Raw genomic sequence first — 144179 nt, 5'->3', positions numbered from 1 at the left:
CGGATACCGCTGTGTATAAAACACCTCTCTATAGACGTGCACCGTCCGCAGGTAATTTGAGAGAGAGAGGCTGATATAAATTGTCGGCTTGCTGCAGCCGCACGGATACCGATGTGGATAAAACACCTCTCTATAGACGTGCACCATCCGCAGGTAATTGGAGAGAGAGAGGCTGATATAAATTGTCGGCTTGCTGCAGCCGCACGGATACCGCTGTGGATAAAACACCTCTCTATAGACGTGCACTGTCCGCAGGTAATTGGAGAGAGAGAGGCTGATATAAATTGTCGGCTTGCTGCAGCCGCACGGATACAGCTGTGGATAAAACACCTCTCTATAGACGTGCACCGTCCGCAGGTAATTGGAGAGATAGGGCTGATATAAATTGTCGGCTTGCTGCAGCCACACGGATACCGCTGTGGATAAAACACCTCTCTGTAGACGTGCACCGTCCGCAGGTAATTGGAGAGAGAGAGAGGCTGATATAAATTGTCGGCTTGCTGCAGCTGCACGGATACCGCTGTGGATAAAACACCTCTCTATAGACGTGCACTGTCCGCAGGTAATTGGAGGGAGAGAGTCTGATATAAATTGTCGGCTTGCTGCAGCCGCACGGATACCGCTGTGGATAAAACACCTCTCTATAGACGTGCACTGTCCACAGGTAATTAGAGAGAGAGAGGCTGATATAAATTGTCGGCTTGCTGCAGCCGCACGAATCCCGCTGTGGATAAAACACCTCTCTATAGACGTGCACCGTCCGCAGGTAATTTGAGAGAGAGAGGCTGATATAAATTGTCGGCTTGCTGCAGCCGCACGGATACCGCTGTGGATAAAACACCTCTCTATAAACGTGCACCATCCGCAGGTAATTGGAGAGAGAGAGGCTGATATAAATTGTCGGCTTGCTGCAGCCGCACAGATACCGCTGTGGATAAAACACCTCTCTATAGACGTGCACCGTCCGCAGGTAATTGGAGAGAGAGAGAGGCTGATATAAATTGTCGGCTTGCTGCAGCTGCACGGATACCGCTGTGGATAAAACACCTCTCTATAGACGTGCACTGTCCGCAGGTAATTGGAGGGAGAGAGTCTGATATAAATTGTCGGCTTGCTGCAGCCGCACGGATACCGCTGTGGATAAAACACCTCTCTATAGACGTGCACTGTCCACAGGTAATTAGAGAGAGAGAGGCTGATATAAATTGTCGGCTTGCTGCAGCCGCACGGATACCGCTGTGGATAAAACACCTCTCTATAGACGTGCACTGTCCGCAGGTAATTGGAGAGAGAGAGGCTGATATAAATTGTCGGCTTGCTGCAGCCGCACGGATACCGCTGTGGATAAAACACCTCTCTATAGACGTGCACTGTCCACAGGTAATTGGAGAGAGAGAGGCTGATATAAATTGTCGGCTTGCTGCAGCCGCACGGATACCGCTGTGTATAAAACACCTCTCTATAGACGTGCACCGTCCGCAGGTAATTGGAGAGAGAGAGGCTGATATAAATTGTCGGCTTGCTGCAGCCGCACGGATACCGCTGTGGATAAAACACCTCTCTATAGACGTGCACTGTCCGCAGGTTATTGGAGAGAGAGAGGCTGATATAAATTGTCGGCTTGCTGCAGCCGCACGGATACAGCTGTGGATAAAACACCTCTCTATAGACGTGCACCGTCCGCAGGTAATTGGAGAGATAGGGCTGATATAAATTGTCGGCTTGCTGCAGCCACACGGATACCGCTGTGGATAAAACACCTCTCTGTAGACGTGCACCGTCCGCAGGTAATTGGAGAGAGAGAGAGGCTGATATAAATTGTGGGCTTGCTGCAGCTGCACGGATACCGCTGTGGATAAAACACCTCTCTATAGACGTGCACTGTCCGCAGGTAATTGGAGGGAGAGAGTCTGATATAAATTGTCGGCTTGCTGCAGCCGCACGGATACCGCTGTGGATAAAACACCTCTCTGTAGACGTGCACCGTCCGCAGGTAATTGGAGAGAGAGAGAGGCTGATATAAATTGTCGGCTTGCTGCAGCTGCACGGATACCGCTGTGGATAAAACACCTCTCTATAGACGTGCACTGTCCGCAGGTAATTGGAGGGAGAGAGGCTGATATAAATTGTCGGCTTGCTGCAGCCGCACGGATACCGCTGTGGATAAAACACCTCTCTATAGATGTGCACTGTCCACAGGTAATTAGAGAGAGAGAGGCTGATATAAATTGTCGGCTTGCTGCAGCCGCACGGATACCGCTGTGGATAAAACACCTCTCTATAGACGTGCACTGTCCGCAGGTAATTGGAGAGAGAGAGGCTGATATAAATTGTCGGCTTGCTGCAGCCGCACGGATACCGCTGTGGATAAAACACCTCTCTATAGACGTGCACTGTCCACAGGTAATTGGAGAGAGAGAGGCTGATATAAATTGTCGGCTTGCTGCAGCCGCACGGATACCGCTGTGGATAAAACACCTCTCTATAGACATGCACTGTCCGCAGGTAATTGGAGAGAGAGAGGCTGATATAATTTGGCGGCTTGCTGCAGCTGCACGGATACCGCTGTGGATAAAACACCTCTCTATAGACGTGCACCGTCCGCAGGTAATTGTATAGAGAGAGGCTGATATAAATTGTCGGCTTGCTGCAGCCGCACGGATACCACTGTGGATAAAACACCTCTCTATAGACGTGCCCTGTCCGCAGGTAATTGGAGAGAGAGAGGCTGATATAAATTGTTGGCTTGCTGCAGCCGCACGGATACCGCTGTGGATAAAACACCTCTCTATAGACGTGCACCGTCCGCAGGTAATTGGAGAGAGAGAGGCTAATATAAATTGTCGGCTTGCTGCAGCCGCACGGATACCGCTGTGTATAAAACACCTCTCTATAGACGTGCACCGTCCGCAGGTAATTGGAGAGAGAGAGGCTGATATAAATTGTCGGCTTGCTGCAGCCGCACGGATACCGCTGTGGATAAAACACCTCTCTATAGACGTGCAATGTCCACAGGTAATTGGAGAGAGAGAGTATGATATAAATTGTCGGCTTGCTGCAGCCGCACGGATACCGCTGTGGATAAAACACCTCTCTATAGACGTGCACTGTCCGCAGGTAATTTGAGAGAGAGAGGCTGATATAAATTGTCGGCTTGATGCAGCCGCACGGATACCGCTGTGGATAAAACACCTCTCTATAGACGTGCTCCGTCCGCAGGTAATTGGAGAGAGAGAGGCTGATATAAATTGTCGGCTTGCTGCAGCCGCACGGATACCGCTGTGGATAAAACACCTCTCTATAGACGTGCACCGTCCGCAGGTAATTGGAGGGAGAGAGGCTGATATGAATTGTCGGCTTGCTGCAGCCGCACGGATACCGCTGTGGATAAAACACCTCTCTATAGACGTGCACTGTCCACAGGTAATTGGAGAGAGAGAGGCTGATATAAACTGTCGGCTTGCTGCAGCCGCACGGATACCACTGTGGATAAAACACCTCTCTATAGACGTGCACCGTCTGCAGGTAATTGGAGGGAGAGAGGCTGATATGAATTGTCGGCTTGCTGCAGCCGCACGGATACCGCTGTGGATAAAACACTTCTCTATGGACGTGCACTGTCCACAGGTAATTGGAGAGAGAGAGGCTGATATAAATTGTCGGCTTGCTGCAGCCGCACGGATACCACTGTGGATAAAACACCTCTCTATAGACGTGCACCGTCCGCAGGTAATTGGAGGGAGAGAGGCTGATATAAATTGTCGGCTTGCTGCAGCCGCACGGATACCGCTGTGGATAAAACACCTCTCTATAGACGTGCACTGTCCGCAGGTAATTGGAGGGAGAGAGGCTGATATAAATTGTCGGCTTGCTGCAGCCGCACGGATACCGCTGTGGATAAAACTCCTCTCTATAGACGTGCACCGTCCGCAGGTAATTGGAGGGAGAGAGGCTGATATAATTTGTGGGCATGCTGCAGCCGCACGGATACCGCTGTGGATAAAACACCTCTCTATAGAAGTGCACCGTCCGCAGGTAATTGGAGAGAGAGAGGCTGATATAAATTGTCGGCTTGCTGCAGCCGCACGGATACCGCTGTGGATAAAACACCTCTCTATAGACGTGCACCGTCCGCAGGTAATTGGAGAGAGAGAGGCTAATATAAATTGTCAGCTTGCTGCAGCCGCACGGATACCGCTGTGGATAAAACACCTCTCTATAGACGTGCACCGTCCGCAGGTAATTGGAGGGAGAGAGGCTGATATGAATTGTCGGCTTGCTGCAGCCGCACGGATACCGCTGTGGATAAAACACCTCTCTATGGACGTGTGCCGTCCGCAGGTAATTGGAGGGAGAGAGGCTGATATAAATTGTCGGCTTGCTGCAGCCGCACGGATACCGCTGTGGATAAAACTCCTCTCTATAGACGTGCACCGTCCGCAGGTAATTGGAGGGAGAGAGGCTGATATAATTTGTGGGCATGCTGCAGCCGCACGGATACCGCTGTGGATAAAACACCTCTCTATAGAAGTGCACCGTCCGCAGGTAATTGGAGAGAGAGAGGCTGATATAAATTGTCGGCTTGCTGCAGCCGCACGGATACCGCTGTGGATAAAACACCTCTCTATAGACGTGCACTGTCCGCAGGTAATTGGAGAGAGAGAGGCTGATATAAATTGTCGGCTTGCTGCAGCCGCACGGATACCGCTGTGGATAAAACACCTCTCTATAGACGTGCACCGTCCGCAGGTAATTGGAGAGAGAGAGGCTAATATAAATTGTCAGCTTGCTGCAGCCGCACGGATACCGCTGTGGATAAAACACCTCTCTATAGACGTGCATCGTCCGCAGGTAATTGGAGGGAGAGAGGCTGATATGAATTGTCGGCTTGCTGCAGCCGCACGGATACCGCTGTGGATAAAACACCTCTCTATGGACGTGTGCCGTCCGCAGGTAATTGGAGGGAGAGAGGCTGATATAAATTGTCGGCTTGCTGCAGCCGCACGGATACCGCTGTGGATAAAACACCTCTCTATAGACGTGCACCGTCCGCAGGTAATTGGAGGGAGAGAGGCTGATATAAATTGTCGGCTTGCTGCAGCCGCACGGATACCGCTGTGGATAAAACACCTCTCTATAGACGTGCACTGTCCGCAGGTAATTGGAGGGAGAGAGGCTGATATAAATTGTCGGCTTGCTGCAGCCGCACGGATACCGCTGTGGATAAAACACCTCTCTATAGACGTGCACCGTACGCAGGTAATTGGAGGGAGAGAGGCTGATATAAATTGTGGGCTTGTTGCAGCCGCACGGATACCGCTGTGTATAAAACACCTCTCTATAGACGTGCACTGTCCGCAGGTAATTGGAGAGAGAGGCTGATATAAATTGTCGGCTTGCTGCAGCCGCACGGATACCGCTGTGGATAAAACACCTCTCTATAGACGTGCACCGTCCGCAGGTAATTGGAGAGAGAGAGGCTGATATAAATTGTCGGCTTGCTGCAGCTGCACAGATACCGCTGTGGATAAAACATCTCTTTATGGACGTGTGCTGTCCGTTGCTAGATCAGAAGGAGAGAGGTAATTGTAGATGCTGCCAAAATCGTGTAATCAGTCCAGTGGATAAGGGGAGGAGCCCTTTTTTTATTTTTCATACTGTGACCAATCATTTCAGTCTCATTTAACAGTTTATATGTTTATTTGTTTGCTTTAAAGTGCATTTATGTGAATTTTCTATACTATTATATTGTGACTTTCTAGTGGAAATAGGGACAGCATATAGTGTTATATATATATATATATATATATATATATATACATTTTGAATTGCCTTTTGACTCCTTTGATAGTAAAATCTTTTTCAGGGATTTCAATATTTATAGTGTTAAGAGCACTTCTATTATTCCCCTTTCTATTATTATACAGGGACAGCAGCTTGTGGTGTCCTGGTATTATTATTATTATTATTATACATTGGGAGTGGTGGTGATGTCACAGTGATTTCACTTATATCTATAATAGTAATACAGGGACATGACTGGGAGAAGTGAGGGGGATGTGGGAGCATCATAGTGACATCACTTAGATCTATAATAATAATAATAATAATAATTCAGGGACATGACTGGGGAGGTGAGGGGATCTGGGAGCATCACAGTAACATCACTTATATCTATAGTAATAATACAGGGACATGACTGGGGAGGTAAGGAGGTCTGGGAGAGTCACAGTGACATCACACATATATAGTAATAATACAGGGACATGACTGGGGAGGTGAGGGTATCTGGGAGCGTTACAGTGAGATCACTTATATCTCTAGTAATAAAACAGGGACATGACTGGGGAGGTGAGGGAATCTGGAAGTGTCACAGTGACATAATTTATATCTATAATAATTGATAATGTCGATTATCTTACAGGAAAGAAAGCTATACCTTATACACACTTAGAATACACTTTACCATGGAGCCGCTGCGGCCGCTAAACTTAGTACACACGCTACGTACTTTAGACACTGTTTACGTACGGATTCCCGTATCACTGTGCGGACTTAGCGTACAAACGCCACGCTGGGGGGTACAAAGTACACACAGCGCGCGCACACCCAGAGATACACTTTAAACCTTCACAGTAATGCAATGCAATGATAAAACACTTTAAACCTTAGCAGGGCAATGAAGACACGACACCAATCGTGATTTAACCGCTGGGTTCCGACACCACAGTGGATTATTGCTGAAAGGGGGTTACAATACAAATAATACAATATAACAGAGTAAATGGCTACATTCAATGGTACATACTTGAGTAGATTCGCTTGCGCTTCCAGGCCCGGTCCTCGGTCATCAAATAGATAACTTTGTGAGTCTTGTGATTTACCAGGCCAGAAACAGGCTCTCTTTATACAATTCTTCCAAAAGCAATACAATAGATACTGTAATCCCTTTGTCCATTGGACACAGGAATGCACATTTACAGTACAGGAGAGGTCATAGGTCAGTTTGAATAGGTGGGCGATGTCTTTCCCAACTGCTCTTGTGGGTGGTCTCCTCTGGATTCCCGCCGCATACATAATGTACAGTAATTACAGTTTATATCTATATTCTGCTTCTGCATATAACTATCCGCAGGAACATGCGATCTTCCTCAAACCAACACCGGAATGTTACCCTTAAAATACCCTACAGCTGGATACCAAACACCACCTTATGACCTTGTTCTGTCCCCTCCTATTCTGTAAAGGTGAATCCCTTTGTTCTGAAACCATTTAAACTGTTGTCAATTTCATATGTGGTGCAGGGAGACTGTGTGTACTTTGTGCACTATTTGGATTAAATATGTAATGTGTAGTTCACAAACTCTACCGTAAATACCCATACCACGCGCTGATGTGCACGACCGCGGGAGCGACCATACGCAAATTGCGAATATGTGCACGCACAGCAGAACAAGTACACGCGCGGAGGCCATCTGTGTTGTTTGTACCTGATGTGTGTACTGCAATATTTTTCGACTTTGACATAATACTACAGGGACATGACTTGGGAGGTGAGGGGATCTGGGAATCTCACAGTAACTCACTTATATCTATACTAATAATACAGGGACATGACTGGGAAGGTGAGGGGATCTGGGAGTGTCACAGTTACATTACATATCTCTAGTAATAATACAGGGACATGACTGGGAAGGTGAGGGGATTGTTAGGCGCCGAGGGTCCGCCCGTCAGTGCGGCCCGGCGCCTAGCAACTAGGGAAGCCGCAGGCAGACAGCCGCCGGCTCCCTAGCAACGCTAGACGCCGGGCGCACGGAGCCGCTCAGACCATAGCAACGGGGACGCCACTGTCGGACCGCGTTCCCCGTTGCTGGGTCTAATCAATCAGTTCTAATTGTTCCTGGCCGTGCAGCATGCAGCTGCACGGCATGATAATCATTACCCTGTCTGGATCCTGATTGGGGGGTTTTCAAATAAAGCACTCTCTGGACGTCTCACAGACGCCGGTGTTAGCTTCCTGTTTGCTGTGTCTGTTACAGAGAGTCTCCAGTCCTGCTCTACCCGGTTGTTCCTGTCCTCAGTGATCCAGTACTCGGAATTTGTCATCTATTCCTGGAGTCCGACCGAGCACCTTTAACATCCTGTGGTGTTCGTGAGTCGCGGCGTAGCCGTGTGTTGCGGCTTGACCGCTTACTATTTATTATTTTGTTTATTGTGTTTCTGGAGCTTTTGCGGAGGATTCCGCTCCCACAAATCCACTCTGGTATCCAGCGGTGCTGGATAGGAGTTACGGATCAGTGGATCTTTGGTTGTCCTTTTCCCTGGCGGTTTGTCCGCACATACTTTTGGTTAAAGTTAGATAGCTTGTAACCCCTGGCCTGGTTGCTTAGTCAGAGGGCCCCTTGTTATCACCCTGTCTCGGATTTCCCTTTGTCTCCCATTAAGACCTGAGGGGGCATCGGGGTTGGGCAGACATAATCCGCCCTTCGAACGCGGCTGCCATGGGCTCAAGCAACTATAGTCTTGCAGGGGATTTCTGATAACACGGGCGAGACAACGGAGTTAGGGCGCCAGGGGTTACTAGGCTTTCCTGCTCCCGTACCAGCATATCTTTCCTGTACTCAGACCTCTGCCATAAAGATCTCCTCTGGTCTGGAGTACGGGAATCATAACATTAACACCGGCCAAAACTAAAATTGAAATTAACAGGAGTTAATTTTTTCCCTTATTCAGTTGGGAGTTTTGTCAGCCTCATGAATCCCACCGGTGTTGGGCCAAATCCTGGCCAGCTTTTAGTTAGCCAGATTCAAGAGCTTACTCAGATGGTTCAGGATCTGTCTCTTCGGGTGAGGTCACAGGAAGATCTGTTACGGACTTCCCCGAGGGTCATTTCTGAACCAAAAATGCATTTGCCTGACCGTTTTTCTGGGGATAGAAAGCAGTTTTTTAATTTTAAAGAGTTTTGTAAACTGTATTTTCGTTTAAGACCAGTTTCCTCAGGCACGGAATCTCAGCGGGTAGGAATTATTATTTCTTTGCTACAGGGGGATCCTCAGACCTGGGCTTTTGGTTTAAAGACAGACGATCCGGCCTTATTGTCTGTAGACGCCTTTCTAGGGTCTTTAGGGCTATTGTATGACGACCCTGATAGAGAGGCATCCGCTGAGAGTCAGTTGCGTGCTCTCAGACAGGGTAGGAACCCCGCTGAGATTTATTGTACAGAGTTTCGCCGTTGGTCGAACGACTGTGGATGGAATGACCCAGCCTTGCGCAGTCAGTTTCGCCTCGGCTTATCCGAGTCTATTAAAGACAGTCTCCTTCAGTATCCCGCTCCTGAGACTCTCGATAAACTCATGGAGCTCTCTATTAAGATTGATCGTCGTCTCAGAGAGCGGAAGGCTGAAAAAGGAGCATCTGTCGGGTCTACTCCTTGTGTTTTTTCCATTCCTGTGGACATAGAGGAGCCCATGCAGATAGGCCTCTCCAAACTGTCTCCTGAAGAAAGATCTAGAAGGCAAAATTCTGGTCTTTGTTTATACTGTGGGGGTAAGGGACATTTTGCCCGTAGTTGTCCGAACAAGTCGGGAAACGCCTCGACCAAGTGAGTTGTGAGGGGGTTCACTTTGGTCTACAGCTTATCTCCTCAAGTAATTCTTTGTTGGTTCCAGCTAAAGTTTCCTTTGGCAGCCTCTGTTCCTCGGTCTCGGCTTTTGTGGACAGTGGAGCTGCAGGGAACTTTATGGATTTAACATGGGCCAAGGCCTTAGGTATTCCTCAGTTAGCCTTGGGTAGGTGTATCACCATGCATGGTTTAGATGGGAGTCCCTTGTCCAATGGGGTTATTTCTCTCTGTACACCTTCTGTTCTACTTTCGGTAGGAGCTCTGCATTCTGAAAGGATTGAGTTTTTCCTTACCCATTGCCCAGCAGTTCCTGTGGTTCTGGGTCACCCTTGGCTGGCCTTTCATAATCCCATCATTGATTGGCAGTTGGGGGAGATCTTACAATGGGGTACCATCTGTAATAAGGAATGTATTACGCTTCCCATCAGAGTAGCTGCTGTCATTCCCGCACCCATTCCTGTGGAATACCAGGATTTTGTTGATGTATTTTCTAAGGGCAATGCGGATATTCTCCCTCCTCATAGGCCTTATGATTGTGCTATAGAGTTAATTCCTGGTGCCACTTTGCCTAAGGGAAGGTTGTATGCATTGTCCGGACCTGAAACTGTGGCCATGAATGAGTATGTAAGGGAAAGCCTAGGGAAAGGATTTATCAGGCCGTCTAAATCCCCTTTAAGTGCTGGCTTCTTCTTCGTGGAGAAGAAGGATGGATCACTCAGACCTTGCATTGACTATAGAGCCTTGAATAAAATCTCAGTAAAGAATACTTACCCTTTGCCGCTGATTTCTGTCCTCTTTGATCAGCTACGTTCGGCTGTGATTTTTTCTAAGATTGACTTAAGAGGAGCATATAACCTCATCAGAATCAAGTCAGGGGATGAGTGGAAAACGGCATTCAGTACTCAGTCAGGCCACTATGAGTATCTGGTTATGCCATTCGGCCTGTCCAACGCTCCGGCAGTTTTCCAGGATCTCATTAACGATGTGCTCCGTGAATTTCTTGGAAGATTTGTTGTAGTCTACTTAGACGATATTTTGATATATTCTGACTCTATAGAACAACATGTTACCCAGGTGCGTCAGGTTCTGAAAAAATTACGTGAAAATCACCTATATGCCAAGCTGGAGAAGTGTGAGTTTCATGTCACGGAGGTATCCTTTTTAGGGTACGTTATTTCCCCTCGGGGATTCTGTATGGAACCAAAGAAGCTCCAAGCCATCCTTAGTTGGGCGCAACCCACCAATTTAAAAGCAATTCAGCGCTTTTTAGGGTTTGCGAATTACTATAGAAGATTTATTCACTCCTTCTCTGACCTTGTTGCTCCCATTGTGGCACTGACTAAAAAGGGAGCAGATCCTACCAACTGGTCACGTGAAGCGGAGTTATCTTTTCAGGCCTTGAAACAAGCCTTTGTCTCAGCCCCTGTCCTCAGACATCCCAACCCAGAATTGCCTTTCATTGTTGAGGTCGATGCCTCGGAGGTTGGAGTAGGGGCTATCCTATCTCAGAAGGATCCGGATTCCCTAGAATTACATCCTTGTGCCTTTATGTCCAGGAAATTTTCTTCTGCCGAATCCAACTATGATGTTGGTAACCGGGAATTACTGGCTATTAAATGGGCTTTTGAGGAGTGGAGGCATTGGCTTGAAGGAGCCACTCATACCATTTCAGTTTTGACTGATCACAAAAATCTTCAATACATTGAATCAGCTAAACGGCTGAATGCCCGGCAAGCTCGTTGGGCTTTATTTTTTACTCATTTCAAGTTCATTATCACCTTCAGGCCAGGTTCCAAGAATACCAAGGCAGATGCCCTGTCACGCAGTTTTCTTCCAGTTCAAGACAACAGTCCTGTTACTCCTATACTTCCGTCTTCAGTCATTCGGGCGGGCCTCACACAAGATTTATTTACCCAGTTGAAGCAGCTCCAACATCAAGCTCCTGGGAATACTCCTGCTGGTCGTCTTTATGTCCCCGAGTTTTTGAGAGCAACGGTTTTGACGGAGTTTCACGACAGCAAACTTGCCGGGCATCCGGGGATCGCTAAAACTTTTGAATTAGTTTCCCGCTCGGTATGGTGGCCTGGTCTTTCCAAAGACATTAAGGAGTTTGTTTTGTTTTGTCAGGTCTGTGCACAGCATAAGGTTCCCCGTTCCTTGCCTTTCGGTCAACTTATGCCCTTGAATGTTCCTCTAAGGCCATGGTCTCATATTTCCATGGATTTTGTGGTGGACCTCCCTCTGTCAGCCGGATGCCGAGTCATTTGGGTGGTAGTGGACCGTTTTAGCAAGATGGCCCATTTCATTGCTCTTCCCCGATTGCCATCTGCCCAGGGATTGGCAGTCTTGTTCCTCCGCCATGTTTTCAGACTCCATGGGTTACCCACTGATATTGTTTCTGATCGGGGTCCACAATTCATTGCACAATTTTGGAAGTCTTTTTGTGCCTCTTTAAAGATGAAATTATCTTTAACGTCTGGCTACCATCCCCAATCCAACGGGCAGACTGAGCGAGTCAATCAATCATTAAAACAATATTTGCGTTTGTACTCGGCCAAACTCCAAAATGACTGGTCAGAGTTTCTTCCGTTAGCAGAGTTTGCTTACAAAAATGCCTGTCATTCCTCCACCAATGTAACACCATTTTTTTCAGTTTTTGGTTTTCACCCCAGAGCTAATTCCTTTTTTTAACATTCCTCTGTTTCCTCACTAACCTTGACCTCTCATCTCAAACTCATTTGGAGAAAAGTGCACCTGGCTCTCAGAAAAGCGGCATTTCGGGAGAAAAAATTTTCTGACAGGCTCCGGCGGCCGTGCACTTTTAAAGTAGGAGATAGGGTATGGTTGTCGACTCGCAACATTAAACTTCGACAAACCTCAGCCAGATTGGGTCCTAAATTTATTGGACCATTTCATATTATCAAAAAGGTCAATCCAGTGGCTTTCCGATTACGGTTACCAAAAACTTTACGGATCGGAAATACCTTCCATTGCTCCTTGTTAAAACCATATGTTTCGTCCTGTAGATTTCCTCGCAAGATCTCTCAGGGGAAATCACCAATAGATGTACAGGGTCAGCAGGAGTTCTTAGTTGAGAAGGTTCTTGATTCCAAGTTGTCCCGGGGTCGGCTTTATTTTTTGGTGCATTGGAGAGGTTATGGTCCAGAAGAAAGGTCTTGGGTCCTGGATGAGGATCTCCATGCCCCAAGGCTCAAAAGGGAATTTTTTAGAAAGTTTCCTCAGAAACCTGGCCTTAGGGGTTCCTTGACCCCTCCTCAAGGGGGGGGTACTGTTAGGCGCCGAGGGTCCGCCCGTCAGTGCGGCCCGGCGCCTAGCAACTAGGGAAGCCGCAGGCAGACAGCCGCCGGCTCCCTAGCAACGCTAGACGCCGGGCGCACGGAGCCGCTCAGACCATAGCAACGGGGACGCCACTGTCGGACCGCGTTCCCCGTTGCTGGGTCTAATCAATCAGTTCTAATTGTTCCTGGCCGTGCAGCATGCAGCTGCACGGCATGATAATCATTACCCTGTCTGGATCCTGATTGGGGGGTTTTCAAATAAAGCACTCTCTGGACGTCTCACAGACGCCGGTGTTAGCTTCCTGTTTGCTGTGTCTGTTACAGAGAGTCTCCAGTCCTGCTCTACCCGGTTGTTCCTGTCCTCAGTGATCCAGTACTCGGAATTTGTCATCTATTCCTGGAGTCCGACCGAGCACCTTTAACATCCTGTGGTGTTCGTGAGTCGCGGCGTAGCCGTGTGTTGCGGCTTGACCGCTTACTATTTATTATTTTGTTTATTGTGTTTCTGGAGCTTTTGCGGAGGATTCCGCTCCCACAAATCCACTCTGGTATCCAGCGGTGCTGGATAGGAGTTACGGATCAGTGGATCTTTGGTTGTCCTTTTCCCTGGCGGTTTGTCCGCACATACTTTTGGTTAAAGTTAGATAGCTTGTAACCCCTGGCCTGGTTGCTTAGTCAGAGGGCCCCTTGTTATCACCCTGTCTCGGATTTCCCTTTGTCTCCCATTAAGACCTGAGGGGGCATCGGGGTTGGGCAGACATAATCCGCCCTTCGAACGCGGCTGCCATGGGCTCAAGCAACCATAGTCTTGCAGGGGATTTCTGATAACACGGGCGAGACAACGGAGTTAGGGCGCCAGGGGTTACTAGGCTTTCCTGCTCCCGTACCAGCATATCTTTCCTGTACTCAGACCTCTGCCATAAAGATCTCCTCTGGTCTGGAGTACGGGAATCATAACAGGGATCTGGGAATCTCACAGTAACTCACTTATATCTATACTAATAATACAGGGACATGACTGGGGAGTTGAGGGGATCGGGGAGTGTCACACTTACATAACTTATCTGTAGTAATAATACAGGGATAGTGTTCACTCTAGAAATAATGTTAGGCAGGGCCCTGGACTGCGGTGGCATATGTGTGCGCGCACGGCAATGCCATACACGCATCTGAAAAGGGTTTGTGGACATGTAAAATGGGGTTGGTGGCCATAAAACATAATTTAAGCGGGCGGTGCGGCCCACAGACGTTACTGCAGGGGGCGTGGGCGGCCGGCGGCTTCACTGTTGGAGACGTGCCCAGCACTTATGATGTGCTGGGCTTTCCATAAGCTCTCTCTCTCCTAGCATGAATGGATGCCGTCCGCACGCGCACGTGCAAGACATCTTTACACGCTGAGAGGGCAGGAATCGGACGGCAGTTTTAGCAGGGTGCCGCAGAAAGGGCAGGGTGAATTTTGCCCTTAAAAAATAGGGCAAGGTGCGGCGCCCTGCTAAAACAGCCTAGCTTGTACACTAAGGGGCATGACTGGGGAGGTGAGGGGATCTCGGAGTATTACAGTGGCATTACATATCTAAAGTAATGATACAGGGACATGACGGGAGCTGAGGAGATCTGTGAATGTCACAGTAACATCATTTATATCTCTAGTAATAATACATGGATTTGACTGGGGAGTTTAGGGGATCTAGGAGCATCATAGTGACATCACTTATATCTATAATTATTATAATAATTCAGGGACATGACTGGGGGGTGAGGGATCTGGGAACATGACAGTGACATCACTTATATCTAGTAATAATACAGGGACACGACTGGGGAGGTGAAGGCATCTGGTAGCATCACTTATATCTATAGTAATAATTCAGGGACATGACTGGGGAGGTGAGGGGATCTGGGAATGTGACAGTGACATCAGTTATAGCTATAGTAATAATACTGGGACATGACTGGGCAGATAAGGGCATCTGGGAATGTGACAGTGACATCACTTATATCTATAGTAATAATACAGGGACATGACTGGGAAGGTTAGGACATCTGGGAATGTCACAGTGACATCACTTATATCTATAGTAATAATACAGGGACATGACTGGGGGGTGAGGGGGATGTTGGAACGTCACATTTACATCACGTATAACTACAGTAATAATACAGGGACATGACTGGAGAAGTGAGGGGATCTGGGACCTTCACAGTGACATCACTTATATCTGTAGTGATAATACAGGGACATGAATAGGGAGGTGAAGGGGTCTGGGAGCTTCACAGTGACATCACTTATATCTATAGTGATAACACAGGGACATGAATAGGGAGATGAGGTGATCTGGAAACATCACTTATATCTATAGTAATATTACAAGGTTATGACTGGGGAGGTGAGTGAATGTTGGAATGTCACAGTGACATCACTTATATTTATAATAATAATACATGGACATGACTGGGGAGGTGAGGGGATCTGGGAGCGTCACAGTGACATCACTTACATCTATAGTAATAATACAGTGACATGACTGGGGGGTGAGGGGGATCTAGGAGTGTCACATTTACATCACTTGTAACTATAGTGATAATACAGGGACATGACTGGGGAGGTGAGGGGATCTGGGAGCTTCACAGTGACATCACTTATATCTATAGTAACAATACAGGGACATGATTGTGGAGTTGAGGGAATATGAGAACATGACAGTGACGTCACTTATATCTATAGTAATTATACAGGGACATGACTTGGGAGGTGAGAGGAACTGGGAACGTCACAGTGACATCACTTATATCTATAATAATAATACAGGGACATGACTGGGGAGGTATTGGGATCTGGAAACGTCACAGTGACCTCACTTATATCTATAGTATTAATTTAATACATGGACATGACTAGGGAGGTGAGTGGATCTAGAAGTGTCACAGTTACATTACATATCTCTAGTAATAATACAGGGACATGACTGGGGAGGTGAGGGGATCTGAGAGCATCACAGGGACATGACTGGGGGGTGAGGGGGATGTTGGAACGTCACATTTACATCACGTATAACTACAGTAATAATACAGGGACATGACTGGAGAAGTGAGGGGATCTGGGAGTGTCACAGTGACATCACTTATATCTGTAGTGATAATACAGGGACATGAATAGGGAGGTGAGGGGGTCTGGGAGCTTCACAGTGACATCACATATCTATAGTAATAATACACGGACATGACTGAGGAGGTGAGGGGATGTTGGAATGTCACAGTGACATCACTTATATCTACTAATAATACAGGGACGTGACTGGAGAGTAGAAGGGATCTAGGAGTGTCATAGTAACATCACTAATATCTTTATTAATAATTATAATAATAATACAGTGACATGAATGGGGGGTGAGGGGGTCTGGGAGTGTTACAGTGACATCACTAATATCTATAATAATTATTTAGGGACATGACTGGGGAGGTGAGGGGTTCTAGGAGCATCGCTGTGACATCACTTATATCTATAGTAATAATACAGGGACATGACTGGGGAGGTGAGGGGTTCTGGGAGTGTCACAGTGACATCACTTATATCTATAATACAGGGACAGGACTGGGGAGGTGAGGGGATTTGTGGGTGTCTCAGTGACGTCATTTATATCTATAGTAATAATACAGGGACATGACTGGGGAAGTGAGGGGACCTGGTAGTGTCACAGTGACATCACTTATATCTATAATAATAATTCAGGGACATAACTGGGGAGGTGAGGGGATCTAGGAGCATCACTGTGACATCACTTATCTCTATAGTAATAATACAGGGACATGATTGGGGAGGTGAGGGGATCTGGGAGTATTTACAGTGATATTGATGTCCCCATTTAGCAGGATTACACCATAGTGAAGAAGACATCTGGTGAGCATGAGACCCCCAGCAGCCATCCTCGTGTTGCAGGTGGACTAAGCAGGACCTAGAGTCCCATCACAGTGCCTCCACCTCACTCACTGATACATAAGAGACACAATGACCAGAAGATCCTGGAACTCACCAACAAAATTTTTCAGCTGCTGACTGGAGAGGTGACTGCTGGGAATGGGGCATTATACAGTAACACCGGGGGTAGTGTCTGGGTGATGACTGGAGAGGTAACTGCTGGGAATGGGACATTATACAGAAACATCAGGAGATGTGTCTGGGTGATGACTGTATCACTGTGGGTGTCAGGTTCCTATAAGGTGTCAGGATGTCACTGTCTATGTCTCCATGCAGGAGGGGGAGTATATAGAGGAACACAGGGGTCTGTACAAGGACGTGATGATGGAGAATCACCGGCCCCTCACATCACTGGGAAAGAGGAGACTGTCATGTATTGTACAGGGGAGAGCAGGTATGGGGGCCCCTATATACACACATCATCTGATAATCACATATATACACTGTACTCAGTCACTGTGTGTCTCCTACAGATGGGTCCAGTAACAGAGATACCCCAGAGAGATGTTCCCGTCCTCTGTATTCCCAGGACTGTACAGAGGAGAATCACAGGATCCCACAGGAGGATCAGGTAGGTAGGATTTAGGGTCTCGCCAATATACCAAAGTGACTGTCACTATATGATCTGTAGAGAAGCTGTGTGTCTTATACACTGATATTATACTGTTTCACCTCAGTTTAATCTGACTGTATGCAAATGTAATCATAGTGTACGTTTTTTTTTTTTATTAGGTAGAACGTCTGTCTGATTTTAAAACAGAATATATAGAGGGAGAAGAAGAGACGTATGTGACTGATATAAGGGCAGAAGATATAGAGGGAGAAGAAAAGACATATGTGACTGATATGAAGGCAGAAGATATAGAGGGAGAAGAAAAGACGTATGTGACTGATATAAGGGCAGAAGATACAGAGGGAGAAGAAGTGACGTATGTGACTGATATAAAGATAGAAGGAGAAGAAGAGACGTATGTGACTAATATAAATGCAGAAGATATAGAGGGAGAAGAAGAGACGTATGTGACTGATATAAAGGCAGAAGATATAGAGGGAGAAGAAGAGACGTATGTGACTGATATAAAGGCAGAAGATATAGAGGGAGAAGAAGAGACGTATGTGACTGACATAAAGGCAGAAGATATAGAGGGAGAAGAAGATATGTATGTGGCTGATATAAAGGCAGAAGATATAGAGGGAGAAGAAGAGACGTATGTGACTGATATAAAGGCAGAAGATATAGAGGGAGAAGAAGAGACGTATGTGGCTGATATAAAGGCAGAAGATATATTGGGAGAAGAAGAGACGTATGTGACTAATATAAAAGCAAAAGATACAGAGAGAGAAGAAGAGACATATGTGACTGATATAAAGGCAGAAGATACAGAGGCAGAAGAAGAGACGTATGTGATTGAAATGAAGGCAGAAGATATAGAGGGAGAAGAAGAGATGTATGTGAGGGGTGATCAGCAGTGTAAGGAGGAGGAGATCCCTACAGATATCAGCACATGTGAGTAATAAACACTTATTATAGAAAAAAGTCACATATTCTCCTTTCTCAGTCACTACAGCAATCTCTTATCCTACACCCTGCTCTGTCAGTACAGACTAATGAGGAATATATATTTTGCCAGTGGGGGAGTCAGGAGCCATCAGCCCCTATTATACTCATGCTCTCCCCCTCACATCATGTCACTTTGTGTTACCAGCCCAGAGATCTGACCAGTCATCTCCCCACACTCTCTGGTGTATCTCATACATCAGGAGCCATAAGCCCCTATTATACTCCTGCTCCCCCCCACCCCTCACATCATGTCACTGTGTGTTACCAGCCCAGAGATCTGACCAGTCTCCTCCTCACACTCTCTGGTGTATTTCATGCATCAGGATCCATCAGCCCCTATTATACTCCTGCTCTCCCCCTCACATCATGTCCCTGTGTGTTACCAGCCCACAGATCTGACCAGTCTCCTCCTCACACTCTCTGGTGTATCTCATACATCAGGAGCCATCAGCCCCTATTATACTCCTTTTCTCTTCCTCACATCATGTCACTGTGTGTTACCAGCCCAGAGATCTGACCAGTCTCCTCCCCACACTCTCTGGTGTATCTCATACATCAGGAGCCATCAGCCCCTATTACACTCCTGCTCTCCCCCTCACATCATGTCACTGTGTTGCCATACGATAGTATAAGGTATATAATTATGGGAAGAGAAGCGTCACATAAATGTCCTGTAAATCAGAGCAGTAGGGACAGTAGAGCAATGTTTCCATTAGTAGTTAATGGAGAAGCGTCTCCGAGTATTCTCAGACAGCGGGTGTGCCAGGAAAGCAATGAGATGGTGGCAGAGGTGGGAAAGCTGATATATTGTGTAGGGAGAGTCACCTCACGTGTTCCATGTAGCAGGCTAGGAGTATACAGTGGCCGAATAGCTGAGACTGAGGCAAGATGTTCCAAGGGACTGGTTCCTATATCAGGAAGTCTTCCAGCTACTGATAGAAAGATTTGGGCTTCTTCAAGTAGATATTATGGCAGCAGCTCATGTCACCTGTAGTAATCCCACATGATCTCTCAGTGTTATACTCCAGTCCAATCATCCTAGTTTTAATAAAATAAATAAACATAAAATCAATGCGTACATGTAATAATGTCACTTATAGAATTATATATTATACACCCTGGGTCTTGTCTACTCATTTTATAGTAATTTGCTATTTTTAATTATAATCTTTACAAGATTAAAATTGTTACAGGAAAATTTATATTTCCATAATGTATTTTATTTCCAGCAGATGGACACACAAGCAGGAATATCTCAGAAGGACATCTAATGTTATCCCCGGATTGTGACATTAAAGATAATGACAGTAGACAGGATTCTCCAGGAGATAACCCCATTACCCCAATTATACATCCAGCTCTATCAGCTGATCCCTCTGATCCTGGGAAATATTCTCCTGATCACTCTGATATTGGTGCATCTGTTACAGCTCTGACAGTAGATATAGAGTTTCCCTTTTCTATAGATGCCAAATGTTTTACAAAGAACACAAAGCGTATTACCCATCAACCAGCTAAGGCAGGTGAGAGGCAATTTCCGTGTTCTGAGTGTGGGAAATGTTTTAAATACAAATCAGCTTTCGTTACACATCAGAAAACTCACACAGGTGAGAAACCATTTCCATGCTCTGAGTGTGGGAAATGTTTTACATACAAATCAGCTTTTGTTACACATCAGAGATATCACACAGGTGATAGGCCATTTCCGTGTTCTGACTGTGGAAAATGTTTTATACAAAAATCACGTCTTGTTATACATGAGAGAAGTCACACTGGTGAAAAACCATTTACATGTTCTGAGTGTGGAAAATATTTTATTAAAAAATCAACTCTTGTTATACATGAGAGAAGTCACACTGGTGAGAAACCATTTCCATGTTCTGAGTGTGAGAAATGTTTTATATATAAGTCACAACTTGTTAGACATGAGAGAAGTCATACAGGTGAGAAACCATTTCCATGTTCTGAGTGTGGAAAATGTTTTATTAAAAAATCAACTCTTGTTATACATGAGAGAAGTCACACAGGTGAGAAACCATTTCCATGTTCTGAGTGTGGGAAATGTTTTATAGATAAATCACAACTTGTTACACATCAGGGGAGAATTCACATAGGTGAAAAACCATTTCCATGTTCTGAGTGCGGGAAATGTTTTACACAGAAATCAGATCTTGTTAAACATCAGAGAATTCACACAGGTGAAAAACCATTTCCATGTTCTGAGTGTGGGAAATGTTTTATACAGAAATCAGATCTTGTTAGACATGAGAGAAATCACACAGGTGAGAAACCATTTCCATGTTCTGAGTGTGGGAAATGTTTTGTACAGAAATCAGATCTTGTTACACATGAGAGACGTCACACAGGTGAGAAGCCATTTCCATGTTCTGAGTGTGGGAAATGTTTTGCACACAAATCACATCTCGTTAGACATGAGAAAAGTCACACATATTCTGAGTTTGAGAAGTAAATCAGCTCTTTTTCACACAATAGACATCACACAGGTGAGAAACCTTTATTATCTCATCATCACCATGCAATGTTCCTCAAGGTCCTGTCCTATCTCCTATGCTTTTTGCAATATACCTGCTGCTACTGAGTGAAACAATCAGACGTCATGCCCTGGTCTACCACTGCTATGCCGATGACCTCTCTTTTTCTCTGTGTACTCGGAACCCAATACCAATCCTAAGTGGCTGTCTAGCTGAGCTCCAGGTGTGGGTGATACCAGTTGGCTGTGACTCAGTTGTGGTGAAACGTCCTTATGATAGATACTATAACAAAAAAACAGAGAAGAATAACTTGCGCCCCAGTGGCCGCTTTGTACTAAACTCCCAAAGAGCACCACTCCTTGTTTAACATATATATACAAAAGAAAAAGTGGAGTAGTCCACAAGCGCTACTGTATCTAAGGGAGGTCTCTAATTGAGTCCTGCCCAGATGTTCTTTCTGTCTGATAACAGATTTGTTGTCCCTCGGTCCTTGTAAAATCTTTTTCCTTCCCCTCTTAGGTTCGCACCTTTGGACTGACCTCCATTCAGTGCGGGATGTACACATAAAGGTTTCTTTTATGCTTATTCTCCACAGCTTCTCAACCTCACATCAAACGGACATCATCCCGTCCCTTGCAGGGGACACTCACCTCTATTCAGTTCCCTATGTTCCTTAAAAGGTTTCTTTAGTCGTGGCACCGTCCTCCTTCTCTCGGAAGTCCGGATATTGTTCACCACATCAATTGATAAGACAGGAAACCAAAAAGGAACCGGATAGTAACTCTCTTTCCAAAAAAGGATATATTTATTCCAGTATAAAACAAATGATGAATTAAAACATCCAAAAAATAAAACAAAACAATAAAACAACAATGGAGATCCCACTGGTCCTGTGTTTGTTCTGCCTTATACCCTCAGGAACCAATTGTAAAAAATTCCTTAAAACGATGGACCTTACTAATGGGTAAAAGCTTGAATAAGAACTTACAGGCAGGGATCCCCAGAATAAACCAACGCGTTTCGGATGTGCTATCCTGGTACACACCTCCGCTCTGCCTCATAATGAGTGACACTTTATATATGGGCAGGTGTGCCAGTGTCACCCCACGTCTGTAGCTCACAGGCTGTCACATAAGCCCCTATATCTGTTGTAGATGCAGTAATCAGCCTTGGGCACAATTTTATATATATATACACACACATTCATGGGTTCAGCACTCCCAAAGCCTGGTAGATGGCTGCGTTGACTCTGGACTTAATAAAGCACAGTGGACCAACACCAGCTGATGACATGGTTCCCTAAATCAACACAGACTGCGGAAACTTCACACTGGACTTCAAGCATCTTGGACTGTGTGCCTCTCCATTCTTCCTCCGTACTCTGGGACCTTGGTTTTCAAATGAGATGCAAAATTTGCTCTAATCAGAAAAGGACTTTGGACCACTGAGCAACAGACCAGTTCTTTTTTTCTTTAGCCCAGGTAAGACGCTTCTTACTAGGCCATTTTAGAGCACATCATACATCCTTCAGCAGACAAGCTTTATGGAGATGCGGAATTCATTTTCCAGCAGGACTTGGCACCTGCCCACACTGCCAAAAGTACCAAAACCTGGTTCAATGACTTGGTTTTCTGTGCTGGATTGGCCAGCAAACTCACATGACCTGAACCCCATAGAGAATCTATGGGGCATTGCCAAGAGAAAGGTGAGACATGAGATTGAACAATGCAGAAGAGCTGAAGGCCATAACACCTCAGCAGTGCCACAGGCTGATAGAATCCATGCCATGCCGCATTGAGGCAGTAATTCATGCAAAAGGGCCCAAACCAAGTACTGAGTACATATGTATGATTATACTTTTCAGAGGGCCGACATTTCTGTATTTAAAATACCTTTTTTTTCTTGATTTTATGTGATCTAATTTTCTGAGATTTGGGATCTGGGGTTTTCTTAAACTGTAAGCCAAAATCATCAATATTATAACAAATAAAGGCTTGAAATATCTCACTGCATGTAATGAGTCTAGATAATATATTAGTTTCACCTTTTAAGTTGAATTACTGAAATAAATGAACTTTTGCACAATATTCTAATTTTCTGAGTTTCACCTGTACAGTTCATTATTACGACTTTCTGCTGCTGATTCCTCTCCCAATGCAGCCAAGCATCTGACTAGCCTTCCTCATTGCTGTGTTAAGTCACCTGACATAGTGACTCCTAGATCCCTTTCCTCCTCAGTAGTTTCCAGTATAGTGCCATTAATACTGTACTGTTTTTAGCCTTTGGATTTTTGAGACCCAAGTGCATAATTTTGCATTTTTTGGCATTAAACTGTAATTGCCAAACTCTTGACCATTCCTCTAATCTTCCTAGATCCTCAATCATTTGTTTTACCCCTCCTGGTGTGTCTACCCTGTTCCATACCTTTGTGTCATCTACAAAAAGGCATACTATCCATTTAATGCCATTCGCAATGTCACAAATAAAGATATTAAAAAGTACTGGTACAAGTACAGATCCCTGGGGTACTCCACTGGTAACATTTCCATCCTGTGAATGCACTCCATTTACTACAACTCTCTGTTTTCTATCATGTAACCAAGATCTTATCCATTCAACAATCTTAGTATCCAATCCCAAGCTTTTGAGTTTATTTAGCAGTCTGCGATGTGGAACAGTGTCAAAAGTCTTGCTAAAGTCTAGATAAGCTATATCCACGGCTCCATCTTAAGCCATCACTTTAGTCACACAGTCAATAAGGTTTGTTTGACATGATCTCCCCCCAGTGAATCCATGCTGTTTGGGATCTGTAAATTGCTGGATTTGAGATAATCTACAACTCTAAGAGTATTTCCCTACTACTGATGTAAGACTCACTGGTCTGTAGTTGTTTGCCTCTTCCTTGCTTCCACTTTTGTGCAGTGGGACTACGTTCGCTCTTTTCCAGTCCTCTGGAATTACGTCTGTATCTAATTACTGGTTGAATAATTCTGTTAATGGTGCTACCAGCACCTCTTTAAGCTCTTTTAGTATCCTTGGATGTATCCCATCTGGCCCCAGAGATTTATCCACTTTCAGCTTTAAGAGTTCTGTTAGGACCTTCTCCTTTGTAAATGTACTTGTTTAATTTTCCTGAATATCTCTGCAACTTAACTGTGGCCCCTTCCCCTCTCAGTAGTGAACACTGAGCAAAAATAATTAAGATGATCTGCTATTACATTGTCTCCCTCAACAAGACTCCCAGTCTCTGTCTTTTAGTTTTATTATTCTGCCTTTTATTTTTCTCCTTTCGATTATATACCTAAAAAAAAGTTTTGCCTCCTTCACCCACTTACTGGGCCATTTTCTCCTCAGCTTGTGCCTTTGCACATCTGATTACCTTCAGAGACAGGAGACTAACAAGATATTTCTCATGTAGGTTCCACCGTGGTATCCACAGGATATACCTTTGGATATTAGGTTGCGGCTGCGGAAATGCCCGAACGATCTAATCTTTTCAGACTCCTTTCACTGTGTGTCTGAATATGTCAAAGTCCTATAGAAAGCAATGCAGTAATATGTTTTCCTACATACCTGAAAGGAGGATTTTGGTACTTACCTGATAAATCCTTTTCTTCGAATCCACAGGGTGCACTGGAGTACTGTTGGGGATATGGATGGGGCATTAGCAGGGATAGGCACATTTAAATATATTTAAATATTTAAATTAGTGACCCTCCATACTCCCAAGATACCACAGTGAGGGTTTTTTTTTTACTGAGCCGAATAGGAGCGATAGAGAGGATGAACAATGGAGAATTACATATAACATAACGGACAACTAGAAACTTGACACAACAATAGATAACAATCACCTTAACATTTGAACAAGTCGGTGAGAATGTGTTACCATAAGATTTACTGAACTTACCACAAGACATGTGAAACTGCTTTGGAAGAGTATCCAGTGCCCCCTGTGGATTAAAAGAAAAAGATTTATCTGGTAAGTACCAAAATCCTCTTTTCTTTTTCATCCATTGGAGTACTCTTGGGATGTACCAAAGTTTCCCCCTTGAGCGGGAGAGTTGGTAGGCACCGTAACACTAGGTGGTCAAAGCTAGAAGCTGATGCCGCAAACGCGTCAAACTTGTAAAAGCGCACAAACGTGTGCACTAATGACCATGTAGCTGCATGGCAAAGTTTCATCATAGAAGCCCCACAACATGCTGCCCGTGACGTTCCCACAGAACGTGTGGAATGTGCTGAAACAGATGTAGTCGGTGTTAGACTAGCATGAAAGTACACCTGACGAATGGTAAGCTTAATCCATCTAGCCAAGGTCTTGTTTGGAAGCTGGCCATCCTATCTTGACTACATCATAGAGAACAAACAATGTATCCATTTTATGTACAGTTGATGTTCGGGCTACATAAACGCTGAGTCGATGTACCACATCCAAATTAGCTGGAGTTCCTGAATCTTCTGAACTACAATTGGTTGATTGATGTGAAAAGAAGAAACTACTTTTGGTATAAAAGTGGGATTCGTCCAAAGTTCCGCTCTGTCATCATGAAATACCAGATACAGTGGCTTGCATAACAAGGCACCCAATTCTGAAACACGCCTTGTCGAAGCTAAGGCTCGGAAAAACACTGTTTTCCTGTTTTAGAAACTTAACATCCAATTGTTGGAAGGGTTCAAAAATTGAAGACTGCAAAAAATCCAAAACTAGATTCAAGTCCCATGGAGCTGTAGGTGGAGGTTGAACTCTAAGGACACCTTGTAGGAAATTGTGAACTGTTGACAAAAGAGCCAAATGCCTTTGAAAGAAAATTAACAAGGCAGAGACCTGTACTTTTAGTGTAGCTAAACGTAGTCATCCATCTAACCCCGCCTGTAAAAATAACAAAAGACTGGATAACTTGAAAGAAGATGTTGGAAACTTCTGAGCTTCACACCAACCAATATAAGCTCATCTAATCCTGTGATAATCAGCTGCTGTAACTGGTTTTGTAGCACATAACGTGGTTGGTATAACAGAGTCTGGAATGCCATCTCATCTTAAGAGAGCCATTTCAACAGCCAACCCATGAAACGCAGACGCGTTAAATCGGGGTAAAGGAATGGACCCTGTTGTAGTATGGACGTAGCGGAAGCGGCCATGGATCATCTGCGAGTAGACCATGGAGATCAGAGAACTATGCTCACCAAGGCCAATGAGGCGCCACTACTATGACGGTCATGGATTCTCTCTTGATCCGCTTTAGCAACCGAGGAGGCAGCGGAAATGGTGGAAACAGATACACGAGGTTGTATTGTGAGAGCATCCACTGCCACTGCTTTTGGATCTCTTGTTCTGGACACAAACTGGGGTATTTGATGATTTTGGCAAGATGCCATTAGATCCATTTATGGGTTACCCCACCGTTGGGCCAACATCTGGAACACCTCTGGATGTAAAACCCATTCTCCTTGATGAAAATACTGATGGCTGAGATAATCTGCTTCCCAGTTGTCCGCTCCTGGAATTAACACTGCCGACAATATCACTTGGTGATGCTCGGCCCAATTCAGGATTCGAGCAACTTCGACTTTGAGTCCCTCCTTGTTTGTTGATATATGCGACTTCAGTCACGTTGTCTGACTGAACCTGAACAGTCTCAGACTGGAGCAAGCAAACTGCCTCTCGCAGCACATTGTAAATTGCCCTGAGTTCCAGGACATTTGTTGACAGTAATCTTTCTCGGTCTGACCAGATACCCTGAAATTGATGATGTAGGACCACTTCTCCCCAACCTCTGAGACTTGCGTCCATCGTTAGAATTATCCAATTCCGAACCGTTTTCCCACAGTGAGATGCTGTACTTGGAGCCACCAGAGTAGTGATACTCTTGCCCTTGGAGACAACCGAAACATCTGATGAATTTGGAGATGAGAGCCTGACCACCATGCTAGAAGATCTAGCTGAAAAGGATGTGAGTAAAATCTTCCGAACTGGAGTGCTTCAAAAGACGCCACCATCTTTCGTAACAGTCGAATGCACAAGTGCACAGAGACTATCCGTGGTTTGAGCACTAACTGTACTAGATGACAAATACTTTGTGCTTTCTATTCTGGTAGGTAAATTCATTGATCCACCGTATCCAAAATCATTCCTAGAAATTGAACTCTTTGACATGGAACCAGGTGTGATTTCTAGAAGTTGACAATCCAATCGTGCTGAACTAGTACCTTGGGGGTCATTCCGAGTTGTTCGCTCGTTATTTTTTTTCACTACGGAGCGATTAGTCGCAAACTGCGCATGCGCAATGAACGCAGTGCGACTGCGCCAAGTAAATTTGCACAATAGTTTAGTATTTTACTCACGGCCTAACAAGGTTTTTTCATCGTTCTGCTGATCGTAGTGTGATTGACAGGAAGTGGGTGTTCTGGGCGGAAACTGATCGTTTTCTGGGAGTGTACGGAAAAACGCAGGCGTGTCAGGGAAAAACGCGGGAGTGTCTGGAGAAACGGGGGAGTGCCTGGGCGAACGCTGGGTGTGTTTGTGACGTCAAACCAGGAACGAAAAGGACTCAACTGATCGCAGTGTAGGAGTAAGTCTGGAGCTACTCTGAAACTGCTAAGAAATTTCTATTCGCAATTCTGCTAATCTTTCGTTCGCAATTCTGCAAAGCTAAGATTCACTCCCAGAGGGCGGCGGCTTAGTGTGTGCAATGCTGCTAAAAGCAGCTAGCGAGCGAACAACTCGGAATGAGGGCCCTTGTACGTTAGTAAGGCATTTTGAAGGCGTATGTGTTGAGACAGAGCCTTGATGAGAAGGTCTTCTAAGTACGGCACTATTATCACTCCCAGGGATCTGAGATGAGGTATCATCACAGACATCACCTTTGTGAATACCCGATGCACTGATGAGAGGCCAAACGGTAGTGCCTGAAATTGCTAATGGTTTTGTTGTACTGCAAACCTTAAGTACACCTGATGCGGTGGCCAAATTGGAATGTGTAAGTACGCATCCTTGAGATCCAGCGTAATCATTAATTCCTGTGGTTCTAAACCTGCAATCACCGACCGTAGGGATTCCATCTTGAATCTGTAGTAGGTCATGTACTGATTTAGCCCCTTCAGGTTCAATATCGGTCTGACCAAGCTGTCCAGCTTTGGTACTACAAGAAGATTGGAATAATCTTGACCTTGTTGATGAACTGGAACCTGAATCAAAACTGCTGAATCTACAAGAGACAGAATCGCAGTCTGCAGAACCGCCTTTTTGTCTCCTGACAGGGAGGCCTGTCTTAAGAAACCGCATTGGTGGTAGACAATCAAACTCTATTTTGTAACCTTTGAACACTTAATTGTGGATCCACCCATCTGTGGATGTCTGAATCCATGCCAAGTGAAACATCTGAAGGTGTGCTCCCACAACTGACGATCTGAGATGGGCAGGAAGCCTGTCATGCCACCGGTTTGTCCTGATTTGTGTCCCGATGACGGTTAGGGGTTTGTTGAAAACCACGTCCTCTACCATGTCTACGCTGTATGGTTGTTCCTCTTGCACGGCCTCAAAAAGACTGAGGTCTAAAAGATTTGAATGCTGGTCCAGCGTATTTCCGTTTAGGAACTGGTACAGGCAATGGCAGGAAAACAGACTCCTACAGTAGCCTGAGAAATCCTTTTGTTCAATTCAGGACCAAATAACATATTGCCAGTGTAAGGCAGTGCTTCTATTCCTTGTTTTTACTTTTCCTCCGCTTGCCAAGAATGTAGCCAAAGCGCCCGTCGGGCCGCAACTAGTGAAGTTGAAAGCCAAGAACTAATCTGGCTGACGTCCATAGAAGACATACCTAAATACTCAGCAGATTCACAGATTTGATCAGCAAGAAGTATAAGCTGGTCTAAGGTAAGATCCTATTGTAGGCACAACTTGAGCTGTGTTGTCCATGCAACTACAGCCTTGTTACCCAAACTCCAACTAAAGCATGTCTAAGCAACACCCCTGCTGTATACATTGACTTTAGCATAGCTTCTAGCTTACGCTCTGATGGGTCTTTAAGCGTTATTGCAGCGGGAACTGGAATGGTTAACTTCTTTGAAAGTTTTAAAACTGAGGAATCCACTGTTGGTGGATTTTCCCATTTAGTTGTCAGACTCTGGGAATGGGTAGTTAGACAGAAACCGCCTAGGCATAGAAAACCATTTATCTGGATTTTTCCATGCTTCCATTAACTGCTTGTAAGAGAATCTGAATAAGGAAAACACCAGTTATCCTCTGGTTTTCAGCAAATAAAATGTCTTTATTTGAAAGAGGTTCCTCAGTCTCAGTAAAATTTAGAACCTGGCATACCGCCCTGATGATATTATCAATGGCTGGGTTATCAATAAAATTATATATATATACATTGATACTTAAGACCAATGATAAGGAGTGCTTTGTAAGTTGGAAACAATTGAATTAATTAATTAGCAGTTATTATCACATTTCCTTAAAAAGATCTCTGATTAAAAACATATTATGGACAAATACCAATAAGACCAACCATGTGTAGCGCAAAAGATTTCCAATTGATTTCGGATTATCTGGTGAAAGTGAATTATTGCAGTTTTGTACATTATCAGTGTGCACAAAGTCACGGTGCTTCAGATATATTTGAGCAACAAATGTATTTGAGCTCTTATGGCTCACACGGTTAAGTTATGGACTCCAATGCATAGGGTCACGAGATCGAGCCTCCCGCTCACCAGCTTTTTTAGTAAACAGTTTACATTTTTCCATTTGTTATATGGCTAAGTCTATGCAGGTATTAAACTACCAAGATACTCTGGCAACTTTGTAAAAAAAACTTTAATTAGAGCAGAGCTGATTATATTGATAAAAATACTAGATTAATACCTTGTTTTTACAAAACAGACATAGATACGTAGCTATCTGGGTTCAGACTGATATTTAATAAGTTACTTTTCAACTCAGTCTTCAGACTTCAGATATCATAACAGAACAGCCCAGTAGATCTATACTGAAATACTAAGCACTACAGTCTAAATGTGGAACATTAATTTACATATTAATTATATAGATCTGGTGGAGAATGACAGAAGATAAAACAATATCAGGACAGCATACCCAGGAGTCCATAAACAGGTTACCTGTGCCGTTGTTCTGCAACAGCTCCACACTATATAGAGAAGGAAGGTTCATATCTGAGAGACCTTGTAATTATGTTACACTATTACACACAAGAGAAATCTCAAACTGACATATTCTAACAGAACTTGTTAGGCAAAGTAACCAGGGCCACGATCTTTTCTATTTATAGTGCAGTAAATCAACCATAACAGTGTATTATATAACAGGACTAACGTTTCCACATCTATATTCATTAAGAGACAGGAGAACCATTTAACACGCAGTCATAGGGACTTCTTTAGACAGTATATATTAGTTATTAACACAGGGACATTATTAGTAAAGAAACATTTTTAATGAAAATAGATAAGATCTCGGGCGTTCTCAAAGGGGACGGATTACAAGGCAAGCAAGAAAAAGAACAAGCGAAGCAAAGAAAAGGAGGACGCATACTGGTATCTGTCAATTTTTTTTTAGATGTTATTCATTTCAATATTTTTGTTTAATCCCATTGGGTATAGAGTATTTAATGAACAGATCCAGTATGCCTCCCTTTTGCATAACGATTGTATCTATCTCCTCCCCTAAAAGTTTTTTCAATATGTTCTATCCCTTGAACAGATAGAACATTAATATCTCCACCATGACTCTGAACAACATGTCTAGGGACACTGAGATATTATTTTTTTGAGGATAAGTCGTCTATGTTCCAAAAATCTTGTGTTCAAAGATCGAATGGTTCTACCTACATACTGAACACCACATATACAAGTTATCAGATATACAACAAAGGTAGTGTGACAAGTTATAGAACTGATGATGTTAAATTTCATGTTTGTTATATCTTTGTGGGCAGTAAATTCGTAACGTCCATGTTTCATGAATCTACATGTAATGCATTTCATTTTGAAGCATTTAGAGCAACTTCCCTTTAATAGACACGATTTTCTTATCTTACAGGTACCTAGCTTATTCTCAGTTATAGGTTCAAAATTACTTGGTGAGAGATAACTTTTTAGATTATTAGCTTTCTTGAAGACCAATTCAGGTTTGTCCTCCAAGCTTCCTGCTAACACCCTGTCCATTTTAAGGATAGGAAAAATTTTTGTAAGAATATTTTTTCTTTTATTTGAGGAATTATTATACCGGGATATAAAGACGGGTTCATTCTGTTCAATCAAAGTACATGAGTTATTTTCTGATTTTTCTAAAGACAGGAGGCTCTGTCATTCTTTTTTGGACACCTCTATAAAAGAACTGGCAAGTAAGTGACTTGGATAGCCCTGATCAAATAAAGATTGTGTTAATTCCTCGCTTTGAAGGACAAAGTCATCATTAGCAGAACAATTTCTTTTAATCCTAAGGTATTGACTCTTAGGAATATTTGTGAGACAGGGTTTATAATGGCATCTCGTATAGTTTAAAAAGATATTACAGTTTACTTTTTTTCGATAAGTCTTGGTCTGTATCGGTTGGTTGATTTCCCCGGCATGTAGCGCAATATCCAAAAAAGTTAAATCTGTCCTATGAATAGTGCTTGTGAAGGTGAGACCAAATGTATTAGTATTGAGAAAATCAATAAACAGTGAAACTGATAGTGTATCCCCTTTCCAAACAATAAACAAATTGTCTATATATCTACCATATAGCACCAAGTTTGCCCCAAAAGGTCCTCCCCAGATGTATTTGTCTTTGAGGTGACCCAAATATAAATTAGTTAAACTTGAGGCGAACCTGGTGCCCATTGCTGTACCATGTATCTGTAAAAATATTCTCCATTGAATGTGAAATAATTACATGACAAAATAAAGTGAATAGATTCTATAATAAATTGACTGCTTTTTTGACATTGTTGGGTCTTTATTTAGATACTGCTCTATTACCTTTAATCCATTTTCGTTTGGTATATTTGTATATAGGGATTCTGCATCACATGTAACTAGCAGATAATCCTCTTGCCACTTTAAATCTTTAAATGTAAAAAGTGAGTGGTGTCTTTAATATAGGATTTAAGAATGTTTACGTGTGGCTGCAAAAAAAAATCCACATATGCTATGGAAGTGAGTGAACCCACACCTGAAATAATAGGATGCCCAGGAGGTGACAACAGTGGCTCATTCATTTTTGGAAGGGGGGGGGGGGGGGGTGTGGGTGTGTGTGTGTGTGTGTGTGTGTGTGTGTGTGTGTGTGTGTGTGTGTGTGTGTGTGTGTGTTTTTTACTTGTTGGGGAATTAGGGTTGTTGTATTTAAAAATAACTTACCTGACCCTCGTCGGGAAATGTCCATGTATGAAGGTATGGGAGATGCCTGCTGCAGTCCCTTCTACTTACATTTGGGAGGTCCGGTTGTTTTGGTTGAATTACTAGCAAAAATTAAATGATTGGCTCCATAACGTCTCGCTGACACTCTGATTTTTACAAAAATATGTTACATTTGCATTAACAGCCATTAATTAAACAAGAAAAAAAAATTCAAAAGACTTAAAAAAAAAAATAGAAGGAAATCGCCAATTCTGGTCTGGACTCATTGACTCTATCAGGAGAACAAGAGCCTTTTTAGCAAGGACTATGCCAGCAGTAACCAGTAGAGGAATCAGGCGTATCCCACAGAATATCAGCGCTGCCACCATACATTGGGGAGAGAAGATAAAGGGCCTAATTCAGACCTGTTGGGTGCTGTCCGAATTTGCACAGCAGCCGATCAGGTTAGAACTGTGCATTCGGCGGAGCCGCAGTGCACCGGCGCATGGAAGACAGCCGATGGCTATCGCAGCGCTGCAAACGCCTCTGCCTGATTGACAGGACAAGCGTTTGCTGGGTGGGATTGGCAAACTGGTGGCATTTGGCCGCTGTTTCAGGGGCACAGTCCGGGCAATGCAGGTGTGCCTAGACCGTACGTGGGCTGCGCTGGCTGGGAGCTACTCCTGAAGTACAAATGCATCGCCGCTGTGCAATGCTTTTGTACTTTTGCAGTAGGGGGTCGGGCCAGACATGCGGGGTGGACTAGATCTGTGCTGAGCATCCCCCCCACATGTCAGTGTGCCTGATCGTAGCCCTGTGCTGAGCACCCCCCCGCATGTCAGTGTGCCTGATCGTAGCCCTGTGCTGAGCATCCCCCCCACATATCAGTGTGCCTGATCGTAGCCCTGTGCTGAGCATCCCCCCCACATGTCAGTGTGCCTGATTGTAGTCCTGTGCTGAGCATCCCCCCGCATGTCAGTGTGCCTGATCGTAGCCCTGTGCTGAGCATCCCCCCCGCATGTCAGTGTGCCTGATCGTAGTCCTGTGCTGAGCATCCCCCCGCATGTCAGTGTGCCTGATCGTAGTCCTGTGCTGAGCATCCCCCTGCATGTCAGTGTGCCTGATCGTAGCCCTGTGCTGAGCATCCCCCCCACATGTCAGTGTGCCTGATTTATAGAATTATGCAGGGCTACGGTCAGTTCTGAATTAGGCCCAAAGTGCAGATTTCTGAACAATGCTTTTAGAAGGAACACAAGAAGTGCATAGATCACAGTGATCAGAAGTCCTGGACACTGAGGTCAAGAAACCAACGCTGGGGTACTAATAACCCCAATACAGATCACTTGGAGCAAGAGACTAGGTTAAGGGCAATAACAATTTCTCATACGTCCGTAGAGGATGCTGGGGTCCACTTTAGTACCATGGGGTATAGACGGTTCTGCAGGAGACATGGGCACTTTAAGACTTTTCAAGGGTGTGAACTAGCTCCTCCCTCTATGCCCCTCCTACAGGCCTCAGTTTTAGAAATGTGCCCAGGCAGACTGGATGTACTCCAGGGGAGCTCTACTGAGTTGTTAGGTTTTTTATTTTCAGGGAGACCTGCTGGCAACAGTCTCCCTACTTTGTGGGACTTAGGGGGGAGAAGTAGGAACCAACTTCTGTGAGTTCATGGCTCTGCTTCTGGCTGACAGGACACCATTAGCTCCTGAGGGCACTGAACGCTGGGCACTCCCGGATGCTCACTCCCACAGCCTGCTGTCAGAGCCAGAAGTCAGAAGACAGGTGAGTGTAAAGAAGAAAGAAGACTTCTTCTCCAGCGAAGGCTGATAGAGGTATCGCGCAGCGGGCGGGAATGCTGCGCGCCATCCTCCCACTATACACAGGCACTGCAGGGCACAGGGGGGAGGGACCCCTGGGCAGTATAGAACCTCACAAAAAACTGTCACAGAGGGGACATATAGTGCCAGGGCACTGTCCTACCCAGGCCAGTATAAATATTGGTAAATTTAGAGCAGGACAGAAGCGCTTCATTGCGGGGGCGGGGCTTCTTCCTCACTCAGCCAGCACAATACTCTGCGCCATTTCTCTTCATCCAGAGCTGCAGAGGAGTCGCTGGTCCTTCCTTCACTACTGACACAAGTATGAGGGTGCAAAAAGGTGTGGGGGCGCAGTGAATTTTGGTGCTTTATTGATCAATATAAAAGTGGTGCAGGTCTGTCAGCATTTATTGTTTCACAGGCTTTGTATTATTGGCATGGGGTTGTGAGCTGGCGATTCCTCTCTGTGTCCCTCTGACATATTTTACTGTGGGTCTGTCCCCTATAAGCCCCGGAGTGTCTGTGGGTGTTTGGTACACGTGTGTCGATATGTCTCAGGCAGATTGTTCTTCCCCAGAGGACGCTTTATTAGGGACGCAGAATTGCGATGTGGTGGCCCTGTCGGCACCGCCTATACCTGACTGGGTGAAAGATTTGCGTGATAGTGTGACTCAGATCAGGAAAAGGTTGGATAAGTCTGAGTCACAGACACAGACATGGAGAAAATCAGTGGAGGATGTGATGTTACAGGGCTCCTCAGGGTCGCATAATTTTGCCCAGCTAATACACACTGATACCGACATGGACTTCCTGTGTCGACCATAGTGATTCCAGAATAGATCCAAAATTGTCAAAGAGCATTCAGTACATGATTGTGGCTATTAAGGTTGTCCTAAACGTCACGGAGACCCCTTCTGTACCTGACAAAAAGGTGTGTCTCTATAAAGAAAGGAAAGCTGAGGTAACTTTTCCTCCTTCTCATGAACTGAACAATCTCTTTGAGAAAGTCTGGGAAAACCCTGAAAAAAAAAAAGTCAAATTCCCAGACGAATACCAGTTGCTTATCCCTTTCCAACAGAGGACAGGAAAAGGTGGGAGTCACCTCCCGTTCTGGACAGGGCCCTGTCACGATTAACAAAAAAGGTAGCTCTCCCAGCACTGGGCACGGCGGCCCTTAAGGAGCCGGCGGATCGTAAGCAGGAAACTACATTAAAATCTATTTATGTGACCAATGGTACGCTGCTCAGGCCTGCCATTGCCTGTGCGTGGGTGAGTAGTGCTATTGAAAAGTGGTCGGATAACTTGTCATCTGATATAGACACACTAGATAAAGATGAGATTCTCCTAACATTGGGTCATATCAAGGACGCTGCAGCATACATATGTGAGGCCGCAAGGGATATTGGGCTCTTGGGATCAAGGGCCGCTACCATGGCGATCTCGGCTAGGAGGGCTTTGTGGATTCACCAAGGGAATGCTGATGCAGACTCCAAAAAGAATATGGAGTCTCTCCCCTATAAAGGAGAATCCTTGTTTGGTGACGGCCTAGATGATTTGGTTTTCGGCTACCGCAGGTAGGTCAACCTTCTTGCCTTATGTTCCTGCGCAACAAAAGAAGACACATCACTATCAGATGCAGTCCTTTCGGCCCAATAGATACAGAAGAGGGCGAGGCTCCTCCTTCCTTGCTAATGGAGGAAGGGGAAGTGGAAAAAGATCCACGGCCTCATCGGGATCACAGGAGCAGAAATCATCCCCTGCTTCTGACAAATCCACCGCATGACGCTGGGGCTCCCTTGCGGGAGTCCGCACCGGTGGGGGCATGTCTAACACTTTTCAGTCAGTACTGGGTTCATTCGAGCCTGGACCCATGGGTTTTACAAATAGTATCCCAAGGGTTCAAACTGGAGTTTCATGACGTTCCCCCTCGCCGATTTTTCAAAACGGCCTTGCCAGTTTTTCTCCCGGACAGGGATGTTGAAAGCGCAGCAATACAAAAGTTGTGTCAGGATCAGGTCATTATCCTGGTTCCCCTGTCACAACAGGGAGAAGGCTTTTATTCAAGTCTCTTCGTAGTCCCGAAGCCGGACGGCACGGTCAGACCAATCCTAAACCTGAAATCTCTCAATTTCTACCTGAAGAAATTCAAATTCAAGATGGAATCTCTCAGGGCAGTGACCTCTAGTCTGGAGGAAGGAGATTTCATGGTTTCAGTAGACATAAAGGATGCCTACTTACATGTTCCCATTTATCCTCCGCATCAGGCTTACCTGAGGTTTGCAATTCAGGATTGTCATTACCAATTTCAGACGTTGCCGTTTGGTCTGTCCACGGCCATGAGGATTTTCACCAAGGTGATGGCGGAGATGATGGTTCCCCAGAAAGGAGTCACTGTTATCCCGTACTTGGACGATCTCCTGATAAAGGCGAGATCCAAGGACAGGTTGGTGCAGAACATTGCACTCTCCCTGACAGTTCTTCAACAACATGGTTGGGTCCTGAACTTCCCAAAGACACAGTTGGTTCCAACGACAAGATTGTCATTTCTGGGAATGATACTGGACACAGAACTACAGAACGTTTTTCTTCCAGTGGAAAAGGCTCTGGAGATCCAGAGGCTGGTCAAACAAATTTTGAAACCAGCAAGAATATCAATCCATCAATGCATTCGGTTGCTGGGGAAGATGGTAGCAGCCTACGAGGCCATCCAGTTTGGCAGGTTTCATGCCAGAGTATTCCAGTGAGACTTGTTGGACAAGTGGTCCGGATCCCACCTACACATGCACCGGAGGATAATCCTGTCATCCAAAGCCAGAATTTCACTCCTATGGTGGCTGCACAGCTTTGACCTACTAGGGGGATGCAGGTTCGGGATTCAGGAATGGGTCCTAGTATCCACGGATGCAAGCCTCCGAGACTGGGGAGCAGTCACACAGGGGGAAAACTTCCAAGGAAGATGGTCAAGTCAGGAGACTTGTCTCCACATAAACGTTCTGGAGTTAAGGGTCATTTACAACGGCTTTCTACAAGCGGAACATCTTCAAGAGCTGACCGTACAGATCCAGTCTGACAATGTAACAGCAGTAGCGTACATAAACCGTCAGGGCGGAACGAAAAGCAGAGCGGCGATGGCAGAAGCCACAAAGATTCTCCGCTGGGCGTAAAGACATACAAGCGCTCTGTCAGCAATTTTCATTCCAGGAGTGGACAACTGGGAAGCAAACTTCCTCAGCAGACACAATCTCCATCCAGGAGAGTGGGGCCTCCACTAAGAAGTCTTCGCAGAGGTGACAAGTCATTGGGGAGTTCCTCAAGCAGACATGATGGCATCTCGTCTCAACAAGAAGCTTCAGAGATATTGTTCCTGGTCGAGAGACCCTCAAACAATAGTAGTGGATGCACTGGTGTCACAGTGGGTGTTTCAGTCGGTGTATGTATTCCCTCCACTTCCTCTCATTCCAAAAGGTTTAAAAATCATAAGAAGAACAAGAGTTCAAGCGATCCTCATTGTCCCAGACTGGCCATGGAGGGCTTGGTATCCAGATCTTCGGGAATTACTCATAGGAGATCCCTGGCCTCTTCCTCTGTGTGAGGACCTGTTACAGCTGTGGCCGTGTGTGTATCAAGACTTACCACAGCTACGTTTGACGGCATGGCTGTTGAGCACCAGATCCTAGCCCGAAAGGGTATTCCCAGTGAAGTCATTCCCACACTTATTCAGGCCAGGAAAGTAGTTACGTCTAAACATTACCACCATATTTGGAGAAAATATGTGTCTTGGTGTGAATCCAAGAAGGCTCCTACGGAAGAGATTCAGCTAGGACGTTTTCTCCATTTTCTACAAGCTGGTGTGGATGCGGGCCTCAAATTCGGCTCAATTAAGGTACCGATTTCAGCCTTATCGGTTTTCTTTCAGAAACAATTGGCCTCCCTTCTAGAAGTTCAGACATTCGTGAAACAGAAGGTAGAGTTGAAATTCCTCACTTGGAAAGTGGTCATTTTAGTGGCCTTGGCATCCGCAATGCGGGTGTCTGAGTTAGCGACCTTGTCTCACAAGATCCCTTATTTGATCTTCCATGAAGATAGAGCAGAATTGAGCACGCGTCAACAATTTCTGCCGAAGGTGGTTTCTTCTTTCCATATAAACCAGCCTTCGCTGAGTCAAAGTCTCTGGATGTGGTCAGAGCTTTGAAGATTTATGTCGCCAGAACGGCTCAGATTAGGAAAACAGAGGCTCTGTTTGTCCTATATGATCCCAACAAGATTGGGTGTACTGCTTCCAAGCAGACCATTGCACGCTGGATCTGTGGTACGATTCAGCATGCTCATTCCACGGCGGGATTGCCGTTACCGAAATCGGTAAATGCCCATTCTACTAGAAAGGTGAGCTCGTCCTGGGCGGCTGCCCGGGGGGTCTTGGCATTGCAACTTTGCCGAGCAGCTACTTGGTCAGGGTCAAACACTTTTGCTAAGTTTTACAAGTTTGACACCTTGGCCGATGATGACCTCAAGTTTGGTCAATCAGTGCTGCAGAGTCGTCCGCACTTTCCCACCCGGTCTGGAGCTTTGGTATAACCCCATGGTACTAAAGCATCCTCTAGGACGTATGAGAAAATAGAATTTTAATACTCACCAGTACAGTGGCGTAACTAGAAATTTATCTCCCCCAAGCCACCGCAATGCCCGTTATATATTATGCCACACTGCAATGACCCTGAGACATTATACCACATACCACAATGCACGTGATATAGTATACCACACACCGTAATGCCTGACACATTATGACACACACCACAATGTCTGTGATACATTATGCTACACACTGCAATGACCCTGAGACATTATACCACATATCACAATGCCCACGATATAGTATACCATACACCGTAATGCCTGTGACACATTATGGCACACACCGCAATGTCCGTGATACATTATGCCACACACCGTAATGCCCATTACACATTAAGTCCTACAGTAAGGCTTCTAATTACTTTTCAATTACCTGCTCGTTGTCAGGGGTTTCATGCACTGGGTGTCATGCTCGTTGCCAGGGGTTTCATGCTCTTGGTTCCATGCACGGTGCCAGGGGTTTTCATGCTCAGGGTGTCATGCTCGTTGCCAGGGGTTTCATGCACTGGGTGTCATGCTCGTTGCCAGGTGTTTCATGCACTGGGTGTCATGCTCGTTGCCAGGTGTTTCATGCACTAGGTGTCATGCTCGTTGCTAGGAGGTAGTCCTTGTAGCTAGGGCTGTGCTCCCAGTGCCACATATGTCCCCAGTGCCAGATATTCCCCCACGGTGCCAGGTACTCGCATGCCCCCAGTGCCAAATATAGCGCCCCCCCCATGTGCCAGGTACACATATACCCCCCCAGTGCCACATATGCCCCCAGTGCCAGATATTCCCCCACAGTGCCACATATGCCCCCAGTGCCAGATATTCCCCCCCAGTGCCATATATGCCCCCAGTGCCACATATGCCCCAGTGCCAGATATTCCCCCCCCAGTGCCAGATATGCCCCCTCAGTGCGTGCCCCCCCTGCTTCCTCCGCGGCCGCCGCTCCCCTGCTGTAAGGAGGGACATGGAGGGCACAGCGCGCGCCTCTCCTGTGTCCCTCCTGGTTCTCCGGCGGCCGCGGGTCTAATAAAGGAAGTGCTCACGAATGGCACTTCCTTTATTAGACCCACGGCCGCCGGAGACCCAGGAGGGACACAGGAGAGGCGCGCACTGTGCCCTCCGTGTCCCTCCTAACAGCAGCGGAGGGAAGGAGACCGCAGACTGACATGCGGACGCTCATCCGCATGTCAGTCTGCACTAAATCAGTGGCGCCCCCACGAGGGCTGTGGGGGCAGTAGTTACGCCACTGCCCATGATATAGTATACCACACACCGTAATGCCTGACACATTATGACACATACCACAATGTCCGTGATACATTATGCCACACACTGCAATGACCCTGAGACATTATACCACATATCACAATGCCCGCGATATAGTATACCATACACCGTAATGCCTGTGACACATTATGACACACACCGCAATGTCCGTGATACATTATGCCACACACCGTAATGCCCATTACACATTAAGTCCTATAGTAAGGCTTCTAATTACTTTTCAATTACCTGCTCGTTGTCAGGGGTTTCATGCACTGGGTGTCATGCTCGTTGCCAGGGGTTTCATGCTCTTGGTTCCATGCACGGTGCCAGGGGTTTTCATGCTCAGGGTGTCATGCTCGTTCCCAGGGGTTTCATGCACTGGGTGTCATGCTCGTTGCCAGGTGTTTCATGCACTGGGTGTCATGCTCGTTGCTAGGAGGTAGTCCTTGTTGCTAGGGCTGTGCTCCCAGTGCCACATATGTCCCCAGTGCCAGATATTCCCCCACGGTGCCAGGTACTCACATGCCCCCAGTGCCAAATATAGCGCCCCCCCATGTGCCAGGTACACATATACCCCCCCAGTGCCACATATGCCCCCAGTGCCAGATATTCCCCCACAGTGCCACATATGCCCCCAGTGCCAGATATTCCCCCACAGTGCCACATATGCCCCCAGTGCCAGATATTCCCCCCAGTGCCATATATGCCCCCAGTGCCAGATATTCCCCCCCAGTGCCACATATGCCCCAGTGCCAGATATTCCCCCCAGTGCCGTATATGCCCCCAGTGCCAGATATTCCCCCCCCCCCAGTACCGTATATGTCCCCAGTGCCAGATATTCCCCCCCATGCCAAATATGCCCCCAGTGCCAGATATTCCCCCCCAGTGCGATATGCCCCCTCAGTGCCTGCCCCCCCCTGCTTCCTCCGCCGCCGCTCCCCGCTCTCCTGCTGTAAAGAGGGACACGGAGGGCACAGCGCACGCCTCTTCTGTGTCCCTCCTGGGTCTCCGGCGGCCGCGGGTCTAATAAAGGAAGTGCTCACGAACGGCACTTCCAGCGGAGGGAAGGAGACCGCAGACTGACATGCGGACGCTCGTCCGCATGTCAGTCTGCACTAAATCAGTGGCGCCCCCGCAGCCCCCCGCGCCCAAGCCACCGCGAGGGCTGCGGGGGCAGTAGTTACGCCACTGCACCAGTAAATCCTTTTCACTTAGTCCGTAGAGGATGCTTGGTGCCCGTCCCAGTGCATACTGTACCTACAGTTATTAGTTTGTGGTTACACACATGTTGTGCTACGTTTATTGTCAGCATGTTGCTGCAATTGTTCATGCCCGTTGGCTTGTGTTCTGTTGAATGCCATGTTCTGCGGCATGCTTGAGGTGCGAGCTGGTATGACTCTCACCTTAATTTAACAGTAAATCCTTTCCTCTAAATGTCTGTCTCCCTGGGCACAGTTCCTATAACTAAGGTCTGGAGGAGGGGCATAGAGGGAGGAGCCAGTTCACACCCTTTGAAAAGTCTTAAAGTGCCCATGTCTCCTGCGAATCCATCTATACCCCATGGTACTAAAGTGGACACCAGCATCCTCTACGGACTAAGAAAAGGATTTACCGGTAGGTATTAAAATCCTATTTTTTCTTGTACAATTAATGGTTGTTAATGCACATGTCATTTTGTGTAACATATTTTTGTAAAAATCAGAGGGTCAGCGAGACGTTATGGAGCCAATGTATCATTTACTATTTGCTGCTAATTTCCCCAAAACAACCGGACTTCCCAAATGTAAGTAGAAGGGACTGCAGCAGGTATCTCCCATACCTTCATACATGGACATTTCCAGGCGAGGGTCAGGTAAGTTTTTTTTTTTAAATATACAACCCTAATTCACCTACAAGTTGTCAAAGTAAAATTGCATATTTCAATATTTAGAATACACTATGGAATTTACCAATGGATGCGTCTACGATGCCTGCATCAAATACGCATGCTAATGGCTAATACGGTAGGGGGCGCGAATAACCGTAACAGCAAGTTACTGTGCGCATTACGGTAGAAGATGCATTTGTTAATAAATATACTGTAACAAAATAGCAAATATTTCTTACATACACTCAAATGTATTACAGCCAGAAATACAAATTCCTGTAGTGTGTAACATACAGTATCAGATTGCTCTGTCCAAACAGCCATTGTTTCCATGGAAGATAGACCTTGGACTGAGTGAATGTGTAAATACCGTTGTTTGCCCCAATTGCTAACAATAACAATTGCGTCTTGGTCCCGTGTTGCTCTAACAAACAAGAAGCCAGATACGATACAATAGCTAAAGATATGCAGATTCTTGATTGTGTGCTTAACACACATTCATGCACACCAGAATCCTGTGTATTTATATTCAATAAAATACAGACCAGATATTTATACTTGTATTAAGAGTGATATGTCATATGTATTATGTATTCTGGCTTTATGGTTTACACAGCACTGACCTGTCCCCTACACAATGAGTTATACATTGCCTTTACACAACTGGTTAACTGTGTGTGTGTGTGTGTGTGTGTGTGTGTGTGTGTGTGTGTGTGTGTGTGTGTGTGTGTGTGTGTGTATATATATATATATATATAGGTATTGTTCCATTAAATATTAAGGACACCGTGTAAGGACATCGTGTATGGGATGAAATTGTTCAGGGTCACATAAGTAATAATTCGGTGGTTGTGAGGATATTGTCACATATTACGGCAACAAGTTATTAGCGATACCGGATTCATGTATATTACTGTATGATACTGTGGTCGGTGTGAACTGGTCTTTAGGTGGGAGCCCAGAAGTAACCTGTAATCACATCACAAGATTAGGTGTCGCTCAGTGTTCCAGCTGACCAATGACACATGGTGTACTGAATATGTCCCGCCCCTGGACCAATGGAAGATCTTACATTCCCCATTGTACTGTTATTGGAACATTGTATAAAAGGACGCACCTGGGCCAGGTTTCAGTCACCTTTCTCAGAGGTCATCTTGTAAGACGACTGAGGCCTGGAATCCGGTGGCGCAGCGTATGTATGAAGGTAACTGTTACTATTGTATTGGTATAGTTGTATTGCTAATTGTACTCGCATTTATTTCCCGTCTGTTGTATATTATTGCATGTATTACTGTATCTTTGAATTGTATTGTGTTGCTACAGTGTAGCATTGTTATCCCTTTGTGTCCGCTAGGGACTAATATATATGGTTATTGGGTTGGACCTCTAATCCTAATTTACCCCTCTGTCTCCACTAAATTATTTTGTTAATCTGGCGAAGCGTCAGGGACACTTCCGACACTATACTAAGGTCTAAGTGTGTGTTATATTGCTGTAGCCATATATATTCACCAAGGTGTTACAAGAGCATCACACCGCTCAAAAGGTACGCTAAGTGGTGCTACACATAGCGTAACATTGAGGAAACTGCGCAACTGACTTATTGTCCATCGGTTTACTTTAAAAACAGTTTATCACAAAGTAAAAGAAAAAAACAGAACAGTTGAATAGACATAATTTATTTAAAACCAACAAATGATAAAATTAATTACACAGAGACCACCCCTTCCCCCCATAATATCATCCCACTATTCAAATGAGCTGTCAAAATCGGACACAGCCAAAATTACACCGGAAATCTTTTGTTTTTAAACAACTTTTTTTCATATCTTTAATACACATATTTTTGTCTATATTTTAAACTTAAAAAATACTTTACCCTACACAACAGCCTATGGGGGTCATTCAGACTCTTCCGCAATAGCGTCTCCGAGCAGTTTACCCGGTGCTGGCAAAATACACATGCACAGCGGCCACACAGACACACATTGTGGTTGCATCCCTGAGGGGTGAACGCGGGCGGGCCGGGACCATTTCCCTGGGGTGGTGGGGGTGGGGGGATTGGGCTGTGTGATGTCACATCTGCGATCATCTCTGATTAACCCCCTATAAGCTTCCAGAGTGCACCTCATATCTCATCTTTTCCAAGTTACTACAAATTATATGAGATCGGTGGCAGCACTACTTTACTACATAAAGGGTGACATAGCAAATAACAGTAACACATACAAGGAATTAATTAGAAATAAGCATAATAATCATTAGGTCTAATTATCAACTGATTCTGTGTGGGACCCATACACCTCTTTACTGTCTCCAGCAGCCCCTGGTACTGCACTGTGACCACCCGCCCCATCTCCCCCCACTATTGCCATCCACCCCGTGTCTACCCCACTACTGCCACCTGCCCTGTCTCCCCGCTCTGACACCTCAGCCCTACTTGCAGATGTTTACTCACATAGACATTGCCTCCAGCAGCTCCCACTACTGCCACCCACCCTGTCTCCCTCCTAAGCCCTGCTTGGGGACGTTTACCCACATAGACATTGCCTCCAGCAGCTCCTACTACTGCCCCCCGCCCTGTCTCCCTCCTCAGCCCTGCTTGGGGACAATATTACCCACTTAGACACTGCTTCCAGCAGCCCCCCGCTACTGCACTACTGCCACCCACCCTGTCTCCCCGACATCTAAACACTGCTTGTGAATTTATGGTACTGCTAACAGTCCATCAACAGATGGAAGAAACCCAGGCAGTACGGAGGCAGCAGCTGCTTCTGGTATTATGGTCATGCAAGGCTGGGACTCAGTAAGATTACTTAATAGAGGGTTTAAATTCAGTAAGGATAGCAGATGCTGCTAATTAGCAATCCTTTTCCTAGCATGCTAGGGGCCGCCCATCGCAAGGCCACCCAGCATGCTGACCACTGCCTCCCCCCTTGATGAAGCAGAAATTGCGATTGCCTCACAATTTCTGCTTTATCGTAGAAATTAGTGAAGCCTCCTGCTGCCGCTGCTTGCGCAGGAGGCCCGCTGCATTCTTCTTGATCACGGCGGCTGCATGTGATGTCACACAGCCGTGATCATGCCCGTTTGTCCACCTCTGCCCTCCGTTCGCGCCACACTGCCCCCGCACCGATCCGTCTCCTCCCTGAAAATGGAACATTGCCCGCCCACCCCCATGACTGCCTCTGACTGACAGGCAATCACATTTTCTGCGTCCCCTCTGCAGAAAATGCAGATGCATGCACGGGATGGGCGCAGTGGATGCGCCCGCAACTTTTTCTCAATAATTCCGTTTGGATCACACATTGCGATCAAACCTGAATTAGGCCCTGAGTCACCATCTTACAGGCAGCCAGTGAAGGGAGCATAGAATGGGTGTTATGTGGCAGGAACGGGCTGGTTAGGTAACAGCCTGGCTGCTGCATTCTCCACAAGCTACAAGCTCTGTCATTCTTTTGCTGGGAGACCTAGGTAGAGGACATTGCAGTAGTCTGCGTGATGATACAAGTACATGTATGACTGTAGGTAGATCTTCTGAGGGAAATAAGTGCTGGAGTCTGGCTATGTTCCTCAGATGAGGATCTGATTGTGGCTGATACCTGATGTCTAAGTGTCACTTAACCATCCAGGACACCAAGATTCTGCAAAGGATCAGCATTTTGTAACTCTAAACCCCCAAGTGTAAGTCTGGTTGGTTTGCAAAGCTGAGCTGTAGCCCTGCCCTTTGTTGGTGAGCTTCTACCATAAGGACATGTTTCACCAGGACTGAGTCACAGCCAACTGGCATCACCCACACCTGGAGCTCAGCTAGACAACCATTTAGGATTGGTACTGGGTTCTCAGTATCTGGAGCAAAAGACAGATCATCTGCATAGCAGTGGTAGATGAAGGCATGACATCTGATTATTTCACCATGCAGTAGCATGTATATTGCAAAAAGCATAGAAGATAGGATAAGAACCTTGAAGAACAACGCATGGCAATGATGAGTATACTCCAGAAGATTAAAATGGCTTCTCACCTGTGTGTCTTCTCTGGTGTGTAACAAATTGTGATTTGTGTGTAAAACATTTCCCACACTCAGAACATGGAAATGGCTTCTCACCTGTGTGACTTCTGTGATGTATAACAAGAGCTGAGTTGTGTGCAAAACATTTCCCACACTCAGAACATGGAAATGGCTTCTCACCTGTGTGACTTCTATGATGTACAACAAGAGCTGATTTGTCTGCAAAACCTTTCCCACACTCAGAGCATGGAAATGGATTCTCACCTGTGTGACTTCTCTGGTGTGTAACAAATTGTGATTTGTGTGTAAAACATTTCCCACACTCAGAACATGGAAATGGCTTCTCACCTGTGTGACTTCTGTGATGTATAACAAGAGCTGATTTGTGTGCAAAACATTTCCCACACTCAGAACATGGAAATGGCTTCTCACCTGTGTGATTTCTATGATGTACAACAAGAGCTGATTTGTGTGCAAAACCTTTCCCACACTCAGAGCATGGAAATTGATTCTCACCTGTGTGACTTTGCTGATGTGTAACAAGATGTGATTTCTGTCTAAAACATTTCCCACACTCAGAGCAAGAAAATGGCTTCTCACCTGTGTGACTTCTGTGATGTATAACAAGAGCTGATTTGAGTGAAAAACATTTCCCACACTCAGAGCAAGAAAATGGCTTCTCACCTGTGTGACTTTTCTCATGTATAAAAAGATCTTTTTTGTGTGAAAAACATTTCCCACACTCAGGACATGGAAATGGCTTCTCACCTGTGTGACTTCTCTGATGTGTAACAAGTTCTGATTTCTTAGTATAACTTTTCGTGCACTCAGAGCAAGAAAAAGGCTTCTCACCTGTGTGATTTCTCTGATGAATAACAAGATCTGATTTGTGTGCAAAACATTTTCCACACTCAGAACATGGAAATGGCCTCGCACCTGTGTGACTTCGCTGATGTCTAACAATATCTGATTTCCGGCCAAAACATTTCCCACACTCAGAGCAAGAAAATGGCTTCTCACCTGTGTGACTTCTGTGATGTATAACAAGTTGTGATTTCCGGGCAAAACATTTCCCACACTCAGAGCAAGGAATTGGCTTCTCACCTGTGTGACTTCTGTTATGACTAACAAGATCTGATTTTTGTGCAAAACATTTACCACACTCAGAACATGGAAATGGTGATGTACCTGTGTGACTTCTCTTATGTGCATCAAGAGTTGATTTGTATGTAAAACAGTTCCCACACTCAGAACAGGAATATGGTTTCTCACCTGTATGTATTCTCTTATGTATTACAAGTTGTGATTTATATGTAAAACATTTCCCACACTCAGAACATGGAAATGTATTTTCACCTGTGTGACTTCGCAGATGTGTAACAAGTTGTGATTTCCAGGTAAAACATTTCCCGCACTCAGAACATGAAAATGGCTTCTCACCTGTGTGCCTTCTCTGATGTGTAACAAGACCTGATTTGTATGTAAAACATTTTCCATACTCAGAACATGGAAATTGCTTCTCACCTGCCTTAGCAGGCTGATGGGTAATAAGCTTTGTATTCTCTGTAACACATTTGGCATCTATAGAACAGGGAAACACTGTATCTACTGTCAGAGCTGTAACAGATGCACCAATATCAGAGTGATCAGGAGAACATTTCCCAGGATCAGAGGGATCAGCTGATAGAGCTGGATGTATAATTGGGGTAATGGGGTTAGCTCCTGGAGAATCCTGTCTACTGTCATCTTTTATGTCACAATCCGGGGATAACATTAGATGTCCTTCTGAGATATTCCTGTTTGTGTGTCCATCTGCTGGAAATAAAATACATTATGGAAATGTGAAATTTTCTGTAACAATATTAATCTTGTAAACAATAGGAGAAGACGACTTTAGGAGAAGACGACTTTCTGGGACACTTAATAGTAAATGTGTGTATTAAAACATAACTTTTAATGAAGGCTTTATAATAATGTCTCCTAATATTACTCCTGGAAGCATTGGTAAGGTAGCATTCCTTTATGTGTGTGCTCATACGCTGCTAAGCCTGTACATGTGTTACTCACCCTTATATAAGGTATATTGCTACAGCAGAGTAGGTGTGGAACAAGGTATTTTACATGCAATACACCATATAATACCCTGTAATCATCATCATCTACTAGGTTATAATCCACTGTTACACCCCCATCTTCAGTGTCTTACCTCTGTTCTCTCACTAGTAATAAGGATGATGTGTGTACAGTAAGTATGATACAGAGAATTACATATCAGGATCTATACAGCTGCCACCATACTTCTGCTTCTCATACGTGTGCTACTGGCAGCAGTGAACATCTGAGTGAGAGTGCAGGGAAGACAGCAGAGTCTGATGAGAAAGAGATTGGATCTGCCTTTGGAGGGATGTACCACACTTGTTAGTATATAAAATAATAAATAAGAGGGGCCTGAATCCATCCAGACGTGCTTTCTGGAGTTCTCCTCACTAAGTGGCTTATCTACCCTCCTTGATAGCTCTCAGCCGCCGGCTGGGACCAAGACCCAATCTATTAAGCCCCCCACTCCTCCTGCCCTAAAGCCGCTCACTCCACTCAGTCCGGGCACCGTTCACTGCTGCAGCCTAGTGACACAGCTGAAGCCATGGGCTGTATTCTGGGGCTAAGTGCGCCCAGTCTTTCCTGCACGCTCCGCGCTTTTGCCTCAGTTGGGAGAACTGGCTCTTCCGCTACTGCAGGGGGCAGAATGGGCTGCGCACAGTCACCGAGCCCATTGGAAAGTGATGTGATGATCAAGCACTCTTGCTCCATTGCCCTTTCTCCACTAGCCGACCTGCTTAGGTATCCGTGTCGCCCCCCCCAGGGACGTTGGACCTTCGGCCCTGCTAGGTATGAAACATGGCTGCTGCTAGTAGAGAGGGTGGGGCTTGTGGGTCTCACCGGTTCTGTACAAAGGTCCACTGGTAGGCCGCCCTCTTCGATGCCAACGCCCTGAGCACTCTCTACCTCCGCCAAGCTCACGAGTGCCGCCCTCATGATGCTTCTGGACGTGTTGAAAAATAAGAATTTACTTACCGATAATTCTATTTCTCGTAGTCCGTAGTGGATGCTGGGACTCCGTAAGGACCATGGGGAATAGCGGCTCCGCAGGAGACAGGGCACAAAAAGTAAAAGCTTTAGGACTAGCTGGTGTGCACTGGCTCCCCCCCCCCTATGACCCGCCTCCAAGACTCAGTTAGGATACTGTGCCCGGACGAGCGTACACAATAAGGAAGGATTTTGAATCCCGGGTAAGACTCATACCAGCCACACCAATCACACTGTATAACTTGTGATCTAAACCCAGTTAACAGCATGATAACAGAGGAGCCTCTGAAAAGATGGCTCACAACAATAATAACCCGATTTTTGTAACAATAACTATGTACAAGTATCGCAGACAATCCGCACTTGGGATGGGCGCCCAGCATCCACTACGGATTACGAGAAATAGAATTATCGGTAAGTAAATTCTTATTTTCTCTGACGTCCTAAGTGGATGCTGGGGACTCCGTCAGGACCATGGGGATTATACCAAAGCTCTCAAACGGGCGGGAGAGTGCGCATGACTCTGCAGCACCGAATGAGAGAACTCCAGGTCCTCCTCAGCCAGGGTATCAAATTTGTAGAATTTTGCAAACGTGTTTGCCCCTGACCAAGTAGCAGCTCGGCAAAGTTGTAAAGCCGAGACCCCTCGGGCAGCCGCCCAAGATGAGCCCACCTTCCTTGTGGACTGGGCATTTACAGATTTTGGCTGTGGCAGGCCTGCCACAGAATGTGCAAGCTGAATTGTACTACAAATCCAACGAGCAATCGTCTGCTTAGAAGCAGGAGCACCCAGCTTGTTGGGTGCATACAGGATAAACAGCGAGTCAGTTTTCCTGACTCCAGCCGTCCTGGAAACATATATTTTCAGGGCCCTGACAACATCTAGCAACTTGGAGTCCTCCAAGTCCCTAGTAGCCGCAGGTACCACAATAGGTTGGTTCAGGTGAAACACTGACACCACCTTAGGAAGAAACTGGGGACGAGTCCGCAGTTCTGCCCTGTCCGAATGGAAAATCAGATATGGGCTTTTGTGAGACAAAGCCGCCAATTCTGACACTCGCCTGGCCGAGGCCAGGGCCAACAGCATGGTCACTTTCCATGTGAGATATTTTAAATCCACAGATTTGAGCGGTTCAAACCAATGTGATTTGAGGAATCCCAGCACTACGTTGAGATCCCACGGTGCCACTGGAGGCACAAAAGGGGGTTGTATATGCAGTACTCCCTTGACAAACGTCTGGACTTCAGGAACTGAAGCCAATTCTTTCTGGAAGAAAATCGACAGGGCCGAAATTTGAACCTTAATGGACCCCAATTTGAGGCCCATAGACACTCCTGTTTGCAGGAAATGCAGGAATCGACCGAGTTGAAATTCCTCCGTGGGGGCCTTCCTGGCCTCACACCACGCAACATATTTTCGCCAAATGCGGTGATAATGTTGTGCGGTCACCTCCTTCCTGGCTTTGACCAGGTAGGGATGACCTCTTCCGGAATGCCTTTTTCCTTTAGGATCCGGCATTCAACCGCCATGCCGTCAAACGCAGCCGCGGTAAGTCTTGGAACAGACAGGGTCCTTGCTGAAGCAAGTCCCTTCTTAGCGGCAGAGGCCATGGGTCCTCTGTGAGCATCTCTTGAAGTTCCGGGTACCAAGTTCTTCTTGGCCAATCCGGAGCCACGAGTATAGTTCTTACTCCTCTCCGTCTTATAATTCTCAGTACCTTGGGTATGAGAGGCAGAGGAGGGAACACATACACTGACTGGTACACCCACGGTGTTACCAGAGCGTCCACAGCTATTGCCTGAGGGTCCCTTGACCTGGCGCAATACCTGTCCAGTTTTTTGTTAAGGCGGGACGCCATCATGTCCACCTTTGGTTTTTCCCAACGGTTCACAATCATGTGGAAGACTTCCGGATGAAGTCCCCACTCTCCCGGGTGGAGGTCGTGCCTGCTGAGGAAGTCTGCTTCCCAGTTGTCCACTCCCGGAATGAACACTGCTGACAGTGCTATCACATGATTTTCCGCCCAGCGAAGAATCCTTGCAGCTTCTGCCATTGCCCTCCTGCTTCTTGTGCCGCCCTGTCTGTTTACGTGGGCGACTGCCGTGATGTTGTCCAACTGGATCAGCACCGGTTGACCTTGAAGCAGAGGTCTTGCTAGGCTTAGAGCATTGTAAATTGCCCTTAGCTCCAGTATATTTATGTGAAGTGAAGTCTCCAGACTCGACCACACTCCCTGGAAATTTCTCCCCTGTGTGACTGCTCCCCAGCCCCTCAGGCTGGCATCCGTGGTCACCAGGACCCAGTCCTGAATGCCGAATCTGCGGCCCTCTAGTAGATGAGCACTCTGCAGCCACCACAGAAGAGACACCCTTGTCCTTGGAGACAGGGTTATCCGCTGATGCATCTGAAGATGCGATCCGGACCATTTGTCCAGCAGATCCCACTGAAAGGTTCTTGCGTGAAATCTGCCGAATGGAATCGCGTCGTAAGAAGCCACCTTTTCTCCCAGGACCCTTGTGCAATGATGCACTGACTCTTTTCCTGGTTTTAGGAGGTTCCTGACTAGCTCGGATAACTCCCTGGCTTTCTCCTCCGGGAGAAACACCTTTTTCTGGACTGTGTCCAGAATCATCCCTAGGAACAGCAGACGTGTCGTCGGGATCAGCTGCGATTTGGAATATTTAGAATCCACCCGTGCTGTTGTAGCAGTACCCGAGATAGTGCTACTCCGACCTCCAACTGTTCCCTGGACTTCGCCCTTATTAGGAGATCGTCCAAGTAAGGGATAATTAAGACGCCTTTTCTTCGAAGAAGAATCATCATTTCGGCCATTACCTTGGTAAAGACCAGGGGTGCCGTGGACAATCCAAACGGCATCGTCTGAAACTGATAGTGACAGTTCTGTACCACAAACCTGAGGTACCCTTGGTGAGAAGGGCAAATTGGGACATGGAGGTAAGCATCCTTGATGTCCAGGGACACCATATAGTCCCCCTCTTCCAGGTTCGCTATCACTGCTCTGAGTGACTCCATCTTGAATTTGAACCTTTGTATGTAAGTGTTCAAAGATTTCAGATTTAGAATAGGTCTCACCGAGCCGTCTGGCTTCAGTACCACAAATAGTGTGGAATAATACCCCTTCCCTTGTTGTAGGAGGGGTACTTTGATTATCACCTGCTGGGAATACAGCTTGTGAATTGCTTCCAATACTGCCTCCCTGTCGGAGGGAGATGTTGGTAAAGCAGACTTCAGGAACCTACGAGGGGGAGACGTCTCGAATTCCAATCTGTACCCCTGGGATACTACCTGTAGGATCCAGGGATCCACTTGCGAGTGAGCCCACTGCGTGCTGAAACTCTTGAGACGACCCCCCACCGCACCTGAGTCCGCTTGTAAGGCCCCAGCGTCATGCTGAGGACTTGGCAGAAGCGGTGGAGGGCTTCTGTTCCTGGGAAGGGGCTGCCTGCTGCAGTCTTTTTCCCTTTCCTCTACCCCGGGGCAGATATGACTGGCCTTTTGCCCACTTGCCCTTATCGGGAGGAAAGGACTGAGGCTGAAAAGACGGTGTCTCTTTCTGCTGAGAGGTGACTTGGGGTAAAAAGGTGGATTTTCCAGCTGTTGCCGTGGCCACCAGGTCCGATAGACCGACCCCAAATAACTCCTCCCCTTTATACGGCAATACTTCCATGTGCCGTTTGGAATCCGCATCACCTGACCACTGTCGTGTCCATAAACACCTTCTGGCAGAAATGGACATCGCACTTACTCTTGATGCCAGAGTGCAAATATCCCTCTGTGCATCTCGCATATATAGAAATGCATCCTTTAAATGCTCTATAGTCAATAAAATACTGTCCCTGTCAAGGGTATCAATATTTTCAGTCAGGGACTCCGACCAAGCCACCCCAGCGCTGCACATCCAGGCTGAGGCAATCGCTGGTCGCAGTATAACACCAGTATGTGTGTATATACTTTTTAGGATATTTTCCAGCTTCCTATTAGCTGGCTCCTTGAGGGCGGCCGTATCTGGAGACGGTAACGCCACTTGTTTTGATAAGCGTGTGAGTGCCTTATCCACCCTAGGGGGTGTTTCCCAACGCGCCCTAACTTCTGTCACACACTTCATTTAATTCATCTGATTCAGGAAAAACTATGGGTAGTTTTTTCACACCCCACATAATACCCTTTTTTGTGGTACTTGTAGTATCAGAAATATGCAAAGCCTCCTTCATTGCCGTGATCATGTAACGTGTGGCCCTACTGGAAAATACGTTTGTTTCTTCACCGTCGACACTGGAGTCAGTGTCCGTGTCTGTGTCGACCGACTGAGGTAATGGGCGCTTTAGAGCCCCTGACGGTGTTTGAGACGCCTGGACAGGCACTAACTGATTTGCCGGCTGTCTCATGTCGTCAACAGTTTTTTGTAAAGTGCTGACACTATCACGTAATTCCTTAAATAAGACCATCCAGTCAGGTGTCGACTCCCTAGGGGGTGACATCACTAGTACAGGCAATTGCTCCGCCTCCACACCATTTTCCTCCTCATACATGTCGACACACGCGTACCAACACACAGCACACACACAGGGAATGCTCTGATAGAGGACAGGACCCCACTAGCCCTTTGGGGAGACAGAGGGAGAGTTTGCCAGCACACACCAGAGCGCTATATATGTATAGGGACAACCTTATAAGTAAGTGTTTCTCCCTTATAGCTGCTATATATGTTTATATGTCAAATTAGTGCCCCCCCCCTCTCTTTTTTACCCTGTTTCTGTAGTGCAGGACTGCAGGGGAGAGTCAGGGAGACGTCCTTCCAGCGGAGCTGTGAGGGAAAATGGCGCTTGTGTGCTGAGGAGATAGGCTCCGCCCCCTTCACGGCGGCCTTTCTCCCGCTTTTTATGAGGTAAAATGGCAGGGGTTAAATACATCCATATAGCCCAGGAGCTATATGTGATGTATTTTTGGCCATAAATAGTGTTTTCATTGCGTCTCAGGGCGCCCCCCCCCAGCGCCCTGCACCCTCAGTGACCGGAGTGTGAAGTGTGCTGAGAGCAATGGCGCACAGCTGCAGTGCTGTGCGCTACCTTTCTTGAAGACAAGATGCCTTCTGCCGCCGATTTCTGGACCTCTTCACTCTTCTGGCTCTGTAAGGGGGCCGGCGGCGCGGCTCCGGGACCCATCCATGGCTGGGCCTGTGATCGTCCCTCTGGAGCTAATGTCCAGTAGCTAAGAAGCCCAATCCACTCTGCATGCAGGTGAGTTCGCTTCTTCTCCCCTTAGTCCCACGATGCAGTGAGCCTGTTGCCAGCAGGACTCACTCAAAATAAAAAAACCTAAGTCTAACTTTTATTCTAAGCAGCTGAGAGCCACCTAGATTGCACCCTTCTCGGCCGGGCACAAAAACCTAACTGAGGCTTGGAGGAGGGTCATAGGGGGAGGAGCCAGTGCACACCACCTAGTCCTAAAGCTTTTACTTTTGTGCCCTGTCTCCTGCGGAGCCGCTAATCCCCATGGTCCTGACGGAGTCCCCAGCATCCACTTAGGACGTCAGAGAAATAGGTATCGAACCAATTATTTAATTAATCAATTATGACGCCGATAAGCTTCGGCTTTAAATGAGACCTCAGCCCCCTTGACGTTACGGATGTGATCAAGCTTTTTTGTGAAACGTACGTCATCCACTGAACAGCGGGACACAGACGTACACTTAACAAGGCGGTACGGGAATCACCCGACCCGGCGTCCTTCTCCCCGTCGAGCTCCAAAGAGAGACGTTACCCTTAGCGGTAACAGGACACTGGGAATTTCCACCCTTGATGAATATTACACATGGGCGCACATGACACACCAGACAGGGAAAATCATGATTTGATGTCCAGCTCTTGCAACGTTTATAGAACAGCGGGACACTGATACACAATCACCTGAACCGACGTCCATCTCTCATTGAGACTGCTGAGCGGAGAGATCCTATTTTGCAGTGGCATTAGAAGTGGTGAACGTGACAAGGGTGTTTACTATACTCCGGGCAAACGCTGATCAGATACTCAGGGCTGCCCTCTCATCCATTGCATGGTATCTTGGCCCCCCTGCAATGCTCCCAAGTAACAGGGGTGGGGGACACTAAGCGTGGACAGTAGAAGCAGCCCGCACTGTTCTTTCCCTTCAGCCCCAGGTGGACGGCTCTTCCCCACTCTCATTGTTCCCATTCACTGCCCAAAACGGCACATGGGACAAAAGCAGAAAGGGAATCTGTTTCCACACACCTGGGACTCTTTTTTCATCTTTGGTGTCTGTACCCTGGTAATGAAATGATAATAATATACTTACCGCAAATTATTACTTATGGATTTATTTGGAAACATTAGGTAAATAACTTCAAGGTATAGTGTTTCTAATTAATATATTTATCTCCCATGAGTGTAATTATTATGAGCACTTATAAATTGATAGTAAACCCATGTGCCGACAATTAGCTTCAATTATGACCCAGAGAAAGATCTCAATGAATTACAACATTGTTTAAATCTCTTATACTTAGCAGATATTTTTTCAGTCTTTAAATGAATTTGAATAATGGTGCAAACTACCTTTTTTCCTTTCTTCCTGAAGAGAAAGGATTAACAATTAATTATTAGAACAGGATATAATATGAATGTTTAATTCTCACTTGTGCCATAGTTCTTTTCTGTTCTTTCTCCAGACAAGTATACTTGAGACAGTGCAACTATTACCTGGTCTCCAGTACGATTTGTTTCATTTACTATACACTGTTGCAGAATGGTGAATGAATAAATTGTATCAAATTACATTAACACTATTACCCCAGTCCTGAACAGTAGACTGATGTAAAGAGTGCACATATGTTACAAAAACACTCATGTAAATCATCGTGCTTTCTCTATTTGTTACTTGGATTTTCTTTGATTGGTATTTGCACAAGTAATATTTTTCTTGGGTAACCGTTACGGGCTAATTGGATAGGGATATACATTCATTTTTCCCTCTATTGAAGGGCGCGCTATTTACAGTCTCTCAAGAGAGCTCAGCAGTAGCTAAACTAGCACTGACTAATTTTTATTAATATTTCATAATGCTTACTTAATCACATTTTTTTTCTCTCTTGTTCTGTCTGAACAATTAATTTATTGATAATTGGTATCAGTTTAATGATCTAATTCCATAGGCAGATAATATGAATCTTACACTGACATAGAAAAAGAAAATAAATTAAAAAACTTCCTTTTTGCACCTTTCAGGCCATCAGATAGGATAGAACTCCTGCTCGAGATGCCAATCATTTTTTAGATATGGAAATAAAAGTCTGAAATATTTTAATATACAATAATCATTTCAAAAGAGTGCGCCACACACTAAGCCTCTTTTAGTGGTAGGTCCACTAGTGACCCACACTAACAAACTCCCCCCCAAAAAATACCCTTGGGATACTACCTGAAGGATCCAGGGATCTACCTGTGAGCGAGCGCACTGTGTGCTGAAATTCTTGAGACGGGCCCCCACCGTACCCGAGTCCGCCTGTAGAGCCCCAGCGTCATGCTGAGGACTTGGCGGAAGCGGGGGAGGACTTTTGTTCCTGGGAACTGGCTGTTTGCTGCAGCTTTTTTCCTCTCCCTATGCCACGTGGCAGAAAAGAGGAGCCTTTCGCCCGCTTGCCCTTATGGGGCCGAAAGGACTGCGTATGATAATATGGTGTCTTCTTTTGCTGAGAGGTAACCTGGGGTAAAAACGTTGATTTCCCAGCAGTTGCCGTGGAAACCAGGTCCAAAAGACCTACCCCAAATAACTCCTCCCCTTTATAAGGCAATACTTCCATATGCCTTTTAGAATCGGCATCACCTGACCACTGCCGAGTCCATAACCCTCTCCTGGCGGAAATGGACAGCGCACTTACTCTTGATGCCAGCCGGCAAATATCCCTCTGTGCATCACGGATCACGCATGTATAAAAAAGCATCTTTTAAATGCTCTAAAGTCAGTAATATACTGTCCCTATCCAGGGTATCAATATTTTCTGTCAGGGAGTCTGTATAACACCAGTGTGTGTGTATATACATTTTAGGATATTCTCCTGCTTTCTGTCAGCAGGTTCCTTAAGGGCGGCCGTATCAGGAGACGGTAACGCCACCTGTTTGGACAAGCGTGTGAGTGCCTTATCCACCCTAGGGGGTGTTTTCCAACGAGCCCTATCCTCTGGCGGGAAAGGGTACGCTGCCAATAATCTCTTAGGAATTATCAATTTCTTATCAGGAGAAACCCACGCTTCATCACACACTTCATTTAATTCCTCAGATGCAGGAAAAACTACGGGTAGTTTTTTCTCACCAAACATAATACCCTTTTTAGTGGTACTTGTATTATCAGAAATATGTAAAACATTTTTCATTGCCTCAATCATGTAACGTGTGGCCCTACTGGAAGTTACATTTGTCTCCTCGTCGTCGACACTGGAGTCAGTATCCGTGTCAACGTCTGTATCTGCCATCTGAGGTAACGGGCGTTTTAGAGCCCCTGATGGCCCTTGAGACGCCTGGACAGGCACAAGCTGAGAAGCCGGCTGTCCTATGTCGTCAAACTTCTTATGTAAAGAGTTGACACTTTCACGTAATTCCTTCCATAAGCTCATCCACTCAGGTGTCGACCTCGTAGGGGGTGACATCACAACTACAGGCAATTGCTCCGCCTCCACATCTCTTTCCTCTTCATACATGTCGACACAGCCGTACCGACACACAGCACACACACCGGGAATGCTCTGATAGAGGACAGGACCCCACCTAGCCCTTTGGGGAGACAGAGGGAGAGTATGCCAGCACACACCAGAGCGCTATATACCACAGGGATATCACTATATAAAGTGTTTTCCCCTATAGCTGCTGATATGAGTACTGCGCCTAAATAGTGCACCCCCCTCTCTTTTTTACCCTTTTCTGTAGTGCAGGACTGCAGGGGAGAGTCAGGGAGACGTCCTTCCAGCAGAGCTGTGAGGGAAAATGGCGCCAGTGTGCTGAAGGAGATAGCTCCGCCCCCTTTTCGGCTGACTTTTCTCCCACTTTTATGGAAAATCTGTCAGGGGTTAATATACACCCATATAGCCCTGGGGGCTATATATGATGTATTTTTGCCAGCCAAGGTGTTAATATTGCTGCTCAGGGCGCCCCCCCCCCTCCCCCAGCGCCCTGCACCCATCAGTGACCGCAGTGTGAGGTGTGCATGAGGAGCAATGGCGCACAGCTGCAGTGCTGTGTGCTACCTTGATGAAGACTGATGTCTTCTGCCGCCGATTTTCTGGACCTCTTCTTGCTTCTGGCTCTGTAAGGGGGCCGGCGGCGCGGCTCTGGGACCGGACTCCGAGGCTGGGCCTGTGTTCGATCCCTCTGGAGCTAATGGTGTCCAGTAGCCTAAGAAGCCCAAGCTGGCTGCAAGCAGGTGAGTTCGCTTCTTCTCCCCTAAGTCCCTCGTAGCAGTGAGCCTGTTGCCAGCAGGTCTCACTGAAAATAAAAAACCTAAATCTAACTTTCTTTCTAAGACGCTCAGGAGAGCCCCCTAGATTGCACCCAGCTCGGCCGGGCACAAAAATCTAACTGAGGCTTGGAGGAGGGTCATAGGGGGAGGAGCCAGTGCACACCAGGTAGTCCTAAAGCTTTCTATTTGTGCCCAGTCTCCTGCGGAGCCGCTATTCCCCATGGTCCTTACGGAGTCCCCAGCATCCACTAGGACGTCAGAGAAATTAGATTTACCTGCCGTAGCAGTGGAGACCAGGTCCGAGAGACCTTCCCCAAACAATTCCTCACCCCTGTAAGGTATAACCTCCATATGCCTTTTTGAGTGGGCATCACCTGTCCATTGCCGAGTCTAAAGGACTCGTCTAGCAGAGATCGACATAGCGTTGATTCTAGTACCCAATAGACCAATGTCTCTTTGAGCATCTTTCATATATAAGACAGCATCTTTTATATGTCCTAGGGTCAATAGAATGGTATCCTTATCCAGGGTATCAATATCCGCTGATAAGGTATCTGTCCACGCTGCTACAGCGCTACACACCCAAGCCGACGCAATAGTCGGTCTGAGTAAGGTACCCGAATGTGTATAAATGGACTTCAGGGTAACCTCCTGCTTGCGATCCGCAGGATCCCTGAGGGTAGCCGTATCTTGGGAAGGCAGCGATACCTTTTTGGACAAGCGTGTCAAAGCGTTATCCACCCTAGGGGATGATTCCCACCGTATCCTGTCCGTTGGCGTGAAAGGATACGCCATAAGAATCCTTTTGGGAATCTGCAGTTCCTTATCTGAAGATTCCCAAGCTTTTTCACATAACTCGTTCAGCTCATGTGATGGGGGAAATGTTACCTCAGGTTTCTTTCCTTTATACATGTGTACCCACGTGTCAGGGACAGGGGGTTCCTCTGTGATATGCAAAACATCTTTTATTGCAATAATCATATATCGAATACTTTTAGCCACCTTTGGCTGTAATTTTGCATCATCATATTCGACACTGGAGTCAGACTCCGTGTCGGTATCCGTGTCAACTATTTGGGATAGTGGGTGCTTTTGGGACCCCGAAGGTCCCTGCGACATAGGTACAGGCATGGGTTGACTCCCTGACTGTTCCCTAGCTTCAGCTTTATCCAATCTTTTGTGCAATAAATTTACATTGGCCATTAAAACATTCCACATATCCATCCAGTCAGGTGTCGGCGCCGTCGGCAGCGACACCACATTCATTTGCTCTTCCTCCTCCCTCAAAAAGTCTTCTACCTCAGACATGTCGACACACGTACCGACACACCACACACTCAGGGAACCCTCTTATCTGAGGACAGTTCCCCCACAAGGCCCTTAGGAGAGACAGAGAGAGAGTATGCCAGCATACACCCAGCGCTGTAATAACCCAGGACAAAAACACAATATGTATGTTTACCCAGATAGCGCTTTTATACTCAATGCGCCAATTATGTGCACCCCCCTCTACTTTAAAACCCTCTTGTCACCGTGATCTAAGCAGGGGAGAGTCTGGGGAGCTTCCTCTCAGTGGTGCTGTGGAGAAAAAACTGGCGCTGGTGAGTGCTGAGGGAGAAGCTCCGCCCCCTCGGCGGCGGGCTTCTGTCCCACTCTAAATTACAAAACTTTGGCGGGGGTTCGTAGGTATATACAGTGGCCAGCTGTATATACCCATCTTTTGCCAGGAGAGGTTAATTTGCTGCCCTGGGCGCCCCCCCCCCCCCCCCCTGCGCCCTGCACCCTTACAGTGACAAAGTATGTGAGGTGAATGGGAGCAATGGCGCACAGCTACACTGCTGTGCGTTACCTCAGTGAAGAACAGTGAAGTCTTCTGCTGCCTCTGATGTCTTCTAACTTCTCATACTCACGTGGCTTCTACCTTCAGGCTCTGTGAGGAGGACGGCGGCGCGGCTCCGGGACGGACGGTGAGGAAGACCTGCGTACCGATCCCTCTGGAGCTAATGGTGTCCAGTAGCCTAAGAAGCAGAGCCTTTCAAGTCACAGAAGTAGGGCTGCTTCTCTCCCCTGAGTCCCTCGATGCAGGGAGTCTGTTGCCAGCAGGATCCCTGAAAATAAAAAACCTAACAAAATACTTTCTGTCAGAAAACTCAGGAGAGCTCTCTGAAAAGCACCCAGTCTCCTCTGGGCACAGTAATCAACTGAGGTCTGGAGGAGGGGCATAGAGGGAGGAGCCAGTGCACACCCAAATCCTAAAGTCTATCTTAAAGTGCCCATGTCTCCTGCGGAGCCTGTCTATCCCCATGGTCCTTACGGAGTCCCCAGCATCCTCTAGGATGTAAGAGAAATTATCAATGGAAATCAAATTTATTAACCCATGGAGGTCTGGATCTGGAGTCACACAAAATTAAAGTGGAAAAACACACTACAGGCTGATCCAACTTTGATGTAATGTCCTTAAAACAAGTCAAAATGAGGCTCAGTAGTGTGTGTGGCCTCCACGTGCCTGTATGACCTCCCTACAACGCCTGGGCATGCTCCTGATGAGGTGGCAGATGGTCTCCTGAGGGATCTCCTCCCAGACCTGGACTAAAGCATCCGCCACTCCTGGACAGTCTGTGGTGCATCGTGGTGTCCCAGATGTGTTCAATTGGATTCAGGTCTGGGGAATGGGCGGGCCAGTCCATAGCATCAATGCCTTTGTCTTGCAAGAACTGCTAACACACTCCAGCCACATGAGGTCTAGCATTGCCTTGCATTAGGAGGAACCCAGGGCCAACCGCACCAGCATATGGTCTCACAAGGGGTCTGAGGATCTCATCTTGGTACCGAATGGCAGTCAGGCTACCTCTGGTGAGCACATGGAGGGCTGTGCGGCCCTCCAAAGAAATGCCACCCCACACCACCCACTGCCAAACCAGTCATGCTGGAGGATGCTGCAGGCAGCAGAACGTTCTCCTTGGTGTCTCCAGACTCTGTCACATGTGCTCAGTGAAAACCTGCTTTCATCTGTGAAGAGCACAGGGCCCAGTGGCAAATTTGCCAATCTTGGTGTTCTCTGGCAAATGCCAAACGTCCTGCACGGTGTTGGGCTGTAACCACAAGACCCACCTGTGGACGTCGGGCCCTCATACCACCCTCATGGAATCTGTTTCTAATTGTTTGAGTAGACACATGCACATTTGTGGCTTGCTGGAGGTCATTTTGCAGGGCTCTGGCAGTGCTCCTCCTGTTCCTCCTTGCACAAAGGCGGAGGTAGCGGTCCTGCTGCTGGGTTGTTGCCCTCCTACGGCCTCCTCCACGTCTCCTGATGTACTGGCCTGTCTCCTGGAAGCGCCTCCATGCTCTGGACACTACGCTGACAGACACAGCAAACCTTCTTGCCTCAGCTCACATTGATGTGCCATCCTGGATGAGCTGCACCAGCTGAGCCACTTGTGTGGGTTGTAGGGAGGTCATACAGGCACGTGGAGGCCACACACACGACTGAGACTCATTTTGACTTGTTTTAAGGACATTACATCAAAGTTGGATCAGCCTGTAGTGTGGTTTTCCACTTTAATTTTGAGTGTGACTCCAAATCCAGACCTTCATGGGTTAATAAATATGATTTCCATTGATAATTTTTGTGTGATTTTGTTGTCAACACATTCAACTATGTAAAGAACAAAGTATTTAATAAGAATATTTCATTCGTTCAGATCTAGGATGTGTTATTTGAGCAGTGTATATGGTTATTGGGTTGCACCTTTAATCCAAACAAGTTATTTTGTTAATCTGGCGAAGCGTCAGGGACGCTTCCGACACTATACTAAGGTTTAAGTGTGTATTGCTGTAGCCATATATATTCACCAAGGTGTTACGAGAGCATCACAACGCTCAAAAGGTACGCTAAGTGGCGCTACACGTAGCGTAACATTGAGGAAACTGCGCAACTGACTTATTGTCCATCGGTTTACTTTAAAAACAGTTTATCACAAAGTAAAAACAACAGAACATTTGAACAGACAATTTATTTAAAGCCAACAAATTATAAAACTATTTAATTACACAGAGACCCCTCCTTCCCCCCGTAATATCATCCCACTATTCAAATGAGCTGTCAAAATCAGACATAGCCAAAATTGCACCGGAAATCTTTTGCTTTTAAACGACTTTATTTCACATCTTTAATACACATATTTTTGTCTATATTTTAAACTTAAAAAATACTTTACTCTGCACAACAGCCTATGGGGGTCATTCAGACCCATCCGCAATAGTGGCCCGCAGCAGTTTACCCGGTGGTGGCAAAATGCACATGCACAGCGGCCGTGCACACACACATTGTGGTCGCATCCCTGAGGGGTGAACGCGGGTGGGCCGGGACCATTTTCCAGGAGGGGGGGGGGGCTGCGTGATGTCACATCTGCGTTCATCTCTGATTAACCCCCTATAAGCTTCCACAGTGCACCTCATATCTCATCTTTTCCAAGTTACTACAAATGATATGAGATCGGTAGCAGCACTACTTTCAGGATTATTACACAGAACACACATAAAGGCTGACACAGCAAATAACAGTAACACATATAAGGGATTAATTAGAAATAAGGAAGCATAATCATTAAGTCTAATTATCAACTGGTTCTGTGCGGGACCCATACACCTCTTTACTGCCTCCACCAGCCCCTGGTATTGCACTGTGGCCATCAGCCCTGTCTCCTCCACAGTACTGCCACCACCTTGTCTCCCCCCACTACTGCCACTCGCCCTGTCTCCTTCCACTACTGCCACCGCCCTGTCTCCCCCCCACTACTGCCAACCACCATCTCTCCCCACTACTGCCCTGCCTTATCTCCCCCCAATAGCCCTTCGCCCCTACTGCCACCGCCGTCACCCCCAACTTCATCTGCTGTCTCCCCCCACTATTGCCACCGCCCTGTCTCCCCCAATACTGCCACGTCTCGCCCCTACTTTACTGCCTCCAGCATCCCCTGGTACTGCACTGTGACCACACACCCTGTCTCCACCCGCCCTGTCTCCCCACCACTACTGCCACCGCCTCCCCCCACTACTGCTACTCACCTTGTTTAGCCACCTACTGCCACCGTCCTGTCTCCCCCCACTACTGTTACCCATCTTGTTTAACCACATACTGCCACCGCCATCTCCCCCCACTACTGCCATCCACCCCGTGTCTCCCCCACTACTGCCACTTGCACTGTCTCCCCGCTCTGACACCTCAGCACTGCTTGGGGACGTTTACCCACATAGACACTGCCTCCAGCAGCTCCCACTACTACCCCCTGCCCTGTCTCCCTCCTCAGCGCTGCTTGGGGACAATATTACCACTTAGACACTGCCTCCAGCAGCCCCCGCTACTGCACTACTGCCACCCACCCTGTCTCCCCGACATCTAAGCACTGCTTGGGAATTTATGGTACTGCTAACAGTCCTTCATCAACAGATGGAAGAAACAAGGGCAGTACGGAGGCAGAAGCTGCTTCTGGTACCATGGTCATGCAAGGCTGGGAGAGTCCGTAAGATTATTTAATAGCGGGCCTAATTCAGTAAGGATTGCAGATGCTGCTAATCAGCAGAATTAGCAATCCTTTACCTAGCGCGCTGGGGGCCGCCCATCACAGGGCAAGGCCACCTAGCATGCTGACCGCCGCCTCACACCTGATGAAGCAGAAAATGCGATTGCCTCACAATTTCTACTTCATCGTAGAAGTTAGTGAAGCCTCCTGCTGCCGCATCATAGCTGCACCTTCAGGAGGCCTGCCGCATTCTTCTCAATCATGGTGGCTGCATGTGATGTCACACAGCCACCGTGATCATGCCTGTTTGTCTGCCTCTGCCCTTCGTTCGCGCCACACGGATCAGTCTCCTTCCTGGAAATGGAGCATTGCCCGCCCACCCATGACTGCGTCTGCCTGACAGGCAATCGCATTTTCTGCGGCCCCTCGACAGAAAATGCAGGTGCATGCGCAGGATGAGCCCGCAACTTTTTCCTCAATAATTCCATTTGGATCGCACACTGCAATCCAACCTGAATTAGGCACAGAGTCACCATCTTACAGGCAGCCGGTGAAGGGAGCAGAGAATGGGTGTTATGTGGGAGGAACGGGCTGGTTAGGTAACAGCCTGGCTGCTGCATTCTGTACAAGCTACAAGCGGTGCAATTCTTTTGCTGGGCTGGGAGACCCAGGTAGAGGACATTGCAGTAGTCTATGTGTGACTGTAGGTAGATCTTCTGAGGGAAATAAGTGCTGGAGTCTGGCTATGTTCCTCAGATGAGGATCTGATTGTGGCTGATAACTGATGTCTAAGTGTCACTCCGCCTTCCAGGACACCAATATTCCGCACATGATCAGCATTTTGTAACTCTGAACACATAAGCATAAGTCTGGTTGGTAACAAAGCTGAGCTGTAGCCCTGCCCTTTGTTGGTGAGCTTCTATCAGAAGGACATGTTTCACCAGAACTGAATCACAGCCAACTGGCATCACCCACACCTGGAGCTCAGCTACACAACCATTTAGGATTGGTACTGGGTTACCCGGAGCAAGAGACAGGTCATCTGCATAGCAGTGGTAGATGAGGACATGGCATCTGATTATTTCACCCTGCGGTAGCATGTATATTGCAAAAAGCATAGGAGATAGGATAAGAACCTTGAAGAACAATGCATGGCAATGATAACTATACTCCAGAAGATTAAAATGGCTCCTCACCTGAGTGGTCTATTGTGTGCAACAAGAGCTGATTTATTTCTCAGAGTAAAGAAATGGCCTCTCACCTGTGTGACTTTTGTGATGTCTAACAAGATGTGATTTGTGTGCAAAACATTTCCCACACTCAGAGCAAGAAAATGGCTTCTCACCTGTGTGACTTTGCTGATGTCTAACAAGAGTTGATTTGAGTGCAAAACATTTTTCACACTCAGAACATGGAAATGGCTTCTCACCTGTGTGACTTCTCTGATGTATAACAAGTTCTGATTTCCGTTTAAAACATTTCCCACACTCAGAGCAAGAAATTGGATACTCCCCTGTGTGACTTCTGTTATGTATAACAAGATCTGATTTGTGTGCAAAACATTTCTCACACTCAGAACATGGAAACGGCCTCTCACCTGTGTGACTTCTCATATGTATAATAAGATATGATTTCCGAGTATAACATTTTGCGCACTCAGAGCAAGAAAAAGGCTTCTCACCTGTGTGACTTCTCTGATGTTTAACAAGATCTGATTTCTGTGCAAACAATTTCCCACACACAGAGCAAGAAATTGGATTCTCCCCTGTGTGACTTCTGTTATGTATAACAAGATCTGATTTCCGTGCAAAACATTTCCCACACTCAGGACATGGAAATGGCTTCTCACCTGTGTGACTTCTCTGATGTTTAACAAGACCTGATTTCTGTGCAAACCATTTCCCACACTCAGGACATGGAAATGGCTTCTGACCTGTGTGACTTTGCTGATGTGTAACAAGGTGTGATTTCCGTGCAAAACATTTTCCACAGTCAGAACATGGAAATGGCCTCTCACCTGTGTGACTTCTCTGATGTCTAGCAAGTTGTGATTTCTGTGCAAAATATTTCCCACACTCAGAACATGGAAATGGTGATGTACCTGTGTGACTTCTCTTATGTGCATCAAGAGTAGTTTTGTATGTAAACCATTTCCCACACTCAGAACAGGAATATGGTTTCTCACCAGTATGTATTCTCTTATGTTTTACAAGACATGATTTGATTGTAAAACATCTCCCACACTCAGAACATGGAAATAGATTCTCACCTGTGTGACTTCGCTGATGTGTAACAAGTTGTGATTTCCAGGTAAAACATTTCCCGCACTCAGAGCAAGAAAATGGCCTCTCACCTGTGTGCCTTCTCTGATGTATAACAAGATGTGATTTGTATGTAAAACATTTCCCACACTCAGAACATGGAAATGGATTCTCACCTGTGTGACTTCGCTGATGTTTAACAAGTTCTGATTTCCAGATAAAACATTTCCCACACTCAGAGCATGGAAATGGCCTATCACCTGTGTGTCTTCTCTGATGTGTAACAAGACCTGATTTCTGTGTAAAACATTTCCCACACTCAGAACATGGAAATGGCCTCTCACCTGCCTTAGCTGGCTGATGGGTAATAAGTTTTGTGTTCTGTGTAAAACATTTGGCATCTACAGAACAGGGAAACACTGTATCTACTGTCAGAGCTGTAACAGATGCACCAATATCAGAGTGATCAGGAGAACATTCTCCAGGATCAGGGGGATCAGCTGATAGAGCTGGATGTATCATTGGGGTAATGGGAGTAGCTCCTGGAGAATCCTGTCTACTGTCATTATCTTTTATGTCACAATCCGGGGATAACATTAGATGTCCTTCTGAGATATTCCTGAGTGTGTGTCCATCTGCTGGAAATAAAATACATTATGGAAATGTGACATTTTCTGTAACAATATTAATCTTGTAAACAATTGGAGAAGATGACTCTCTGGGACATTTAATTGTAAATGTGTGTGTATAATAAAACATAACTTTTACTGAAGGCTTTATAATATTGTGTCTCAGACTATCATTGTGTCCACGCTCCTGAGAACACTCACAATAACAAATGTAATATTATAATAAGACTTAGATATATCTCTACCTCTTGTACTGGTAACTAACCATGAAGTATAAATGGAGATATAGTCACTCGCCAAGTCCTATGTCAGCACCAATGTAAAACAATGGATGGGGAACATATCGTATGAATTGGAGATTCTAGATGAACAATAACGTCAGTCATATGAGCTGATGGATCAGAGAAATGTCTCCTAACGTTACTCCTGGAAGCATTGGTAAGGTAGCATTCCTTTATGTGTGTGCTCATACGCTGGTAAGCCTGTATATGTGTTACTCACCCTTATATAAGGTATATTGCTACAGCAGAGTAGGTGTGGTACAAGGTACTTTACATGCAATACACCATATAATACACTGCAATCATCATCATCTGCTGGGTCATAATCCACTGTTACACCCCCATCATCAGTGTCTTACCTCTATATTCTCACTAGTAATAAGGATGATGTGAGTACAGTAAGTACGATACAGAGAATTACATATCAGAATCTATACAGCTGCCGCCATACTTCTGCTTCTCATACGTGTGCTACTGGCAGCAGTGAACATCTGAGTGAGAGTGCAGGGAAGACATCAGAGTCTGATGAGAAAGAGATTGGATCTGTCTTTGCAGGGATGTACCACACCCATCACACCTGTTTAAATAATAAATAAGAGGGGCCCGAGTCCATCCAGACATGCTTTCTGGAGCTTTCATTACTACGTGGCTTCATATCTACCCTACCTGATAGCTCTCAGCCACCACTGGGACCAGACCCCCACTCCTACTGCCCTAAAGCCGCTCACTCCACTCACTCTGGGCACCGTTCACTGCTGCAGCCTAGTGACCCAGCTGAAGCCACGGGCTGTATTCTGGGGCTAAGTGCACCCAGTCTTTCCTGCACGCTCCGGATAGCTGACTTGGAGGCGCTTTTGCCTCAGGTGGGAGCACTGGGTCTTCCGCTACTGCTGGGGACAGAGCGGGCTGTGCACAGTCACCGGAGCCCGGCAGTGATATTGGGAAGTGAGGTGATGATCACGCACTCTTGCTCCGTTGCCCTTTCTCCGAATTCCACTAGCCGATCTGCTAAGGTATCCGTGTCGCCCCACCTGGGACGTTGGACCTCTGGCCCTTCTAGGTATGAAACATAGCTGCTGCTAGTAGAGAGGGTGGCGCTTGTGGGTCTCACCGGTTCTGTATGAACGTCCACTGGTAGGCCGCCCTCTTCACTGCCAACACCCTTAGCACCCTCTGCCTCCGCTTGGCGGGACTCCTCCAAGCTCACGAGTGCTGCCCTCATGATGCTTCTGGACACGTTGAAAGGGATATCCACACCCTTTCTCCTGATACATGATCTCCAGATCGTCCTTGGACATTCCGCTGAAGTCCGCCATCTTGTGCGTTCTCCTGCGCTGCAGTTACTCCTCTCCTGAATAACCCAGCTTCTCTAATCAGGTGACCAAAAAGCCACCTAGGATTATCCCACCGCTATGCCAGCAATTTCTGTGACTGGACGGTTCTGTATGAAAGCCCTAGCCCTGCCTCACATCCCGCCCCAGTCACAGAATGGATGTTTAAGTCACACGGGATCTGGCCAATTAGGGGATTCCCACTTACTGTGAGTAACCGCCTACTACTGACACAACCCACAGCGCAGGTGGCGGATACTGCACTGCCACCACCAGACTCCTTGTTGCCATGGAGTCTGGAACCATGGTACTGCTCTGTATGCGTCGACACGCTGTCTAACCACTAGTCGCTGGACTAGGCCTCTGCACAGTAGCTGGCGGGAGGCGGAGCTTGCAGGCGCTGAGTGCACCCTGGACAGTCGGAAAACGGAACTATGTTTGGCACAGCGCTGCAGGTCACAACATGAAGCGGTCATCTTGAGGCAGATGTTTATTCAGCCAGTCTTAAAAAAGACTCTTCCGTATTGCTAGGGGCAACAGCAATACAGCAAGATGTTTACAGCAGAGTGAAAATGGTATAATACCTCTGGAGGCTCACAGGCCTCCTCTTTTTATCTTACGCCAATACACATACCACAGGTGGTAAGTCCACCGTGCTGTTCTCAACCAATCATTGTTTACCCATGTGATGTGCATGACCTTGGCCACATGCACAGCTAACATTGTCCTCTATGGATGGTGGGGAGTAGTCACTCTCCTTTGACAGTCCCATCCTGGAGGATTGGTATCTGCCCTGGTGACGCTCAGTCTAGGCTGGGGGAAGTTTTCCCATCTAAACTACTTCCAGGAATCTGCCCGGTTACTCAGCTCACCATCTCCAGCCTAAACTTGGGCTCCAGAGATGGGCAGCCTACGTGATCCCTATGGAGCTCCAGAAAACCACTTGGCTTGTTTTAAAGCTGAGCTGTTCCTCTCTTGCTCCATGATACTTCCATGTGGGAGGCTAGAGAGGAAGGCATTCCATTCTGGGGGAAAAGTACTAGGTGAATCCAACAGCCTGCACAGTAATGGATTCCCCCCTCCTGGGACACACAACCAAGTAAGTGCATTTCACTTTAAATACAACTCAAATACACATTGTTGCTTAAATATAACACTGCAGTGCCTATATATATATATATATATATATACACACACACACACACACACATACATACATACATACATACCGATATAGTTACACACACATACATACAGTGTTCGCAAATACGCGCTATAGCGCATATTTTACCCAGATCAGAGGACGGAGACTCACTTTTAAAAAAACGTGTGGGTCCCCGAGGACGCGCTCCGCTGCAGCCAATTCCTGGCTCTCAATCGACTGCGCTTCGTGCCTGTAAAGAGGTGGAGCCTTACCACTACCAGTCCTCTGGCGGTGCCTCCCCCTTCTGGTCACATGCAGCCGCGGCTTCACACGGGGGCCGGGCCGAGAGTGAAGACGGCTCTACGGCTGCTCTACGCTGTGCTGCGGGCGGGAGGTGAGTGCCGGTGACAGCGTAAGTGCTGTGGGGTAGGGTAAGTAGCCTTGGAGCGGGTGGCTGAACTTGGGTGGTGGCTTTCCTTGCATGCCTTGTGTGTCTTCTGGGAGTGTCATGGGCTTGTAGCCGACCTCAGTGGTTGGTTCAGGCATCCACTACAGTAAGTTTCCCTGATATTCCCAGCACCATTCACAACTAGACCAATCTAAGGATCTACAAGAATATAGCATGAATCAATTGTGCAGGCACTGCTGCTACCTGTGGTACACCCGCTACTTCTGGGATAATCCTGTCAAGCTGCCTAAAACGTCTGCTTCCATCATAAGCATATATACAAGTGATCTGAGCCAGGGCTACATCATATAAGGCTAGAAATGAGAAAACACACCGGCATCCTAAATCGCAGCACTGCTGACGCCTAACCCTAACCTCCCCCCAGCAGTGCCTAAACCTAACCTCCCCCCAGCAGTGCCTAAACCTAACCCCCTTACCCACAGCCTAAACCTAACCTACCCCCAGCATGGCCCAAACTTACCCACAGCCTAACCCTAACCTCCCCCCAGCAGTGCCTAAACCTGACCTCCCTTACCCACAGTCTAACCCTAACCTCCCCTCGGCAGTGCCAAAACCTAACCCCCCTTACCCACAGCCTAACCCTAACCTCCCCCCCTTACCCACAGCCAAATCCTAACCTCCCCCCAGCAGTGCCTAACCACCCCCCTTACCCACAGCCTAACCCTAACCTACCCCCAGCAGTGCCTAAACCTAACCACACCCCTTACCCACGGCCTAAACCTACCCTCCCCCCAGCAGTGCCTAAACCTAACCCCCCTTACCCACAGCCTAATCCTAACCTCCCCCCAGCAGTGCCTAAACCTAACCCTCCCTTACCCACACCCTAACCTCCCCCCAGCAGTGCCTAACCCTAACCCCCCCTTACCCACAGCCTAAACCTAACCTTCCACCAGCAGTGCCTAAACCTAACCACCCCCCCTTACCCACAGCCTAACCCTAACCTCTCCCCCCCCAGCAGTGCCTAACCACCCCCCTTACCCACAGCCTAAAATTAACCCCGTAACCCACAGCCTAACGCTAACCTTCACCCAGCAGTGCCTAAACCTAACCCCCCTTAACCACAGCCTAACCCTAACCTCCCCCTAGCAGTGCCTAAACCTAACCCCCCTTACCCACAGCCTAACTCTAACCTCCCCCCAGCACTGCGTAACCCTAACCCCTTACCCACAGTCTAAACCTAACCTCCCCCCAGCAGTGCGTAACCCTAACCCCCCTTACCCACAGCCTAACCCTAACTTCCCCCAGCAGTACTTAAACTTAACCCCCCTTACCCACTGTCTAACCCTAACCCCCCTTACCCACCGCCTAACCCTAACCTCCCCCCAGCAGTGCCTAAACCTAACCCCCCCTTACCCACAGCTTAACCCTAACCTCCCCCCAGCAGTGCCTAACCCTAACCTCCCTTACCCACAGCCTAACTCTAACCTCCCCCAGCAGTGCCTAACCACCCCCTTACCCACAGCCTAACCCTAACCCCCCCTTACCCACAACCTAAACCTAACCCCCCCCTTACCTACAACCTAAACCTAACCCCCCCCTTACCTACAACCTAAACCTAACCCCCCCCTTACCCACAGCCTAACTCTAACCTCCCCCCCTTAGCACCTAACCTTATTCCCCCTCTCTGCAGCCTAACCCTAACCTCCCCCACCCCATACCCTAACCCCCCCCTGGGTGTGCCTAAACCTACCCCCCCCTTCCGCACGCTAAACCTGTGGCGGCAGTGCCTACTTACCTTCAGGATCCTGACTGTCAGGATATCGTAGTCGATCTCCTTATCTCCTCGGGATGCCGGCATCGGTATTCTGGCGGCTGTCGGGATTCTGGCGTCGGTATTACGGCTGCCGGGATCCTGAATGCATACCTCCGGTATGATAACAGCCCAGCAGCATTGTCACCCTCTCGCTCCCCCTGTAACACTTTTGTAGCGTCTAAGGCCCTTATTCCGAGTTGATAGCTCGCTAGCTATTTTTTGCAGTGCAGCGATCAGATAGTCGCTGCCTATAGGGGAGTGTATATTCACTTTGCAGTGTGCGATCGCTTGTGCGGCGGAGCGTTGCCAAAACATTTTGTGCAGTTTCTAAGCAGCTCTGGACTTACTCAGCCGCTGCGATCATTTCTGTCTTTTTAGAGCCGGAATGGACGTCAGACACCCGCCCTGCAAACGCCTGGACACCCCTGCGTTTTCCCAAACACACCCAGAAAACTGTCAATTGCCACCCACAAACGCCCTCTTCCTGTCAATCACCTTGCGACCGGCATTGCGAATGGATTCTTCGTTAAATCCATCGCACAGCAACGATTCGCTTTGTACCTGTACGACCCGCCTGAGCATTGGGGTGCATACACATGCGCAGTAGTAATCTGTTCACTGTGCTGCGAAAAACTGCAGCGAGCGATCAACTCGGAATGACCCCTAAATCCAGTCTGGGGCTTCTATTATAGCAGCACCATAAACCCATTACATATATAAAATGCATTATTTACTAATGTGTTTAGAATCATTTATTGTCCTGTTTTTTTAATCATATAAGTGCTCTACCTGGCGCAATGTGTATAACGTGCTCTACCTGGTGCAGTGTGTATAACGTGCTCTACCTGGTGCAGTGTGTATAACGTGCTCTACCTGCTGCAATGTGTATAACGTGCTCTACCTGGTGCAATGCGTAGAACACGCTCTACCTGGCGCAATGTGTAGAACGCGCTCTACCTGGCGCAAAGTGCTTCCAAGCCTTTTCTTATATTACGTTGGTGTTCACCCATTCTAATCTTTAGAGCCTTACTGGTCCGACCTATATAAAATTTATCACAACTGCACCTAATACAATAGATAATATTTACTGAATGACAAGTAATGAAGTCCTTAATGGATACGTCCTTCGACAATTGGATAGAGATGCCGCTGACCTCCTTCCGCCGGAAGCGGAACAAATGTCGGACACTGTTTCACCCAGTAAATTAGAACCTGTCCTTGCGGGTGGGAATGGACACACTGGAATGGACTTTTTCGGACAGGATTTTCATTACTGGGTATGGGGTTCATAGAAAGTAGTAGGTCTTTGTCTGGTATTAGGTTTTACACAAGTTTACCAATTGGAGTTCATCAAGTGGAGTATAAATATTCCCACAGCACAACAACCTCCTACACCTTGAAAAAGAGCCTAGAGCTATCGAAACGCGTTGGTGGAGGAAACGGGAGGACACGTGGATCGCTCACTTGCCTGTATGACGGTTCCTGGGGACGCCTAGACCAGTTCATTACATGCCTTTGTCATTTTTATGTTGTCTTACAGTGATATCCAAGTAAACGGAATCGACATACGTAATGATTCATTTATAAAATTGAAGCGCTCTGACTTGTATGGTAAAATTGCCTTTTTCCTTGTTGATTGACATGTTGGTGACACTTTATTACCAACAGGACACGGCTGCTAATAGCGCACAGTCTGTTACCACAAATATTTGTTTGTATATCTTCCATAAATAGGTCTTGCATTACTTGGAGGTGTGCTTTGGGTCATTGTCCTGTTGTAGGAGGAAACTGGCTCCAGTCAAGCGCTGTCCACAGGGTATGGCATGACATTGCAAAATGGAGTGATAGCCTTCCTTATTCATAATCCCTTTTACCTTGTACAAATCTCCCACTTTACCAGCACCAAAGCAGCTCCAGACCATCACATTACCTCCACCATGCTTGACAGATGGCGTCAGGCACTCTTCCAGCATCTTTTCACTTGTTCAGAGTCTCACAAATGTTCTTCTGTGTGATCCAAACACCTCAAGCTTCAATTCATCTGCCAATAACACTTTTTCTCTTACGTCCTAGAGGATGCTGGGGACTCCGTAAGGACCATGGGCTATAGACGGGCTCCGCAGGAGACATAGGCACCTAAAAAGAACTTTTAGTATGGGTGTGCACTGGATCCTCCCTCTATGCCCCTCCTCCAGACCTCAGTTAGATTCTGTGCCCAGAGGAGAATGAGTGCACTGCAGAGAGCGCTCCTGAGTTTTCTGTGGAAAAATAATTTTGTTAGGTTTTTTATTTTCAGGGAGTCCTGTTGGCAACAGGCTCCCTGCATCGTGGGACTGAGGAGAGAGAAGCAGACCTGCTTAACTGATGGGCTCTGCTTCTTAGGCTACTGGACACCATTAGCTCCAGATGTAGTCGTAACACAGGTCTCACCCTGGGGTTCGTCCCAGAGCCGAGCCACCGTCCTCCTCACAGATGCCGGAAGATAGAAGCCGGGTGAGTATGAGAAACAAGAAGACATCTCAGGCAGTAGAAGACTTCAGATCTTCATGAGGTAAGGCACGCAGCGGTAAGCTGGGCGCCATTGCTCCCATACACAACACACAGAGGCAGCACTGATGGGTGCAGGGGGGGTCGCCCTGGGCAGCAATAATCCACGTTTTAGGCAATAAAGGGTCTAATTAGGCTGCGGAGGCAGCAAATAGACGATCCCCCGCCATTTTATGAAAATTGTACAGGGACCGAAGCCCGCCGCTGGGGGGGGGGGGGGGGCGGAGCTTGATCCCTCTGCACTAACCAGCGCCATTTTCTCCACAGAGCTGCATGACACACACTGGCTCCCCGGACTCTCCCCTGCTGAACGCTTCAGAGGCTGGAAAAAGAAAGGAGGGGCACATTGGTAACGCAGTGAGTGGGAAATTGGATAGTTATAATATAGAAAAGCGCTGTCTGGTTTTTTCCAGTGTCATTTGGGCGCTGGCATACTCTCTCTCTGTTTCTCCTAAGGGCCTGGTTGGGGTTTTGTCCCCTTATAGGTATATCCCTGTGTGTGTGTGTGGGGGGGGGGGGGGCTGTACGTGTGTGTCGACATGTCTGAAGCGGAAGGCTTCTCCAAGGAGGAGGTGGAGCAGATGAGTGGTGTGTCCCCGTCGGTTGTGCCGACTCAGGAATGGATGGACATGTGGCATATGTTGAAAGCAAGTGTGGCATCTTTACATAAAAGGCTTGATAAGGCTGAATCAGGGGACGCATCAGGGGGTCAATCCTCAAATTGGACCGACTCACAGGACCCGTCAGGGTCTCAAAAGCGTCCCTTAGCACAAATTGTGGACACAACTACCGACACGGACTCTGATGAAGCTAAATTGCACCCTAAGGTGACAGAGCATTCAGTGTATGATTATAGCAATAAGAGATGTGTTGCATATTGCTGATAAACCCTATGTTCCTGACACGAGGGTACACATGTTTAAGGGAAAGAAACAGATTATACATTTTCCCCCATCTCATAAACTTAATGAGTTTTTTGAAAAAGCTTGGGAGACCGCAGATCCCCAAAAGAATTAATATGGCATACCCCTTCCCTACACAGGACAGGGTACGTTGGGAATCCCCTCCCACTGTGGACAAGGCTTTAAACGCACCTGTCACAGAAAGTGGCGCTACCGTCTCCAGACACAGCGGCCCTCAAGGATCCTGCGGATTGCAGGCAGGAGACTACTTTAAAGTCTATTTATTCGCATACTGGAGCTTTGCTAAGACCAACAATTGCGTCGGCATGGGTATGTAGCGCAATCTCAGCCTGGACAGATAATCTGACAGCTGACATTGATACCATGGATAGAGATACTGTTTTGTTAATTCTAGCCCATATCAAAGACGCAGTCTTGTATATGAGAGACGCTTAAAGGGAGATTGGATTACTGGCTTCCAGAGCCAGCGAGAAGATCCTTATGGACCCGCCAATGGACGGGTGATGCGGATTCGAAAAAGCATATGGAGGTTCTACCCTATAAGGGTGACGTGTTGTTTGGGGATGGGCTGGCGGACCTGGTTTCCACAGCTACCGCAGGTAAATCTAATTTTTTACCGTTTATTCCCCAACAGCAGAAGAAAACACCACTATATCAGATGCAGTCCTTTCGGTCGCAAAAGTCCAGAAGAGGTCGGGGATCCTCCTACCTTGCCAGAGGTAAGGGCAGAGGGAAAAGAACACCTGCTTCGCCAGGTACCCAGGAACAGAAGTCCTCCCCGGCTTCTACAAAACCCACTGCATGACGCTGGGGCTCCCCTGCGGGAGTACGCACCGGTGGGGGCTCGTCTTCGACTGTTCAGCCAGGTCTGGGTCAGGTCAGACGTGAATCCTTGGGCATTGGAAATAGTTTCCCAAGGCTACAAACTGGAATTCGAAGAGGTGCCCCCGCGCCGATTTTTCAAGTCGGCCTTACCAGCTTCTACCCCAAAACGGAAGGTAGTGTTAGCTGCAATTCAAACGCTGTGTCAACAGTAAGTAATTATCAGGGTTCCCTTGAACCAGCAGGGAAGAGGGTACTACTCAACCCTCTTTGTGGTCCCGAAACCAGATGGTTCAGTCAGACCTATTTTGAATCTAAATCCCTAAACCTGTACATGAAAAGATTCAAATTCAAGATGGAATCGCTCAGGGCGATAATAGCCAACATGGAGGAGGGGGAGTTTATGGTGTCACTGGACATAAAGGATGCTTACCTTCATGTCCCCATATATCCTTCCCATCAGGAGTACCCGAGATTCGCTGTACAGGATTGTCATTACCAATTTCAGATGTTGCCGTTTGGGCTTTCCACGGACCCAAGGATTTTCACCAAGATAATGGCGGAAATTATGGTGGTCTTGCGCAAGCAAGGAGTCACAATTATCCCATACTTGGACGATCTCCTGATAAAGGCGAGATCAAGAGAGAAATTGCTGAGCAATATTATCTAATATCCAATTAAGCTGGTGCGGGACTTCTTTGTTGTCTTTTCATCCTCTGTCCAACGTCTGTGTTCTTTTGCCCATATTAATCTTTTCCTTTTATTGGCGTTTTCTTTGCCACTCTGCCTAGAAGGCCAGCATCCCGGAGTCGCCTCTTCACTGTAAACATTGACAATGGCGTTTTGTGGGTACCATTTAATGAAGCTGTCAGTTGAGGACCTGTGAGGCATCTATTTATCATACTAGAGACTCTAATGTACTTGTCTTCTTGCTCAGTTGTGCACCGGGGCCTCCCACTTCTCTTTCTACTCTGGTTAGAGCCTGTTTGTGCTGTTCCCTGAAGGGAGTAGTACACACCATTGTAGGAAATGTTCAGTTTCTCAGCAAGTTCTCGCATGGAATAGCCTTCATTTCTAAGAACAAGAAAAGACTGTCGAGTTTCACATGAAAGCTCTCTTTTTTTTTGCCACTTTGAGAGTATAATCAAACCCACAAATGTGATGCTCCAGACACTCAACTAACTCAAAGATAGCCCAGTGTTATAGCTTCTCTAACGAGCAAACCCATTTTCAGCTGTGCTAACATAACTGCACAAGGGTTTTCTAATCATCCATTAGTCTTCTACCGCGATTAGCAAACACAATGTACCATTAGAACACTGGAGTGATGGTTGCTGGAAATGGGCATCTATACACCTATGTAGATATTTCATTAAAAACCATACGTTTGGGGCGTGGCCTGGATGCTGAGTGAGCAGGCAGCTATTTCTGTGAGCTCCCAGGGACCTGGGAGCTAAATATAGAATAATACCTTCCCCACGTCCCAAGTTCGACCCTGTGACACTCAGCTGCGGTGCAGGAGTAGTGAGAGAGCGGGGAAGTGGAGCTGCGGAATCGGGGAGCCGGTTTTCTGGCTCCCGCGGATTGCGGCCTACTCCCTGCCCCGAAGCCGGGACCTCAATTTCAGACTACATCCGTCGGCTGGGCGGCTGCCTTACCGAGACGCCTTACCGAGACGCCTGGAGGACCCGCGCGACCCCTACCCCCCTTGGAGGATCCCCTGCAACCCACCAGTGTCCCTCGCCGGGAGACGAGGGGGAGTGAGTCCCGGATCGGAGCTGCTCGACGAGCTCCGCTACGCGAGCGGCGGCCATCTTGGGTGCCGGGAGCTGGAGAGGCGATCCGGCTGCAGCAAGGAGGAGACGGCTGACGGCCCCCCGGGTGAGTGTGAACTTCAGACCCGGCTCGGACGAGCGGACGGCGGGCCTCTCCTCCCTCCCCATAAGCTTTGGCCGGCGTCCGCCTGGCGCCGCTGCGGGCGCCTTCCCTCCCTCCGACATCAGACTGACTGGGGCTCTGAGAGACGAAGATTGTTGCAGGTGCACTCCCTGCAAACATTTAACCTGCCTACACCACCTGTCCGTGCCCTGGAGTGAGTGCTGCCCTTTGGTGGGTGGTGGAGAGTCCCCCCCCCCCTGCAGATACCCTTGCCCACGACTGGGAGCTCTGGGACACTCTTGCTTTCCGGAGTGGCCTCCCACGGCCTGAGGATCGGCTTGACCCCCCACAACCATCAGCCTTCACGGGGCTGCAACATAGAGGCCTAACACACCAAAGCAGAAAAGGGGTAAATAAAAAGGAAGCGACTCCTGTCCCTACCGCTACCGCTTCATACCTATCTTGGTTTGAATCTTTCCTGACGAGGGGAGTACACCCCCTGACCCTGCTCCTGGGACGGCCAGGAATTCAATGTTTAAAGTGAGGGCAACTAGCACAATGGCCCTGTCTGCGCCGCTCATACCGATGTAAACCAAGAGATTTCTCCCACCTCTGCCATTATCCACGTGATGTCTTGTTAGCTTCTGGAAAAGTGGAGCCTCCCGGTTTCTCCATCCTCAGTGTTTGGATATATTAAGCTATCTTCATCTGGGCTTTACCATGCCCACTAGGCGCAGCAAACCGTCAAAACCTGCACAGCAGCTTTCTTTTTTCAAATCATCCCCGAAAATGCCGGGCCCTAAAGTCACCGGGCCCTCTACAGCAGGGGCAGTCCCCCAGACCCCTCCGTCACTGGAGGTGCATCCGTCAGCCACGACCTTGGATAAGGTTGGAGACGGGGAGGCCCTCACGGTGGGCACTATGAAGTTGCTTTTGACCCGCTTTAAAGAGGAAGTTGCAGCTGAGTTCCGTACCACCTTAACGGCGTGCCAACAATCTATAGATGATCTGGGTGGCCGTACGGACCACTTGGAAACTAAAATGGAAGAAGTCGTGGGGTCCCATAACAACCTACTGGACTCTCATGATGCATTGGAGGCAGAGGTGAAGCTTCTACGGGACAAGGTCACGGATCTGGAAGATAGATCGCGTCGCAGCAATCTTAAACTACGCGGAGTCCCCGAATCGGTGTCACACAGTAGTTTGCACGATTACACGGTGACCATTTTTAAGGCCCTGATGCCTCAGTTTACATCTACAGACCTCATTATTGACCGAATACACCGGCTACCGAAGGCCAGAGCGGCCCCAGGAGATGCACCGAGAGACGTCCTCATGAAGATGCACTACTTCCATGTTAAAGAGGCCTTACTGAAAGCATCCAGACCGACGTCTGATACATCTTCAGCCCTACAAGGACTTCAACTCTTTGGGGATCTATCTGCGGCCACTCTTTATAAGCGGCGATCATTTCACCAGATCACTACGGCCCTCAGAAAGGCTGATATCCCATACAGATGGGGTTTCCCCACAAAGCTGCTGATCCACCGGGATGGCTCCACTGTCTCTGTCTCCACTGCAGATGAAGGAGAAAAGCTGCTTAAATCATGGAATATCACGGAACCCACGGAGGGCTCCTCCCCCCGACGTCTTCAGCAGGACTGGTCGTCGGTGAAATGAGGATGCTGGCTCTGTGACGGATACCTTACCGTTATGGTAACAATGTTACGACTCCAGTGACTCTTCAGATAAAGGCTTTATCCCATACATAAAGGGCCATAGTCTGTTGAGATGGGGGGCGCTGGGCATAGCGAAAGTAATGTGTGTGTTTTGAAGCTTTTCAATGATTCCCTGCTAGGCTCAATTAGTTGCTCTCTTTCTTTTTTGGGAACTGTGCCTGGCGCCCCCCTGGATATGACTGTTTATGTTATACTGGCCTGTGGGATTAGTTTTTTAAAGCTGGATAAGCTACATGAGCCGCTGGTCTAGTTTTCATGTTAGAAGTAATAGTTCTGGGTTTCTTTGTTTCTTTTTATGTTGGAGCACTTGTGTTCCGCCAATTTGCTCTTCAGGATCCGTTTGTACAGAAGTGCATACATCTGTTATTATGTTATCAAGATGTCCTTATATTCTTTGGTTTAAAGTGAATAAGTATGGCAGTGGGTGGGAGTTATGCCGCTAACCCCTCCCTTAGCCTACACAGTCGCCTTATTATGGCGACTGGACGTGATCTCACGAGAGTTCAATTTAGTTTAGTTTTGTCTTATATTTTATGTTTGTTTTCCCACATGTATTCCTATATGTTTCCCCCTCCCTATCAGGTATACCGGTCTCAACACAGTTATTGGCCATCAGAGATATCAGTTTCTCCTGTAATTGAAAATGGTGAAGATAGTCTCCATTAATGCCAAAGGGCTTAACTCTCCTCAAAAACGTAGAGTAGCTTTGAACTATTTTTATAAGCTAAGAGCACAAGTAATAGCTGTTCAGGAAACCCATTTTCAGAGTCAAAATCCTCCCCTCTTCACTAATTCACGCTACCCCCTTTGCTACACTGCAAACGGACCCACCAAGAAAGCCGGCGTTGCCCTTCTCATAGCACAACACTGCCCGTTTGTCCTGTCCTCTAAATATGAAGACCCTGACGGGAGATATTTAATTTTAGTAGGTCGACTAGATAATGTGGAGACCACTCTGGTCTCTTGCTACGCACCCAATACCAAACAAATAAAATTCCTTAGAACCTTTTGTAAAACTCTTCAAGAGCATACGAAAGGAGCCCTGTTGATCCTCGGAGATTTCAACATGGTGCTGGACCCCAATATAGATCGCTCTCGCCCAACCCGAATTTTACGTAGCAGTCCGGCCCAGGATCCCTCAGGCAGATTCGGTCAATTGTTAGCTGAATATTCGCTGTATGACGCATGGAGAGCCAAACACCCGGCAGAACGTGATTACACCTTCTTTTCCCACGTCCATAGTTCGTACTCTAGAATAGACTTGGCGTTAGTTGATAAGTGGACGTTAGCTGCCATTAGTAAGGTGGACATATTACCCATGTCTTGGTCAGACCACTCACCACTCGTTGTGGACTGGGAAGCCGACAAGAGAGTGGTCCCCCATGGCCCCTGGAGATTGGGCACGCACCTTCTATCCCGCCCTGAGGCCCGCCAGGCCATTCAGCAATCTTTAGACCTATATTTAGCTACTAACTGCCCCAAGGACACAAACGTTTTCAACCATTGGTGTTCTCTGAAAGCAGTGGTTAGAGGCTCTGCAATCCAAATAGCAGCTAGACTTAAACGTGAGTATAAAAGTAGACAGGCCTCGGCCGAACGGGAGGCTGCTCGCCTGGAAACTGCACATAAAAATGACCCCAATAATAAAGCCCTCTTTAAGGAACTCCTTGCTGCCCGCGACAAAGTGAACGTATTTGCCCTAGCGGAGGTTCATCGCAATCTGCAGCGACTCAATCAACAATATTATAGGCTTGGTAACAGAGCGGGACGCTTGCTGGCGCGTAAACTAAGGGGACGTAGAGCTAAAGAACGCATACATGCTGTACATACTGCATCGGGACTTAAAGTAACCGACCCGGGAGAGATAGCCAATGTGTTTGCCGAATACTATTCACAGCTGTACAACCTTAGAGATGATCCCGATACCCCTCAGCCTTCCTTGGTAGATATTGCTGGTTTCTTGGAGGGGTTGTCCCTCCCCACTATTGACCCTCAGACCCTTGAATCCCTTAGTTTGCCCTGGGCACATGAGGAAGTTGTGGCAGCTATTGAATCCTGCCCAGTAAACAAGGCCCCGGGCCCAGACGGATACCCTGCCAACTTCTATAAAACCTTTAAATCTACTCTTGCCCCCTGCTTTTAGTGTCAGTTTTCAACGAAGCCTCAGACTCCACATGCTTCCCGAAAGAGATGCTGGAGGCCCGTATAGTTACTATCCCTAAGGCGGGTAAATCTCCTGCTGTGGTCCAGAACTACCGCCCGATAGCACTCTTAAACACGGACCTTAAATTGTTCGCTAAGCTAGTTGCAAATAGAATATCCCCACTCCTACCCAATCTAATTAATCCTGACCAGGTAGGTTTTGTTCTTGGACGGCAAGCATCCGATAACACACGGAGGGTTATCAATTTGATTGAACGCTGCCAAGCCCGGGACGAGCCTCTCTTGCTTCTCTCTTTAGATGCAGAAAAGGCTTTTGATAGGCTGCACTGGGACTATCTACGGGCTACCCTGGACTGTTTTGGATTTGCAGGTAGGATACTCGACTCCATCTTGGCCCTGTACTCCTCCCCATCGGCTTCGGTGTTCACCAATGGTTGCAAGTCATATACATTCAATATCACGAATGGGACCCGTCAGGGTTGCCCCCTTTCACCCCTCATTTTTGTGCTGGCTATTGAGCCCTTGGCGGAGCGGATCAGGACACTAGACTCCATTGTTGGCCCTGTGGTGGAAGGGACGCACCATAAAATATGTCTTTTTGCTGACGATATCTTAGTATGCCTTAGTGACCCCGAATCGTCATTACCGCATTTACACTCTCTCTTAGACTCCTATACAGCGATCTCCTATTATAAGCTAAATACCACTAAGACTGAGGCCCTTCCTCTGAACATGTCGGATGACGTTCTTAGGCGTCTAAAGATGGCCTATAAATACGCATGGCAACTCAGGTCACTTAAATATTTGGGTGTGCAAATCTCCAGAGGGCGAGATTTAATGGGATGTAACTATGACCCCCTTTTTAGAACATTTGAGCTATTTATTAAAGACTGGATGATGCAGGAGGTTTCATGGGTCGGACGAGTAGCGGCTGCGGAGATGGTGCTCTTACCCAAACTGATGTACCTTTTCCGTACCATTCCTAGGACCTTCCCTATAGATATTTGCAATAGATTTAACAGTTTACTATCAAACTATGTGTGGGGGGGCTCAAAACCGAGGATAGCAAAATCCACCCTAGTTGCGCGGAAGTGTGACGGGGGAGTGGCCTACCCAGATCTAGAGAGATACCATAATGCTTGTTTACTCGCTCAGGCCAGACTGGTTCACCCAAGACGCCCCAAAACCATGGGTGTCACTGGAACGGAGTGCTATCTCCCCCCTCGCACTATCTGACTTGCTTTGGCTGCCTACAGCTTCTATACCACCAGAAGGGGTGGATAACTCGGCGGTTCAGGCAACGCTGTTAGCATGGAAAATCGTAACTAAATCCCTCCCCACCGGAGCCCTTCCCTCCCCCCAATTGTCTCTCCTCACCATAGCCACAATGATCCCAGACCTTCACCTACACCATTGGCGTGACAGAGGCCTATTCACCTTGAAGGATGTCCTTCGGGACGGTGTGTTGGTCCCGTTTTCCCTACTTCAGGAACAATTCCAGGTACCTAAACAAGATTTTCACAGATATCTGCAATTGAGGCATTGGCTTCAAAGTTTTTCTCCTAACCGAGTCCCCCATACTGGCCCCTCTAAATTGCTGATGTCACTCCTGTTGCCTGTCAGAAATAAAGGCGGCATCTCTAGATGGTACCAATATCTCGTGACTGAGGCCCGGCGTGGGGTTTTCCCCTCACAGACCAAATGGGAAAAAGACCTCCCTGCGGTCTTTACCGAGGATATTTGGAAAACTATTTTTCAATCCTGCTTTAAAATTTCTAAATGTACAAATCACTGTGAAATGTATTACAAATTGGTTCATAGGGTGTACTTTACGCCGGAACGCTTACACAAGATTTGGCCTGAGGTCTCTGCCAGTTGCTGGAGGAACTGTGGAATGGTGGGGGATATTCTACACATTTTCTGGCTATGCCCAACAATCCGGTCACTGTGGAGAGATGTGTTTCTTTTCATGTCGCTTGTCCTGGGAGTATCCCTCGCACCTGACCCCCTATTAGCACTATTTCATTACTACCGTGGTGAGATGTCTAACAGCGACAGATATCTTTTAGGTCACATACTCATAGCAACTAAGGCCGCCATTGCCTCCAAATGGAAGTCGGCGGTCGTTCCCACGCTATTAATGATAGAACAAAAAGTTCATCAACACTATGTGTTTGAAACGTCGGAGGGCGGATTTCCCCCCGGGACTCCCAAGATGAGTAGGAAATGGGATAAGTGGTTCCTATATAGAGAAAAATTGGGCCAAAGTAGATTATCCGGTACCATGATTGCCCCACCTGACCCTTCTGAGCTTAACTCCCCAAACCAAGATGGCCCCTAACTTAACTCAATTCATTACGGGTTTCAGATCTCTCCACTTTCATTATGTTTACATTCCAATTTTATTTCTATTCACAGATGTCCTTGATACCTAACCTTCCTTTCCCTTGTCTTAATTAGTTATGTTATGTTATGTACTTGTCTTCTCCCCCTATTTCTGTTTTATTTCTCATTTACAAATTCAACTGTACTTATAATTTGTACAAAATTTCAATAAAAATCTAATATTAAAAAAAAAAAAAAAACATACGTTTGCAGCTAGTACAGTCATTTACCACATCAACAATGTATAGAGTGTATTTCTGATTCATTTAATGTTATCTTCATTGAAAAAAACAGTGCTTTTCCTTAAAAAATAAATGTCTAAGTGACCCCAAACTTTTGAACGGTAGTGTATGATCTGGTGCATCTGAAGATGTGAACCGGACCACTAGCTCAGGAGATCCAATTGAAATGTTCTGGCATGGAACCTTCCGTACTGGATACCCTTGTATGAGGCTAACATCTTTCCCAACAATCTTATGCAAAGATGGATGGAGATCTGATTCGGTTGTAGAACCGCTCGGGCCACATCCTGGAGCGTCCTTGCCTTGTCCTCTGGAAGGAACACTTTCTGAGCCACTGTATCCAGAAACATTCCCAGGAACAGGAGCCACTGAGTAGGCTCCTGTTCCTGGGAATGTTTCTCAGAAGTAGGGACTTCTGTAAATTGAGGATCCACCCATGATGTGACAGAAGCTGAATAGTGCGGCCTATATTGAGCAATAGAAGCTCCCTGGATCTCACCTTTATCAAGAGCTCGTCTAGGTAAGGGACAATATTGATCCCCTGGACTCGGAGCTGGAACATCATCTCCGCCGTCACCTTTGTGAAGACCGTTGGAGCTGTGGCCAGGCCGAAGGGTAGCGCCTGGAACGGGTAGTGATCATTCAAGCAGGGCAAACCGTAGGTAAGCCTGGTGATGCAGCCAAATCGAGATATGGAGATAAGCATCCTTTATATCAAACAAAACCATGAACTCTTGTTTTTCCAGACCCGCAATCATTGCTCACAAGGATTCCATTGTGAACTTGAAAACCTTTAGTTAGGCCTACTTTAGTTCCAGCGGCGGGGAGCTGCTTTCAGTGGGTCCTTGGGCGCGTGTGCGGCTTCCGGAGGTCGGGGGCCAGGTGTTGCGGCGGGTAGTTGCTGCAGCAGAGCCCTCTGGCAGTGACTGTCTCAGGAAGGCAAGGCCGGAGCTGGGTTAGCTAAAGTGCTGCAGCTGAGAATATCCCCAGTGCTGGGGGTAGCCATGTTGGAGACCTGAGATTTGCCAATGAAATCCACACTCTGTATCCAGCCAATCCAGTGTAGTCTTCTCTTATAAAGGGGGGCTGGCTCAGGGAGAGAGTGCCAGTGCTCCAAGTTACTTTCCTGTGAAAGGTGCTCCAGCTCTGTGCTCCCAGGCTGCTCCTGGTTCCCCGGTTCCGGTTGCTATCATCTGTCCATGACCCATCACTGCTGCAGTCCTGTTGTTTAACCCGTCGCCACTCATGGAGGCTCTCACGGGGGTCCCGGTCGTTAAGGGGCTTCGGGTGCTAAACAGTGGTTCCTGCGAGCGTCTTGTATGAATGGCATGTGTCATCCGGCAACCCGCTATCACAGGTCTTTGTGATACACCAGCCGCTGTGTAAATAGACTTTAAATGTAGTCTCTATTTTCCTATCCCCAGGGTCCTTTAATGCAGAGGAGCCAGGGACTGGTAATAGCACTTTCTTTGATAGGCGAGAGACTGATACGTCTGCTGCCGGGGGCTCTTCCCAGTGTTTCCTGCCTTCTGGAGTAAATGGGAAAGTATACATAAACCGTTTTGTCACCTGGTAATTTTTGTCAGGATTTTTCCAGGTTAACTTAAACATGTCATCTAGTTCCTTAGAATCAGGGAAAGTTACACTCATTTATTTTTCTGTGCAAATAAAAACGACTGCGGCACTGCAGTGTCTTCCAAAGGGACTTTTATCACATCCCTGATAGCAAGTATAAGGGGCTCAATACCTTGTGCAGAAGGTGAGTCCTCTGTAATAGGATCCCATTCCTCCCCCTCCTCCTGTACCTCGTCCTCAGATTCTGAGAGTAAATCAGGCAGCCCACAATTATGTTGCCCTGAACTAGGGGGGGGGGGGCTGTTTATCATCTGCCCTTGCAGCTAGGTCTGCTACAGCCTGCTGCAGTTATTGTGTCTTTTGATTATTAGCAGTGAGCTGGGATGACATGTCCGCCATCATGATTTTTATGGCACTGAGCCAGGATGGCTCCTGAATCTCCTCACTAACTTGGGAGGACTGGCTGCATTGTTCACGAGAGGGAACCAGCCGCAGAGGGAGAGAATCTGGTGTGACATACACTGCATAATTAGTGTTTTACCATGTTTACAGTAGACACACACACACACACACACACACACACACACGTATATTGAATAGCAAGCCTGCCCAGACTGGTATGTGAGGAGACACAGAGAGAGAGGAACAGCACACCCAAAAAGCCTGTCAGACTCAGTGAGACTGCAGGCTATCTGTATCACAGTATAACACCAGAGTCTTGTCCTTTTCAGGACACTATAGTGTGTATAATAGCGTCTCTCCCCCTTATTTACACCCCTGTACCAGTTTCCTGTGTATCCTGAGTGTCTGGAGGGGCTGTGTGTACTTGCTGCTGCAGCTGTAAGCAGAGGAAAGAGCCAAAACGCCACTGGTCCCGCTCTAAGGAAGCTCCGCCCCCTGTAATGGCGTCGGAGCTCTACAGATATTTATACTGGCAATGTCTCCTAACAGGTGTAAAACGTAACATGAATGCCTGTTTCCACCACCGCTGGCCAGTATACACAGGGGGGCTATAGCGGATCCCTCCGTAGAGCATCCGTATGACGCTCCTGTAATCACGCCACACCAAGAGCCGGGGGACCCCCTTGTGGGTCCCCTGGTTTGTACTCGCCACTCTTCTCACCTCCCGGCATTGTTAGGGGTGTGCGGCGTGCTGCGATTGCGTTTGGTAAAGCGCAATGCCCTGCAGTACCAACAACCTCTCAGGACGGTGGTCATGCAGCGGGGAAGCGGCTCTGACGCCTGAAGAGACCGGTAACCGCCCCCAACTCCCTCAGTGCAGGTATACTGTTATACTGTTGCCCAAACAGCATACTGACAATAACGTTTAAAATAAACTAAAGAAAAACTTCTGGAGCTCCAGAGTGGCATCCTCTCCTGGGGCACATAGTTATAAACTGGATGTAGGAGGGGGCATAGAGGGGAGGAGCCAGCACACCCAGTGGAAGATATTTAAAGTGCACCGGCTCCTTTGGACCCCATCTATAACCCATTGCAATAAGTCCCCAATATCCCTTGTGGATGTTAGAGAAAAAATAAATAAAGAGGAGTATAATAGGGGCTGATGGGTCCTGATGTATGAGATACACCAGAGAGTGTGGGGAGGAGACTGGTCAGATCTCTGGGCTGGTAACACACAGTGACATGATGTGAGGGGGAGAGCAGGAGTATAATAGGGGCTGATGGTTCCTGATGTACGAGATACACCAGAGAGTGTGGGGAGGAGACTGGTTAGATCTCTGGGCTGGTAACACACAGTGACATGATGTGAGGAGGAGAGCAGTAGTATAATAGGGGCTGATGGCACCTGATGTATGAGATACACCAGAGAGTGTGGGGAGGAGACTGGTCAGATCTCTGGGCTGGTAACACACAGTGACATGATGTGAGGGGGAGAGCAGGAGTATAATAGGGGCTGATGGTTCCTGATGTACGAGATACACCAGAGAGTGTGGGGAGGAGACTGGTTAGATCTCTGGGCTGGTAACACACAGTGACATGATGTGAGGAGGAGAGCAGTAGTATAATAGGGGCTGATGGCACCTGATGTATGAGATACACCAGAGAGTGTGGGGAGGAGACTGGTCAGATCTCTGGGCTGGTAACACACAGTGACATGATGTGTGTGGGAGAGCAGGAGTATAATAGGGGCTGATGTCTCCTGATGTATGAGATACACCAGAGAGTGTGGGGAGGAGACTGGTCAGATCTCTGGGCTGGTAACACACAGTGACATGATGTGTGGGGGAGAGCAGGAGTATAATAGGGACTGATGTCTCCTGATGTATGAGATACACCAGAGAGTGTGGGGAGGAGACTGGTCAGATCTCTGGGCTGGTAACACACAGTGACATGGTGTGAGGGGGAGAGCAGGAGAATAATAGGGGCTGATGGCTCCTGACTCCCCCACTGGGAAAATACATATTCCTCATTAGTCTGTACTGACAGAGGGTGTAGGATAAGAGATTGCTGTAGTGACTGAGCAAGGAGAATATATGACTCTTTTCTGTAATAAGTGTTTATTACTCACCTGTGCTGATATCTGTAGGGATCTCCTCCTCCTTACACTGCTTATCACCCTTCATATACGTCTCTTCTTCTCCCCCTATATCTTCTGCCTTCATATCAGTCACATACGTCTCTTCTTCTTCCTCTGTATCTTCTACCTTTATAACAGTTAGATACATCTCTTCTCCCTCTATATCTTCTGCCTTTATAACAGTTAGATACTTCTCTTCTTCTCCCTCTATATTTTCTGTTTTAATATCAGACACACGTTCTACCTAAAAAAAAAAAAGCAAAAACCCGAGATTTTACTGTTAAATCTTTCTGCGAGGTACACTGGGTTCCACAGGGAATAACATTGGGGTGTAAAGTATGATCTTGATCCGAGCAACCAGCAGGCTAAAAGCTTTAACTGTTCCCAGAATGCATAGCGCTGCCTCCTCTATAACCCCGCCTCCGTGCACAGGAGTTCAGTTTTTGTTAACCAGTCCAATGCAGTAGCAGGTAAAAGAGACGACAATCATTAGTAGCCATATACACCACACTCTCACGACAGGAGAAGGTGTCAGCAGCTACTGCCATACCAACCAAAAAAAGCCAAGTGCGTCAGGGTGGGCGCCCTGTGGAACCCAGTGTACCTCGCAGAAAGATTTAACAACTGTAAGTTCTTACCATAAATCTTGTTTTCGGCTGCGGGGTACACTGGGTTCCACAGGGAACAACATCGGGGATGTCCTAAAGCAGTTCCTCATGGGAGGGGATGCACTGTAGCGGGCACAAGAACCCGTCGTCCAAAGGAAGCATCCTGGGAGGCGGAAGTATCGAAGGCATAGAACCTTATGAACGTGTTCACTGAGGACCAAGTAGCCACCTTGCACAATTGTTCAAGGGTCGCACCACGGCGGGCCGCCCAAGAAGGTCCAACAGACAGAGTAGAATGGGCATTGATAGTCGCAGGAGCTGGACGACCAGCCTGTACATAAGCATGCGCAATCACCATTCTAATCCATCTGGCCAAGGTCTGCTTGTGAGCAGGACAGCCACATTTGTGAAAACCAAACAGTACAAAGAGAGAATCAGACTTCCGAATGGAGGCAGTTCTCTTCACATAGATACGTACCAAATTCAAAGACCGCTCTTTGGAAGACAATTTAGGAGAGGCAAAGGCCGGAACCACAATCTCATGATTAAGGTGGAAAGAAGAAACCACCTTAGGTAGGTACCCGGGACGTGTTCTATGAACCGCCCGCTCACGGTGAAAAATCAGATATGGAGACCTACAAGACAAGGCACCCAAATCCGACACCCGTCTAGCAGAGGCAATAGCCAGCAAAAAACGGAGACCCTTGTAATGCCTCCAGAACCACCGACAAGTCCCAAGAAGCCACAGGCGGGACGTAAGGAGGTTGAATCTGCAACACACCCTGAGTGAATGTATGAACATCAGGTAGAGTCGCAATTTTCCTCTGCAACCAAACCGACAAGGCAGAAATATGAACCTTGATGGAGGCCAGACGAAGGCCCAAGTCAAGGCCCTGTTGTAGAAAGGCCAAAAGTTTGGCCGTACTAAATTGGTAAGCATCATGATTGTTAGTGGTGCACCAAGCAAAGTAAGAACTCCAGACCCTATGATAAACCAGAGCAGAAACCGGTTTCCAGGCCTTCAACATGGTTTGAATGATCGCCTCAGAAAATCCTTTAGCCCTCAGAATGGAAGCTCCAAGAGCCACTCAGTCAAAGCTAACTGGGCCAAATCATGATATACACAGGTGCCCTGAACGAGGAGATCTGGGCGCTGCGGAAGTAGAAGGGGACGCTCTATCAATAGACCCAGAAGGTCTGAGAACCAATGCCGTCTGGGCCACGCTGGAGCGATCAGAAGTAGGATTCCTCCTTCTTGCTTGAACTTCCTTATTACTCTGGGCAGGAGTGACCACGGAGGGAACACGTATGGCAGCTGAAAGTTCCATGGAACTGCCAATGTGTCCACGAACGCTGCTTGAGGATCCCTTGTCCTGAAGACCGGAAAATTGTGATCGTGTCAAGGCGCCATCAGGTCCACATCTGGGAGGCCCTATTTTTCCACGAGGAGTTGAAATACTACTGGATGGAGGCTCCACTCTCCGGCATGTACGTCTTGACGACTGAGGAAGTCTGCTTCTCAGTTTAGGACCCCCTGAATGAACACTGCCAATATAGCTGGCAGATGGCGTTCCGCCCACTGAAGAATCATTGATACTTCCCTCATTGCCATGCGGCTTCGAGTGCCACCATGACTATTTATGTACGCCACCGTGGTGGCGTTGTCTGACTGTACTTGAACAGGTCTGTTCTGTATCAACTGCTGGGCCAAGTTCAGTGCATTGAACACCGCCTGCAGTTCCAGAATGTTTATCGGGAGGAGAGACTCCTCCTTGGTTCACCGACCCTGAAGGAACTGATGCTCCAAAATCACGCCCCAACCTCTCAGACTGACATCCATCGTCAGAATGACCCAGTTGGAGATCCAGAAGGGACGACCCCTGCTCGGGACGACCCCTGCTCAATCGTTGGTCCTGTAGCCACCAGCTTAGTGACAGACAGACCTCCGGAGACAAGGAGATCATATGAGACCTGATCCGGTGAGGGAGGCCATCCCACTTGGCAAGTATCAATTTCTGCAGAGTGCGGAAATGGAATTGAGCGTACTCCACCATGTCGAACGCAGACACCTAGCACTTGCATCGCCGAATGTATCGACCCTTGCGGATGAGATAGAAAGCATTGAATCCTGTCCTGAAGCTTCAGGACATTCTCCTGAGACAAGAACAACCGCTGGTTGTGAGTGTCCATCAACGCCCCCAGGTGCACCATGCTCTGAGCAGGGACCAGGGAAGATTTCTTCCAGTTGATGAGCCACCCGTGGGCTTGCAGAAACTGGAGCGTCATATCTATGTGGCGTAGGAGAATTTCTGGGGAATTCGCCAGGATCAACAAGTTGTCCAGATACGGTAGGATCCTGACCCCTTGACGGCGGAGTACAGCCGTCATTACCGCCATGATCTTGGAGAAGACTCGCGGGGCCGTGGTCAAACCAAAAGGTAACGCCCGAAATTGGTAATGGAGGTTGCCAACAGCAAAACCTCAGGTACTGCTGATGCGACATTGCGATACGAATATGCAGGTAAGCATCCTGTATGTCCAGGTAGACCATATAATCCTCGGGCTCCAAGACCAGAATAATAGAGCGGAGAGCTTCCATACGAAACTTGGAGAATCTCACATATTTGTTCAAGGACTTGATGTAGAGAATGGGCCGAGAGGACCCATTCGGTTTCGGGACTAGGAACAGCAGTGAATAGTACCTCTTGCCTCTCTGAACCAGAGCCACCTGTCCAGGAGGGACTGTACCACCGAAAGAAGAGTTTTTGCATTCACCTGATCCGAAGGGATGTATGTCAGGCAAAATAGACGAGGGGGACAACTTTTGAAGGATACGGCGTAACCTCGAGTGACGACTTCCTGTGTCAAGGCATCGGAAGTGGTCTTCAACCATTCCTGGGTAAACCCTAGAAGTCGGCCCCCCACTGAGATCCCCCAGAGGGAGGCCCTCCCCGCAATGCAGCAGGCCGACGGGCAGCCCAAGCCCATTAAGGTTTGGGCTTAGTGGGTTTGGAAGTGCGAACCTGTTTCAGGTACGCCTGACTTTTTGCTTTCCCTGAAGGATGAAAGGAAGTACTCTTAGCCTTCGGTGTCTACCTAGCAGTACTAGGTAGACACGCTGTTTTAGCAGAAGCTAAGTCAGCCACTATCTTGTTGATGTCTTCTGCAAAAAGAATGTTTCCCTTAAAAAGGGAGCACATCCAGGGTTTTCTTAGAATCCAGATCCACAGACCAGGATCGTAATCAAAGAATTCGGCGAGCCAAAATGGACGCAGTAGAAGCCTTGGCCAGCAGAATACCGGCATCAGAAGCCGCCCCCGTAATGTAATGAGAAGCTGTGACAATATACGATAGATATTGTCTAGCACTATCAGAAAAGTTGGAAGGCAGCTCCGCTTCCACCTACTGAGCCCACGCTTCAATAGCCTCTCCAGCCCATGTCGCTGCAAGAGTGGGCCGATACACAGCTCCTGCTAGGGTGTATATCGCCTTTAAACAACCCTCCACACGCTTATCAGTCGGTTCTTTCAGAGACGTTACGGTAGTTACAGGCAGAGCCGAGGATACCACCAGCCGCACCACCTGCGAATCGACTGGTGGGGGTGTTTCCCAATTCTTACTTAGCTACGCAGCGAGGAGATAGCGAGACAGCATCTTCTTGTGAGGCGTGAGTTTATTTCTTGGATTTCCCCAGGATTCCTGACGTATGTCAACTAAATGGGCAGAATGAGGTAAAACTTGTTTAACGACTTTCTGCCGTTTAAATCTGTCCGGTTTCTTAGGGGCAGCGTCAGGCTCTGGGTCATCAGTAATTCGAAGAATGAGCCTGATAGCCTCCAACAAGTCAGGAACATCCACCTGTGCAACAGATTCCCCATCAGAATTATCTGGATCAGTGTTTGTGGGGTCAGTATAGACGCCATCCTCATCAGACGAGGTGTCTGGGACGTGGGTGGATTGTGAGGAAGTAATGGCCCGCTTAGGGGACACCTTGGTCTAAGGCGGGCGAGGATTAGATTTCTGTTTAGTCAGTGATTGGTTCAATTGCTATAACTGAGTGGATAGGTGATCTGCCCACGGCGGATTAACCGCAGGGACCATAAGCGGTTGTACCAGCACATGAGGTCCCATAGGTGGCGTAAATTTAGTTACCAGTGTACTTAACGTGGAAAAAGTAGCCCAAGGTGGGTCATTTTGAACCCCCGTTGCTACGGTCCCACTGGGGGGTAAGGAACCCCCAGAACCTGAACCCTCTGCTGCTACGTTTTCCTCTAACGTGTCTGCAGTGTCACCACCACGCACTGTGGGATCAGCCGCAGCACCATTGCCCTCTGTAGCTGACATATCTGAAAGCTCAATGCAAGGCAACACAGTACAATATCAGCAGCACAATACCCGACAAGAACCCCCTGTGCAGTGTATCAGCACAACCAGGGGATTCAAGAGATATATGGTGAATAAAAATCAGAGAAAAAATAAGATTTTAAACCTACCGGTAAATCTTTTTCTTCTAGTCCGTAGAGGATGCTGGGGACTCCGTAAGGACCATGGGGTATAGACGGGCTCCGCAGGAGATATGGGCACTATAAAGAACTTTTTGTATGGGTGTGCACTGGCTCCTCCCTCTATGCCCCTCCTCCAGACATCAGTTAGAGAAACTGTGCCCAGAAGAGATGGACAATACGAGGAAAGGATTTTGTAAATCTAAGGGTAAGATTCATACCAGCCCACACCAATCATACCATATAACTTAGAATATACGTAACCAGTTAACAGTATGAACGAAAAACAGTATCAGTCAAAGACCGATTCCAACTGTAACATAACCCTTATGTAAGCAACAACTATATACAAGTCTTGCAGATTTAGTCCGCACTGGGACGGGCGCCCAGCATCCTCTACGGACTAGGAGAAAAAGATTTACCGGTAGGTTTAAAATCTTATTTTCTCTTACGTCCTAAAGGATGCTGGGACTCCGTAAGGACCATGGGGATTATACCAAAGCTCCAAACCGGGCGGGAGAGTGCGGATGACTCTGCAGCACGATTGAGCAAACGTGAGGTCCTCATCAGCCAGGGTATCAAACGTGTTTGATCCCGACCAAGTAGCTGCTCGGCACAACTGTAATGCCGAGACGCCTCGGGAAGCCGTCCAAGAAGAGCCCACCTTTCTAGTGGAATGGGCCTTTACCGAATTTGGTACCGGCAAACCAGCCGTAGAATGAGCCTGCTGGATCGTGTTACAGATCCAGCGAGCAATAGTCTGTTTAGAAGCAGGCGTGCCAATCTTGTTGGCTGCATACAGGACAAACAGAGCCTCTGTTTTCCTAACCCTAGCCGTCCTGGCTACGTAAATTTTCAAGGCCCGGACCACATCCAGGATTTTGGAGTCCTCCAAGTCACCACAATAGGTAGGTTCAAATGAAAAGAAGAGACCACCTTAGGCAGAAATTGAGAATGAGTCCTCAACTCTGCTCTATCCACATGAAAAATCAAGTAGGGGCTCTTGTGAGACAAGGCCGCTAACTCCGAAACCCGCCGTGCAGATGCCAAGGCTAATATAACCACATTCCAGGTGAGGAATTTTAAATCCACCGTTTGAAGAGGTTCAAAGCAGTGTGATTTAAGGAACTGTAACACCACGTTAAGGTCCCATGGTGCCACTGTTGGCACAAAAGGAGGCTGGATGTGCAGCACTCCCTTTACAAAAGTCTGGACTTCTGGGAAAGAAGCCAATTCCTTTTGAAAAAATAGATGGGGCCAAAATCTGCACCTTAATGGAGTCTAATTTTAGGCCCAAATCCACTCCCGCCTGTAGGTAGTGGGGAAAACGGCCCAGAAGGAAATCTTCCGTAGGAGCATTCTTGGTTTCACACCAAGATACGTACTTTCTCCAGATACGGTGATAATGCTTCGCCGTTACTTCCTTCCTCGCCTTTATCAGAGTAGGGATAACTTCCACCGGAATACCTATCTCTGCTAGGATTCGGGGTTCAACCGCCATGCCATCAAACGCAACCGCGGTAAGTCTTGGAACATGCAAGGCCCCTGCTGTAACAGGTCTTCCCTGAGAGGAAGAGGCCACGGATCTTCTGTGAGCATTTCCTGAAGATCCGAATACCAGGTCCTTCGAGGCCAATCTGGAACCACGAGTATTGCTTGTACTCTGTTTCGTCTAATGATTCTCAACACTTTTGAGATGAGAGGTAGAGGAGGGAACACATAGACGGACTGAAACACCCATGGTGTCACTAGGGCGTCTACCGCTACTGCCTGAGGGTCCCTTGACCTGGCACAATACATCCAAAGCTTTTTGTTGAGGCGTGACGCCATCATGTCTATCTGAGGAAGTCACCAAAGACTTGCTATCTCTGCAAAGACCTCTTGATGAAGTCCCCACTCTCCTGGAGATCGTGTCTGAGGAAGTCTGCTTCCCAGTTGTCCACTCCCGGTATGAAGACTGCTGACAGAACACTTACGTGATTTTCTGCCCAGCGCAGAATTCTTGTGGCTTCCGCCATTGCCACTCTGCTCCTTGTCCCGCCTTGGCGGTTTACATGAGCCACTGCTGTGATGTTGTCTGATTGAATCAGAACCGGTAGGTCGCGAAGAAGATTCTCCGCTTGTCGTAGGACGTTGTATATGGCCCTCAATTCCAGTACGCTGATGTGTAGACAAGACTCCTGGCTTGACCATATCCACTGAAAATTTCTTCCTTTTGTGACTGCTCCTCATCCTCGGAGGCTCGCGTCCGTAGTCACCAGAACCCAGTCTTGAACGCCAAACCTGCAACTCCCTAGAAGGTGAGCACCCACCACAGGAGAGACACCCTGGCCCTGGGGACAGGCTTATCTTTTGATGAAGGTGTAGATGGGACCCCGACCATTTGTCGAGAGGGTCCCACTGAAAAGTCCTCGCATGGAACCTGCCAAAGGGAATGGCCTCATAGGCCGCCACAATTTTTCCCAGAACTCGAGTGCATTGATGCACCAACACTCTTTTTGGGTTTAGCAGGTCCCTGACCATGTTCTGGATATCCTGGGCTTTTTCTATTGGTAGAAAAACCCTCTTCTGTTCCGTGTCCAGAATCATGCCTAGGAATGATAGTCGAGTCGTTGGAAGCAACTGTGACTTTGGCAGATTGAGAATCCAACCGTGTTGATGTACACTCTCAGGGAGAGTGACACGCTTTTCAGCAATTGATCCTTTGATATCGCCTTTATCAGGAGATCGTCCAAGTAGGGGATAATTATGACAACCTGCTTGCCCAGGAGCACCATCACTTCCGCCATCACCTTGGTGAAAATCATTGGTGCCGTGGAAAGCCCAAACGGCAACGTCTGAAACTGGTAATGACAGTCCTGTACCACGAAACGCAGGTATTCTTGATGAAGAGGAAATATGGGGACATGAAGGTAGGCATCCTTCACATCCAGCGACACCATAAAATCCCCTGCATCCAGACTGGATATCACAGTCCTGAGTGATTCCATCTTGAATTTGAACTTTCAAGTATAGGTTTAGTGATTTTAGATTCAAAATTGATCTGACCGAACCATCCGACTTCGGGACCACAAACATTGTTGAATAGTACCCTTTTCCCTGTTGACCTAGGGGAACTTTGCCCAATAGGACCCAGACCTGGCTGAAGAGTCGAAGACGTGCCCCCACCGGTGCGGACTCCCTCCGTGGAGCCCCAGCGTCATGCGGTGGATTTAGCAGAAGCCGGGGAGGACTTCTGCTACTGGGAACTAGCCGAAGCAGGTGTTCTCTTACCTCTACCCTTACCTCTGGCGAGGAAAGAGGAGCCCCGACCTCTTCTGGACTTATGTGACCGAAAAGACTGCATCTGATATTGTGAGGTTCTCTTTTGCTGTGGAGGAACAAAAGGCAAAAATTTAGATTTACCCGCGGTAGCTGTGGAAACCTGGTCCGCGAGACCATCCCCAAACAAAACTTCACCCTTGTAAGGTAAAACCTCCATATAAAAAAAATATATACCATATAAATATATAACAAGGGAGCGCATATGTATATTTGATTAAAAATTGTAAATATTTTTTGTTTGCTTAATAGACAATTTTCTTAATAATGCATAGCATAATATAATTTTAAAACACACCAATCTGCAGTGCAAACAAAGTCCAGAAACCGTGACTATTACCGTCCAGATAACCATATACCGCTGGAGCTCCAATGAGGATATTCTTTAAGCATACAAAATGCTATTTCTGTAACTCCCCGGTGAAGAGCTGGTTATTGTTAAATGGATATATGTTGTTTACTTTGTATCCACAAGCCAGAACATTAAGATTTGTAGAAACTGCAAGTGTTCACAACGTGCCTGCCGCACAGCAGCTAGTGTCCCTTTTCTCTCCCCACCGCCAATGATTTTAGGTCACCACAGCCGTACGTTAGAGCCTCAGCACGGCTAGATCTTGAACGGTCAGTGCCGAAGTTGCTCCGGCGGGAGCGGCGGTGACAGCAGCGTCCACGGGGGAAGGGTACACACTTCCAAGGTTGAATCGAGTATTCTTCCAAAGTATCCTCTGGCATAAAGGGATTCTGGACAGCCTGCCGGTGTTTAAAAATGGATCCTTAACGTGTTTCTCCGTGCTTCCAATCTCACGGTTTCATCAGAAGGTATTAAGGTGCATTTGATTGTCCATATTTAAATACCAGATACCCAATCAATGGAGAGCATTAATTAATTAAACTTTTACAGGTGCATTGATATTCTAAACCTGTCTTTCATCTCTCATTGTTTTACACATTAAAGACTATAGCAAAAAGCAACAACCTAATTATACTTATTGCACAGATGTAAAAACTATTTTATTTATAATATGTACTACATATTTCTTTATTTATTTATTTTACACAAGAGACATAGGAGTTTGTTCATTTTAAATCTTTTCACAGATGATAGATATATTTTTGTATAGCTCAAACCAATATGAAGCCCTGGGGCTCAAGAGGCTAAAGCCTCCACCTGCAACCCGGCAGACCCGGCTTCCAATCACCCTCTCAGCCCCGGAAAAAAAGATTTTCTATTTGCTTCAAATTCATTAGATTTTTATTTTATTAATGTTTTTCTCATATTCATTGAATTTACTAAATTTATCAAAACCAGACGCAACTTGATTTTAAAGGATCTTCTAGATATATACACTCTCTTAATACGATTACATTCCAAATCTCATAAGGATGAAATGGTTTCAAATAATGCATGTAAAAATCTTTATACAAGCATAATTATCACATGACATCTAGACATATTATTCATAAAGGAGTACGACCTATCATACCATAACATGATCTTATAGGGTTAATATACCCCTGATATCTTAGTAGTATAGGTCCTTATATATTTTGAATCTAATTATATATATATATATATATATATCACACACACACATCACACATCTATTTTATCTTTTCCATATGTTTGTATATATGTGTGTATGTATATACACATAAATAACTCACACTCTCATGCTCTTAGATATTATTTTTAATTCTGCAAAGAGTGTAGACCCGACAATATTCCCCAGGAGTCACTTATCTTTTCGCATTATGCAATCAAAAAGTCATATCACCTGGGGGGGGGGGCGTGGCTTCGCGGACATGGAGTAGCTGCATCTGATCGGCGCTCTCCGTCTATAATATCCTGCATAACACCTCCTGATCTCCCACCTACACTTTCCGAGGCATCTAAGTGTGGGGGAACTAGCCCTGACTGCGGTGATTCTCCCCCTGGCTGTGTACGGCGGCTGCCGTGCCCGCAAGAGCCCGAAAAGTACTGCTGGCGTCACTGCGCGGGAAGGAGCCGGCGCCATTGCGAGAAGGAGACGCCGGAACTGCAGCGGTGACTCACACGCGGGACGACGCCAGGCTCGGCAGAAGACGGAGTCAGCGGTGGGGTAAGCTTAACACTGAGAAAGGGCCCTGCTATGCCCCCTACTGAGATTTCAGCCTGCTGCCATTAGTGCCCGAGACCGACGGGTGGAGCGTGACCGAGGGCTGCTGGAAAGGGAAGAGTGCGCTGGCCCCAACACCTCCCAGCCTAGACGTGTCTGCCCTGATCCCCCTGCTGACACCCACACTCCATAAAGCCTGCAGTGCGGACAATAGCAGGAGGCATTTTACATACATTGTGCCTGTATACCTTGAGGTGCGGCTGCCTGTCCCCTCTTAACTGGAGTCTGATCCGATATCTGCCCTGCAACACAGTGCCTGTGTACCCTTAGAAGTGGATGCCTGCTTCCCCTTGACCGGGGTCTGATCTGCCGTTTACCCTGCAATTTAGTGCCTGTGTGCCTCTGCAGCACGGCTGCCTGCTCCCTGCGGACCGGAGTCTGATCTGTTGTATACCCTGCAAAATGACGTCTGTACACCTGTGGAGTGTGGCTGCCTGCCCCCCTCTGACTAGAGACTGATCTGATCTGACAAATATCCTGCAATACAGTACCCTAAGGTCCGGAGTCTGATTTGATCTGTTTTAAACCCTGCAATATAGTCTCCGCGCGCATCTGAAGTGGGGCTGCCTGCTAAATTCGGACGGGTGCCGGACCCGATATACACCCTGCAATATACCTTAGCTACTTTATTCTATACCATTGGCTTCTGCCTGGCTGCCTCCCTCTACAACACAATGGTGAATAAATCTGCCGCCGCTGCCAAGCTGGAGAAGTATTCCCGGTCATCTACTCCTGCTCGTAAAGAGGTGACCCCTGATCGAAACCTCCTCGCCTCCGCCTGAACCCCTGCGAGACTCGGCCATCCCGGACGCTCCTCCTGACGCTGCCCTACAGAAAGTCCTGGAGGCTGTGGTGGCTAGCGAGGCTAGGTTGGCAGACAAAATCGGTCAAGTTCAATCTGATCTATCTATCATACATCATGATCTGCAGAGGGTCCGTGAGCGGGTGGGTGAAGTGGAGGCTCGCACTTCCTCCCTTGAGGACTTAGTGAAGCCACTGGGAACCAAGATTACTAATATCAATACCCAAATGACGGATGTACAACACAAACTGTTAGATATGGAGGGGCGTTTGAGAAGGTGCAACGTGCGCTTTGTGGGCCTCCCGGAACGCGAGGAAGGCCAGGCTCCTGAAAAATTTGTGGAAAAATGGCTCACGGACAACTACGGGATGGAATCCTTTTCACCTTTTTTTACCGTGGAAAGAGCCCACCGGGTCCCCTTCCGCCCTTCTCCACCTGGGGCGCCTCCCCGCACCTTGATAGCCAAACTCCTCAACTACCGTGACAGGGATGCTTTATTGAGGTTGAATCGTACTAAAGGCCCACTGATGTGGAATGGCACCCGAGTATCCGTATTTCCTGACTTCGCGGTGGAAGTCCAAAAGAATAGGGCCCAATTCACCCCGGTTAAGAGACGTCTTCGTGAACTCAACATATCCTATGCCATGCTGTTCCCCTCTAAATTGAGAGTGGTGGTGGATGGTGAGGCGAAATTCTTTGCAACCCCTCGGGAGGCCTCTGCGTGGCTGGACACTGCTAGGCCGGCTAGACGGGCAATGGCAGATGATTAAAGAAGACACATGCTTACTCTCCTGCTATGAACGCTCTCTCCTACACCTGGACGCTCACTTCTGGTTGCAACTTCTGGGGGAGTTGGGGGGGTGCATGCTATAACTGTGACACATATACTTATTACTGCCCTGTGATATTACTGTGACCGGGAGCTCGGAACGGGCTTCATAAACCGCCCCTCTGTTAATGGGTGGCTGGGGGGGGGAGGGGATGATCGGGGAGTCTGCCTTGAAAGGGCAGACCTCATACTGTTTTACTGGGGAAGGGGCTTTTGTTTTTGAGTTGGGAACAGCTTAAAAGTTGAATTTCACGCTACAATGCAGTGACACAGGGAATGTTTTTGCCGGGGGGGGGGGGGGAATTTTTTCTTGTATAAGTGGGAGGATGCCTTAAATATTCGGAGGGCGCTGAGACATGTCTAGTCGCCACTGTATTTTTTGCCTACCGGTTCTCTATTGAATAGTTAGGATTTTAGAGAGGTTGTTTTCTCTATAGACGGTGGAGTGGGGATAATTTCTTGTTGTAGGGATCCAAGTATGCCAATGTTCGGGGTGGTGTACAGGGAGGGGGGTGTGGGACTCGGGGGTAAAGGTTCCCTAAGGTTTGGGATGATAACTGGGGGATTAGTTTTTAGGATTACTATGCAACTGCTGAACTGTTTTTGTTTTCTCTCCTTAACTGTATCGTGGTATGTGGAGGATGCGAATTGTTATATTATTGGATGTGCGGTGTGGTGCCTGCTGGATGTTGTGCGGGCTGACAGAGTCTTAACTGCTTGGTACACAGCGATCCAATGTCAAATAACTTAGTCAAATTTCTCTCCTGGAACGTGCGGGGCCTAAACGACAAGGTCAAAAGGACGTTGGTCCTTAGACAGATCAAACAATTGGGGGCGGACATTGTATGCCTGATGGAGACTCACCTAGTTGGGGCTAGAGTTCTATCGCTAAAGAAACCTTGGGTGGGGTGGTCTTACCATTCAACCCATACCTCCTCCTCTCGGGGAGTCTCCATCTTAATTAAGAAGCATATCCCGTTCGTGATAGAGCAGGTACAGACTGATCCATGGGGTAGGTCGGTTTTTATTAAGTGCCAGATTCATGCAATGTCACTCGTGCTGATAGCGCTCTATATACCCCCTCCATACTCCCCGGAAATCCTTAAAAAGGCTGCAGAGTTTATAGCTTTGTTCCCTGAAGCTCCCGTTATTAGCCTGGGAGATTATAACAACACCTTAGATCCGACTTTAGATAGGCTTACAGTTGCCGGGACACCTACTGGACGTGGAGGTGGTTCATTTAGAGCTATGGTGGAGGGCATGGGGCTGGTAGATGTGTGGCGTCAAAGACATCCTGGTACCAAACAATTTTCCTGCTTCTCACTTACATATTCTGCTTTCTCTAGAATAGATCTCGCTCTGATTTCTCCTGAATTGCTACCGCGGGTGCGCTCGGTCCAACTCGAAACCAGGGGGATCTCTGATCACTCCCCGGTCTCCCTGGTACTCGACATGGGAGGGTTGAGAGGCCAGGCTTTCTGGAAGTTAAACCCTTTTTGGCTTACTAGGCTGGATGCTGATGAGACGCTAGAGGGACAGTGGACGGAATTTCTACAGTTTAATGAGGGCACTGCTCCTCTACCTATACTCTGGGACGCATTTAAGTCCCATCTACGAGGCACCCTTATACGGGCGATCTCGACTCTGAAGAAATCATATAGGGAAAAAGAGGCAACTCTGGAGGCTTCCTGTAGGTCCCTGGAACTTGCCTACTTGTCTGATAATTTGTCCTCCTCTAAGGAGGCTTGGCTGAGAGCACAGAGGGAATGGACCGACTGTCTAACTGACAAGGCTAAGTACAGTATACTCTTTACTAAACACTCACTTTATGCTATGGGGGACAGACCGGGTGGGTTCCTCGCTAGACTGGCACGTACTGAGCAACCGTCTAATACTGTGATTAGCCTCAGAGATCACGACGACATTGTATATGACCATACCCCAGATATAGTCAACCAATTTCTTGACTACTATACCCATTTATATAATACTAGATTGACCTGCACGGAGGAAGATCTCTTGTCATACCTTGACGCCATCCCCTTGCCATCACTGACCCCAGATGCACGAGAATTCCTCGACTCTCCGATCTCTTTAGCCGAGGTAGAAAGGGCCATACAGTCCTTCCCTGGTGGTAAAGCGCCAGGGTTGGATGGTATACCAGCAGAATTCTATAAGAAACACAGGGAATTCTGCGCGCCTAGATTGCTAGCTCTGTATGAGGGAATGTTTGGGGAGGGAAAGATACCAGAATCTATGTCTGAGGCACTGATTATTGTTTTGCTGAAGCCTGACAAGGACCCCACCAGGGTGGAATCCTATCGACCCATATCCCTGTTACCTACTGATATCAAAATCCTAGCTAAAATACTGGCGGTTAGACTTAATTCAGTTATAGCCCAGCTGGTCCATGACGATCAGACCGGGTTCATGCCTGGGAAATCCACGCTAATCAATCTTAGGAGATTATTCACCCAACTGCAGGTCCCCCATGGGGATGACCACTCCTCGATTATTGTTTCACTGGACGCTGCTAAAGCGTTTGACTCTGTGGAGTGGAGATTTCTCTGGGGGACCATGGAGAAATTTGGGATAGGTCCTGGCTTTGTAAAATGGGTTAAATTGCTGTACTCGAGCCCTAGGGCTAGAGTATCGATTAACGGATTTGTCTCCTCCTCATTCCCACTGCAGAGGGGGACCAGGCAGGGCTGCCCCCTGTCCCCTGCCCTATTCGCACTGGTGGTAGAACCGTTGGCGTGTCTCATTAGAAGTGCTGCCACTATACCCGGTTTTAAAATTGGCTCGAGAGAGGATAAAATAGCTTTATACGCAGATGACATATTGCTGTTCGTCTCCAATTACCCTGTCACCATGCCTATTATCCTTACTATAATTAACGACTTTGGGGTGTACTCGGGCCTCATGATAAACTGGGATAAATCATGTATACTGCCATTCAGGGGCCGGTGCCCAGAGACTCCCAAAATATCTCTCCCACTTCAGTGGGTGGAGGCCTTTAAGTACTTGGGAATTTGGATATCTAACGACCCGTCCCGTTATGTAAACCTTAATGTACAACCCCAGTTGGAATATTTGAAATCACGGATAGCGACCTGGGGCAGGCTCCCACTGACTGTCACCGGGAGAATTAGTCTAATTAAAATGACGGCACAACCTAAGATATTGTATATACTGCAACACTCCCCGATTTATATCCCCCAAGCGATATTTAAACAAATGGATAGTTATATATCCTCCATAATATGGTCTAGCAAGAGAGTACGGATTAAACTAAATACCCTGACGCGGGATAGGGACTCTGGGGGCATGGCGGTACCATCTTTCAGACTGTATTACTGGGCCACTCAACTAGCACATATCTACGACTGGCTTAAAGACGAATCCAGGCTGGCTCTTCCCTCACTGGTGGTATCGACATTGGCTCCTGGGCTCACTCCATTGAACTGCCTGCTATCTGGCAATAACAACTTAATTGGCCTACCAATATTCAAGCAGGCAGTGATGATTTGGAAGCAGGCTGGTACACTGCTTTTAAGTGAGGGCTGGGATCCGGATGCACCATTAGATGGAACCATTGGATTTAGGGAGCTGAGGAGTCTAGGGATCCGTGACGTATGGGGCAGATGGGGGGTATATGCTATTGGTCAGTTATACTCTGGGAATGTGTTTAAATCCTTTTCGCAACTACAATCAGAATATCCAATTCCCCATACCTACTTTTATAGATATTAACAGTTGCGACATGCCTGCTCTGCTCAGTTCCCTGACAACTCAATTCAGCTGCAGCAATCCCCTGTTAGACTGATGTTGCAGTCCCTGGATGGCTCCCACCTCACGTCCCGGATATATTCTGGTCTGCTCACTTCACAACACCCGACTGACATGCCACTCCTTCGTTTAAAATGGGAGGCAGATTTGGGGTCCTTGTCCCAGGACGCTTGGGATGCCGCTCTGGGAGGTCCCCGCGTCTCCTCCACTTCAGCAAGATTCCAACAGATTCAACTATTTATACTCCACAGAGTGTACATTACCCCTATGCGCCTGCTACAGATGGGGGGGTAGGGGGGATTCCAAGTGCCCTAAATGCGGATCGATGGAAGGCACGTTCTGGCATCTATTATGGGAATGCCCTATGGTTAAGGTATTCTGGAATGAGGTTATTCGAGTTATGAATGATACCGGGATACCCTTGGATACATGTACGCCTGCTGTATGTTCACTAGCTGCTTTTGATGATGATGCCCTCGATAAAAATATGCAACGATACATTTCCAACCTATGTATGCTGGCCAAGGTCTGCATAGCTAGACTATGGATGGCCACTAGCGCTCCTTGCACTGCAGCCTGGATATCCCTCACTAACGAGGTTGTTAAACACGAAAGATACGTGTACATGAGTAGACGTGCTGAAACAAAATACTATTGTATTTGGGAAAGATGGTTAAACTCACCATATATACACCGATAGTTGAGTGATCATGTTTGGATGATAATGGCTGAATGGGGTTATTAACTATATACCGATTGGTGTCTCTCTGACTCAGTGGCTCTCCCGTGCCGGCGCACTCTGGCATGCACTTCTGCACAAGAACCACACGAATTGCTAAATTCTTCCACATAAAATTGTTTATTTGCCACTTATGTCTACACTTTCGTTGTAAGTATCAAATGTAATACTATTGTCAAGCTTTTCAACAGTTGCTGGGGAGGGTCTATAGTTTGCTGTAATTGTTTTTGTATGTTATGAAAAATTTCAATAAAAACTGTTGAATTTAAAAAAAAAAAAAAAAAGTCATATCACCTAGTGAGAAAACCTCCATATGCTTTTTTGAGTCGGCATCACCCGACCATTGGCGGGTCCAGAGAGCTCGCCTTGCCGAAACCGCCATGACATTGACTCTGGAACCAAGCAGCCCCACGTCTCTTTGAGCGTCTCATATACAAGACTGCGTCCTTAATGTGGCCTAAAGTCAGGACAACAGTATCCTTGTCCAGGGTATCCATGTCAGCCAACAAGATATCTGTCCATGCTGCAACAGCGCTACAGACCCATGCTGATGCGATTGCCGGTCTGAGTAAAGCCCCTGTATGTACATAAACTTTAAGGTAGTCTCCTGTCTACAATCCGCAGGATCCTTAAGGGCCGCGGTGTCTGGAGACTGTAGTGCCACCTTTTTGGACAGACGCGTTAATGCCTTGTCCACCCTGGGCGAGGATTCCCAACGTACCCTGTCCTTTGCAGAGAAAGGATCCTCTTGGGAATCTGCAGTTTTTTGTCTGAAGTTTCCCAAGCTTTTTCTAATAATTTGTTCAGTTCATGAGATGTAGAAAAATGTTACCTCAGGTTTCTTCCCCTTAAACAACTGACACTGGAATCAATTCCCAGATAAAGCGTTTTTATATTATGTCAATCGTGTAATACACTCACTGCGCCAAAATGTGACCCCCCCCCCCTTTTTCAGCCATGTATCACCGTTCTCACATTTACAATTAATGGCGGGGGATAAACATATTCACTGACTCCGCAGTCCCTATATGTGTATTGTGGCAAAAATAGAAGTATATATTGCTGCCCAGGGCGCCCCCCCTGCGACCTGCACCAATCAGTGCCTGCCGTCTTCTGCCGCCTTAGAAGTCTTCTTTCTTCTTATACTCACCCGGCTTCTATCTTCCGGCTCTGTGAGGAGGATGGCGGCGCGGCTCCGGGACGAACGGCATGGGGAGACCTGCGTTCCGATCCCTCTGGAGCTAATGGTGTCCAGTAGCCTAAGAAGCAGAGCCTATCAGTTAAGTAGGTCTGCTTCTCTTTTCTCAGTCCCACGATGCAGGGAGCCTGTTGCCAGCAGTGCTCCCTGAAAATGAAAAACCTAACATAAGTCTTTTCCCGAGAAACTCAGTAGAGCTCCCCTGTAGTGCACCCATTCTCCTCTGGGCACAGAATCTAACTGAGGTTTGGAGGAGGGGCATAGAGGGAGGAGCCAGTGCACACCCATACTAAAAGTTCTTTAGAGTGCCCATATGTCCTGCGGAGCCCGTCTATACCCCCATGGTCCTTACGGAGTCCCCAGCATCCTCTAGGACGTAAGAGAAAAATAAGAATTTACTTACCGATAATTCTATTTCTCGTAGTCCGTAGTGGATGCTGGGACTCCGTAAGGACCATGGGGAATAGCGGCTCCGCAGGAGACAGGGCACAAAAAGTAAAAGCTTTGATACTAGGTGGTGTGCACTGGCTCCTCCCCCTATGACCCTCCTCCAAGCCTCAGTTAGGATACTGTGCCCGGACGAGCGTACACAATAAGGAAGGATTTTGAATCCCGGGTAAGACTCATACCAGCCACACCAATCACACTGTACAACTTGTGATCTGAACCCAGTTAACAGCATGATAACAGAGGAGCCTCTGAAAAGATGGCTCCCAACAATAATAACCCGATTTTTGTAACAATAACTATGTACAAGTATTGCAGACAATCCGCACTTGGGATGGGCGCCCAGCATCCACTACGGACTACGAGAAATAGAATTATCGGTAAGTAAATTCTTATTTTCTCTGACGTCCTAGTGGATGCTGGGACTCCGTAAGGACCACGGGGATTATACCAAAGCTCCCAAACGGGCGGGAGAGTGCGGATGACTCTGCAGCACCGAATGAGAGAACTCCAGGTCCTCCTCAGCCAGGGTATCAAATTTGTAAAATTTTGCAAACGTGTTTGCCCCTGACTCGGCAAAGTTGTAATGCCGAGACCCCTCGGGCAGCCGCCCTAGATGAGCCCACCTTCCTCGTGGAGTGGGCATTTACAGATTTTGGCTGTGGCAGGCCTGCCACAGAAAGTGCAAGCTGAATTGTACTACAAATCCAACGAGCAATAGACTGCTTAGAAGCAGGAGCACCCAGCTTGTTGGGTGCATACAGTATAAACAGCGAGTCAGACTTTCTGACTCCAGCCGTCCTTGAAATATATATTTTTAGGGCTCTGACAACGTCTAGCAACTTGGAGTCCTCCAAGTCCCTAGTAGCCGCAGGCACCACAATAGGTTGGTTCAGGTGAAACGCTGACACCACCTTAGGGACAAACTGAGGACGAGTCCTCAATTCCGCCCTGTCCGAATGGAAAATCAGATATGGGCTTTTGCAAGATAAAGCCGCCAACTCTGACACTCTCCTGGCCGAAGCCAGAGCCAGCAGCATGGTCACTTTCCATGTGAGATATTTCAAATCCACAGATTTGAGCGGTTCAAACCAATGGGATTTGAGGAATTCCAAAACTACATTGAGATCCCACGGTGCCACTGGAGGCACAAACGGGGGCTGTATATGTAGTACTCTTTTGACAAACATCTGGACTTCAGGAACTGAAGCCAATTCTTTCTGGAAGAAAATCGACAGGGCCGAAATTTGAACCTTAATGGACCCCAATTTGAGGCCCATAGACAATCCTGTTTGCAGGAAATGCAGGAATCGACCCAGTTGAAATTCTTCCGTCGGGGCCCTCCTGGCCTCACACCACGCAACATATTTTCGCCAAATGCGGTGATAATGCTGTGCGGTCACCTCCTTCCTGGCTTTGATCAGGGTAGGGATGACTTCCTCCGGAATGCCTTTTTCCTTCAGGATCCGGCGTTCAACCGCCATGCCGTCAAACGCAGCCGCGGTAAGTCTTGGAACAGACAGGGTCCCTGCTGAAGCAGGTCCCTTCTTAGAGGTAGAGGCCACGGATCCTCCGTGAGAATCTCTTGAAGTTCCGGGTACCAAGTCCTTCTTGGCCAATCCGGAGCCACGAGTATCATTCTTACTCCTCTTCGTCTTATAATTCTCAGTACCTTGGGTATGAGAAGCAGAGGAGGGAACACATATACTGACTGGTACACCCATGGTGTGACCAGGGCGTCCACAGCTATTGCCTGAGGGTCTCTTGACCTGGCGCAATACCTGTCTAGTTTTTTGTTGAGGCGGGACGCCATCATGTCCACCTTTGGTTTTTCCCAACGGTTCACAATCATGTGGAAGACTTCTGGATGAAGTCCCCACTCTCCCGGGTGGAGGTCGTGCCTGCTGAGGAAATCTGCTTCCCAGTTGTCCACTCCCGGAATGAATACTGCTGACAGTGCTATCACATGATTTTCCGCCCAGCAAAAAATCCTTGCAGCTTCTGCCATTGCCCTCCTGCTTCTTGTGCCGCCCTGCGTGTTTACATGGGCGACTGCCGTGATGTTGTCCTACTGGATCAACACCGGCTGACCCTGAAGCAGAGGTCTTGCTAGGCTTAGAGCATTGTAAATTGCCCTTAGCTCTAGTATATTTATGTGAAGAGACGTCTCCAGGCTTGACCACACGCCCTGGAAGTTTCTTCCCTGTGTGACTGCTCCCCAGCCTCTCAGGCTGGCATCCGTGGTCACCAGGACCCAGTCCTGAATGCCGAATCTGCGGCCCTCTAAAAGATGAGCACTCTGCAACCACCACAGAAGAGACACCCTTGTCCTTGGAGACAGGGCTATCCGCTGATGCATCTGAAGATGCGATCCGGACCATTTGTCCAGCAGATCCCACTGAAAGGTTCTTGCGTGGAATCTGCCGAATGGAATCGCTTCGTAAGAAGCCACCATTTTTCCCAGGACCCTTGTGCATTGATGCACTGACACTTCCTGGTTTTAGGAGGTTCCCGACTAGCTCGGATAACTCCCTGGCTTTCTCCTCCGGGAGAAACACCTTTTTCTGAACTGTGTCCAGAATCATCCCTAGGAACAGCAGAAGTGTCGTCGGGATCAGCTGGGATTTTGGAATATTTAGAATCCACCCGTGCTGTTGTAGTACTGCTTGGGATAGTGCTACTCCGACCTCTAACTGTTCTCTGGACCTTGCCCTTATCAGGAGATCGTCCAAGCAAGGGATAATTAATACTCCTTCTCTTCGAAGAAGAATCATCATTTCGGCCATTACCTTGGTAAAGACCCGGGGTGCAGTGGACAATCCAAACGGCAGCGTCTGAAACTGATAGTGACAGTTTTGTACCACGAACCTGAGGTACCCTTGGTGAGATGGGCAAATTGGGACATGGAGGTAAGCATCCTTGATGTCCAGGGACACCATAAAGTCCCCGTCTTCCAGGTTCGCTATCACTGCTCTGAGTGACTCCATCTTGAATTTGAACCTTTGTATGTAAGTGTTCAAGGACTTCAGATTTAGAATAGGTCTCACCGAGCCGTCCGGCTTCGGTACCACAAACAGCGTGGAATAATACCCCTTTCCCTGTTGTAGGAGGGGTACCTTGACTATCACCTGCTGGGAATACAGCTTGTGAATGGCTTCCAATACCGTCGCCCTGTTGGAGGGAGACGTTGGTAAAGCAGACTTCAGGAACCTGTGAGGGGGAGACGTCTCGAATTCCAATCTGTACCCCTGAGATACTACCTGCAGGATCCAGGGGTCCACTTGCGAGTGCGCCCACTGCGCGCTGAAACTCTTGAGACGACCCCCACCGCACCTGAGTCTGCTTGTAAGGCCCCAGCGTCATGCTGAGGACTTGGCAGAAGCGGAGGAGGGCTTCTGTTCCTGGGAAGAAGCTGTCTGCTGCAGTCTTTTTCCCTTTCCTCTGCCTCGGGGCAGATATGACTGGCCTTTTGCCCGCTTGTTCTTATGGGAACGAAAGGACTGAGGCTGAAAAGACGGTGTCTTTTTCTGTTGAGAGGTGATCTGGGGTAAAAAAGTGGATTTCACGGCTGTTGCCGTGGCCACCAGGTCCGATAGACCGACCCCAAATAACTCCTCTCCTTTATACGGCAATACTTCCATATGCCGTTTGGAATCCGCATCACCTGATCACTGTCGCGTCCAAAAACTTCTTCTGGCAGAAATGGACAGCGCACTTACCCTTGATGCCAGAGTGCAAATATCCCTCTGTGCATCTCGCATATAAAGAAATGCATCCTTTAAATGCTCTATAGTCAATAAAATATTGTCCCTATCCAGGGTATCAATATTTTCAGACAGGGACTCCGACCAAGCCACCCCAGCACTGCACATCCAGGCTGAGGCGATAACTGGTCGCAGTATAACACCAGTATGTGTGTATATACTTTTTAGGATATTTTCCAGCTTCCTATCAGCTGGTTCCTTGAGGGCGGCCGTATCTGGAGACGGTAACGCCACTTGTTTTGATAAGCGTGTGAGCGCCTTATCCACCCTAGGAGGTGTTTCCCAGCGCGCCCTAACCTCCGGCGGGAAAGGGTATAATGCCAATAACTTTTTTGAAATTAGCAGTTTTTTATCGGGGGAAACCCACGCCTCATCACACACTTCATTCAATTCATCTGATTCAGGAAAAACTACAGGTAGTTTTTTCACACCCCACATAATACCCCTTTTTGTGGTACTTGTAGAATCAGAAATGTGCAAAACCTCCTTCATTGCCGTGATCATGTAACGTGTGGCCCTACTGGAAAATACGCATGTTTCTGCACCGTCGACACTGGAGTCAGTGTCCGTGTCTGTGTCGACCGACTGAGGTAATGGGCGCTTTAGAGCCCCTGACGGTGTTTGAGACGACTGTACAGGTACTAACTGGTTTGTCGGCTGTCTCATGTCGTCAACCGTCCTTTGTAACGTGCTGACACTATCGCGTAATTCCTTAAATAAAGCCATCCATTCAGGTGTCGACTCCCTAGGGGGTGACATCTCCATTATAGGCAATTGCTCCGCCTCCACACCAATATCCTCCTCATACATGTCGACACACACGTACCGACACACAGCACACACACAGGGAATGCTCTGATAGAGGACAGGACCCCACTAGCCCTTTGGGGAGACAGAGGGAGAGTTTGCCAGCACACACCAAAACGCTATAATATATCTAGGGACAACCTTAATAATAAGTGTCTATCCCTTATAGCTGTTTATATATTTATCTAGCCAAATAAGTGCCCCCCCTCTCTTTTTTACCCTGTTTCTGTAGTGCAGGGGAGAGCCAGAGAGCCTTCCTACCAGCGGAGCTGTGAGGGAAAATGGCGCTTGTGTGCTGAGGAGATAGGCTCCGCCCCCTTCTCGGCGGCCTTTTCTCCCGCATTTTTTAGGAAAACTGGCAGGGGTTAAATACATCCATATAGCCCAGGGGCTATATGTGATGTATTTTTAGCCATTTTTGGTGTTTTCATTGCTGCTCAGGGCGCCCCCCCCCCCAGCGCCCTGCACCCTCAGTGACCGCTGTGTGAAGTGTGCTGAGAGCAATGGCGCACAGCTGCAGTGCTGTGCGCAACCTTTATGAAGACAGGACTGTCTTCTGCCGCCGATTTCTGGACCTTCTTCTGACTTCAGAATCTGTAAGGGGGCCGGCGGCGCGGCTCCGGGACCCATCCATGGCTGGGCCTGTGATCGTCCCTCTGGAGCTAATGTCCAGTAGCCTAAGAAGCCCAATCCACTCTGCACGCAGGTGAGTTCGCTTCTTCTCCCCTTAGTCCCACGCTGCAGTGAGCCTGTTGCCAGCAGGACTCACTGAAAATAAAAAACCTAAAATAAACTTTTACTCTAAGCAGCTCAGGAAAGCCACCTAGATTGCACCCTTCTCGGCCGGGCACAAAAATCTAACTGAGGCTTGGAGGAGGGTCATAGGGGGAGGAGCCAGTGCACACCACCTAGTATCAAAGCTTTTACTTTTTGTGCCCTGTCTCCTGCGGAGCCGCTATTCCCCATGGTCCTTACGGAGTCCCAGCATCCACTTAGGACGTCAGAGAAATATACGTTATGGTAAGAACTTACCGTTGATAACGTGTTTTCTCTTATGTCCACAGGGATCCACAGGATAACATTGGGATATTGTCGAGCGACAGCGAAAATGACACCAACACGGTCACAAACTTTCTGGTCGCCCAGTATGCATTGGGGCCTCCACTATATAGTCCCGCCCACTGACTCAGTCAGATCAGTTCTTTCCACAGCGTTTTTAGGCAGGAACATTAGGTAGAGACCTGTACAGCGATAAGAACACACATGCACACCCTTCCATACAAGAAGGAAGAGGTTTTAGTGATTGTCTAGAACCTCAAATCAGATGCGTCCGGGTGGGATCCCTGTGGACATAGGAGAAATCACGTTATCAACGGTAAGTTCTTACCATAACGTTCATTTCTCTGGCTGGGTCCACAGGATAACATTGGGATTCCCAAAGCCATTTTAGTGGTGGGGACGCTCCTGATTGCACAGGAGGACCTTTTGCCCGAAGTCTGCGTCATGAGAGGCAAAAGTATCCAAGGCATAATGTCTGATGAATGTGTTTATGGAAGACCATGTGGTTGCCCTACATATCTGTTCTGCTGAAGCACCATGTTGTGCTGCCCATGAAGGACCTACCTTATGTGTAGAGTGTGCAGAGACATTAGCCGGAATAGGGAGATCTGCATGAGAATAAGCTTCTGATATTACCATTCGGAGCCATCTCGCCAGCGTCTGTTTACTAGCAGGCCATCCTCTTCTATGGAATCCGTAGAGGATGAAGAGGAAATCTGTTTCACTGATGGCACTAGTACGATCTATGTAGATTTTTAAAGCCCGGACCACGTCCAGCGACGCTTCTCCCGCAGATAGTCCCGATACCTGAAAAGCTGGGACTACAATCTCTTCATTCAGGTGAAACTTTGATACCACCTTTGGAAGATAGCTAGATCTCGTTCTGAGAACTGCTCTGTCTGGATAAAAACTTAGGAAAGGAGACTTACATGATAATGCTCCTAAATCTGACACTCTTCTGGCTGACGCCATTGCCAGTAAAAAAAGAACTTTAACCGTTAACCACTTAAGATCTGCTCTCTCAAGTGGTTCAAACAAAGGACCCTGGAGAAATTTAAGAACCAGATTCAAATCCCAGGGAGCTGCAGGAGGAACAAATGGCGGTTGAATATGTACTACTACTTGGAAAAAAGTACGTACAATCTTCTGCTGAAACCACACAGTTAACGCTGATACTTGGATACTCAAGGAAGCAGCTTTCAAACCCTTATCCAAGCCTGCCTGAAGGAAATCCAATATCCTAGCTATTTTAAAAGATCTCGGATTGAAATTTTTTCCAGTACACCAATGAATATAGGCTTGCCATATTCTATGATATACACGGGCCGAAGAAGGCTTTCCTGCCCTAAGCATGGTTTGGATTACTTCCTTCGAAAATCCTTTAGCCTCTAAGATAGAGGTTTCAACAGACACGCCGTCAAAGACAGGCGATCCAGATGACTGTGACAACAAGGACCCTGCATTAACAGATCTGGACGTTGAGGGAGCAGTATCGGTGCTTCCACTGACATTCTCAACAGATCTGTGTACCAATGCCTTCTTGGCCAAGCTGGAGCTATTAGAATGATCGCTCCTTTTGCCTGTTTTATCTTTCTCACTACTCTGGGTAACAGAGATATTGGAGGGAACAGATATGCCAGCTGAAACCTCCATTCCACTGGCAGTGCGTCTACCAGGACCGCTCCTGGGTCCGGTAGACCCCATCTGTTCACCAGTGTCTGAAACACTTCTGGGTGTAGTGCCCATTCGGTTTCCTAAATGGTGTGCCGACTGAGAAAATCCGCTTCCCAATTTAGTACACCCGGGACAAATACTGCTGACAGTGCCGGGAGATGGAGTTCTGCCCATTTTAGAATGGGAGTCACTTCATCCATCAGACTCTTGCTGCGAGTCCCTCCTTGATGATTTATGTATGCTACTGCCGTCGCATTGTCTGAGCGGATCTGGACTAGTCTTCCTAGTAGATTAGTTCAGGCAATGGACAGAGCCAAGTAAACGGCCCTTACTTCCTAGAGATTTATCGGCAGGCGACTTTCCCTTGCGGTCCATTTTCCCTGCGACCATAGCTTCCGAGTACCGTCCCCCAGCCTTGCAGGCTGGCATCTGTTGTCAGGACTTGCCACTCTTTTATACAAAAGGGTCTCCCCTTGTTTAAATGGTCTGTCTGTAGCCACCATGCTAGAGACCTTTTTACATTTACTGGAATCTTTATCATCTGCTTCTTTATCGTCTGATGATTTCCGTTCCATTTGGTCAGAATAAGGTGCTGCAATGGTCTGGAGTGGAATTGCGCATATTCCACCATGTCGAAGGTTGATACCATCAGACCCAACAGTCGCATTGCTGCATGGACTGACATTGTCTGGGCTTGCAACGCTTCCTGAGCCATGACCTGCACCTTGACTATCTTTTTCTCTGGTAAGAGAACTTTCTGTAGGTCTGAATCCAATATGGCTCCCAAATGAACCATCCGCTGTGACGGATTCAGGGATGACTTTTTCCCAATTTATGAACCACCCGTGTCTCTGTAAACAAACTATCGTCTGTTGAAGATGGCTCAACAGTAAATCTTGCGACTGTGCTAAGATTAACAGGTCGTCCAGGTATTGGAATATTCTTATCCCCTGTTTGCGCAGACAAGCTGCCATAACCACCATGATCTTGGTAAACACACTGGGTGCTGTAGCTAGCCCGAAGGGCAGAACTTGGAACTGGAAATGTTCCTGGAGGATGGCAAACCTGAGGTAACACTGATGTGATAGTGCTATAGGCACATGAAGGCAAGCATCCTGTACATCCAGAGATACCATGTCATCTCCCGGTTCCATAGCCAACATTATGGAGCGCAACGTCTCCATGTGGAACTTCATCTGTTGTTGACTGTTGCATATGTGTGCAAAATGCAGGAGTCGGGCCCCCAACCCTGGAAGCCTCCAGGCGGAGGCCCGTCTCTTCAGGCTGACGGTTTCTGTTCAGGTTTGGAAGCTGGCTTTTTGCTAGCCCACTGCTTCCTACCCCTGGGTTTAAACTGGGGTTGCTTAGGCTCCTCTTTTGCCTTGGCTTTGCTTTGTCAATGAAATGAGCGAAATTTTAAACCCTTGGATTTAGGGTTATAGGTGGCCGGAAATCGGACCTCTCTCGACTCAGCCTCTGATTCTAGGATATCCGATAAAGGTTTCCCAAATAATATATTACCGACAAAAGGCAATGCTTCCAATTTCTTCTTAGACTCCGCATTTGCCTTCCAGGTCCGTAGCCAGACTGCTCTGCGAGCGACTACTGCCAGGGCTGAAGCTTTAGAAGCAACTGTACCTACATCAATTGCTGCTTCTTCCAAATACTGGGCAGATTGTCTTAAACGGCAAAAGCTATCCTCTTGTTCCCTAGTAGGGGAAGGGATGCTATTCTCTAGTTCCTCTATCCATTCGCCCATTGCCTTTGCTACCCAGGCCGAAGCCATAGGAGGTCTTACCACAGCTCCAACAAGAGAAAAAATAATTTTCAATAGGCTCTCTACCCTTCTGTCTGTGACATCATTCAAAGAGGTAGATGACAGTGGTAAAGCAGATTTATGCATCTACTTTTGGAGGAACTTCTCTTTTCGAACAATCCACAGCTGGAAATGGATAATAAGAATCCCATCTTTTAGGGATCTTAAACTTTTTACTGGGCGCCGCCCAAGACTCATCCATCATTTCCGTCAGCTCCTCTGACGCTGGGAATTCAGCTTTCACTGACTTTGTTCGTTTAAATACAGGTGCTTTAGTTTTTAACACTGACTTGGCTGGCTCTTCCAAAGAGAGAACAGCCTTCACAGCATTAATCAGTTCAGATACATTATCTGAACTAAAACTCTGCGACTGATCATCATACGGAGTCGAATCTATTGTATCATCATCCGTTGTATCATCCTGTGTAGTCTGCCACATAGACGTATCTGTCTTAGTCTTACCTGCCCCTTGGTTGCTTGTAGAGGCTACTGGAACCAAGCCATAGGAAGGGAGCTGCATGTATGGGTTCATAGTGTAACCTAACACTTGAGGTGGTGCTACTGGAGCTAACCTGTCCGCTATAGAAGATAGTCTTTGTGAACATATTCCATGGTGGCTCTACTGGAGGTTGAACTAACTCCTGTTTTTTACTTCGCTGAAACGCGAAACAGTTTGCACACAAACCCTCATAAGTGACCAATTGATCCACATCAATTAACCCTGTCTTACAAGATAAGCATGTTAGGGATGTAGGAGTGCTTGATAAATTCTCCTTGTCACTTTTGCCGCTCACAGACATGGTAATAATAAGAATTTACTTACCGATAATTCTATTTCTCGGAGTCCGTAGTGGATGCTGGGGTTCCTGAAAGGACCATGGGGAATAGCGGCTCCGCAGGAGACAGGGCACAAAAAAAGTAAAGCTTTACTAGGTCAGGTGGTGTGCACTGGCTCCTCCCCCCATGACCCTCCTCCAGACTCCAGTTAGGTACTGTGCCCGGACGAGCATACACAATAAGGGAGGCATTTTGAATCCCGGGTAAGACTCATACCAGCCACACCAATCACACCGTACAACTTGTGATCTAAACCCAGTTAACAGTATGACAACAGAAAGGGCCTCTTAAAGATGGCTCCTGAACAATAACCCGAATTAGTTAACAATAACTATGTACAAGTATTGCAGATAATCCGCACTTGGGATGGGCGCCCAGCATCCACTACGGACTCCGAGAAATAGAATTATCGGTAAGTAAATTCTTATTTTCTCTATCGTCCTAAGTGGATGCTGGGGTTCCTGAAAGGACCATGGGGATTATACCAAAGCTCCCAAACGGGCGGGAGAGTGCGGATGACTCTGCAGCACCGAATGAGAGAACTCCAGGTCCTCCTTTGCCAGGGTATCAAATTTGTAAAATTTTACAAACGTGTTCTCCCCCGACCACGTAGCTGCTCGGCAGAGTTGTAATGCCGAGACCCCTCGGGCAGCCGCCCAAGATGAGCCCACCTTCCTTGTGGAGTGGGCTTTTACAGTTTTAGGCTGTGGCAGGCCTGCCACAGAATGTGCAAGTTGAATTGTGTTACAAATCCAACGAGCAATCGACTGCTTAGAAGCAGGTGCGCCCAACTTGTTGGGTGCATACAATATAAACAGCGAGTCAGATTTTCTGACTCCAGCCGTCCTTGCAATGTATATTTTTAAGGCTCTGACAACGTCCAACAACTTGGAGTCCTCCAAGTCGCTAGTGGCCGCAGGCACCACAATAGGTTGGTTCAGATGAAATGCTGATACCACTTTAGGGAGAAAATGCGGACGAGTCCGCAGTTCTGCCCTATCCGAATGGAAGATTAGATAAGGACTTTTATAAGATAAAGCCGCCAATTCAGATACTCTCCTGGCAGAGGCCAGGGCTAGTAACATAGTCACTTTCAATGTGAGATATTTCAAATCCACCTTTTTCAATGGTTCAAACCAATGGGATTTGAGGAAATCTAAAACTACATTTAGATCCCACGGTGCCACCGGAGGCACCACAGGAGGCTGTATATGCAGTACTCCCTTGACAAAAGTCTGGACCTCAGGGACAGAGGCCAATTCTTTTTGGAAGAATATTGACAGGGCCGAAATTTGAACCTTAATGGATCCCAATTTGAGACCCATAGATAATCCTGATTGCAGGAAATGTAGGAAACGACCCAGTTGGAATTCCTCCGTCGGAACCCTCCGATCCTCGCACCACGCTACATATTTTCGCCAAATGCGGTGATAATGTTTCACGGTGACTTCCTTCCGTGCCTTAATCAAGGTAGGAATGACTTCTTCTGGAATGCCTTTCCCTTTTAGGATCTGGCGTTCAACCGCCATGCCGTCAAACGCAGCCGCGGTAAGTCTTGAAAAAGACAGGGACCCTGCTGTAGCAGGTCCCTTCTCAGAGGTAGAGGCCACGGTTCGTCCGTGAGCATCTCTTGAAGTTCCGGATACCAAGTCCTTCTCGGCCAATCCGGAACCACTAGTATTGTTCTTACTCTTCTTTGCCGTATGATCTTCAATACCTTTGGTATGAGCGGCAGAGGAGGAAACACATACACTGACTGGTACACCCAAGGAGTTACCAGTGCGTCCACAGCTATTGCCCGTGGATCTCTTGACCTGGCGCAATATTTGTCCAGTTTCTTGTTGAGGCGAGACGCCATCATGTCTACAATTGGTCTTTCCCAACGGTCTATTAACATGTTGAAGACTTCTGGATGTAGACCCCACTCTCCCGGATGAAGATCGTGTCTGCTGAGGAAGTCTGCTTCCCAGTTGTCCACGCCCGGGATGAACACTGCTGACAGTGCTATCACGTGATTCTCCGCCCAGCGAAGAATCTTGGCAGCTTCTGCCATTGCACTCCTGCTTCTTGTGCCGCCCTGCCTGTTTACATGGGCGACCGCCGTGATGTTGTCCGACTGAATCAACACCGGCTTTCCTTGCAGGAGAAGTTCCGCCTGGCTTAGAGCATTGTAGATTGCTCTTAGTTCCAGAATGTTTATGTGAAGAGACTTTTCCAGACTCGTCCATACTCCCTGGAAGTTTCTTCCTTGTGTGACTGCTCCCCAGCCTCTCAGGCTGGCGTCCGTGGTCACCAGGATCCAATCCTGAATGCCGAATCTGCGGCCTTCTAATAGGTGAGCCTTCTGCAACCACCACAGAAGTGACACCCTTGTCTTTGGTGACAGGGTTATTCGCAGGTGCATCTGCAGATGCGACCCTGACCATTTGTCCAACAGATCCCTTTGGAATATTCTTGCATGGAATCTGCCGAATGGAATTGCTTCGTAAGAAGCCACCATTTTTCCCAGGACTCTTGTGCATTGATGTACTGACACTTTTCCTGGTTTTAGGAGGTTCCTGACCAGATCGGATAACTCCTTGGCTTTTTCCTCTGGAAGGAAAACCTTTTTCTGAACCGTGTCCAGAATCATTCCTAGGAACAGCAGACGAGTTGTCGGGATTAAATGGGATTTTGGAATATTCAGAATCCACCCGTGTTGTCTTAGCACCTCTTGAGATAGTGCTAAAGCTGTCTCCAGCTGTTCTCTGGACCTTGCCCTTATTAGGAGATCGTCCAAGTATGGGATAACTAATACGCCTTTTCTTCGAAGAAGAATCATCATCTCGGCCATTACCTTGGTAAAGACCCGAGGCGCCGTGGACAATCCGAACGGCAGCGTCTGAAACTGATAGTGACAGTTTTGAACAATGAACCTGAGGTACCCCTGGTGTGCGGGGTAAATCGGAACGTGTAGATACGCATCCTTGATGTCCAAGGATACCATAAAGTCCCCTTCTTCCAGGTTCGCTATCACTGCTCTGAGTGACTCCATCTTGAACTTGAACTTTTTTATGTAGAGGTTCAAGGACTTCAGATTTAGAATAGGCCTTACCGAGCCATCTGGCTTCGGTACCACAAATAGAGTGGAATAATACCCCTTTCCTTGTTGTAATAGGGGTACTTTGACTATCACCTGCTGAGCGTACAGCTTGTGAATGGCTTCCAACACCCTCTCCCTTTCGGAAGAGACGGTTGGTAAGGCAGACTTCAGGAAACGATGAGGAGGATCCGTCTCTAATTCCAACCTGTACCCCTGAGATATTATCTGCAGGATCCAGGGGTCTACCTGCGAGTGAGCCCACTGCGCGCTGTAATTTTTGAGACGGCCCCCCACTGTCCCCGAGTCCGCTTGAGAGGCCCCAGCGTCATGCTGAGGTTTTTGCAGGAGCCGGGGAGGGCTTCTGTTCCTGGGAAGGAGCTGCCTGTTGGTGTCTCTTCCCTCTTCCTCTGCCTCGTGGCAGGTACGACAAGCCCTTTGCTCTCTTATTTTGTAGGAGCGAAAAGGCTGCGGTTGAAAGGTCGGTGCCTTTCTCTGTTGGGGAGTGACTTGAGGTAAAAAAGTGGATTTCCCGGCAGTAGCCGTGGCCACCAAGTCTGATAGACCAACTCCAAATAACTCCTCCCCTTTATACGGCAAAACCTCCATGTGACGTTTTGAATCCGCATCGCCTGTCCACTGTCGTGTCCATAAGGCTCTTCTGGCTGAAATGGACATAGCACTCACCCGAGATGCCAGTGTGCAAATATCCCTCTGTGCATCACGCATATAGATAAATGCATCCTTTATTTGTTCTAACGACAGTAAAACATTGTCCCTATCTAGGGTATCAATATTTTCAATCAGGGATTCTGACCAAACTACTCCAGCACTGCACATCCAGGCAGTTGCTATAGCTGGTCGTAGTATAACACCTGCATGTGTGTATATATTCTTTTGAATAACTTCCATCTTTCTATCTGATGGATCCTTAAGTGCGGCCGTCTCAGGAGAGGGTAACGCCACTTGTTTGGATAAGCGTGTGAGCGCCTTGTCCACCTTAGGGGGTGTTTCCCAGCGCGCCCTAACCTCTGGCGGGAAAGGGTATAATGCCAATAACTTTTTTGAAATTATCAACTTTTTATCAGGAGCAACCCACGCTTCATCACACACGTCATTTAATTCTTCTGATTCAGGAAAAACTGTTTGTAGTTTTTTCACACCATACATAATACCCTGTTTTACGGTATCTGTAGTATCAGCTAAATGTAACGTCTCCTTCATTGCCAAAATCATATAACGTGTGGCCCTACTGGAAAATACGTTTGAATTTCTACCGTCGTCACTGGAATCAGTGCCCGTGTCTGGGTCTGTGTCGACCGACTGAGGCAAAGGGCGTTTTACAGCCCCTGACGGTGTTTGAGGCGCCTGGACAGGCATTAATTGATTGTCCGGCCGCCTCATGTCCTCAACTGACTGTTTAAGGGAAGATAAACCATCACGTAATTCCACAAAAAAAGGCATCCATTCTGGTGTCGACCCCCTGGGGGGTGACATCTGCATATTTGGCAATTGCTCCGCCTCCACACCAATATCGTCCTCATACATGTCGACACCACGTACCGACACACACCGCAAACTCACAGGGAATGCTCTAATGAAGACAGGACCCACTAGCCCTTTTGGGGAGACAGAGGGAGAGTCTGCCAGCACACACCACAAAGCGCTATATATACAAGGGATATCCTTATATTAAGTGCTCCCTTATAGCTGCTTTAATATATATATATATAGCCATTAATGTGCCCCCCCTCTCTGTTTTACCCTGTTTCTGTAGTGCAGTGCAGGGGAGAGACCTGGGAGCCGTTCTGACCAGCGGAGCTGTGACAGAAAATGGCGCCGTGTGCTGAGGAGATAGGCCCCGCCCCTTTTTCGGCGGGTTCTTCTCCCGCTATTTTTCCAGTCAGGCAGGGGTTAAATATCTCCATATAGCCCCTATGGGCTATATGTGAGGTATTTTTAGCCTTGTATAAGGTTTATATTTGCCTCTCAGAGCGCCCCCCCCCAGCGCTCTGCACCCTCAGTGACTGCCCAGTGAAGTGTGCTGAGAGGAAAATGGCGCACAGCTGCAGTGCTGTGCGCTACCTTATGAAGACTGAGGAGTCTTCAGCCGCCGGTTTCCGGACCTCTTCACGCTTCAGCATCTGCAAGGGGGTCGGCGGCGCGGCTCCGGGACCGGACTCCACGGCTGGGCCTGTGTTCGATCCCTCTGGAGCTAATGGTGTCCAGTAGCCAAGCAGCAAATCCACTCTGCATGCAGGTGAGTTTACTACTTTCCCCCTAAGTCCCACGTTGCAGTGATCCTGTTGCCAGCAGGACTCACTGTAAAGAAAAAAACCTAAACTAAACTTTCTCTAAGCAGCTCTTTAGGAGAGCCACCTAGATTGCACCCTTCTCGTTCGGGCACAAAATCTAACTGGAGTCTGGAGGAGGGTCATGGGGGGAGGAGCCAGTGCACACCACCTGACCTAGTAAAGCTTTACTTTTTTTGTGCCCTGTCTCCTGCGGAGCCGCTATTCCCCATGGTCCTTTCAGGAACCCCAGCATCCACTTAGGACGATAGAGAAGATCTGTTAATGATTACACAATTTGTGACTGAAAATCACCCTATATGTAAGTATATAGAGGTGAGATCAATCTGACCACAGTGCACCTGATTTGAGGGTCAGAACAGGACTGACATTACACAGAAAAGTCAGCACACATACTAGCAGTCAGTCACATGTTAAAGCATTAGACATTGCCATATGAGAATACAACCTCCATAATAACTTATACATAAGTAGGAAAATTGTACTTCTGTTTAACTGGTTCTTTTTCAACATAACATGCAGAAAACACAGTAATATACAGGTCTCATATGCAACAGGTACTAAAAATTAACAGTGCACACTAAGAAGTAGAGAGAATTTCTAGTACTGTATACCCTGCCTCCAGGGAGCGGGATACAGGGAGACTCACCACACTTCCATATCCAAGCAAAGACGCTCGAAAGACGCTGAGTGGATTCAGACCCTACTGGTGTACACTGCCGCTCTTGGTAACTGATAACGGACAAGGACGCTCACCAACGGACACGGACGCTGAGCGACTCCACCTGCATGCAGACGCTAAGGCCTGCGACTCGGTCTGGGCGGGTTTATATCCAGTGTACACAACCGCAGCGTCTAAGCTGCGACCGAGTACCCTCGTGGTAGCGTCTGAGCCGGAAGTGAGGTCATTCAGTTCATGAAACGAGACACGCAGGAACTGGCCATGAACTCGGAGGAGGAATGGCCAGGAGAGCGTCTGAATCCCCCTGTTGACTTAAATTCCCAGGATCGCGGCCTCTACCTAGTCCTGGCGCCTATAATCCTGGAGCATAGCGCTGTCGCACTCAAATGTTCGGCGCATCAACACACTGTAGTCTCCACCAAATCAGCGTAGCTGTGTCCTGACCCCTCTAGTAAGAGGAAGTCTAGTGTTCACTCTAGGCTGTTTTAGCAGGGCGCCGGTTTTTACCAGGCAAAACCCGCCCTGCCCCTTTTGCGGCGCCCTGCTAGAACAGCCGCCCACTTCCTGCCCTCCCGGCGTGTATAGATGCCGTGCGCATGCGCGCGGCATCCATTCACGCACTGGGAGAGGGCTGGGGGGGGAAGCCCAGCACAGACGGAGGTGCTGGGCACGCCCCCAACAGTGACGTCGCCGGCCACAGACGCTCTCTATAGTAGCGTCTGTGGGCCGCCCCGCCCCCTAAGATGACGTAGGCGTGGCCACCCCCTAATTTGCGTGGCCACGCCCCCATTTCGCGCGCATGTGCCCCCGCATTCCGGCGCCCTGCCCCATTTCACTCCTAGAGTGAACACTAGAAGTCCATAGACTCATCGTCTCCCCATGCTCCGGCCACAGCCTGGTAACGTCTGCTGGACATGGTAACGTCTGCTAGAACATCCGACACAGACGCCCGTCGAGACAGCACTGATACCCGAAGGTAAGCGTAGTTGCGACCCGGTGGGGAGTTGTTGGAGCGACTCTTTCTAGTATGCGTTTAAGACGCTGTTAAGAGAAATCGCTCAAAAAACATATAGTAAGTCTATAAAAATAAAGTAAAGTAAAAGCTTGAGGCTGCTCTCTCAGCAGCCCTGTGACCATGCGGCTCCTGCCGCACCAAGCAAAAAACTGATCTGACTGAGTCAGTGGGCGGGACTATATAGTGGAGGCCCCAATGCATCCTGGGAGGTCAGAAAGCATGTGGCCGTGTTGGTGCCATTTTCGCTGTCGCTCGACAATATCCCAATGTTATCCTGTGGATAACCCTGTGGACCCAGCCAGAGAAATACACAATAAGCATTTCCTGTGAACTACCTATATTAAACAATAACCCTGACGCACTTAGCCCCCTCAGGGTATAGAATATATGGATAGCAGGAGTGAGATACACGGAGTAGATATCACAGAGCAGTTACATGCGGGGTTATAGAGGAGGCGCTATGCATTCTGGGAACAGTCAAAGCTTTTAGCCTGTTGGTGGTTCAGATCAAGATCCTACTCTACACCCCAATGTTATTCCTTGTGGAACCCAGTGTACCCTGCAGCAGAAAAAAAAAACACAACACTATAATGATATTTGCATACAGTCAGATTAAACCGAGGTGAAACAGTATAATATCAGTGTATAAGACACACAGCTCCTCTACAGATCATATAGTGACAGTCACTTTGGTATATTGGTGAGACCCTAAATCCCACCTACCTGATCCTCCTGTGGGATCCTGTGATTCTCCTCTGTACAATCCTGGGAATACAGAGGACGGGGACATCTCTCTGGGGTATCTCTGTTACTGGACCCATCTGTAGGAGACACACAGAGACTGAGTACAGTGTATATATGTGATTATCAGATGATGTGTGTATATAGGGGCCCCCATACCTGCTCTCCCCTGTACAATACATGACAGTCTCCTCTTACCCAGTGATGTGAGGGGCCGGTGATTCTCCATCATCACGTCCTTGTACAGACCCCTGTGTTCCTCTATATACTCCCCCTCCTGCATGGAGACATAGACAGTGACATCCTGATACCTTATAGGAACCTGACACACACAGTGATACAGTCATCACCCAGACACATCCCCTTGTGTTACTGTATAATGTCCCATTCCCGGCAGTCACCTCTCCAGTCATCACCCAGACACATCCCCTGGTGTTACTGTATAATGTCCCATTCCCAGTCATCACCCAGACACGTATCCTGGTGTTACTGTATAATGCCCCATTCCCAGCAGTCGCCTCTCCAGTCTTCACCCAGACTAATCCCCTGGTGTTACTGTATAATGTCCCATTCCCATTCAGTCACCTCTCCAGTCATCACCCAGACACGTACCCTGGTGTTACTGTATAATGTCCCATTCCCAGCAGTCACCTCTCCAGTCATCACCCAGACACATCCCCTGGTGTTACTGTATAATGTCCCATTCCCGGCAGTCACCTCTCCAGTCATCACACAGACACGTCCCCTGGTGATACTGTATAATGCCCCATTCCCAGTAGTCACTTCTCCAGTCATCACCCAGACACGTCCCCTGGTGTTACTGTATAATGTCCCATTCCCAGCAGTCACCTCTCCAGTCATCACCCAGACACATTCCCTGGTGTTACTGTATAACAGGGATGGGGAACCTTTGGCCCTCCAGCTGTTGTTGAACTACACATACCAGCATGCCTTGCTACAGTTTTGCTCTTTGCCCATGCTAAAACTCTTGCATTGCATGCTGGGATGTGTAGTTCAACAACAGCTGGAGGGCCGAAGGTTCCCCATCCCTGCTGTATAATGTCCCATTCCCAGCATTCACCTCTCCAGTCATCACCCAGACACGTCCCCCGGTGTTAATGTATAATGCCCCATTCCCAGCAGTCACCTCTCCAGTCATCACCCAGACACATCCCCTGGTGTTACTGTATAATGCCCCATTCCCGGCAGTCACCTATCCAGTCATCACCCAGACACATCCCCTGGTGTTACTGTATAATGCCCCATTCCCAGCAGTCACCTCTCCAGTCATCACCCAGACACGTCCCCTGGTGATACTGTATAATGCCCCATTCCCAGCAGTCACCTCTCCAGTCATCACCCAGACACATCCCCTGGTGTTACTGTATAATGTCTCATTCCCAGCAGTCACCTCTCCAGTCATCACCCAGACACATCCCCTGGTGTTACTGTATAATGCCCCATTCCCAGCAGTCACCTCTCCAGTCATCACCCAGACACGTCCCCTGGTGTTACTGTACAATGCCCCATTCCCAGCAGTCACCTCTCCAGTCATCACCCAGACACATTCCCTGGTGTTACTGTATAATGTCCCATTCCCAGCATTCACCTCTCCAGTCATCACCCAGACACATCCCCTGGTGTTACTGTATAATGCCCAATTCCCAGCAGTCACCTCTCCAGTCATCACCCAGACACATCCCCTGGTGTTACTGTATAATGTCCCATTCCCAGCATTCACCTCTCCAGTCATCACCCAGACACGTCCCCCGGTGTTAATGTATAATGCCCCATTCCCAGCAGTCACCTCTCCAGTCATCACCCAGACACATCCCCTGGTGTTACTGTATAATGTCCCATTCCCGGCAGTCACCTCTCCAGTCATCACCCAGACACCTCCCCCGGTGTTACTGTATAATGTCCCATTCCCAGCAGTCACCGCTCCAGTCATCACCCAGACACATCCCCCAGTGTTACTGTATAATGTCCTATTCCCAGCAGTCACCGCTCCAGTCATCACCCAGACACATCCCCCGGTGTTACTGTATAATGTCCTATTCCCAGCAGTCACCTCTCCAGTCATCACCCAGACACATCCCCTGGTGTTACTGTATAATGCCCCATTCCCAGCAGTCACCTCTCCAGTCATCACCCAGACACATCCCCTGGTGTTACTGTATAATGTCCCATTCCCAGCAGTCACCTATCCAGTCATCACCCAGACACGTCCCCCGGTGTTACTGTATAATGCCCTATTTACAGCAGTCACCTCTCCAGTCATCACCCAGACACATCCCCCGGTGTTACTGTATAATGTCCCATTCCCAGCAGTCACCTCTCCAGTCATCACCCAGACATGTCCCCCGGTGTTACTGTATAATGCCCCATTCCCAGCAGTCACCTCTCCAGTCATCACCCAGACACGTCCCCTGGTGTTACTGTATAATGTCCCATTCCCAGCAGTCACCTCTCCAGTCATCACCCAGACACGTCCCCCGGTGTTACTGTATAATGCCCCATTCCCAGCAGTCACCAGTCATCACCCAGACACGTCCCCCGGTGTTACTGTATAATGCCCCATTCCCAGCAGTCACCTCTCCAGTCATCACCCAGACACATCCCCCGGTGTTACTGTATAATGCCCCATTCCCAGCAGTCACATCCCCCAGTGTTACTGTATAATTCCCCATTCACAGCAGTAAAATCACCCAGAGTTACTGTATAATGCCCCATTCCCAGCAGTCACCTCTCCAGTCATCACCCAGACACGTCCCCTGGTGTTACTGTATAATGCCCCATTCCCAGCAGTCACCTCTCCAGTCATCACCCAGACACGTCCCCCGGTGTTACTGTATAATGCCCCATTCCCAGCAGTCACATCCCCCGGTGTTACTGTATAATGCCCCATTCACAGCAGTAAAATCACCCAGAGTTACTGTATAATGTCCCATTCCCAGCAGTCACCTTTCCAGTCACCACCCAGATACGTCCCCCGGTGTTACTGTATAATGCCCCATTCCCAGCAGTCACCTCTCCAGTCATCACCCAGATACGTCCCCCGGTGTTACTGTATAATGTCCCATTCCCAGCAGTCACTCTCCAGTCATCACCCAGACACATCCCCTGGTGTTACTGTATAATGCCCCATTCCCAGCAGTCACCTCTCCAGTCATCACCGAGACACATCCCCCGGTGTTACTGTATAATGCCCCATTCCCAGCAGTCACCTCTCCAGTCATCACCCAGACACATGCCCTGGTGTTACTGTATAATGCCCCATTCCCAGCAGTCACCTCTCCAGTCATCACCGAGACACATCCCCTGGTGTTACTGTGTAATGCCCCATTCCCAGCAGTCACCTCTCCAGTCATCACCCAGACACATCACCTGGTGTTACTATATAATGCCCCATTCCCAGCAGTCACCTCTCCAGTCATCACCAAGACACATCCCCTGGTGTTACTGTGTAATGCCCCATTCCCAGCAGTCACCTCTCCAGTCATCACCGAGACACATCCCCTGGTGTTACTGTATAATGCCCCATTCCCAGCAGTCACCTCTCCAGTCATAACCCAGACACGTCCCCTGGTGTTACTGTATAATGTCCCATTCCCGGCAGTCACCTTTCCAGTCATCACCCAGGCACGTCCCCTGATGTTACTGTATAATGCCCCAATCCCAGCAGTCACCTCTCCAGTCATCACCCAGACACATCCCCTGGTGTTACTGTATAATGTCCCATTCCCACCTCTCCAGTCATCACCCAGACACGTCCCCCGGTGTTACTGTATAATGCCCCATTCCCAGCAGTCACCTCTCCAGTCATCACCCAGACACATCCCCCGGTGTTACTGTATAATGTCCCATTCCCAGCAGTCACCTCTCCAGTCATCACCCAGACACATCCCCTGATGACAGAGTTACTGTATAATGCCCCATTCCCAGCAGTCACCTCTCCAGTCATCACCGAGACACATCCCCCGGTGTTACTGTATAATGTCCTATTCCCAGCAGTCACCTCTCCAGTCATCACCCAGACACGTCCCCCGGTGTTACTGTATAATGCCCCATTCCCAGCAGTCACCTCTCCAGTCATCACCCAGATAAGTTCCCCGGTGTTACTGTATAATGCCCCATTCCCAGCAGTCACCTCTCCAGTCATCACCCAGATACGTCCCCCGGTGTTACTGTATAATGCCCCATTCCCAGCAGTCACCTCTCCAGTCATCACCCAGACACATCCCCCGGTGTTACTGTATAATGCCCCATTCACAGCAGTAAAATCACCCAGAGTTACTGTATAATGCCCCATTCCCAGCAGTCACCTCTCCAGTCATCACCCAGACACATCCCCTGGTGTTACTTTATAATGTCCCATTCCCAGCAGTTACCTCTCCAGTCATCACCCAGACACATCCTCTGGTGTTACTGTATAATGCCCCATTCCCAGCAGTCACCTCTCCAGTCATCACCCAGACACATCCCCCGGTGTTACTGTATAATGCCCCATTCCCAGCAGTCACCTCTCCAGTCATCACCCAGACACGTCCCCTGGTGTTACTGTATAATGTCCCATTCCCAGCAGTCACCTCTCCAGTCATCACCCAGACACGTCCCCTGGTGTTACTGTATAATGTCCTATTCCCAGCAGTCACCTCTCCAGTCATCACCCAGACACGTCCCCCGGTGTTACTGTATAATGCCCCATTCCCAGCAGTCACCTCTCCAGTCATCACCCAGACACGTCCCCTGGTGTTACTGTATAATGTCCCATTCCCAGCAGTCACCTCTCCAGTCATCACCGAGACACATCCCCCGGTGTTACTGTATAATGTCCTATTCCCAGCAGTCACCTCTCCAGTCATCACCGAGACACATCCCCCGGTGTTACTGTGTAATGTCCTATTCCCAGCAGTCACCTCTCCAGTCATCACCCAGACACGTCCCCCGGTGTTACTGTATAATGCCCCATTCCCAGCAGTCACCTCTCCAGTCATCACCCAGACACGTCCCCCGGTGTTACTGTGCCCCATTCCCAGCAGTCACCTCTCCAGTCATCACCCAGACACGTCCCCCGGTGTTACTGTATAATGCCCCATTCCCAGCAGTCACCTCTCCAGTCATCACCCAGACACGTCCCCTGGTGTTACTGTATAATGTCCCATTCCCAGCAGTCACCTCTCCAGTCATCACCCAGACACATCCCCCGGTGTTACTGTACGATGTCCCATTCCCAGCAGTCACCTCTCCAGTCATCACCCAGATACGTCCCCCGGTGTTACTGTATAATGCCCCATTCCCAGCAGTCACCAGTCATCACCCAGACACGTCCCCTGGTGTTACTGTATAATGTCCCATTCCCAGCAGTCACCTCTCCAGTCATCACCCAGACACGTCCCCCGGTGTTACTGTATAATGCCCCATTCCCAGCAGTCACCTCTCCAGTCATTACCCAGATACGTTCCCCGGTGTTACTGTATAATGCCCCATTCCCAGCAGTCACCTCTCCAGTCATCACCCAGATACGTCCCCCGGTGTTACTGTATAATGCCCCATTCCCAGCAGTCACCTCTCCAGTCATCACCCAGACACATCCCCCGGTGTTACTGTATAATGCCCCATTCCCAGCAGTCACATCCCCCGGTGTTACTGTATAATGCCCCATTCACAGCAGTAAAATCACCCAGAGTTACTGTATAATGTCCCATTCCCAGCAGTCACCTCTCCAGTCATCACCCAGATACGTCCCCCGGTGTTACTGTATAATGCCCCATTCCCAGCAGTCACCTCTCCAGTCATCACCCAGACACGTCCCCCGGTGTTACTGTATAATGCCCCATTCCCAGCAGTCACATCCCCCGGTGTTACTGTATAATGCCCCATTCACAGCAGTAAAATCACCCAGAGTTACTGTATAATGTCCCATTCCCAGCAGTCACCTCTCCAGTCATCACCCAGACACATCCCCCGGTGTTACTGTATAATGCCCCATTCCCAGCAGTCACATCCCCCGGTGTTACTGTATAATGCCCCATTCACAGCAGTAAAATCACCCAGAGTTACTGTATAATGCCCCATTCCCAGCAGTCACCTCTCCAGTCATCACCCAGACACATCCCCTGGTGTTACTGTATAATGCCCCATTCCCAGCAGTCACCTCTCCAGTCATCACCGAGACACATCCCCTGGTGTTACTGTATAATGTCCCATTCCCAGCAGTCACCTCTCCAGTCACCACCCAGACACATCCCCCGGTGTTACTGTATAATGCCCCATTCCCAGCAGTCACCTCTCCAGTCACCACCCAGACACATCCCCCGGTGTTACTGTATAATGCCCCATTCCCAGCAGTCACCTCTCCAGTCATCACCCAGACACATCCCCTGGTGTTACTGTATAATGTCCCATTCCCAGCAGCCGGCTCTCCAGTCATCACCCAGACACGTCCCCCGGTGTTACTGTATGATGTCCCATTCCCAGCAGTCACCTCTCTAGTCATCACCCAGACACGTCCCCTGGTGTTACTGTATAATGCCCCATTCCCAGCAGTCACCTCTCCAGTCATCACCCAGACACGTCCCCCGGTGTTACTGTATAATGCCCCATTCCCACCAGTCACCTCTCCAGTCATCACCCAGACACGTCCCCCGGTGTTACTGTATAATGCCCCATTCCCAGCAGTCACATCCCCCGGTGTTACTGTATAATGCCCCATTCACAGCAGTAAAATCACCCAGAGTTACTGTATAATGTCCCATTCCCAGCAGTCACCTCTCCAGTCATCACCCAGACACGTCCCCCGGTGTTACTGTATAATGTCCCATTCCCAGCAGTCACCTCTCCAGTCATCACCCAGACACGTCCCCTGGTGTTACTGTATAATGTCCCATTCCCGGCAGTCACCTCTCCAGTCATCACCCAGACACGTCCCCTGATGTTACTGTATAATGTCCCATTCCCGGCAGTCACCTCTCCAGTCATCACCCAGACACGTCCCCTGATATTACTGTATAATGTCCCATTCCCAACAGTCACCTCTCCAGTCATCACCCAGACACATCCCCTGGTGTTACTGTATAATGTCACATTCCCAGCAGTCACCTCTCCAGTCATCACCCAGACGCATACCCTGGTGTTACTGTATGTCCCATTCCCAACAGTCACCTCTCCAGTCATCACCCTGACACATCCCCTGATGTTACTGTATAATGTCCCATTCCCGACAGTCACCTCTCCAGTCATCAACCAGACACATTCCCCGGTGTTACTGTATAATGTCCCATTCCCAGCAGTCACCTCTCCAGTCATCACCCAGGCACGTCCCCTGGTGTTACTGTATAATGCCCCATTCCCAGCAGTCACCTCTCCAGTCATCACCCAGACACATCCCCTGGTGTTACTGTATAATGTCCCATTCCCAGCAGTCACCTCTCCAGTCATCACCCAGACACGTCCCCTGGTGTTACGGTATAATGTCCCATTCCCAACAGTCACCTCTCCAGTCATCACCCAGACGCATCCCCTGGTGTTACTGTATGTCCCATTCCCAACAGTCACCTCTCCAGTCATCACCCTGACACATCCCCTGATGTTACTGTATAATGTCCCATTCCCGGCAGTCACCTCTCCAGTCATCAACCAGACACATTCCCCGGTGTTACTGTATAATGTCCCATTCCCGGCAGTCACCTCTCCAGTCATCAACCAGACACATTCCCCGGTGTTACTGTATAATGTCCCATTCCCAGCAGTCACCTCTCCAGTCATCACCCAGACACATCCCCCGGTGTTACTGTATAATGCCCCATTCCCAGCAGTCACCTCTCCAGTCATCACCCAGACACGTCCCCTGGTGTTACTGTATAATGCCCCATTCCCAGCAGTCACCTCTCCAGTCATCACCCAGACACATCCCCTGGTGTTACTGTATAATGCCCCATTCCCAGCAGTCACCTCTCCAGTCATCACCCAGACACATCCCCTGGTGTTACTGTATAATGTCCCATTCCCAGCAGTCACCCCTCCAGTCATCACCCAGACACATCCCCTGGTGTTACTGTATAATGCCCCAATCCCAGCAGTCACCTCTCCAGTCACCACCCAGACACATCCCCCGGTGTTACTGTATAATGCCCCATTCCCAGCAGTCACCTCTCCAGTCATCACCCAGACACGTCCCCTGGTGTTACTGTATAATGCCCCATTCCCAGCAGTCACCTCTCCAGTCATCACCCAGACACATCCCCTGGTGTTACTGTATAATGCCCCATTCCCAGCAGTCACCTCTCCAGTCATCACCCATACACATCTCCTGGTGTTACTGTATAATGCCCCATTCCCAGCAGTCACCTCTCCAGTCATCACCCAGACACATCCCCTGGTGTTACTGTATAATGTCCCATTCCCAGCAGTCACATCCCCCGGTGTTACTGTATAATGCCCCATTCACAGCAGTAAAATCACCCAGAGTTACTGTATAATGTCCCATTCCCAGCAGTCACCTCTCCAGTCATCACCCAGACACGTCCCCCGGTGTTACTGTATAATGCCCCATTCCCAGCAGCCACTTCTCCAGTCATCACCCAGACACGTCCCCCGGTGTTACTGTATAATGCCCCATTCCCAGCAGTCACATCCCCCGGTGTTACTGTATAATGCCCCATTCACAGCAGTAAAATCACCCAGAGTTACTGTATAATGTCCCATTCCCAGCAGTCACCTCTCCAGTCATCACCCAGATACGTTCCCCGGTGTTACTGTATAATGCCCCATTCCCAGCAGTCACCTCTCCAGTCATCACCCAGATACGTCCCCCGGTGTTACTGTATAATGCCCCATTCCCAGCAGTCACCTCTCCAGTCATCACCCAGACACATCCCCTGGTGTTACTGTATAATGCCCCATTCCCAGCAGTCACCTCTCCAGTCATCACCGAGACACATCCCCTGGTGTTACTGTATAATGTCCCATTCCCAGCAGTCACCTCTCCAGTCACCACCCAGACACATCCCCCGGTGTTACTGTATAATGCCCCATTCCCAGCAGTCACCTCTCCAGTCATCACCCAGACACATCCCCTGGTGTTACTGTATAATGTCCCATTCCCAGCAGCCGGCTCTCCAGTCATCACCCAGACACGTCCCCCGGTGTTAATGTATAATGCCCCATTCCCAGCAGTCACCTCTCCAGTCATCACCCAGACACATCCCCTGGTGTTACTGTATAATGCCCCATTCCCAGCAGTCACCTCTCCAGTCATCACCCAGACACATCCCCTGGTGTTACTGTATAATGCCCCATTCCCAGCAGTTACCTCTCCAATCATCGCCCAGACACATCCCCCGGTGTTACTGTATAATGCCCCATTCCCAGCAGTCACCTCTCCAGTCATCACCCAGACACATCCCCTGGTGTTACTGTATAATGCCCCATTCCCAGCAGTCACCTCTCCAGTCATCACCCAGACACTTCCCCTGGTGTTACTGTATAATGTCCCATTCCCAGCAGTCACCTCTCCAGTCATCACCCAGACACGTCCCCTGGTGTTACTCCTGACACGTGGGGATAGCTGGGCGTCTTCTTCACCACTGTGTAATCCTGTGAAATGCGGGAGACACCAAATATCATCGTATACACTCCTCACCTCCCCAGTCATGTCCCTGTATTATAACTATAGATATAAGTGATGTCACTGTGTCGCTCACAGATCCCCTCACCTCAAGAAGGAGGGTGGCAGAAGACAGGCTAGTGGAAGGAGAGGGGGCAGCAGGGGCAGACTGGGCGGCAGGTGAAGGGTCGGCAGGAAATAGACTGGGGGTAGCAGGAAAGGGTGGTAGTAGAAGACAGGTGGCAGCAGGTGAGGTGGGAGGATGGGGGAGGCGGTAGGTGAGTAGGGGTTGCAGTAGAGATGCAGTAATGACAGGCAGGGAGCTGCATGTGGGGGGGGGGGGAGACAATGGTCAGCAGGTGAGGAAGGGAGCAGGTGAGGGGGTCAACAGGAGATAGGTGGGGAGCGGCTGGAGACTAGGAAGGTACAGGTAGGGGGCAGCAGAAAGTGGTGGCAGGGGGTCACAAGGCAAGGGGGGTTGCAGGGTGAGATAGGATACGACAGCCATTACCTGGAGGATGAGAGCGGCAGGAAATGGAGGAGGGTGGGGATGCTGTTAGCGTCTGCCAGTCTTGTAAATGTCCCTCCAAAAATGGTCGCCATCTCCTCTAGCAACAGTCTGAAGTGTCTCATCTGAGGCGGTGGCCATTTTGGGTGAGACACTTTCAACATTATTCCATGCGGAAAGCCAGATATGGGATACTGTCTCAAAGAGACCGCGGCCGCATGCGCCCCGTGTGATTGCACAGATCATCTAACCCTAGAAATGGCTCTGATGGCAGAAGACTGGGGTGCGGCAGGAGATAGGTGAAGGGGCAACAGGAGAATGACAGGGAGCGGCAGGTTAGAAGGGCAGCAAGTGAGGGACAGACAGGGGGCTGCAGGCGAGGAGGCATTAGGAAAATGTCAGGGGCAGCAGGTGAGGGGGCATTAGGAGAATGTCAGGGGCAACAGGTGAGGGGGCATTAGGAGAATATAAGGGCAGCAGGTGACTAACAGGGGTAGCAAATGAGGGGGCATTAGGAGAATGTAAGGGCAGCAGGTGAGGGGTATTAGGAGAATGTAGGGGCAGAAGGTGACAGACAGGGGGTAGTAAATGAGGGGGCATTAGGATGTCAGGGGCAGCAGATAACAGACGGACAGCAGGTGAGTGGGCATTAGGCGAATGTCAGGGACATGAGAGGGGGTATTAGGAGAGGTTGGGGGCAGGTGAGTGGGCATTAGGTGAATGTCAGGGACATGAGAGGGGGTATTAGGAGAGGTTGGGGGCAGGAGAAAGGGTAATAGGAGAGGTTGGGGGCAGGAGAGGGGGTATTAGGAGAGGTTGGGGCAGGAGAGGGGTATTAGGAGAGGTAGAGGGCAGGAGAAGGGGTATTAGGAGAGGTAGAGGGCAGGAGAGGGGGTATTAGGAGAGGAGGGGGTATTAGGAGAGGTTGGGGCAGGAGAGGGGGTATTAGGAGAGGTTGGGGCAGGAGAGGGGTATTAGGAGAGGTAGAGGGCAGGAGAAGGGGTATTAGGAGAGGTAGAGGGCAGGAGAAGGGGTATTAGGAGAGGAGGGGGGCAGGAGAGGGGGTAATAGGAGAGGATGGAGTAGGAGAGGGGGTAATAGGAGAGGATGGGGGCAGGAGAGGGGGTATTAGGAGAGGATGGGGGCAGGAGAGGGGGTATTAGGAGAGGTAGAGGGCAGGAGAGGGGGTATTAGGAGAGGTAGAGGGCAGGAGAGGGGGTATTAAGAGAGGTAGAGGGCAGGAGAGGGGGGGTATTAGGAGAGGATGGGGGCAGGAGAGGGGGTAATAGGAGAGGTAGAGGGCAGGAGAGGGGGTATTAGGAGAGGTAGAGGGCAGGAGAGGGGGTATTAGGAGAGGTAGAGGGCAGGAGAGGGGGTATTAGGAGAGGTAGAGGGCAGTAGAGGGGGTATTAGGAGAGGTAGAGGGCAGGAGAGGGGGTATTAGGAGAGGTAGAGGGCAGGAGAGGGGGTATTAGGAGAGGTAGAGGGCAGGAGAGGGGGTATTAGGAGAGGTTGGGGCAGGAGAGGGGGTATTAGGAGAGGTTGGGGCAGGAGAGGGGGTAATAGAAGAGGATGGGGGCAGGAGAGGGGGTATTAGGAGAGGTTGGGGTATTAGGAGAGGTTGGGGCATTAGGAGAGGGGGTAATAGGAGAGGATGGGGGCAGGAGAGGGGGTAATAGGAGAGGATGGTAATAGGAGAGGATGGGGGCAGGAGAGGGGGTATTAGGAGAGGATGGGGGCAGGAGAGGGGGTATTAGGAGAGGTTGGGGCAGGAGAAGGGGTATTAGGAGAGGTTGGGGCAGGAGAGGGGGTATTAGGAGAGGTAGAGGAGAGGGGGTATTAGGAGAGGTAGAGGGCAGGAGAAGGGGTATTAGGAGAGGTAGAGGGCAGGAGAAGGGGTATTAGGAGAGGAGGGGGTATTAGGAGAGGTAGAGGGCAGGAGAAGGGGTATTAAGAGAGGTAGAGGGCAGGAGAGGGGGTATTAAGAGAGGATGGGGGCAGGAGAGGGGGTAATATGAGAGGATGGGGGCAGGAGAGGGGGTAATATGAGAGGATGGGGGCAGGAGAGGGGGTAATATGAGAGGATGGGGGCAGGAGAGGGGGTATTAGGAGAGGTTGGGGTATTAGGAGAGGTTGGGGCATTAGGAGAGGGGGTAATAGGAGAGGATGGGGGCAGGAGAGGGGGTAATAGGAGAGGATGGGGGCAGGAGAGGGGGTAATAGGAGAGGATGGGGGCAGGAGAGGGGGTAATAGGAGAGGATGGGGGCAGGAGAGGGGGTAATAGGAGAGGATGGGGGCAGGAGAGGGGGTAATAGGAGAGGATGGGGGTAATAGGAGAGGTTGGGGGCAGGAGAGGGGGTAATAGGAGAGGTTGGGGGCAGGAGAGGGGGTAATAGGAGAGGTTGGGGGCAGGAGAGGGGGTAATAGGAGAGGTTGGGGGCAGGAGAGGGGGTATTATGAGGTTTGGGGCAGGAGAGGGGGTATTATGAGGATGGGGCAGGAGAGGGGGTATTAGGAGGGTATAAGGAGAGTTTGTGGGCCAGAGAGGGGGTATTAGGAGAGGATGGGGGCAGGAGAGGGGGTATTAGGAGAGGTTGGGGGAAGAAGAGGGGGTATTAGGAGAGGGGGTATTAGGAGAGGATGGGGGCAGGAGAGGGGGTATTAGGAGAGGTTGGGGGCAGGAGAGGGGGTATTAGGAGAGGTTGGGGGCAGGAGAGGGGGTATTAGGAGGTTGGGGGCAGGAGAGGGGGTATTAGGAGGTTGGGGGCAGGATAGGGGGCATTAGGAGAGGATGGGGGCAGGAGAGGGGGTATTAGGAGAGGTTGGGGCAGGAGAGGGGGTATTAGGAGAGGTTGGGGCAGGAGAGGGGGTATTAGGAGAGGTTGGGGTAGGAGAGGGGGCATTAGGAGAGGATGGGGGCAGGAGAGGGGGCATTAGGAGAGGTTGGGGCAGGAGAGGGGGTATTAGGAGAGGTTGGGGCAGGAGAGGGGGTATTAGGAGAGGTTGGGGCAGGAGAGGGGGCATTAGGAGAGGATGGGGGAAGAAGAGGGGGTATTAGGAGAGGATGGGGGAAGAAGAGGGGGTATTAGGAGAGGTTGGGGGCAGGAGAGGGGGTATTAGGAGAGGTTGGGGGCAGGAGAGGGGGTATTAGGAGAGGTTGGGGGCAGGAGAGGGGGTATTAGGAGAGGTTGGGGGCAGGAGAGGGGGTATTAGGAGAGGATGGGGGCAGGAGAGGGGGTATTAGGAGAGGATGGGGGCAGGAGAGGGGGTATTAGGAGAGGTTGGGGGCAGGAGAGGGGGTATTAGGAGAGGATGGGGGCAGGAGAGGGGGTATTAGGAGAGGATGGGGGCAGGAGAGGGGGTATTAGGAGAGGATGGGGGCAGGAGAGGGGGTATTAGGAGAGGTTGGGGGCAGGAGAGGGGGTATTAGGAGAGGTTGGGGGCAGGAGAGAGGGTATTAGGAGAGGTTGGGGGCAGGAGAGAGGGTATTAGGAGCGGTTGGGGGCAGGAGAGAGGGTATTAGGAGCGGTTGGGGGCAGGAGAGAGGGTATTAGGAGAGGTTGGGGGCAAGAGAGAGGGTATTAGGAGAGGTTGGGGCAGGAGAGGGGGTATTAGGAGAGGTTGGGGGCAGGAGAGGGGGTATTAGGTGAGGATGGGGGCAGGAGAGGGGGTATTAGGAGAGGATGGGGCAGGAGAGGGGTATTAGGAGAGGATGGGGGCAGGAGAGGGGGTATTAGGAGAGGATGGGGTAGGAGAGGGGTATTATGAGAGGTTGGGGCAGGAGAGGGGGTATTAGGAGAGGTTGGGGGCAAGAGAGGGGGTATTAGGAGAGGTTGGGGGCAGGAGAGGGGGTATTAGGAGAGGATGGGGGCAGGAGAGGGGTAGTAGGAGAGGTTGGGGGCAGGAGAGGGGGTATTAGGAGAGGATGGGGCAGGAGAGGGGGTATTAGGAGAGGTTGGGGCAGGAGAGGGGGTATTAGGAGAGGTTGGGGGCAGGAGAGGGGGTATTAGGAGAGGATGGGGGCAGGAGAGGGGGTATTAGGAGAGGTTGGGGGCAGGAGAGGGGGTATTAGGAGAGGATGGGGGCAGGAGAGGGGTAGTAAGAGAGGTTGGGGGCAGGAGAGGGGGTATTAGGAGAGGATGGGGCAGGAGAGGGGGTATTAGGAGAGGTTGGGGCAGGAGAGGGGGTATTAGGAGAGGTTGGGGCAGGAGAGGGGGTATTAGGAGAGGTTGGGGCAGGAGAGGGGGTATTAGGAGAGGATGGGGCAGGAGACAGGTGGGATGAGAGGACATTACCTGGAGGATGAGGCGGCAGGAGAGATCACACGGTAGCTGCTAGAATCAAGTGGGCTAAGGGACCTTTTCCATTTGGGGGAGGAGTTACGACACAAGGGGGAGGAGCTACGCCAGCGGGATAGTTCCTGTACTGTCCACGCCACCAACTATTACCTTTAGTAATTAGGTGGTGAGCGAAGCGAGCCCGCGAGGGTACTTTTCGGGTACCCTGTTCGCCCGTAGCTCCACCCCCTGGTGACGTAGCTCCTCCCCTAGTTACGTCACAAGGTCCCTTCAGCCCCTCCGATATAGAACCAACCGAGATCACACCGTGGACACAGAGGGATGTGTACCGGAAGTGGGCGGGGCGATATTTCCGAGTAATCGTCAGTGTCCCCTAGCGCATGGGATTATGGGTAGTGACTACCACGGTAACTCAGCAACCAGGAGCAGCCCCGCCCACTCACTGCCCATAGGCCGGAGCCTCCAGTCACTGCTACACCCAGCCCCGCCCTCTCTCCCTCTCATAGGCCGCATTGCTCCGTCACTCATTTACCTCCAGCCCCGCCCACTCACTTTCCTGCAGTTTCGCGTCACGCAACAACCCCCACTGCCTCGCCCACTATCCTGCCCATTGGCCGTCGTATCCTATCACTCTTCTGCCCATAGGCCGCAACTTCCAGTCAGTTACAGCGAGCCCCGCCCTCTCTCGCTCTCATAGGCCGCAATTACCTCAAGCCCCGCCCGCTCACTGCCCATAGGACTGTGTCTCGTGAGACAACCGCCTGCCCCGCCCATTATCCTGCCCATTGGCCGCCGTATTCTAACACTCTCTTGCCCTTTGGTCGCGTCCACGCCCACTCTCCTGCTCATAGGCCGCAGTTTCCAGTCACTGTCACACCCAGCCCCGCCCTCTCTCCGTCTCATAGGCCGCAATGCCCCAGTCACTCAACTACCTCCAGCTCCGCCCACAGCACGGTGCCTCCCGTCACTCAGCCATCATTAGCCCCGCCTACTCTCTAGTCCCGGCTCCCTGTATACAGCTCTAGCTGCGCTAGCACAGATTAAGCCAACATGTCGGCGCCCATAGGGAGCCGGGAACATGGCGCCTGCCCCGTCCTGATGCTGTGATGTGTGTATAATAATAATGGGTGATGTGTGGTCACAGCTGCTGTGTTACTGACCGGGCTGCAGCCACCTAGTCTTCATATCCCAGCACACACAGTGCCAGCCATGGTGGAGGGCCAGTGTGGGACTGGGGGGTGATGGGCCCATGAGGGGGAATGTAGTGACAGGGGCCCATGGGGGAATGTAGTGACAGAGGCCCATGGGGGGAATGTAGTGACAGGAGCACATGGGGGGAATGTAGTGACAGGGGCCCATGGGGAGAATGTAGTGACAGGGGCAGAGGCGTATCTAGCACGGGGCGAGCAGGGCACGTGCCCTGGGCGCCATGGCAGCCCCAACAGAGGGGGGCGCCACCGGCACGGCCCACTCGCCCCATGCGTCAGGGATTCCGCCGGCGCTACCCGCGGCGGTTTCCCTGTCTCCCCGGCTGCTGTGCCTGTCACAATAGACAGGCAGCGGCAGCCAGGAGCCTCCCCCTACTCCCCCCTGCAAAGAGTACGCGATCGCGACCGCGGAGGTGCGCGACCTCGGGGGGCGCGCGGCCCCTGAACAGCAGTGAGTACAGCCTTGCAGGTGAGCGGGGTAATCTTCTTTATACTTCCCTGTCGGGACAGGGGGTGCGGGACATTTTGTGTGTGTGTGTTAAGTGTGTGTGTGGGACAGTGTTCTTGTGGGACAGTGTGTGTGTGTTAATTGTGTGTGTGTCGGACAGTGTGCGTGTGTGTTGTGTGTGGGACAGTGTGAGTGTGTTAATTGTGTGTGTGGGACAGTTTGAGTGTGTAAATTGTGTGTGTGTGTGGGACAGTGTGAGTGTGTATTAATTGTGTGTGTGTGGGACAGTGTGCGTGTGTTAATTGTGTGTGTGTGTGTGTGTGGGACAGTGTGAGTGTGTTAATTGTGTGTGTGTGTGGGACAGTGCGTGTTTGTTAATTGTGTGTGTGGGACAGTGTGCGTGTGTGTTATTTGTGTGTGTGGGACAGTGTGCGTGCGTGTGTGTTAATTGTGTGTGTGGGACAGCGTGCGTGTGTTAATTGTGTGTGTGTTAATTGTCCCGGCAGTTATTGGTGTCTGTAGTGTGCGCCCCGTCCTCCGCTGCCGCTGACAGGAGCGGCGGTGTGCGGCTCTCCCCCTCCCTCGCCGGCTCCGTCCTCCCGTCGTGGCCCTGCAGTGTGTGCCGGTCTCCCCAGCAGCAGCAGCAGGTTAGTCTCTCTCTCCCCCCCCCACTCCTCCTCCTCCTCCTTCTCTCTCTCTCTCTCTCCTCCTGTGGATTGAAGTTTGTAAGTATCATTTTCATTTTTACAGGTACCCCTATTGGATTCTACTGGACAAGTGGACGTGACCGGCGTGGGATGTAGGTAAGTAATCTGTCTCTCATTTTTACAGGTACCCCTATTGGATTCTACTGGACAAGTGGACGTGACCAGCGTGGGATGTAGGTAAGTAATCTGTCTCTCATTTTTACAGATTCCCCTACTGGATTCTACTGACAAGTGGACGTGATCGGCGTGGGATGTTGGTAAATAATCTGTCTCTCATTTTTACAGGTACCCCTATTGAATTCTACTGGACAAGTGGACGTGACCAGCGTGGGATGTAGGTAAGTAATCTGTCTCTCATTTTTACAGATTCCCCTACTGGATTCTACTGGACAAGTGGACGTGACCAGCGTGGGATGTTGGTAAATAATCTGTCTCTCATTTTTACAGGTACCCCTATTGAATTCTACTGGACAAGTGGACGTGACCAGCGTGGGATGTAGGTAAGTAATCTGTCTCTCATTTTTACAGATTCCCCTGCTGGATTCTACTGACAAGTGGACGTGACCGGCGTGGGATGTTGGTAAGTAATCTGTCTCTCATTTTTACAGGTACCCCTATTGAATTCTACTGGACAAGTGGACGTGATCGGCGTGAGATGTAGGTAAGTAATCTGTCTCTCATTTTTACAGGTACCCCTATTAAATTCTACTGGACAAGTGGACGTGACCAGCGTGGGATGTAGGTAAGTAATCTGTCTCTCATTTTTACAGATTCCCCTACTGGATTCTACTGACAAGTGGACGTGATCGGCGTGGGATGTTGGTAAATAATCTGTCTCTCATTTTTACAGGTACCCCTATTGAATTCTACTGGACAAGTGGACGTGACCAGCGTGGGATGTAGGTAAGTAATCTGTCTCTCATTTTTACAGATTCCCCTACTGGATTCTACTGGACAAGTGGACGTGACCGGCGTGGGATGTTGGTAAATAATCTGTCTCTCATTTTTACAGGTACCCCTATTGAATTCTACTGGACAAGTGGACGTGACCAGCGTGGGATGTAGGTAAGTAATCTGTCTCTCATTTTTACAGATTCCCCTACTGGATTCTACTGGACAAGTGGACGTGACCGGCGTGGGATGTTGGTAAATAATCTGTCTCTCATTTTTACAGGTACCCCTATTGAATTCTACTGGACAAGTGGACGTGACCAGCGTGGGATGTAGGTAAGTAATCTGTCTCTCATTTTTACAGATTCCCCTGCTGGATTCTACTGACAAGTGGACGTGACCGGCGTGGGATGTTGGTAAGTAATCTGTCTCTCATTTTTACAGGTACCCCTATTGAATTCTACTGGACAAGTGGACGTGATCGGCGTGAGATGTAGGTAAGTAATCTGTCTCTCATTTTTACAGGTACCCCTATTAAATTCTACTGGACAAGTGGACGTGACCAGCGTGGGATGTAGGTAAGTAATCTGTCTCTCATTTTTACAGATTCCCCTACTGGATTCTACTGACAAGTGGACGTGATCGGCGTGGGATGTTGGTAAATAATCTGTCTCTCATTTTTACAGGTACCCCTATTGAATTCTACTGGACAAGTGGACGTGACCAGCGTGGGATGTAGGTAAGTAATCTGTCTCTCATTTTTACAGATTCCCCTACTGGATTCTACTGGACAAGTGGACGTGACCGGCGTGGGATGTTGGTAAATAATCTGTCTCTCATTTTTACAGGTACCCCTATTGAATTCTACTGGACAAGTGGACGTGACCAGCGTGGGATGTAGGTAAGTAATCTGTCTCTCATTTTTACAGATTCCCCTACTGGATTCTACTGGACAAGTGGACGTGACCGGCGTGGGATGTTGGTAAATAATCTGTCTCTCATTTTTACAGGTACCCCTATTGAATTCTACTGGACAAGTGGACGTGACCAGCGTGGGATGTAGGTAAGTAATCTGTCTCTCATTTTTACAGATTCCCCTGCTGGATTCTACTGACAAGTGGACGTGACCGGCGTGGGATGTTGGTAAGTAATCTGTCTCTCATTTTTACAGGTACCCCTATTGAATTCTACTGGACAAGTGGACGTGATCGGCGTGAGATGTAGGTAAGTAATCTGTCTCTCATTTTTACAGGTACCCCTATTAAATTCTACTGGACAAGTGGACGTGACCAGCGTGGGATGTAGGTAAGTAATCTGTCTCTCATTTTTACAGATTCCCCTACTGGATTCTACTGACAAGTGGACGTGATCGGCGTGGGATGTTGGTAAATAATCTGTCTCTCATTTTTACAGGTACCCCTATTGAATTCTACTGGACAAGTGGACGTGACCAGCGTGGGATGTAGGTAAGTAATCTGTCTCTCATTTTTACAGATTCCCCTACTGGATTCTACTGGACAAGTGGACGTGACCGGCGTGGGATGTTGGTAAATAATCTGTCTCTCATTTTTACAGGTACCCCTATTGAATTCTACTGGACAAGTGGACGTGACCAGCGTGGGATGTAGGTAAGTAATCTGTCTCTCATTTTTACAGATTCCCCTACTGGATTCTACTGGACAA

At 48.3% G+C, this 144179-nt stretch overlaps 2 protein-coding genes across 5 annotated transcripts; one reads left to right on the top strand and one right to left on the bottom strand.

Annotated features, from left to right (window-relative positions):
* The first annotated feature begins 16506 nt into the window (after nt 1-16506).
* Nucleotides 16507-18472, top strand: LOC134984860 (uncharacterized). The gene is made up of 4 exons (XM_063950337.1): nt 16507-16983; nt 17174-17291; nt 17371-17472; nt 17634-18472. The coding sequence occupies exons 2-4, from the start codon at nt 17219-17221 to the stop codon at nt 18410-18412; spliced, it is 954 nt and encodes a 317-aa protein (XP_063806407.1). The 5' UTR covers nt 16507-16983; nt 17174-17218; the 3' UTR covers nt 18413-18472.
* Nucleotides 18473-43529: 25057 nt separating this feature from the next.
* On the bottom strand, nt 43530-139877 carry LOC134984856 (oocyte zinc finger protein XlCOF6-like). Of its 4 annotated transcripts, none has more exons than XM_063950332.1 (6): nt 139240-139877; nt 134341-134426; nt 125028-125106; nt 124812-124909; nt 88644-88896; nt 43530-47690 (listed from the first exon to the last, which is right to left on the bottom strand). In XM_063950332.1, the coding sequence occupies exons 2-6, from the start codon at nt 134350-134352 to the stop codon at nt 45874-45876; spliced, it is 2259 nt and encodes a 752-aa protein (XP_063806402.1). In that variant the 5' UTR covers nt 134353-134426; nt 139240-139877; the 3' UTR covers nt 43530-45873. The 4 variants fall into 4 exon arrangements, with proteins under 4 accessions (XP_063806402.1, XP_063806403.1, XP_063806404.1 ...); XM_063950334.1 differs by lacking the exon at nt 43530-47690 and adding an exon at nt 63369-66870 and having other exon boundaries at nt 139240-139731; XM_063950335.1 differs by lacking the exon at nt 43530-47690 and adding an exon at nt 63369-66867 and having other exon boundaries at nt 139240-139730.
* Between the last annotated feature and the right edge of the window lie 4302 nt (nt 139878-144179).

The sequence above is a fragment of the Pseudophryne corroboree genome (assembly GCF_028390025.1).
Source record: "Pseudophryne corroboree isolate aPseCor3 chromosome 3 unlocalized genomic scaffold, aPseCor3.hap2 SUPER_3_unloc_89, whole genome shotgun sequence".
NCBI lineage: Eukaryota > Metazoa > Chordata > Amphibia > Anura > Myobatrachidae > Pseudophryne > Pseudophryne corroboree.
This window is presented reverse-complemented; position numbering and strand designations above follow the sequence as displayed.

Excerpts from the sequence above, each read along its gene's own strand:
- LOC134984856 (XM_063950332.1), bottom strand. Across the intron at positions 124,910-125,027 it reads CCGGCCCCTCACATCACTGG|ATGGGTCCAGTAACAGAGAT; the intron begins GTAAGAGGAGAC and ends TGTCTCCTACAG. Across the intron at positions 47,691-88,643 it reads CCCTACAGATATCAGCACAG|ATGGACACACAAACAGGAAT; the intron begins GTGAGTAATAAA and ends TATTTCCAGCAG.
- LOC134984860 (XM_063950337.1), top strand. The coding sequence starts at position 17,219 with ATGATGGAGAATCACCGGCCCCTCACATCACTGGGAAAGAGGAGACTG. Across the intron at positions 17,292-17,370 it reads TATTGTACAGGGGAGAGCAG|ATGGGTCCAGTAACAGAGAT; the intron begins GTATGGGGGCCC and ends TGTCTCCTACAG. Across the intron at positions 17,473-17,633 it reads CCCACAGGAGGATCAGGTAG|AACGTCTGTCTGATTTTAAA; the intron begins GTAGGATTTAGG and ends TTTATTAGGTAG.